General features: G+C 37.9%; 2 protein-coding genes across 3 annotated transcripts in view; both read right to left on the bottom strand.

Annotated features, from left to right (window-relative positions):
- Nucleotides 1-36,431: 36,431 nt before the first annotated feature.
- On the bottom strand, nucleotides 36,432-109,867 carry LOC140146071 (leucine-rich PPR motif-containing protein, mitochondrial-like). Of its 2 annotated transcripts, XM_072167818.1 has the most exons (36): nucleotides 109,718-109,867; nucleotides 93,691-93,913; nucleotides 92,642-92,764; nucleotides 91,521-91,642; nucleotides 89,904-90,049; nucleotides 87,510-87,636; nucleotides 86,539-86,643; nucleotides 85,458-85,494; nucleotides 84,879-85,017; nucleotides 84,618-84,633; nucleotides 84,240-84,348; nucleotides 83,978-84,015; nucleotides 82,581-82,662; nucleotides 81,779-81,900; nucleotides 80,989-81,091; nucleotides 80,526-80,592; nucleotides 77,273-77,403; nucleotides 76,245-76,351; nucleotides 72,727-72,888; nucleotides 71,772-71,894; nucleotides 71,409-71,548; nucleotides 70,285-70,367; nucleotides 68,942-68,999; nucleotides 68,050-68,205; nucleotides 66,763-66,887; nucleotides 64,955-65,061; nucleotides 63,724-63,886; nucleotides 61,940-62,229; nucleotides 60,527-60,687; nucleotides 55,429-55,514; nucleotides 46,971-47,166; nucleotides 45,209-45,333; nucleotides 43,908-44,020; nucleotides 42,580-42,748; nucleotides 41,281-41,423; nucleotides 36,432-40,462 (listed from the first exon to the last, which is right to left on the bottom strand). In XM_072167818.1, the coding sequence occupies exons 2-36, from the start codon at nucleotides 93,815-93,817 to the stop codon at nucleotides 40,388-40,390; spliced, it is 4,176 nt and encodes a 1,391-aa protein (XP_072023919.1). In that variant the 5' UTR covers nucleotides 93,818-93,913; nucleotides 109,718-109,867; the 3' UTR covers nucleotides 36,432-40,387. The 2 variants fall into 2 exon arrangements, with proteins under 2 accessions (XP_072023919.1, XP_072023920.1); XM_072167819.1 differs by lacking the exon at nucleotides 84,618-84,633 and having other exon boundaries at nucleotides 84,863-85,017.
- Nucleotides 109,868-133,399: 23,532 nt separating this feature from the next.
- LOC140146070 (solute carrier family 35 member E1-like) overlaps nucleotides 133,400-138,434 on the bottom strand; it is a 12,890-nt gene continuing 7,855 nt past the window's right edge. Inside the window, exons 5-6 of the mRNA XM_072167817.1 lie at nucleotides 137,318-137,563; nucleotides 133,400-134,386 (exon numbers count right to left, since the gene is read on the bottom strand). Of these exons, the coding sequence (XP_072023918.1) occupies nucleotides 134,273-134,386; nucleotides 137,318-137,563 (360 nt within the window). The 3' untranslated portion in view covers nucleotides 133,400-134,272. The remainder of the gene's footprint in view (nucleotides 134,387-137,317; nucleotides 137,564-138,434) is intronic.

Raw genomic sequence — 138,434 nt, 5'->3', positions numbered from 1 at the left:
GACATATATAGTTTTCCATACTTTAAATGCTTTCTTCAGCCTGATTAACCCTTGCAAAGGCTCAAAAATGGCTAAAAATGCGTTTCCACAGCTCAAGTGTCACATCTAACCCTGAATATTTTCTTTGAATAAATGCGATTTCTTTACATATTATTTTGTTGTTTTTTAATTAGATAACGCACCATCATATTGTTTATCAACATTATTTTTTAGTGATTAAAATGTCTTTGTGTAATTCTAAAATAAATTGCACTTTCCACCAAAACGCTGTGAGCTACGTTACCCCTTTTTAACACAGGTTATTGGAAAGAAGTAAAACAGAGGTATCAATGTAATTTGCGGTTTTGAAAGGAAACACTCATAGGTTTTAAAATCACAGTAAAAATCGTGATGCAGTAGCATTTTGGCATAGAAATGTTGTAAACATTGAAATTTCGACCGACCATGTTAAGATTGGTGAGCTACGTTACCAGGATTCTATAGTATGCACTTGAATTACATGTACTTCCTAATAATATGTGAAAGCTACCAGTGGTCGAACCCCATTTATATTAGAATTAACCGACATAACGTTCTAACGTTCGCAAATCACATTAAAAACATTAAAAACCAGTGAACTACGTTACTGTGAGCTACGTTACACACTCATTTAAGCATCTTCAAAACTTCTATGAAATGGTGAAATTTGTTTTACATTTCACTCAAGTGATCTTTAATTTGCTTTTTATGACCTTGGATTGAGTAAAACCAGCCCATTTTATAGTCGGTAACGTAGCTCACATTACATTGAGTTTTAGTGTTAAAAAACATCATGACTTCCTGAATGAAAAATATGCAAGTGGTGTTGGCAATTTTTTACATCTGAAAGTAGTGATACATTTACTTTTAAAAAACACAAAAAGCAGGTCTTTTTGAACAACTTTTATTTTTTCAATTTTTTTAGTGGATTGGCACCGGATTTTGTAGAATGAGCGATATATAGACCCACACGATGTGCTTTACAGAGGTGGGAAATATCTTTCTTTAGCAAACTATGTTAGTTTGAGACGCTAAAACATGAATTCCGTAAAAAGCTCGCAGGCGAATTCAAGGCCTATAAAAATCAAAATATCACACTAAAAGACACAATTTGATGCTTAATTTTAACACCAGGATTTTAAAAAATGTATATCCAAGCACCAAGTTTTTAACTGACATTACTTGAAGAAAAAAAAATATTGCTTTTATATTTGACCGAGAAAATTAATTTCATAGCAAAAGGTGTATCTCTGAATTGTGCTGATTTTTACATGTATCGATCGACTTTTAGCGCGACTAAGCATTTCTAAAGAATTGGTTGTCCAGGCGGCTGACTGTACAGTTTATATATATAATGTCATGTTATTCATATTGTATTATTATGCAAAGACAACACTTGTGGTGAACATGATACAGGCTGTCCCTAAAAGAACTGTATCGTCGGGAACTGATTTGTTTTTGGTATTTTAAGGCATAAAGCAAACATAACCGATAAATAATCGATGTGGTTGAGGAATATAATTATTATATTAGTGAAAAAGTGTTTGGCTCAATCTTTATTAGCAACTGTATATATTTTTACGGCTTTTCATCTCCATAACGGTCGTCATCTCCGTCACAATTGCACCGAAGTTCAACTGTAGCATGTAGGCCTATAGCAAAAATGTGTTACACATTGAGCATTTGTGGTTTTTTTACCTACCTGTACAATGCTGTAGAGTGACGGAGATGATGTCAATGAATGGAGATGCTGCTGTATCATCTCCGTCACGTGACGAAAATGATTCTCTCATACTAAAATCATCTCCGAACGTCATATCCGTCACAAACGTATTATAAACTCCTCAAAAATAAAGTTTTGTACTTTCAAAAACGGCTGTATATCTGAATTGTTTGAAATATATCTCTTTATTGTTTCATATCAGTGAAAACATTGTTGTCTCCTGTCAAGACACCTTATCCTCATTTGTGACTAAAACGTTGAATACCACGACTGAGTAACTGTCTTTGAAAGTCAGAGAGGTCTCAAAGAAAATGTGCCAAACTGACCATTGTCTGCGCTCATCTCGTTGATTTGAATGGATGAATGAGTACGGTTAATGTATGAATAAAAGAATGAATGAAAAGTTGTTTGCAGTTTATCATTTTGAATGAAAAATGCTAGGATGTGATTAACAGTTCTACAGGTGGATCGAAATGGATCAACACAAGTCAATCTCTCTTGCTGGTCACTTCTTCATAGGGTCATTACTCATTTGCAAGAAAGTTCTATTCAACCATGGTTCGATTATCATATCTGGATAAGGCTAGAGCTATTGTCAGCTTGAGGCTATAGCATACCTCCAGTGAATTAAGTTGCGGCAACAAGTTTCGTCAGACCGGAGATGTCAATGTTAAGGGGAATATCGATGATATAGGTACGACCAGACTGGTAGTCAATGGAAATCTCAATGCAATTTCTGCAAACTCTTGGACCGAACACTGCTCTATATGCTCTACAGGATGATAACGCTCGAACACACAGGGCAAGAGTTAAAAATGACTTCCTGCAAGAAGAAGGAATTCAACGAATGGAGTGGACAGCCAATAGCCCGGACTTAAATCCTATAGAACATCTCTGGGACCTACTTGGTCGGGCTGTGCGCAGAGTGACAGTCAAACCACGTCAAACCACCTTGGTTGGTTAAGACAGATCTTGCTTGAAGGGTGGAATGCCATCCCTCAGGAGCGTGTGGCCAGGTTGATAAGAAGCATGAGAAGGATATGCAATGCTGTTGTGAACGCGTATGGGCTCTCTACTCTTTACTTATTTTAGGTAGTGCATGGCTATTGTTTTAATGAAACTGTGATATTCCTTGCTCATGTATACTGGTGCAATGGCACAGACAATGGCAGATTTGGCACATTTTGTTTGAGACCTCCTTGTCTTTCAAAGACAGTTACTCAACCATGGAATAAGTTATGGTCACAAATTCGGTGTCATTTTTGACAGGAAAGGACAATGTTTGTATTGATATGCATATGAAACAATATGGAAATAGATTTCAAATATTTTTGATAATATATAGCCGTTTTGGAAAGTTTCCAAACCTATTTTGAGGAGTTTAGTTCTGACCTCTGAATGTGGCGGGACTGCAAATAGGCACCTTACCGAAGAATGGCCCAACTAACAAATAGATGAGTCTTGAGATGATTCTTAAATTGCGGTTAAAGTACGGTTTGTCAAAGAATTTGTGAGAGAGCTCCAAAGTGCTGCTGGCTGAAAAGCAGCGGTCTCCAGCAGATTCGCTATTCTTTGGAACATATAACACAGTGCCACAAGTTATAGGAAAGACATCCTAGAATGGAGTAATTCTGTGAGATATTCATGTGTGCTTGAATAATTAGTCAGTCGCAACACATAGTGGCGATGAGTGATTTTTTTGCCAATTTTCCGTTTCACATAGTGACGTAAAGGTTTAAGAGCTAGCTATATCATATAATAGTTATTCACTTTTAAGATACAGTTTAGTAGTTGACCTTAAATTCAAATTTCAGATGGAATCGGGCCACTAACAGATAACAGAGGATTATACTTATTACTTATAACATATCCCTCAAACATTTTTTTGTCCTTTACGTAAGCCACTATGTTATGCGACCGATAACTTGAAGAGACATTTATGTTGTTGTTTTATGTCTTGAACTTAATTTGCTGAGGTATTGGTAGCACAATGATTTATAGTGCGCTACGCACAGGCACAATGCCTACACGTTGATCCACAAGCCTCAACAAATTTTACAGGTTGTCTCTGACCACCATGGCCCCATATCATTCCATAAACCATTTAACAACTCAGGTACCTGGCAGCTTCAAGCGCGCATGCACTAGACATTCCACATTGACCTTCGTAACTAGGATCAGCTCTTCGAGTTTCTTACAGCGGACGAGACAATTAACAGTAAGTTCCTTGTCCAAGGGAATTTCAAGCTAACTCAACTTTGATATTTGGTAATATGAAGATCGTGCAACAACAGTGGTAAGCAGGTGAAGTGAGAGTGTGTTTTGGTTTATTAAGGCGAGAGGCTTTGCTTTGGAGAAGTTAAGGTCGGTGCAAATGTTTTCCAGTGATGCCATTGAACAAGTCCATTGCAATAATCTAATCTTGAGGTGATGAGAGACCTCACTGCACCACGGCATGTTGGAATAAATTCATCAGACCCAGGTCGGGGGAATTCTTCAGTAATGCGATGATCCGCCTGGCGTGTTTTCCCGCGAAATTGCTCATTCTTCGGGTGCACCGCGACATATGTTGTCATATTGTCAATAATACTTTCTAATGTGTCTGAGATTGCGAATATCGAACTTGATAACCGACTTGGAGACGTTTGAAATAAGTTCATGTTGAAATATTTGTCAAACGTGACACCCAAGTTGAGCAGAGATGATGCACAGTGTCATCGCCCCGATATCTTCATGGCAGAATCCACAGCCACGCATGGCCATTTTGTTCCGACCTTTGAGACGCATAATTAGCCGAGGGACCTGACTAAGGCTACTGGCAATAGCCGGGTAATCATGGTAATTGATTTCTCTCTGTGTGAGTAAGCTTGTATACGACATTGAGGTCAATGGTCATCGACTTTTATACTGCCTCCACGGGAGTAGTGAGTGCAGCTATAGCATGCGCCCTGTAGTCCATACAGGACCAACGCAATATAAAATCAGAATTTTGGTCAGATTTTGAGTTCAAGACGCACGCTTCTTTCTCAAGACGCTAGCTAACGAATATCATATCTGTTCAACACGTATATTCAAGTGTAAGGAACCAGATCTGGTTTCTTTAGACAAAATCATTTACGGGAGATATTCATCATTTTCTAACCCGGTATCCAAAGATTTTCGTCTGATATCAAAATCGTGCATAGCACATTTACGTGTATCGGTCCCGGGTATTTATTTTAGTATCTCTGCTGTACCAAGTAATTATTAGCCAGGTGGTGTCGGTGTGTGATGAGGACTGCATAGTGGTGTTATCATCCAGTGTTAACATGGTTAATGTTGTGTCCTTTAGTTTTTGATATGGATGAGGTGATGAGACAATAAGGCATTGTTTCAGTCTTATCTTAATTGAGCTTGCGTTAGTTGTATATAAACTGCTCAAATAAAGAAAGTCCGCAGTCATGTAACCCGTCCTACACCAAAATCTGATCGGGTTATGAACATTTAATTGATAAAGTCGTGTGCAGAATCTTGTTAGCTCCAACTTGATACCAAATTTGCCAACAAAAACTCTAAATTCAGCGAGATTGAGACCAGTATATGAAATTTGGTGCATTTTCAAAAGTTGCAAATTAAAAATGGACCACGTGGAGCTGTAGTGGTGAATGGCACAGCGCGACCATTGACATAGCCCGAAACAACCGCTAGGTCATATCGATCGCATCGTGCCCTAGTATTCATCAGTAAGGGTCGGTTCATAGTGCATATTCGAAGGCGAATATTCGGCTTCGAATACTTTTTGTGACGTCAAAATATATACGGCAACGAATACACGCCGAGTTGAATCGGATTAAATATCGCGCGACTGATAGCGAGATACTATTGATTTATATGAAAGGCTCGAGGTCACCTGAATATCGTTCGATGAACGATGATTTCAAAAATCCCCAATGAAAATCAAGGGATCTGGAATGAGCGTTTTGAGCGTTTCGACAGTATTTTTGTGGGACATGAGAGCACATCAAACATATCGAATTACATTATGAATACGAAGAATGTCTTTCTGATATCAAATAATTTTCATTTTTTGAAATTCACGATATAATACAAACTTTATGACAAATTATTAAAATTTGATATTTTTCACATATTGATATAACAGTCCTCGAAGTAAATATTATAAATTTAATGATATTTTCTTAAAGTGTATGTAGCTGGGAGGAAAAGCCGACGATCAATTGAAAATTTTGCCCTTTCATATTGAAGATATGGATTTTTGTCCCCCAAAAGACCTAATTTTTTGGTGTTTTGGGGAAAAAATCCATATCTTCAATACGAATGGTCAAAATTGTCAATTGATTGTCGGCTTTTCATCCCACCTACATACACTATAAGTATAATGCGGACCTATTTTCTCAATAATTATAAAAATGCGACATTTTTGGTGACTCAAATTTATGTATAGGCTTTCCACTTTTATTTAAGCTATAATTCGCCACTCTTTCTGATTAATAAGTCCAGCCCAGCCCAAAATACCTCAAATAGTTTCTGTATTTTACCGGAACTCATTATAGTCGGGTATCTACCAGGCTTTAATGTGCATCCCCCCCAGGACTCTACCAAACCAACCTTTTAGCTTCCTTTTATGGTCCTATAACACATTCAAGATGTTAACAAAAAATATTTCCCGGCACTCCGGCCATATTCAAGGTTAAAGGTCAACACAATGGTCAAATTTCAAATCTGGTCAAATCTGGTTAACAAGCACACCAAATTATTCCTCTCATTGCAAGGATTCAGAAAAAGTATAGTTTGACCTACCTGCGACTTACCGTTCTTGAGTTATAAGCAAAAAGGTCAAAATTTGAGCGGTGGTCAGTTTTTTGGCCACACAGGGGCCAAAAATTAAAAATGCTCGATTTCAACGCAAATGGTCTCAAATTGCTCGTCATGCAAAAGCAAGTCAAAAAAGGAATTGTTTGCACTGTCTAAAATGCTTCGTTATTGACAAAATTGGCCATAAAGGTCAATCCCCCATTACAGCCTATTGACCACAACCTATGTTGTGACGTTTCCTAGGTAACGAAACATCCTACGTGGTTACAACTATTCCTTATTTGACTTATTTTTACATAACAAGCAATTTGAGACCAATTTCGTTCAAATTGGAGCATTTTTAATTTTTGGCCCCTGTGTGGCCAAAAAAACTGACCACCGCCCAAAATTTGACCCTTTTGCTTATATCTCAAGAACGGTATGTCGCAGGTAGGTCAAACTATACTTTTTCTGAATCCTTGCAATGAGAGGAATAATTTGGTGTGCTTGTTAACCAGATTTGAGCAACTTTGAAATTTGACCCCTGTGTTGACCTTTAACCTTGAATATGGCCGGAGTGCCGGGAAATATTTTTTGTTAACATCTTGAATGTGTTATAGGACCATAAAAGGAAGCTAAAAAGGTTGGTTTGGTAGAGTCCTGGGGGGGATGCACATTAAAGCCTGGTAGATACCCGACTATTAGGGTTACACAAATGGCGCATTCATTTAGTGGTGTGCCCCCTTATTAGTGCGGTACAAGCGTACCCATTTTTATATGATATGAAAGTAAAGGAAAATGTCTGGCAGGCAATAGCATTCCAATGCTGTAGTGATGGTAAGTAATGTTTTATGCAAATAATACGATATTTAGGCTTACAAACATAACCTAAAGAATGTTTCCATATTTTAAATCGACTGATGCAGAAAAAAGTCCAAATTCAGATTTATGCCTCCACCCCGGTTTTACATAAATAATGTTTGGCCCCAGTTCTAGGTCCCCATATCATGGCCATATGCATCTGCCCCTGGCAGACGATGTGTGAGGGTCTGGGGTGGTAAATCATTGGTTATTGATATTAAATGCGTTTGCCATGGAGGTTCAACCATTTTTGTCATCTTTTCCGCACTAGCGGAATTCTTGACGTTTTAGCCCCAATAAACGATGTTATTTTGGGCGGAATAAAGATGTAATGCGTTGTTATCAGTCAAATTCATAATAATTATAATTAATAATTAAGAGGGCAAAATAAGTAATATGTAAGAATGGATATATAGCGCTTTGCAATGAATATCTTCATAAACTATGCAGAACAACCAAAACCACGAGCGTTGGTATCCTATCATTGCGTGTTCTTTTAAAATAAATTCTTGTTTATTTCTCAGGGTGTGAAATCTCCTCTTTTAAGCTGAATTCCTCTTTTTTTGTAATTTCTTTGAGGCAAAATTTTAGCTTTTTCTTTCATTTTCAGCCCATTTTTAGCATATTTCAGTGCTTTTCCTCTTTTTCCCTCTTTTTTGAACAAAGTTCCTCTTTTTTCAATAGAGGTCACTCACACCCCTGATTTCTATAATTTGTGAATCAGGCATTAAAACACACTTAGGCCCTAGCAATGTAGGCCTACACAAGTTCGGAACGAGACTTTTTATCTTTTGACGCGTATTTCGGTCAAATGCCAAAATTGATTGCTCAATGAATCATGAAAAGAGCAGTACTACTTTGATGATACCGATCTCAAGTGGATATCAGCCAATGAAAAAGTATTCACCGGAAATATATTTGTGGGAGTTGAATTTTGTTGAACTCGACAGATATATATTTGGTGGGTCACCGTGGGTGGTCTCATATATAACACTTGTGAGGGCTGTCATATTAGTCGTCGCTTCAATCACATCTTATGATATTTATTTATTTATTTATTTATTTATTTATTTATTTATTTATTTATTTATTTATTTATTTATTTATTTACTTATTTATTGACTTATTTATTTATTTTTTATTTATTTACTTATTTATCTATTGACTCATTCATTTCTTGATTTGCTTTGCAGTTGAAACCTACAAGAAGGTATGGGTCAACCTCCGCGCCTGTTACAGGCAGGTCGTAAATGCCCCAAAAGCAAATCTTTTGACTCCTATTCAGGTCAGGGGCGTAACCAGACCTGACCTTCCGGGGGGGCAAGATTGAAAAATTTCCCAATTTCTGATCAAAAGAGGTGGGGTCCAGGGGTCCAGGCGGGGATCAAGGGGGCTGAGCGCCATGAAGCTCCTGGTTTTTGGCATATTAGAAAATAGCAGTGTTTCAGAGTACAAATTTCACAATGAAAGTAGTAGGCCTACAGATCTTCTCTCTTTCTTTCCCTTTTCTCTTCTCCCTTGAGTCCCTTCCCCTTTTCTCTTCTCCCTTCCCCCTTTTCTTCCCTCTTTTTTCTTTTCTTCTTTCCCCTTTCTCTTCCCTCTTTCTTTCCCTTTTTTCTCTTCTCCCTTCCCCTTTTTTCTCTTCTTTCCCCTTTCTCTTCCCTCTTTTTCTTCCCTCTTTTTCTCCCTTCCCCCCCCTTCCCAATTTTTTACTCTCCTTCCAGGTTTTTTGTGTCCGGGGGCAGCTTGCACCCCGGCCCCCACTGGTTACGCCACTGCTCCTATTTAGACCCATTTATACAGACATTAAATCATGACAATAGTTCAATGGAGAATAAGATTTTATTAACTTCGTTAAAGAAATTCTCTAAATTTTGCTTACCTTGGTCAACGGGCAATACTTGTTAACAGTCGGGCAACGCTGTAAATTGTAGAAATATATCTTTCTCCGGTTCATAGTTTTATATTCGAAGCCGCATATATTTTGACGCCCAAAACGTATTCGAAGCCGAATATTCGGCTTCGAATATTCACTTTGAACCAGCCTTAAAGCACTGTAGCAATCCATGCGTTTTAAATTAACAATTGAATAAAGCGCGCACTTGGGATAGTCGACATGGGTTCATCGTGGGCAAGCAAGCTTGACCACATTGCCACGCTAAGCAATTTTGACCGCGTTATCGTTTTGATTTGCAACTTTTGAAAATGCACCAAATGCCATAAACTGGTATCAGTCTTCGTCACTTTTGAGTGTTTGGTATCAAATTTGGTATCAAATTAGAGCTAACAAGATTCTGCACACAACCGTATCAATCAAATTTTCATAACAAGATCAGGTTTTGGTGTAGGACGGGTTACATGACTGCGGACTTTCTTTATTTGAGCAGTTTAGTAGCATCCAAGACTGTGCGTCATTAATACGCACCGTAAGGTTTGATATGGTAGAGTTAACTTCAGGGTTAACATTGTTACACATGCACATCATATGAAATGACGCATTATGAAAGTTTATTATGTATGTCATACTGCAGTTACTGTCCGTTTTCCTATTCACAATACACAGTGCTCTTTCCCATTGACGCGTGACCTCTACAAATAGCCTACGTTAAAAGTATGGGGATATGCCTAGTTAACGTCGCTGTGTGAAAAATAACCGGCCAATATTAAAAGTACTCTTCTAAAGTTCTAGAAAATATAGTTTTGTAACATGTCCTAAATTTTTAGCTAATTTAGATGTTTGGAAATATGCGTACTTTGGTGTTTTAGTTAATGTTATAGGGAATAGTACATTGCCTAGTTAACGTCGCTGTGTGAAAAATAACCGGCCAATATTAAAAGTACTCTTCTAAAATTCTAGACAATATAGTTTTGTAACATGTCCTAAATTTTTAGCTAATTTAGATGTTTGGAAATATGCGTACTTTGTTGTTTTAGGAAGGATATGTAAACGACAGATAACACCAAAAAATATGAAGAAATTATTTCAAAACCGTGTTAAGTCTGCAAACCACCATGTTTCTCATTTTCAAGAACGCTGGTTAACAATAAGCACGTATATTGTCTCATTTCGTAAACAAAGACCACACAGAATTGTTCTCTAGCGCTCGCTTTATAATCGTTCACCCAACTGAAAGTATAATCCCAGCTCATTGCTCCATTGTACGTGTAAAGCAGACACATATGTTGTGTGTATTTAACCAGAGAAGATATGATTTAATCAGTTGAGCTGTTTTCAATGAGTGTTATCTTGGTTTAATAGCTTTTAATGGGGTTTAAGTCCTGCAAAGGTCGAATTGAATTCTACTGTAGACATGACTGCATCATGTTTTACGTTAACCTTTCACAAGTAGGTTTTACTTTTTTCCAACTGTATCACTAATTCCACCGAAGTATCTATACTGCCGTTATATAGCATCACCTACATGTACACCACAGCACAACTTCAATGCACAACAAAATAGTGTCCTGAAAATTTTCCACTCAACGTCAGCGTCATTAGTACTATTTTCTTCGCGAATCACTTTCTTCTTTGGCACCTTTAAAATTGTACGTCCGTGATATTTTTTGGCTAAATTCTGCAACACTTTGTCCGTTTTCATCGCTACCACTTCCCGCTCCGGGACTCGCGTAATTATGAGACATTGCGGACAATCAATAAGTTGTATATAAATACCACGTCTCAGATCAATAATCCGCTTATCCATTCGGATCATATTCCGTATACATAGAGCACAGAAGATATGAGAACAGTCCAACGTTTTTGGAGTGTATGGGTGTAGGAAAAGATTGAAACATACAGGACAAGATAAAGACACGCTGTCTTCGGTTTCGAAATAGGAAGGCGCAGCCATCACTTTTACACAGAAATTGACGCTCTTAATGAACTCAATCCGTACGTACAGTAGGGTCGTCCGTAGAATGGAAAATGCAATGGGCAAATAAAATTGACAGTGTATCTGGTAGCTACTATGTAGACTAGCCAGCAAGTACTTTAAATTGGAATACCTCAAAGACGTTTCGAGTTTACAGTGCTTCAACCGCATTAAAGCTAGTATCCCGCTTCAGCATCAAAATCATTGTAATTCGTACATTTCATTGCAACTCATATATCAAATAATTTGCCGCCCAAATACACAATTTGTCTGTCCAATCAGCCTGTCAGTTAAATCACAATAGAGAAACAAACCAACAGCATGATAAATATGCGAACCGAAAAACACTGAAAAAGGTCCATGCAATATGTCAAAAATGATTCTCCTTATTCATTTTATTGCATATTATCATCCATCGTCTTGAAATGGTAGCCTTCCTTATTGCTTGTAAAAAAAGGGAAAATATTATGTATTCTATTCAATAAATTGAACACAATCAATGGTAAGCTAATATTTGGTAAGCATAATGTTTTAGGAATGACTCGAAGTCTCGAATGAGGTAATGCTCAGTGCTGCAATGTTTTCCGAGTAACTTTTTGCTTGCTGGTTAATTGCGCAGCACAGAAGTTGATGATAACAGTAATGATATGGCTTTCTGTAGATGTGCTGTTTTCATCATGTATATGTATATCGATCTACTCGAACATTATGGAAAATAATCCAATAATCTATTAATAATTTTCTAATTTTAATGCGTTGTTTTCACCATGTATGTGGATATCGATCTACTTGAACATTATGGAAAATAATCCAATAATTTATTAATAATATCCTAATTATTATTGCTATGATGCACAGCTCTTATTGCACTGGCAATGAACATGATGAGATTAAGATATAAATATCGATTCTTGTTAAAACCTTAATTAGCTGCCTCGTAGACAAATAAGGGATAAGGGTTGAATGCTAAAGTAAAACAAACGCTGTTAACCACTTAGTGCTCCAGGCAGCTAATGCAGATTTCTGCAGGCACATTCAGTGCTTTTCTCAACCGGACGATCGTAAAAATCATCAAAATTCAGATTTTGGTACCTTTGTCATTGTAGATGTGCTTACATATAATGCCAGTAGTTCAGCCGAAAGCCCTGTATTTAAGGCAAAAGAAGACATTTACATGGCATCTGTAATTTATACTGTCAGTATATAAATTACGATTTGAATGGGCCTTCAGCTTCGTCAATACTGCTGTTTTCTTCGATTTTTGCTAAAGTTTTCATTTCAATAATATCAAATGACAATGTGAATGAGGCAATTTATGAGCAATTTTATTTTTTTACACTAATTGCGCTGTGATTAATGAATGGGTCTTAAATAGTGAAGAGTCACAGTTGTACGGTCTTTACTGGTAATATATTAGAGAGACTGCGATGTTCCATACGCGGTAAGCGGTACTTGCGTTTCATACTTGTGTTTTTAACGTACGTACGTCTAAACCAACATGACCAACGATTTTGCATACGGCTTTCGACCCTCTGTGACCCAGAACGTTTGTAACCAAAATCTGATCACAGGAGGGCGCCCAGACACGTTTCCTAGTGGTCCGGTTTTAATTGTTGTCAGTGCTTCCCGAATATTATGATTGCATTTAATAAAACTAATATTTCTGCGGATTATGGACTACTACATGCACATAGTCAATTGTGACTTTATTTTCAAAATGATACTTTTTCGTGAGGAAAATTATTATTTTATTACTGGTCATATTGGTGTTTGGTTACACATTTAATGTAACTTCAGTAATAATATGATAGCATAGTCATAACACTTGCATATCAAGCTAATATCTTAGGGGGATTTCATTTAAATGTTTTACGATTTTTACCATATCCGATGTATAAAATCTTAAGTTGGTTCTGAGGTCACCTACAAAAATCTGAAACAGTTAATCAATATATTGACCCTCCTTTGTAGATGACATTACAATTTATAATCATGCTGAGTTTCATGGCGCTACCATTTACAAAATCAAAGTTATAAGAGCGGAGGTAGAGCTTATTGAATGACACTGGTACATAAGAAATCATCAGAAAATAAATAGAATACCTGAATACAAAACCCACCCAAGTCCATACTTTGGTCAAATTGAGTTGAGAATGGGAAATTGTTACATAGGCCTATCATATGTATAAAAGAACAACTTAAATCTACCCTCTATTGAGCATGTGAAATCCAGAATGTAAAAAAAAAGAACAACCCAAGTCCAGGACTTGAGACTTGTAACACATTCATTAAAATCCAGTATGTATGAAAGAACAACCCAAGAACAGGATTTTCCCTGATCATGGGTTGCCAGTTCAAGTCTGTATTTCACACTTTCCATATTCACAGAACTTTCTTGATTTTAATTACAATAGGATTCCCCCAAGGAGCCTAAGTCAGTCCATTTAGTTCAAGTATATGGACTGTTCCATTTTCATTGTATTGCAGTTTTTCAACTTTGTGTCACCAAGATGCATTTTATTTCACTTGCATTTATGAGATCTTGGAGTGAAAGTGGAATTTGAGTCCATCTCCAAAAGGCAATTCAACTTTTGCGATGCGTCAAATTTGTTTGTAATTCAAATGAGAAAGTAATGAGACTTTTATCTTGTTTTGCTTGTGAAGCAAATTGGCCAAATTTTGATCTACAACACACCATCTGTGAGATGATATCCAGAAGAGCTAGTGTAGCCTGGAGTTTGTGTAATGACGTCATCTGCATTTGCTGCAAGTCAACTGAGACATAATGTGAAGTGAGTAAATTTATCTATATTTATTGAAGTGTTTATGAAAATGCATGCTCTGTTTTAAGTAATTATTCATCCAAATATGATTGCTGGTGATTAAAAGTGAATAGTTAACTTCATCTTGAGATATTTATGCATAGTTGTGCACCTAAATATTATCACATTCTCTATAAGAAATCATTTGAAGTAATGTTTGTTTTAATTTTATCTGAGAAATGAGAAATTTATTATAGAGACAATATTAAAAGTGGTTTGTGCTTATTCACAATATATAATCAGTACAAGAGAACTGTATGTTTGTACTTAATATTATAATATAAATATGAGTATTATTATTTGAACACGTTGAGTGGAGAACTTGTATAAAACGTTTGTCAATCACTAAATTAATATTCAACTTGATCAGAAAAGATGTTTCGGAATTTTAGTAATTTTGAAAATTTAATTTAATTTTGTGAAAGACAGTCACTTTATTCCTTTTTATTTTTATAAATGTATTTTGGACATTGCAAATTACAAAATTGTGGTTATTTTGTGAAATCTTTTTGCAGTTCTCGACCTTTTCGTCTTGGTTTGATTAACACCTCTATTGAGTGTATACAATACTGATGTTTACTTGTTTACAAGTAAACTCAGTCATGTGTATCATGATTGAGGGGAGTTTGACCAGCTGTTTTAAGTAGGTCAGACCTCTTCAATCATGGTATCCATGGCAGGGTTCTCTGGCATGGTTTATGAAAAATTATAATTTTGTATTATTTGTTTTGTGTAATATTATCTCATAATGCCATTGATTTACCTGACAAGTTTTGGTTTATTTTACATCCTTATATAACTGCCTTGTTTGTCATGGTCTCTTATGCTTTCATGCTTCTATTCACTCATGAAATGTTGGTTCGAGTTAATTTATCATTAGTTTATGAATTTCTTGATTTTGTTTACAAGTGAACTCAGTCATGTGTATCATGATTGAGGGGAGTTTGACCAGCTGATTTAAGTAGGTCAGACCTCTTCAATCGTGGTATCCATGGCAGGGTCCTCTGGCATGCTTTATGAAAAATTATGATTTTGTATTATTTGTTTTGTGTTATATTATCTCATAATGCCATTGATTTACCTGAGAAGTTGTGGTTTATTTTACATCCTTATATAACTACCTTGTTTGACATGGTCTCTTATGCTTTCATGCTTCTATTCACTCATGAAATGTTGGTTCGTGTTAATTTATCATTAGTTTATGAATTTCTTGATTTTGTTTACAAGTGAACTCAGTCATGTGTATCATGGTTGAGGGGAGTTTGACCAGCTGTTTTAAGTAGGTCAGACCTCTTCAATCATGGTATCCATGGCAAGGTCCTCTGGCATGGTTTATGAAAAATTATAATTTTGTATTATTTGTTTTGTGTTATATTATCTCATAATGCCATTGATTTACCTGACAAGTTGTGGTTTATTTTACATCTTAATATAACTACCTTGTTTGACATGGTCTCGTATGCTTTCATGTTTCAATTCACTCATGAAATGTTGGTTCGTGTTAATTTATCATTAGTTTTTGAATTTCTTGATTTTGTTTACAAGTGAACTCAGTCATGTGTATCATGATTGAGGGGAGTTTGACCAGCTGTTTTAAGTAGGTCAGACCTCTTCAATCATGGTATCCATTGCAGGGTCCTCTGGCATGGTTTATGAAAAATTATAATTTTGTATTATTTGTTTTGTGTTATATTATCTCATAATGCCATTGATTTACCTGAGAAGTTGTGGTTTATTTTACACCCTTATATAACTACATGTACCTTGTTTGACATGGTCTCTTATGCTTTCATGTTTCAATTCACTCATGAAATGTTGGTTCGTGTTAATTTATCATTAGTTTTTGAATTTCTTGATTTTGTTTACAAGTGAACTCAGTCATGTGTATCATGATTGAGGGGAGTTTGACCAGCTGTTTTAAGTAGGTCAGACCTCTTCAATCATGGTATCCATGGTGGGGTCCTCTGGCATGGTTTATGAAAAATTATATTTTTATATTATTTGTTTTGTGTTATATTATCTCATAATGCCATTGATTTACCTGACAAGTTGTGGTTTATTTTACATCCTTATATAACTACCTTGTTTGACATTGTCTCTTATGCTTTCATGTTTCAATTCACTCATGAAATGTTGGTTCGTGTTAATTTATCATTAGTTTTTGAATTTCTTGATTTTGTTTACAAGTGAACTCAGTCATGTGTATCATGGTTGAGGGGAGTTTGACCAGCTGTTTTAAGTAGGTCAGACCTCTTCAATCATGGTATCCATGGTGGGGTCCTCTGGCATGGTTTATGAAAATTGTATTTTTATATTATTTGTTTTGTGGTATATTATCTCATAATGCCATTGGTTTATCTGACAGTTGTGGTTTATTTAACATCCTGATATAACTACCTTGTTTGACATGGTCTCTTATGCTTTCATGTTTCAATTCACTCATGAAATGTGGGTTCGTGTTAATTTATCACTAGTTTATGAATTTCTTGATTTTGTTTACAAGTGAACTCAGTCATGTGTATCACGATTGAGGGGAGTTTGACCAGCTGTTTTAAGTAGGTCAGACCTCTTCAGTCGTGGTATCCATGGCGGGGTCCTCTGGCATGGTTTATGAAAAATTTTAATTTTATATTATTTGTTTTGTGTTATTATTATCTCATAATGCCATTGGTTTACCTGACAAGTTGTGGTTTATTTTACATCCTTATATAACTACTTTGTTTGACATGGTCTCTTATGCTTTCATGTTTCAATTCACTCATGAAATGTTGGTTTGTGTTAATTTATCATTAGTTTATTAATTGCTTTGATTTTGTTTACAATGAACTCAGTCATGGGTAGCATGATTGACGGGAGTTTGACCAGCTGTTTTAAGTAGGTCAGACCTTTTCAATCATGGTATCCATGGCAGGGTCCTATGGCATGGTTGATGAAAAATTTTATTTTATATTATTTGATTTGTGTCATATTATCTCATACTGCCATAAAAACAGAGAAGGTATGCGCAAGGGTGGTGTAGGTATGTATGTGAGTAATGATATCAAATATAAGATCAGATCTGATTTAAATGAAATTCATTCATCATCATTTGAATCATTTTTCGTTGAAATCGAGGATGAAAAGAGTAAGAACATCATTGTGGGAGTTATCTATAGACCACCAACATCAGGAAATAGTATTGAGCTTTTTAAGGGATGAGTCTATAGGAATAACGACCAAACAAAGAAATTCTTGTTTAAGCCGTAATATTGTAGTCTTTCAACCCTTTCACAACTTCAGCTGTGTAACTTACAAAAATTCCCGCTAAAAAGTGATTCTTTTAATTTTAGAAAATACATTAATAATCGCATTGGACTTTTCGTACTGATCGTACTATAAGTGACCACCAGCCTATAATGTTCTAATCACACTATAGACTGGGATTACATGTGACGTCATTGCCAGGCAATTGGTCTCTATTGTTCCTTGTCCGGAAATATGCCCACGCAGTCAGGGACCGTGCTTTTAAAACTCCCGCCAGATCACAATAAGGCCATTGAACTGCGTAGTAGCCATACGTACTCATTGAAGTATAACGGTAGCACGTTCCTTACCGACTCATTATTAATGTGTGGAAAGGGGTCAGGGACGGCATTCTGATCATTCTAATCCTTTCTTTTGAGGTCAATAGATAAAAGAAAGGCCTTGAACACAGGTGCCGAGTTGTAAATAATATTTAATCATCAAAGCTGATGGCATAAGAAATTTCGAGGAGGCAGCGCTTATTATTTCTTGTAAACACAATCTAATGTGGTACTCACTACATGTAGAAGGCCGGGCGGGTCTGCAAATTAGTGCATGAAGCTATAGTAAAGATATAGCTTTATGTTCAGTTTAATCAATTAAAATACTATGGCTGGATATCAAAAAAATCGCGAGGCATTAAGTATTAATTTTTATATTATTATGACAAAATCCAGTCCCTTCTCAATTGAATAGGCTCCGAGATTAGACTTTCCTTTCCAAAAATAAATTATATGGCCTAGAGGACATGATATAGGCCTAATCTAAACCCATAATTATTCGGTATCCAGAAACCTTCACAGTCTGAGCGGCGCTTGCACTCGCATCGCATTAAACTAGACAAAGTTCGCTAAACTGAGGCCTGCTTCAATTGCCAACCTTTATCGAGGGGCGAGTTTGAGGTTTCATAGTCATCTATTACCTATACCATTTTTCACCCCGATGTGGCAGTGATGTCAACGCGTTGCATTCTGGAAAACGGACATTTCGGCTGGTGCCTTCATCACAAAAAAGGAATCCCCGATCATCACGATAATGGCGCGCGATCACGAACACCCGGCAAACGGCAGAGCGTTTCAACCAATGACAAGTCTTGATTGTGTCCGTTTGTCTGCAATGCGCGTGCGCCACGCCGCTCATTGCAACCGGCATGGTAGTATGAAACCAGCACAGAGGAGTAAGATATCTTACTCCTCTGTGGAAACCAACTTTATACTGACGTGACCCCGGATGTGACGTCACTGTCACATCAGGGTGAAATGTAGTCTCGGTACCAGCCGGTTTGTGCTCCTCCGTCACCGTTAGTGACGGAGGAGCACAAACTCGGCTGGTACCAAGACTAGGTGAAATGGTATTGAACAACGCAAACCAGCCAAATTTGTCATAAGTTTGAATAGCCATTAGAACAACCGTGAATATAGTGTCATAAAGTCTTACACATCTTAGTATAACCTTGTCGTTAACGTGATACTGAATGCAGCGCCATATTTGGAATATATTCGTACACGGTGTGGGCAAATAGTTGCTCAAATGTAGGCTAAGTAGGCCTAAATCATGAAAATCGCTTAATCGGAATAATACTAACCAGTAACGGACACTGAGACAGCACTACGTTTGAAGTTTGAGGTAAGTAAAGCTTTTCCTTGTTATAAAAAACAAGGAAAAGGCAGTCATTTTATCACAACGCGATATTTTAAAAAGTACATTTTGAGAGGGCCTACGCTGGTTCTTTTGATTCTAGTGTAAAATCTGTTCATCACATGTAGTCCGATTTGGTATCTATGGTCTCATCAAAGTCTTGAGAACTCTTTTGGATGTTATGTTGGTTAACAAAAACGATACTGTTAAAAATAGCGGTATTTATGCAAGCGACGTATCTATTGTGTAAAAATGCATTGAAAATTGTCGGCTAAAGAGGGCATAAATTAAAATCGCGAAGAGTAATAGCAACAATAACTATCTACATTCCAAGCGGAAACGCTTTTCAAAAACATACCACCTTTTTCGGGCAATCGCTGAAACCGAAATATGAAATTCCAGGCCATCTGTAAAAAAGTGCGTGAGCAGAAATGACCATGAACTTGGGTCACCGAAACAAGTGTTTATATTGGTGTCAGGCCTATCATAGTGATATAACAATTAGCCCCCAATAATGGCTTTCATTTGAACCGTTATTTGTTAAACTGCGATTTTTACTTTTTGAGAAATCAATGAATGTATCAAAAAACTTTTCGAAAGTCGATTTATATTGACATAACCCGTTAACTCTGATTTTGATTATGTTCTAAACAAACTCAGCTCAGCTGAGAACAAAATCAGCTATCTCTTGGGTGATTACAATATTGATTTGCTTAAAGAAAAGAGCAATAAACATATTAGTGATTACTTGAGTATGATCTATTCTTATGGTTTTACCCAACAATAGATAAACCGACTCGTATTACGAGAACATCTGCAACTATTATTGACAATATTATTACGAATAATTGTTGGGCCAATCACCAATCTGGAATCTTTGTAGTTGATATCAGTGATCATTTCCCCATTTTTACTAATACTAATATAATAATAAATGGAAATAATGCTACGCCTAATAAAACTCAAACTGTATATAAAAGACAAGTTACGGATGATAATATAAATTTGTTATTAAAAAGACTTTCATTAGTTAATTGGAATGTCGTACTAACTGACGAGGTGGATGCAATGTATACTAATTTCATATCTAAATTCAATGACTTGTATGATGAATGCATACCAAATAAAAAAATTAATCGTAAAAAAAATCAAGAACCACATTCTCCATGGATAACAAAAGGACTCTTAAAATCAATTAACCATAAAAATAAATTGTATAAATCGTTTCTGAAACATCGTACGACTGCCAAGCAAGATCGGTATAAAATTTACAGAAATAAATTAAATTCACTCCTCAGGAAAGCCAAAAAAAGTTACTTCACAAATAAACTAAATAAATACAGAAACAATATGAGGAACACCTGGAAAATACTTAAAAATATTCTGAATAAAATAAAAGTTCAAACTTCACCACCAAATTTCGTGATAATAATAAAGTATACACAGATCCAAATGACATTGCAAATGGCTTTAATGATTACTTTGTTAACATAGGTCCAAAATTGGCTTCTTCAATTGAATGTATTCCAGGTATTGATTACTCGCATTATCTGTCAATGAGTAAAATCAGTCATGACAACAGTATGTTTTTTACACCTATCACTGAGCATGAAATCCTAAGAATTATCAATGGATTGGACTCTAACAAAAGTCCAGGGCATGATGGACTTGGTTCATTTATAATAAAAAAAGTTGCTCCAGTGATAGTAAAACCACTTCAGATAATTTTTAACGAGTCTATTCAGTCAGCTACCTGCACAACCGATTCTTTTTGTTCTGCAAGGCTCACTCAGTCATTTAATGAGGCAATACAAACGATCGAAATTGGTGTTGAAATGAGCAAAATTTTGAGTTACACCTTTTCAGTGTAAAAATTTTTTTCTCAGCCAAATGAAAAGCAATAATTTTCATTTTTTCAGTAAATGGCTGGAAAAACTATAATGCTTGATGCTGATTTTTTTTAAAATCCTGGTGTTAAACTTAGGCCTGAAATTCAGTCATTTAGTGTAAGATATTCGATTTTTATAGGCTTCAGCTCGGCCCGCGAGCTTTTTCTTGGATCAACCTTTTAGCTTTTCAAAGTAATATAGTTCGCTAATGAAGGATTTTCCCCAACTTTCTAAAGCACATCACCGTGAGCTATATATCATAGTTTTGTCAGAATTTCCGTTTTGATTTCACCATCTTTCACTGTCGGCTGAAAAAATTCCTAATCAACACGTGAAATCTAAAGGCTAGTACTAGCATTGTGGATCGATATCCCTGGGTTTAATAGGAATACCGGCATGGCTATAGTGTTGCCAGAACTATGTTAGTTTGAGACGCTAAAACATGAATTCCGTAAAAAGCTCGCAGGCGAATTCAAGGCCTATAAAAATCAAAAATATCACACTAAAAGACACAATTTGATGCTTAATTTTAACACCAGGATATAAAAAAAAATGTATATTCAAGCACCAAGTTTTTAACTGACATTACTGAAGAAAAAAAAAAATATTGCTTTATATTTGACCGAGAAAATTAATTTCATAGCAAAAAGGTGTATCTCTGAATTGTGCTGATTTTTACATGTATCGATCGACTTTTAGCGCGACTAAGCATTTCTAAAGAATTGGTTGTCCAGGCGGCAGACTGTATGAGACATAGGCCTACTGCCCTTTGTTTTGTTTTGGTTTTTTTGCCTGATTGATTCTCAATATTATTTATTGATTTATACTTTGATCAGTTCGTAATCGGCGAGAATTGTCAGGCTTTTACCACTACGCCTAAAAGTAGACCCATGCTAAGAATTACATAGTTGAACCATTTTTTATCTCGATGGTTGAACTGTCTATATTGTGCGTGTTAAATATAAACATCTCAAAAAAAGTAACTACCCCCCTTAAATAATGGCCATTATTCAAAAAGGGGCTATTGTATCGCAAATCTGTAAAATGCGTTGGAAGCAGAATTTCTTTCTGCGCATTTTAACACCTCATTTGATACAATTGGCCAGAAAACAATAAAACACCGGTCAATTTAATGTAGTGAGGTCCAGATTTGAAAGTTGCACTTACATGTACATACAATTTTTTACAATACAAAAACATTCAATTTAAATGTACGCTGTGATGTCAATATTTAGTCAATTGCTACAAATGAGGTGTCAAAATGTGCAGAAATAAATTCTACTTCTAACGCATTTTACAGATTTGTTTTTGAATAATGGTCATTATTTAAGGGGGGTCAGTTACTTTTTTTGAGATGTTTAGTAGGCACAGTATAGGACTTGAATTAGGGTTGAGCATACGTCAACTTTTTTATCAATATTAATATAAAACATATTGTTTCTATGGCGAAATTTTGCGTAGAATACAAATCTGGTGAAATTTTTGACCTCCAATGATGTTTGATACCGCTAAAGTTTAAAAATTCAAAATGGCCGCCAAAATTACGCAATTTTGCCAATAAATTGTAAATTTTGCACTTATATTACGCTTACGCTTATATTAAACAATGTTAAAGAATTTCAAATTGAAAATGAAAAAATCGCTATGTGAGGCTAAATTTCCATTGGTGCAAGAAAGCACAAACGCTAAAATATTAAAGCACTTACGACCTTTATGCATTCAAGCTTCGAAAATATACTAATAAAATATTATCATGCATGATAAAAGAATTGGGCGTGTGAATTTTGTTAAGGTCGTTTGTGTTCCAGGAAAAAGGGTAATTTGGAAATGTATTCGGTTGACTTAGTGATGCAATCTCTAGTTGGTAAGCTATCCAATCATAGGATTAAGTGGTTTACTGACAATCAAGCAGTAGCTAAAATAGCTAAACAAGGTAGTATGAAACCTGATTTGCACAATATAGCGTTAGATATATGTGGGACTTGTGTCAGACACAACATTTCCTTGGAAGTAGAGTGGATACCTAGAGCAGAAAACGACAGAGCTGATTTCATAAGTCGTATTGTAGATTCTGACGATTGGGCAATAGCAGATTCGGTGTTCAATCATTTTGATCATATATGGGGTCCTCATTCTATAGACCGTTTTGCTTCCTTCTATAATGCAAAACTACCAAAATTTAATTCAGGTTTTGGAATCCAGGCTGTTATGGAATAGAGGCATTTACTTTTGATTGGTCGTCAGAGCATAATTGGCTAGTTCCACCAATAAGTTTGATCCCCAGGGTAATCCTTCATATGATGAAAACAGGGTGTTCAGGGACCTTGATTTGCCCTCAGTGGTTTTCGGCACCATTTTGGCCTTTATTATTTCCTGATGGGTTTACCCCAATCCCAGGAATCCTGGAAATTAAAGAAATCCGATATTTTTCCGGAATGTTTGAAACGGGCAGAGGTGATAACAGTAAATTTGTAGAACAGATAGCCAGAAGTGTAATTATAGCACTAAGATGTGATTTCAGATCCTAGAAGATATCCGATATCAGGGATTATCACCGATTGGGTGTATACAGGGTGTATCAAAATGATTGGTACCGAAGACTTCTCATTTTTTGCCGATTTTTAAAACTATTTTTTGTGTCATTTTGGGATTCGTTGTTTAAATATTTGTAATTATGGTAGTTTTATCTTCTCTAAGAATTTTAGATAATAAAGATAGCACATTCTTTTTAGAAGTTACATGAGTCTAAAGGAAAGTAGGTGTTTTGACACTTTTCATCGTAACGCTGGATCAATAGCGCACCATTTTCAAAACTCTATTTTACTGCAAATACCTTGTGAGGATGATATGTTGAAAATCATGGAAATGTTTAATATTTTCTTTGCCTATTTCTTCATAATATATATAAATGTTATAATCAATTTATTGCTTAAAAGTAATATTCTTGACTTGAATAATTTAGGTGAGGTGAAAGCAGTGTGTGTATCAACACCATCCAGGGCGGTAATTTAAGTTGTATTATTGAGATTAGTAAATGGTGTGTCAGAATGGCTATAGACTGTAGACAGTGTAGGTTAGTATAGACCTGGTAAAAGTTATTGGAATGGCTCCACAGTATTCCACACTTCAGTGTGCATTCATAGTTAAGAAATACTGGTCGACACGAAGCTATGGAGAAGTGCAGAGAAGATTTAGGAGACAGTTTCTAAGAACAAGGCGTATCCCATGCAAACATGTAATAACTTACAATGCTTCAAAATTTGATATGGGCAGTTACAGAATGGACCCATCCCACAATCTACGAAAAAAGTCCTTGGAACGCTTGGTACACTCTGTCGAAATTCCGTGCAGAATTTCACATGATCATGGAAATGACGTATATTTTGCCTGGGAACAAGCATGACATCTACAACAATGATTTACCCTTCCCTCTCCCCATCAATCAATGTTGGAACACATCGGGAAACCGCTGAAGACTTTGGTATTTCTCAACATTGCACGGGAGAGGGGTGACAGTTTTCCGTTATTTACACGCAAGCGTTCCAAGACATTTTTCGTTGATTGTCTCTACCGAATGCATAATATTTCATCTAAATTTCGTTTTTGTGTCATAACTAAAAAACGGAATGTCGTATGAGCTTCATATTGCACACGATTTGAGAGTGGATTATATGCTTTGAAATCATAACAAAATTGTTAATAAAGAAATTGGTTTATTTAGGGAGTGGTCACTGAAACCATCCCCTATGCTAAACAACACACGTTTCGTAATTATGGCTCTAAACTGCTCTAAAATGTCATTTTTGTCCTATAACTTAAAAACAAAATGTTGTATGAGCTTCATATTGCACACGATTTGGGAGTATATAATATCCCTTTGAATCACAATAAAATTGTTGATCAAGATGTTGGATTATTTAGGGAATGGTCACTGAAAACACCTCCTATGCTAAATTACACACATTTCGTAATGATGACTAAAATCTCGTTTTTGTCTCATAATTCAAAAACACTACAAATATAGTTTTAAAAAAATATTACAATGTTTTGCAGCATGTTTTCCAAAATGTTTTTGAATGTTATTAAAACGTTCTGTACCCTTTATAATATAACCCAACATGTAAATGTTTTCTGTAAAACTTGCGTTTGCTGAGTATAGGCTTATCCGAACGAATCAGAAAGATTGTGATATAACAATTTGAAACAACTCATTTCTGAATATTATTTATAATAAAATACGCTTTTGCGGTGAGAAAAAACAAAAAACAAAAAAAACAATTGAATACACTTAAAGAAAAAAATTGACCACCACGGGGACTCGAACCATTGGCATCAATCAATAGTCAAAAGATTACCAGTCGAAGGACTAAGCCGTTGCGCCACGCTGCCATTTCGCAATCGAAGTAATCAGTTTTGGTCTTTTATAGTAGTCAGGTATCGGGGAAAGTGTAAAGCTGCATAGTGCAAAATGGCAAAGTGGATCAGTTTACCATAATGACAAAATGGTCCAAAATCGACATTTTATGGTTTTAAGCCGCATCTCATGGAGCGTGACGTTCGTTTACCTTGGCTATACCAATTGAGGATGTTTGAATACAAAAGGAATGACAAATTGATCGCATTTATGACATTTGTTAACAGTTTGCCATTTTGAATTGAAATAAATATCTATACGTATATATTACTATCAATGCAGGGCAAACTGCTCAGTATGCACGCTATTCAATGCAACAGTTTACCATTACAGATTACCATTATGGGTTTACACTTTACACCCTTTGACTATTCGTGTTTTGTTTGCGTGAATCATTGCTAATTTATGCATTCATTATTTTCAATGCTTTTTTTTCTTTCTTTGTATTAAAAATAAAGAAAGAAAGAAGAAAGAAAGAAAGAAAGAAAGAAAAGAAAGAAAAAGGAAAGAAAGAAAAAGAAAGAAAGAAAGAAGGAAAGAAAAATGAATGAATGAATGAATGAATGAATGAATGAATGAATGAACGAAAGACATTTGAAATAAATAAAAACATGAACGTGGAAAAAGTTTGAAGTGACCGCTTATAGGTTCAAATTGCAAGCAGCTTAATCACGAAGCTCACGTGGCCGAGTGGTTAAGGCATATGTCTTGTTAACATGAGGTCCTGGGTTCGATTCCCAGGCGGTATTACTTTTTATGTTTCATTTATTATTTGCGACGGTGAACCCGGTGAAAATATTTGTTTATTATAAATACATGAAGTATACATTTTTGATTTATTTTTTCTGTCTTTCTTTCTTCCTATCTCTCTATGTTTGATTAATTAATTTAATTATTTCTTTCTTTCTTTCCCAAAAGCCCCCAAATGAAATACTTTCCGATTTAAATGTGATCTTATAATAGTCCTACAAACTCCCTCCGCCCTACCCCACATACATCCCACGCCCAACACCTCCCTCGCACACACCACCACATTATACACACCCCATACACAAAAATGTGAAGCACAAATCTGCTGAAGATAGTTGTTACATCATGTCAAAAACAAGTTAATGCTATCTACTGAAGATAGTCGTAGTTTATTATTGACTTCATTACAATCTTAACGTACATGCGGTTTTAGTATTTAATTAAAACTCATTTTTCTGTTTTGTAACGCTCGTTCACCTATCTGACAAGTGCTATGAAGGTGAACTTTAAATATTAATTTCAAAATAAATTAAACAACTCGGAATCATGCAGCTTAGAGCCGTGATACGATTTCTCGGTTTTAAGATATAGCATAAAAATGTCATTAAATGCGTGTATGTTAGGGTATGGGGTGTTTCAGTGTCCACTCCCTGAACCAACCAATTTCTTTATCAACAATTGTATTTTGATTCCTAAGTACATGGTCTACTTCCAAATCCTGTGAAATATGAAGATCATACAACATTCTGTTTTTGAGTTATGGGACAAAAACTACATTTTAAACAGTTTAGAGCTATAATTGCGAAATGTGTGTATTTTAGCATAGGGGTGATTGCAGTGACCACTTCCTGAAGAAGCCAATTTCTTTATCAACAATTTTGTTATGATTCCAAAGCATATAATCCACTCTCAAATCGTGTGCAATGAGAAACTCATACGACATTCCGTTTTTGAGTTATGAGACAAAAACGAAATTTAGATGAAATATTTTGCATTCGGCAGAGACAATCTACGAAAAAAGTCCTTGGAACGCTTGGTACACTCTGTCGAAATTCCGTGCAGAATTTCACATGATCATGGAAATGACGTATATTTTGCCTGGGAACAAGCATGACATCTACAACAATGATTTACCCTTCCCTCTCCCCATCAATCAATGTTGGAACACATCGGGAAACCGCTGAAGACTTTGGTATTTCTCAACATTGCACGGGGAGAGGGGTGACAGTTTTCCGTTATTTACACGCAAGCGTTCCAAGACATTTTTCGTTGATTGTCTCTACCGAATGCATAATATTTCATCTAAATTTCGTTTTTGTGTCATAACTAAAAACGGAATGTCGTATGAGCTTCATATTGCACACGATTTGAGAGTGGATTATATGCTTTGAAATCATAACAAAATTGTTAATAAAGAAATTGGTTTATTTAGGGAGTGGTCACTGAAACCATCCCTATGCTAAACAACACACGTTTCGTAATTATGGCTCTAAACTGCTCTAAAATGTCATTTTTGTCCCATAACTTAAAAACAAAATGTTGTATGAGCTTCATATTGCACACGATTTGGGAGTATATAATATCCCTTTGAATCACAATAAAATTGTTGATCAAGATGTTGGATTATTTAGGGAATGGTCACTGAAAACACCTCCTATGCTAAATTACACACATTTCGTAATGATGACTAAAATCTCGTTTTTGTCTCATAATTCAAAAACACTACAAATATAGTTTTAAAAAATATTACAATGTTTTGCAGCATGTTTTCCAAAATGTTTTTGAATGTTATTAAAACGTTCTGTACCCTTTATAATATAACCCAACATGTAAATGTTTTCTGTAAAACTTGCGTTTGCTGAGTATAGGCTTATCCGAACGAATCAGAAAGATTGTGATATAACAATTTGAAACAACTCATCTCTGAATATTATTTATAATAAAATACGCTTTTGCGGTGAGAAAAAAAAAAAAAAACCAAAAACAATTGAATACACTTAAAGAAAAAAATCGACCACCACGGGGACTCGAACCATTGGCATCAATCAATAGTCAAAAGATTACCAGTCGAAGGACTAAGCCGTTGCGCCACGCTGCCATTTCGCAATCGAAGTAATCAGTTTTGGTCTTTTATAGTAGTCAGGTATCGGGGAAAGTGTAAAGCTGCATAGTGCAAAATGGCAAAGTGGATCAGTTTACCATAATGACAAAATGGTCCAAAATCGACATTTTATGGTTTTAAGCCGCATCTCATGGAGCGTGACGTTCGTTTACCTTGGCTATACCAATTGAGGATGTTTGAATACAAAAGGAATGACAAATTGATCGCATTTATGACATTTGTTAACAGTTTGCCATTTTGAATTGAAATAAATATCTATACGTATATATTACTATCAATGCAGGGCAAACTGCTCAGTATGCACGCTATTCAATGCAACAGTTTACCATTACAGATTACCATTATGGGTTTACACTTTACACCCTTTGACTATTCGTGTTTTGTTTGCGTGAATCATTGCTAATTTATGCATTCATTATTTTCAATGCTTCTTTTTTTTCTTTCTTTGTATTAAAAATAAAGAAAGAAAGAAAGAAAGAAAGAAAGAAAGAAAAAGGAAAGAAAGAAAAAGAAAGAAAGAAAGAAGGAAAGAAAAAATGAATGAATGAATGAATGAATGAATGAATGAATGAACGAAAGACATTTGAAATAAATAAAAACATGAACGTGGAAAAAGTTTGAAGTGACCGCTTATAGGTTCAAATTGCAAGCAGCTTAATCACGAAGCTCACGTGGCCGAGTGGTTAAGGCATAGGTCTTGTTAACATGAGGTCCTGGGTTCGATTCCCAGGCGGTATTACTTTTTATGTTTCATTTATTATTTGCGACGGTGAACCCGGTGAAAATATTTGTTTATTATAAATACATGAAGTATACATTTTTGATTTATTTTTTCTCTCTTTCTTTCTTCCTATCTCTCTATGTTTGATTAATTAATTTAATTATTTCTTTCTTTCTTTCCCAAAAGCCCCCAAATGAAATACTTTCCGATTTAAATGTGATCTTATAATAGTCCTACAAACTCCCTCCGCCCTACCCCACATACATCCCACGCCCAACACCTCCCTCGCACGCACACACCACCACATTATACACACACCCCATACACAAAAATGTGAAGCACAAATCTGCTGAAGATAGTTGTTACATCATGTCAAAAACAAGTTAATGCTATCTACTGAAGATAGTCGTAGTTTATTATTGACTTCATTACAATCTTAACGTACATGCGGTTTTAGTATTTAATTAAAACTCATTTTTCTGTTTTGTAACGCTCGTTCACCTATCTGACAAGTGCTATGAAGGTGAACTTTAAATATTAATTTCAAAAATAAATTAAACAACTCGGAATCATGCAGCTTAGAGCCGTGATACGATTTCTCGGTTTTAAGATATAGCATAAAAATGTCATTAAATGCGTGTATGTTAGGGTATGGGGTGTTTCAGTGTCCACTCCCTGAACCAACCAATTTCTTTATCAACAATTGTATTTTGATTCCTAAGTACATGGTCTACTTCCAAATCCTGTGAAATATGAAGATCATACAACATTCTGTTTTTGAGTTATGGGACAAAAACTACATTTTAGAGCAGTTTAGAGCTATAATTGCGAAATGTGTGTATTTTAGCATAGGGGTGATTGCAGTGACCACTTCCTGAAGAAGCCAATTTCTTTATCAACAATTTTGTTATGATTCCAAAGCATATAATCCACTCTCAAATCGTGTGCAATGAGAAACTCATACGACATTCCGTTTTTGAGTTATGAGACAAAAACGAAATTTAGATGAAATATTTTGCATTCGGCAGAGACAATCTACGAAAAAAGTCCTTGGAACGCTTGGTACACTCTGTCGAAATTCCGTGCAGAATTTCACATGATCATGGAAATGACGTATATTTTGCCTGGGAACAAGCATGACATCTACAACAATGATTTACCCTTCCCTCTCCCCATCAATCAATGTTGGAACACATCGGGAAACCGCTGAAGACTTTGGTATTTCTCAACATTGCACGGGGGAGAGGGGGTGACAGTTTTCCGTTATTTACACGCAAGCGTTCCAAGACATTTTTCGTTGATTGCAGGTGTTATGTTCTTTCAAGATAGGGCTTCACCTCACACTGCCAGAGTCGCAAGGCAGGGACTTCAGGAACTATCTTTCTAAAAGCATGTGTAAAGCAATTTTATGAATTGAAGTGTATGTATGCAATAAATGGTTCAAGCAGTAAACATATTCATCTTGTGTTGTGTAAGTCAAATCATGATTATGTCGATCTTCGTTTAAATGACAATGGCTCCCAGATGCATCAACCTATCAACTTCAGATTAATAGATCAACAAGATAACATATGCCCGTTTCTATTTATAGTACAAAAACTGTATTACTTAGCAATTTTATATTTTTTATATATTTTTAAAAATGTCACATAGCCCGGTACCAATCATTTTGATACACCCTGTAGTGTAATTATATCTTAGCATGATCCTGTCATGGTATTTTGGCAATCGGTATTGCTGTCAGACAGCAAAATTTTCCAAACAGTTTGGATAATGGTTTTGTCACTGATGATATTTGACAAAAGTATGCTGTCAGACAGCGGTTCTTATCCAATCACTATTGGTTAAGTCTGTTTTAACATTTTTTTGTCCTCAAAAAGAGGTAAGCCCAAGAGTTGGGAGTCAACCAGGTTTAAAATAACAGGTATGTGTAGTATATATTAGAGTTTATTCAGATGGTATAGATTCTGATTATTGTTTTTGTTTGCTTTCAGGTAATATTTGGGAGCGGAATATGGACAAATAGCCCTGCTGAGAACCAGCATGAAGAACTTATAAAACTGGAAGCAGAGTTACCCTCTGTACTCTTGAACTCTAAAGCTACATCTACCAATGCCCAATACAGTGGCGCTTTTAATAAATGGTGTACATGGGCAGGTAAATTTAGATTAGTTAAAATCCCGGCTGATCCGTTTCATCTGTCGCTTTATCTGATAAGCCTGAGCCACTCAGCCAAATCTCCAGCACCCATCCTTACAGCAGTCAGCAGTATTGCCTGGGCTCATAAATTGGCTGGTTTAGCTGAACCGTGTAGCACTCCGTTAGTTAAAAGTTCAGTCGAAGGCTTAAAGCGCAAGCTATCGTCTCCAAAAGTCAAAAAAGAGCCTATTTCACCGGGAATATTGATTAATATGTATGAGTTATATTGTGCTGATCTTTCCGTTAAAAACCTGTTTAATATCAGAACAGTATGTATGTGCTTAATTGCATACGCTGGTTTTCTACGTTTTGACAAACTGTCAGATATTAAGTATGGTCATCTTGATTTTAAACAATCACATCTTTCAATATTCATTCCGAAGAGTAAATCCGATGTTTATAGAGATGAAACCATGTGGTAATTGCAAGGCTAGGTTCAAAAACATGCCCTGTTGCTATTCTCGAAAAGTATTTAGAGTTAGCCCAATTCAAAGTTGCTGATGCAGATCGCTTTATTTTCAGAAATCTTTCGGTCACTAAATTGGGGTTCAAGTTAAGAGATACTAACCGACCTATGTCATACACTCGTGTTAGAGAAATCATATTAGATGCTCTAAAACCTATTGTTGGGGATGCGTCAGTGTATTGTGTCCATAGCCTACGTTCAGGCGGCGCCTCTGAGGCGGCCAATGCCGGGATTAATGATAGAATGTTTAAAAGGCATGGCAGGTGGAAGTCCGAGTCATGGCTATGTTAAAGATTCACTTGAAAACAGGTTGGCTGTGACAAAATCACTTGGCCTTTGATTCCCTGGCTTTTTTCCCTTCATGGAGCATTACAGTAGTGCTCTGGTCAATAACAGTACCGACAATTAATGCTAATTTCTTGTGTTTTGGTATGTTTATTCGTTTGTGTGAGGGGGGCCCGGCGGGGGATCTCAGGGTCGGGAGGTATGAGTGAAGAATTGGAAATTTATTCGGTTGATACTGCCCTCGTTGAATTAGAATAAATTAAACTTCTTCACGATTACGTCATCAGGAATGAGATTGTGAAGGGTTGTTCCGGGGTTAGATCACTTCACGTCGGTAGCTGGAGCCTACAACACACAATTTTTATATATATATTTTTTTTTTCTGTGGCCAAGCTGGTTAGTAGTCTGGATGGGAAGGTCTTTTGGCACGTTTTCGTAGCTCCCTAGTTGCTGCGTTCGTATTCTGTGTAGGCTGTCCTATTGTAATAGATTCAAATAATTATACTGATCTATGTAGTAGTTTAAGACAATGGATTCATTATGTTTAACATTATGGTAATCATGGAGCATTACAGTAGTGCTCTGGTCAATAACAGTACCGACAATTAATGCATGGAGCATTACAGTAGTGCTCTGGTCAATAACAGTACCGACAATTAATGCTAATTTCTTGTGTTTTGGTATGTTTATTCGTTTGTGTGAGGGGGGCCCGGTGGGGGATCTCAGGGTCGGGAGGTATGAGTGAAGAAACGGTCATTTTTATGGGCTATTCCATTTAAAATTCATACTACCTTTGTGGAAGATTTTAGAAATATCTTACGTAGGGAAAGTATACGTTTCAAATAGAATGAATTTTCAAAATCTCCCACAGGGGGAGTTTGGATTTTAAAGGGAACAGCCCAATAACATAAAAACTGCGATTTGAGCATCTCAGTGAAAAACCTCGTATTGTAATAGTGTGTCTGGTAAAAATGCCCATTGTAAAATTTTCCAACGACTGAGGGTGCACCTTCCCCCTTAGATACCAATGAGGGGGTGCTTCCCCCTGTATCGCGCAAGCGTCACGATATGCCCGCTTCGTGGTCACTTCACACATCATTACGCACTCCACCGGTTAACTTTGGATTGACGTCCTAGCTGGTAATATAAACAAGACATTGAAACTACATTACAAATAGGCACGGTCAGCTAAACTTAAACTTCAACTTGTTGTTATTAAGCCATCCTCCTGGGAAAGGGGGAGGGGTTCAGTAGAGAGACCGGGCTAGTAGTTGTTACAGTGATAATTTCTCCAAGAAGGACGGAAGTCTACTTACTAGCTTTGAACCAACTAGATTGAAGAGCAACCCGCTAGACTAGAAGTCAAACATGTGTTTTTAAACTTAAAATAGTAACAAATTAGGCCTACTTAAAAAAAAATACATTTCACCCAACTCCAGAATGAACCCTTTTGGGTGTGGAATTTCCAAAATATGGACCTTCCATCCCACCCCACTCCAAAACAAAAACAACAAGACCTACTGTGGCTCACGAGCCACAAATACCAGGCGGTGGCTTCTGATTGACCTCAGAGTCATTTGATATTTAACCTCGGGTAAACTGCGGTTGACTAGGCATGCTCTATCAAATCTGAGACTGCTTGCGTCACGTTTAAGCCCAATCGGGTCCGTTTTAAAATTTGACTTCACTTAACCTTTACTTGCCTTTGACCTCAGATGACCTTTAAGGTTTCATACTCCACAAGTGTCAGGAATTAGTTTCCACAAGTTACAGCCCGGTTGAAGTAACTTCAAATTCGACCTAACCTTTGACCTCACATGACCTTTGCGGTTTTATACTCCCCCAAGTGTTTGGGATCATTTCCCCAAGTTACAGCCCAATCAGAGCAACTTTAAATTTGACCTGACCTTTGACCTCAGATGACCTTCGACATTTTATATTCCCCAAGTGCTGGGGATTGATTTCCCCAAGTTACAGCCCAATCAGAGCAACTTTAAATTAGCCCCGACTTTTGACCTTGGATGACATTTGTGCCTGGACACCTCGAATAAGCCGTAAAGTCCCCCTCTGGTCATTTTTACTTTTTACATAATTTGCAAAAAGCATGTTTCAGGGATTAAAATGACACCTCAATGAACTTCATATGGCAATCAGAAGCGAAGTTATGGCTTGTTATAGGTTGTCATGAATGAAAACGCGAAACCGAGAAAAACGCGTTCAAAGTTAGGGAAGCAAAATGACCATTCATCAGATGGGCCTCAGAAAATGTAGATTATTTCATATTTCCACTTATTTCTTTAAAATAAAACTTTATATGTGTTTCGAAGAAAGCTTAAACATTTCAAATCTGCAAAAATCTCAACTTCGCCATAATACGAGATTTGCATATATTTTCACCTGTAGCTCGAAATGAAGTTTGCCGAGTTTACGGCTCATTCGCCGCGTCCAGCCACATTTGTGGTTTCATACGCCCCATTGTTAGGGATCATTTTCTCCGAGTTAGAACAACTTTAAATTTGACCTGACCTTTGACCTTGGACAAGCTATTTACAGTTTCATACTCCCCAAGTGTCAGGAATCATGTCTTGCATAAAAGGTGTATGGATTCAAGTTGGAATAACTCAATAGACCAAATCTGACGAAAACTCACGAACCCTAACTAATCTTATCTCTTGTTATCAAAATAGCAGACTACCTGTCTCCCTGTCCAAGTTATCTGCCGAATTGCTGCCTCTAATGATAGCTGCTTCATCAAATTTTAGGCAAAAATTTTCACAAAATGATACCCATTGAGCCTTACATGAACTTTGACCCCAAACTGTGGCACAGCGTATTTGAAGCTTGGGCCAGACAAGACTAAGAGAGAACTAGAGCTACTGTGGCTCACGAGCCACAGATATCAGCGGTGGCTTATGATTGACCTCATTTGACTTTAACCTCGGGTTAACTCGAGTTGACTACTCATGCTCCCTCAAATCAAGGATAATTTGCATCACATTTAAGCCCAATCAGGCCCGCTTTTTTAACACTTGACCTTATTTGAACTTTTCTGACCTTGGACCTCAGATGGCCTTTACGGTTTTATAATCCCCAAGTGCCAGGAATAATTTTCAGCCAGGTTGAAGCAACTTCAAATTTGACCTCACCTTTGACCTCGATGACCTTTACGGTTTCATACTCCCCATGTGTCAAGAACCATTTTCCCCGAGTTACCTCCTAATCAGAGCAACTTTAAGTTTGACCTGACCTTTGATCTTGGATGACCTTTATGTGTCACGAGTTACAGCCCAATCGGAGCAACTTTAAATTTGACTTGACCTTTGAGCACATGAACTTTGCAATTTCATACTCCCCATGTGTCAGGGATCATTTTTCTTGAGTTACCACCAAATCGGAGCAACTTTAAGTTTGACCTGATCTTGGATGACCTTTACGTGTCCCAAGTGTCAGGAATTACTGGACCCAATTTACAGCAGAGTAACGTTACATTTGACCTGACCTTTGCAGTTACATACTCCAAAGTGTTAGGGATTATTTTCTGCAAGTTACATCCAGATCGAAGCAACTTAAAAATTGTCCTGACCTTTGATCTCGGATGACCTTAGCGGTTTCATGCTCCCCAGGTGTCACGGATCATTTTCCCCCGAGTTACAGCCCAATCAAAGCAACTTTAAATTTGACCTGACCTTTGCAGTTTCATACTCTCCAAGTGTCAGGAATGATGTCCCCCGAGTTACAGCTCAATCAGAGCAACTTTTCATTTGACCTGACCTTTGACCCCAGATTACCTTTACAGTTTCACACTCATATTTCAAAATGTACGCCCCTTAACAAATATTCACTATTATTTATTGCACCATCAGTAGAAACCTATTAGTTATTATTATTATTATTAGCCCCATATATACCATCGATAGAAACTATATATCATTTACCACATAGCCTTAGTGTGTATGTATTGATTTTTATAAATGCATCATGGAAAAGCATGATTTCCTGTGATCGAAATAGTAGCCACAAAATAGGTTATTCCTGTTGAAACCCATACACCCCTCCGGAAGACATGACCTTAATCTCCCACACAGGGAGTGTGAATTTCAAATGGGCCTACATGAATGGGTTGCTCCATTTGACATAATAATACACTCCCTGTGTGGAAGAGTTAGGTCATGTCTTGCATAAAAGGTGTATGGATTTAGGTTGGAATAGCCCAATAGACTTGTTGATGATTTGAAATGACCACAATATGTGACTGTTTAATATTTATTACCAGCAATGTGGGAAAAGAGACACATGAAGAACTGAAAAAGGTACCATTTTGTTGAAGGAGCAAAGTTCAACAAACCATAACCCCACTTCTGGATATCGTTTGAAGTCAAATGATATACCACTTATAAGCTTAAAATATATAATTTCTAAACAAGAAATAAAACAAAATTGACCGGGCCGACTTTACGGCTCATTTGTGGTTTACGGTCTGCCGGTCACATATAAAGATGTTGGAGCTTCACAGTGGCTAAAATATAATTGCTTGCATGCAATGGACTGTTGACATATTTACAATGACAAAGTTCATTTTCTTTACCAGTGACATCGTTTTATTCAAGTCAAATAAAATATAAAATATCTAAATACACGCAAGTGTAACTGCTAGTTTTATCGCTCAGTAGTGGTGACACCAGAATTTTAGCACAATTCTTGTTTACCATGCACTAGGACCCACAACATGTTCATCTATCAGGGCACAGTTCTTTAACCCAATACATTTGTACATTCATTGAATGACCTTAGAAAATTTGAGTACAAAACCTCATACTCTGCAACTTTTTGCACTATGAGGGTTTAATTGACAGGGCCTAGATTTCGACGAGAATCACAGAATCGATTCTCGTAAGATTCGGTTACGAGAATCATCTTGTCTCATTATATCATTCTCACAAACTGAGACGAAATCTAGGCCCTGATTGAGATTATTGAATTATGCCATTGGGATGAGGCCATTGTGGTCCCGATCATTCCTGAACACAACCTTTTTCCAAGGAAGGGAAACATTAAGGAATCCGATAGCAACGTTTGCACAATAGTTTTTTGCGGGACCTGAGAGCACCTCAGACATACCAAATTGATTTCTGAATACGAGTCATGTTCTGATGATATCAAATAATTTAGATTTTTTTTTTAATTTGCGATATATTACAAATTTGATTAAAATTCAATATTTTTGATATTTAACAGTCCTCTATAGCTATGTACTAAATGTGTATGTAGCTGGGATGAAATGCCAACCATCGATTAAGAAATTTGACCTTTCATATTGAAGATGTGCATTTTTTCCCAAAACAGGGGTGTGAGAGGCCACAGACCAAAAAAGAGGAAAATTAGTATAAAAAAAACGCTGAAAAACAGCGTAAAATCAGGGTAAAATCACCAAATATGGGCTGAAAATAAAAGAAAATTTTGGCAACAAAAAAAGTGGAAATCAACTGAAAAGAGGAACTCTTACACCCCTGCCAAAAAGACCTAAATTTTAATGGTGTTTTTTTTTGGGGGGGGGGGGATTTTATACCTTAAATACAAAAGGTCAAAATTTTCATATGATGGATGCCTTTTCATCCCAGCTACATACACTGTAAGATTAGATAAGAATTATACAATTTACTTTGAGGACTGTTTAATTTCAAAATCATCAATTTTTATTTTTTGCGATAAATTGTGTATTATATCATGAATTTCAAAAAATCTAAATTATTTGATATCAGAAGGATATTCCTCGTTTTCAAAATATAATTTGATATGTCTGACATGCTCTCAGGTCCCACAAAAATATGTGCAAACGTCGCTATCTGATCCCTTAAGGGAAGTTTGTTTGTTTTGACCTAAATGCCGTCTCCCTGAGTGCCACCATTACTATCACTCCATCAAGGGAAACAATGCGCTATTCCAGTTGAAATCCATACCCCCCTATGAAAAACATGATCGTCAACTTCAACAGAGGGGGTGTAGATTTCACATGGAGTCACCCATATATAGGTAACCCCATTAGAAATTCACACTGTGTGGAAGATTAATTTTAAAGTCATATTTTCCATACGGGTGTATGGATTTCAACTGGAATACTCCATTGTTTCAGTATATATTTCATCTGTAAACAGCACACTTCTATTCTCATGTCAATGCGTACATGTGTACAGGCCCACAGTTGGGATTATTTTTGTACAGGGTGCAAAATGTCCAAAATATGGGCCTTCTCCCAAAACAAATTTGCTTACATGCAATAAATGTGGATTTACCAACCCCAACCTCTTAAAATATTGTGAATAGTTTAACATAAAAAGGTGTCTCTTAGATAACCTACTTGCGTAAGCTTTCATTTAAAAATGTTTCCCTGAAAAGTGGACCTTCTTGTCGATTGGCAGGGGAAAGGGGGTGTATACACGCTTGTGAAGTGGCACTTTTCAATCTCTATACTTAATTTTGTTACACCCTGTAGAATGACTGATGTTACGCAATTGACTTCTTCTCTGATCTGTTCATTTTCCCCAATAAATGATATATTGGGCTATTCCACTTAAATCCACATTCCCCTGTGGAAGATTTTGGAAATATCTTCCGTAGGCGGAATATGAATTTCAAATGGAATGAATATATTAGCAACTCCATTTGAAACTTGTCCTCCATCAATGGAAGATTCTAGTTGAATCTTTCTCAAGAGGGTGTATGAAATTCAAATGGAGCTGCCTAATGTGTTCGGAAGATATTTCCAAAGTCTTCCACAGGGTGGTATGGATTTCAACTGGAATTTGCAGTAATTTGGAAAGATTTTAAATATATTGCTACATTTCATACATTTTTTTAATACCGGTCTAACATCACTTAATAACAGGTCCATTTGTTTTTGGATATTTTGATTTCTGTCAACTAAGATTTACATCCTTAGGCCATTCTCATATTTTACATAATCAAAATACATCATTGTCTTTTTATGTAATCAGCCCTCAATGGAACTAGAATTACGACGTTCATAATTAAGGTGCCCCCCCCCACAAAGGTTTGTAACTACAAGAATATGCAAGTAAGGTCTGACCTTTCGTATTGAAGATACACATTTTTTCCCCAAAAGACCGGAATTTTTAAGGTCTTTTTGGAAAAAAATGCATCTTTAATACGAAGTCAAAATTGTCAAATGATCGTTGGCTTTTCCTCCCAGCTACATACACTTATTTATAGCAATGAGAGGAAAAAATTGAGGATATTACAACATAACTTTTGGCCCCATTATGACCTTCGACCCTCGTTGGAAGCACAGGGGGCATAGACAAAAATGGAACCATTTGAGATGTAAGGATGCCAAAAACACTGGTTCCATTAATGTAGCAAACTAGATCCTAACTCAAAATCACCCAATAGCACCCTGTACTACCCTTGTTAATGGGCTAGTTGAAATCCACACACCCCTAAGACATGACCTTCATCTCCCACACAGGGGGTGTAGACTTCAAATGGAGTCACCCATTTTGGTAACCCTATTTGAAACTCGCACTCCCTGGTGGGATGATGGATTTCAACTAGAATAGCCCAAGGTTATTGATATTCTTGGACATTTTAACACTGAAAACTGGACTTTTTGTCAAGGGGGGTGCATTGCTAGGGGCTTGGCTAAGTTATGACAGTTCCTCTCAGAAAGGCTAACTCATTAACTATAGGGTCCACAACTTACAAGTTCCCCTCTAAATACTTTTAAAATAAATCGACAAATATTAGATGAAATGTAAATGTGTAAAAAGGTATGAGCAACCTTATACGGACCAAATTATAGCGTCACATGTCATTGTGTTCAGTCACAATGGTAAAAAAAATGTAAACAGTGCTAAGAGTTGCATCCGAGTCCAAAGGAGTCAACTCTCAAACAATACAGGAGGCCAGGTTACAAAACCTGACTGCTATGGACTCAAGTGCAACATTTAAAACAGCTTGTTTCTTACACAATTAACCATTGTGACTGAACGCAATGTTATTGGTCCACATGTGTAAAACAAATAAGGCTATACATGCCTTTTTACATTTTTACATTTTGTAAAATATTTTTCGACTTATTTTAAATAGTATTTGCGAGAACTTATAAGTTGTGGACCCTATATAATGATCTTGCTATTCCAGTTGAAATCCCCACACCCTACGGGAGACAGGGGTGTAGATTTCACCTATTTAAGCTATCCCATTTGAAATTCACACTCCCCTTGTGGGAGATTAAGGTCATGTCTTCCATAGGGGGGGTTTATGGATTTCAACTGGAATAGCCCAAGAAAGGCTTACTCATGCTAATGATCCTACTACTATTCCAGTTGTTATCCCCACACCCCCTATTCTCCCACACGGGGGTGTAGATTTCAAATGGAGTCACCAATTCAACATCACTTGAAACTCACACTTGGCATTACATAGGGGTGGGGGTATGGATTTCAACTGGATCAACCCAATCCTGCTATTTGTTCATTTCTCTTGTTTTACACACTTCCTTTTTCTTCTCTCTTTCACACTTCTAATCTTTCAGCGGCTTTGTCTTTCGCAGCTTTTGCTATTTGCTCAACATAGTATGATAAGGATTCCTGTATAGAAAAAGATGGAAAACAAAATGTGTTATTTTATCTCACGCATGAAAACTGGTCTCAAAAAACAAACAAACACTGAAAACCATGTTTTTTACCATTTTCTGTGAATTTGATTCAGAAATAGCCTGTAAAACACTGAAAACAATAACAAAAAACACTAAAATTGGCTAAAACACTGACAATTTTCATGCCTGTTATCTGAAACAAGGGAGTCCACATGAGGTTTCACCGCCTGAACAGAATTAATCACAACTTGAATTCCCTCCTGGGTCAGTATCTGTCAATGAGGTGACCAGGGGTCCATTTCACTAATCTTGACTTACTGAAGTAACCGTTCAGTAAAGTTACGAATACCCAATACTAGACGTAACTTAACGAAGTGTACTGTAGTAAATCCTTATTACTTACAAAGGGTACCGTTCAGTAAGGTAGTTTAGTGAAATAAAACTTACGACTTGTCGTATTAAGTTACAAACGATTTTGAGACTTATATCAAGGCATGGGTCAGCAGTTTTATTTTAGGATCGGTCAGGTTACAGCAATCAAACAATGCTTTTACGACTAATTAACAGTCTTGCACACCCATCAACCTCGCAACGAATGTATGTTAAGTGATAGATTGAGGTTCAATCAACTATACGTTGGTTCGCTTCAAGAGTCGGTAGTGACATCAATCCTTTTTCGCGGTTGCGCCACAAACCTGCCACCGACCAAATTTGATTCTGCTGTCAGCGAAATATGCACATGAGCTGGACCAAATTTTAGAAACAACCTTTATTATGGGCTACATACCGAATTTTGGACCCTATACTTACAGGTGGCTCTTCAAAAGGAACTTGTTGGTTGTGATTCTTAAATACTACTGCTAATCTCTTGAGCTCTAAGTCCCCTATAGAAAGGTTTGCATTGGTCATTTCTTGATATACACTGTGGGCACCTTCTAAGTCATTGTTGGCATCTGAAACAAAACAATCAATGAATGAATCATCAATCAATCAATAAAACAATTCAACCAACTGTTGGTTGTGATTCTTAAATACTGCTGCTAATCTTTTAAGCTCTAGGTCCCCTATGGAGAGGTTTGCATAATTAGTCATTTCTTGGTACACACTGTGGGCCCCTCCTATACTTTGATCAGCTCATAATCTAGCTGCGGGAATTGTTATGTTTTTAAGACTAGGCTGAAGAGAAGACCCACGTTAAGAGTGATAGATTATTATATATATTATATTATTGACAAATAACACTTTGATGTTTTGCAAAAGTTCATTCTACAAATGAAATCATATACTTTGAAAACTTGCTTGATTTATTGTTGTGAATAAGTTATGTACGTTTTACAAAAGTGTTGTTGTTTCAGCCCTCTTTACATCATAACTCGAGAACCACAGGACCTACAAGAATATATCTGTGATATTTTAATTCTTCTACACAGTCGCTATGAAATGATAAATGCAAATTTTGCCAAAGCTCACTATATCATTCGCAAGATGCTGTGAACTACCACTCGCAACAGTTTAAAATAGTTGCTAACCTTAAATAAAGTAGACAAAGTACCGGTAAAGGATTTTGTTTAATAATATGTGATGCCTCTGGTGAGATGTCACAAGGCAAAATAAAATGTATTGATATTAATCCGCGATGTTATAAGGCCCGCCGGTTACCAGCTGATCAAACTATAAAGTCATTGTTATAGCATCTGAACAATCAATCAAAGACTTGTTGGTAGTGTGTTTGTAAATACTGCTGCCAATCTCTTTCAGTGCTTAGAGACCCTATACTATCGATATGTTTCCATTTGTCATTGATATACCCTGTGGACACCTCAATCAATCAACTAATCACATGCAGCGCTAGAACAAAACACTCCAGAGTCCGCAGTGACCCCCAAACTTGCAGAAAATAAAAAAGTAGGGGGTCCGTAGTAGAGTTTGGTGAGTCTGAGTTACACAAATGCAGCATAAATAGTATGTCTGCGGTAGTGCTGGATTGAAAAACTGGGGGTCTGCAGGAACCCTTGAACTTGGGGGGGGGTCTAAAGTGTGTTTTGACAAGTCTGGGACCCTCAAATGCAGCCTAGCGCTACCCCTGCAACTAATCAATGGTATACTTACGATATGCTCTAATTAGGTACCAGTACAACGTCCCTAAATCCGTCCCTTCTACATTGTTAATGTCTATTATCCATCTAATTATATCTGCCTCGACGGGAGGAGTTCGACGTTGACAGACCTTGATGGCAACCGGAAGTAAACTACCTTTTAAGCTTCCATCTTCAGCTGCCTGGAAAGAGAAAAAAGAAACAAGAAAAATAAAAGCATGACCGCCATCACAAATAATAAGAAAAAAGAAATTGGCACTAAATAGCTGCTGTCTTCACAAATACATTCTTGCAGCATGCGATTCAGAAATCACTCAAAAGTGTTTTCACAATCGCTGAAAGCGTCGAAGCCTCAAATTTGCTTTGTCAGCTGGATTGCGACTTGATGCTCGGGTATGCTAGAGACTTTGGCTAGCAGACAAGACTTTTCAAAAGTGAAATGACTTGACTCAGATTTTTTCCTATAGAGGCCCTGCATAAATTTATTGATTGGCTCCAAACAAAGGATTTGAACCGGTGTCCTTCACCGTAGTTATGGCGGAGTGCAGTCCATTCAATCAAATGTTGTCATCAACCTATTTGATCATAGTGCAGGGTTATGTGTGTGAGACGAACTGTCACGGTAGATTGCAATCATGCTTTTGTTGAATGCATTTGAGTAGTCCGCCATACTTACGGGATGATACGTCACATGCAAGGCCTCTATCGAGAATGTACATTGACTCCAGTCATTTGACTTGACTCGACCATGAAATGCTTAGAAACATGTTAGGAAACGTTCAAACATGCTCGCATAACACTATTAGACAATTTCAGGTTTGAAATTGGGGTTCCCCAAAATCTGGCATGTATAAAAAAAAGGTGACAAAGATTTTTTGGCACGTCAAAGGGGGGGGGGGAAGCAAGATTTTGTAACATGTCGAAAGGGAAAGGCAAAGATTGTTTGGTATGTCTAAAGGAGGGGGCAAGCAAATTTTGGCAGACTATTTTGAGAAATCCCCACCCTAGAGGTACACATAATTATTGCATAGCCCCTAACAGAATGGACTCTTCCATTTAAAATCCACATTCCCTCTGTGGAAGATTTTGGAAATCTCTTCCACAGGGGGAGTATGAATTTCAAATGGAACAAACACATTAGGCAACTAGATTTGAAACTCGCCCTCCCTCTCTCAATCTGAATCTTTCTCAGAGGGTGTATGAAATTCAAATGGAGTTGCCTAACGTGTTCATTCCATTTGAAATTCATACTCCTCTGTGGCAGATATTATCAAAATCTTCCACAGTGGTAGTGTGGATTTTAAATGGAACAGCCCAATGTTCTCCTATGATAAGACTTACCTCTATTAATTGCAATGCTTTCTCACGTTTGCCGGCAAACACATAGGCCTGGCAAAGATTCCTTTTAGGCCTAGTCTCTCCCTCCTTTGCATACTCCTCAACCAACTCTAAAACTAATTATTCACAGATAGAAGGGATGGAAAACATAAGCAAAAAGAAATCTGTTATAACATTTTCCACTTTTACTGATGTGCATGGACAAATGTAAATGTTTATTAGATACATTATGCAACTTTGGCCCATACATGTACATGTTAAGAGGGTGTTTGGTTCAGGCCATTTTAGCATCTCCTCATTCAAATGTATATTCATTGTATTTGTTGTTGCTGTTGTTTTATTTTTGAATGAAATAAAGATTTTGATTTGATTGACATTTATATTTTCCATAGTTTACATTTGTGTGCAGTGTTTAACTATAGTAAATTGAAGCTATAGCATATCTGGCAATATCTTGTACTTTTATTTTATAACTTTGCTCTAACCTTTAAATAATAAAGCGGCCTTTCTAAAACCTTTTTTTATTTAAATTTACTTACAAAAAGTACACTTAAGGTGGTACTACACCCCCTGATAAATTGTGTGACTAATTTTGTATTTTTTCCAAAAAATAACTACACACTGGTAACAAATGTTATGTAGGAATCCAATTACTTCACTGACATTTCAGTGATTCAAGACAAGTGGCTCATTATATATGTTAAGAAATGAGGTACATTCTAGCGGTGCCTCTTTTCTTATCATAAATAATGTACCGCATGTCTTGAGTTACTGAAATTCCAGTGAAGTAAATGGATTCCTTACCCCTAATATACATAACTTTTGTTACCAGTGTGTTATTTGCCATAAAATGTGTATTATATCGCCGATTATTTGATATCATCAGGACATTCCTCATATTCAGAATGCATTTTGCTCTCATGTCCCACAAAAAATACTGTGCAAACGATGCTACCACATCCCTTAATCCATGAAAAATTGACTTAAAATAATAAATCAAGTGGTTCCTCAAGTTCATTAAGTTTTTTTTACATATCACAAAACTTGAGATTTTAGAATCATAAGAATGCTCATATTTTTCTCATAGCCCCAGCGAAATTTAACGCCCAAGATATTAACTTGTATCCCTGCACATATATGGTACAGAAATTCTGATTGATGTCATTTTGTTATTAGTTAAGCTGAATTCATACTCCATCGCTGAGCGTCGAATGATTGGTTTCTAGCCATTGAGGTAGCACGCTTTTTGTTGCGTCTGATACCAATCGTTCGTCACTAAGCGGTGGAGTTTAAATTTGACTTACGTTCATCCATGGGTAATTCTTTACTAATTGCCTTGTTGAATAGATGAAATATGCCCAGATGCATGCTGGGTACACCTGCTGCTTTCTGTTCCTTCAAATATTGGACAGCCCCTGAGATGTCGTTTCTACAAAAACAAGAGGCAAAAAAAGCAATGATTTACTGTAAAAGTGGTAATTTTTGCGGGTGTAATTTTTTGCGCTTTGTGGATTTTGAACTATATTGCTTTTTATTTTGCGATTTTGAGTTTTCTTGCATAGACCTATACATTAAAAGAACATATTCGCTTGTTTTAATTTTTGCGAAAGATGTGTTGCGCAGGTAAAGTGCAAAAATTAATGTACCGCGAAAATGTCCACTTTTACAGTATAGTGCGCTGAAGTTTGTTCGGCTTATAATAGGCAAACATGTTTTTGTTACTGCTTGTGTCAATAAAGTTCCAACTCGCGCTTGTGTAAATTCACGTAATTCACGCAACTAGTGTAAGTGTTGCACCCAATTGCGTACACGCCATTCTATATCAATACACCAAGTTATTAGTCTTATTTCTCTTGCCTATTATAAACCGAACAAACTTTACGCACAGGCACAATGCATAAACGATCCACAAGCCTCAGCACACTTTACAGGTTGTTGCTGACCACTATAGCCCCACATCATTCCATAACTTCAATCATAAAACAACAACTCGGGGACTTTTGCTGCTTAGAAGCTCCCCAAGTTTCATACGGGTTACAACAAGACATTAGCAAAAAGTTCCAAGTTTTCCATGAGAGCTACTAAACCACCGCCAGGGTTCGAGCCTGCAACTTCTTGCACCATTAGCCAAACGTCTTATCGATTGACAGCCCAATATCAAGGTGCTCTATTATACAAGTTTTTGATCTTGCCCCTATGTGCACAAACCTGGAATCGAACCGACAACCTCAGGATCTCTAAACCTACACACGGGGCTTATTCCATTTGAAATCCATACTCAAAGGGAGTGTGAATTTTAAATGGGGTTACCTGTATGGGTGACGTCATCTAGAAATATACACCCCTGTATGGCGGATTAAACATCATGTGTTCCATAGGTGGTGTATGGATTTCTGGTGGAATACCCTACGAATTTCTACCAGAATGGATTCCCATCAAAATTTTAACCCTGTTACTGTTAAAGTGCACATTTTTTTGTGCTTTGCCAATTAGGAACTGTTTCCCTTGTTTTTCACAGGATTCTAAGTTCTTACATTGACGTATAATAGTTGTATACAAAAGGGCTACCGTAAAAACTCGATAGTTAGCATATGTGCTTACTATCGGGCGCTTTTGACAACATGAAATTATACCAAAGTCCGGCGCTTTATCAACTTGAGCTAATGGGGTTGAAACACAAATTTGCAGGTTTACTTGTTCGTATATAACAATGTGTATCAATGATTTGCTCAAAACCCTTTACACATTTGTGGATGGGGCTCTTCATGTTTGTATGTTTTAAAAGCGCTCGATAGTAAGCACATATGCTAACTATGGTGTTTTTCGGGGTATTCGCGCGTTGTTGTTTTCGCAACAGCTAATTACAATAGATATAGCTCAAACATAGATATAGCAAAAAATTTGATTGCTCAGTGCCAGAAGTAGCTGCCCTGTGAACATTTGGCAATTCACAAACTGTACTCATCTACATGTACACAAGGCAACAACACACGGCAGCTATTGCACTTTTAACTTCAGGCACTGAGCAGTCGAATTATCCACTTTTACGGTATAGACTAAACCCACTTTTTAGCGTAAGCGCCAACGATGAGGTAATTGCAAGGGAATTCCACGTCTTTCACTTTCTCCATATATTCTGTTCTCATCTTGACCAGCGAGTCCACGTCGCCGTTATCCTCATAAATGCGTCCTAGTTTGGAAACGAGGTCCTTCTTGGGTTCCTTGCCGTCTGCTAGGATGCTGCTGTAAAAGTTGTGTGCACCTGAAAGGGGTAATCAATTTGAAGAATATAGTTACACCTTTTATCAGAGTTCCTTTGCACTTTTCTAACAATGTAGCAAGAAAACTCAAGTGGTTCGGACACAGAGTGAGATGGAAGAATAGCCTTTCAAATACTATTCTTCAAGAAAGATGGAAGGGGGGTACACAAGCCAAGTTATTGATAGACAACATCAGGGAGTGGAAAGAGACAAAGATAGAGCAGCTGGTGAGAACAGCAGAAGACCGGGAGAAGGGGAAACTGTGTGTCGCCATATTGCCATCACATTGCCCAACGGCCTACCAGCTATGGGACAGAATGACCGATGTAGAGTAGTTACCAATCGGGATTTCGATTGGCATATTGAATTATGTCAGAAAATATTGGCACCTTATACGGTGAACAAAAGCTGCATACCCTTGAGTAAAATTGTTGGCAGCAAATGCAAAGGAAGCATGCTGACACCTGTAGTGGCATAAACAGATCATTCAAACAAGGTCAAAGTTCACAGGTTCTTCTATTGTTTAGATTTTTTTGCAACTGCTAATTAAAAAAAGGTAAAAAACAGGCATTGGCAAAGAGATGCATACAGAGACAGAGAAAGACAACAGAAACACAGACAACACAGGCAGGCATTAAGGTGGGTCGGTGGGGAGCATAGCCTAGCGTTGCTTGCACTCAAATATGTAACCCGTTGCAGCGAAAGGTGCTATGTCGGCTGCTACATGTGTCTCTTTTTCCCCATTTTTGGCAGAAAATATCAAACAATCATGACAATCTGAAGTGGCGGGCATTTCAAATCATCTCCAAGTCAACAAGGTTCAGGAATGTCCCCTCATTGTTAGTGGGTGGCTTATACATACCTATACAAATACAAAATAAAACAAACGAAGACGGGAAACAGTTGTACAGCAAATTTTCGGTACTGGGCGTACCTTCTTCAGGCTTTATTACATATGAAATGACACAAGAAAACAATCTAAAAACAAGCAAGAAAATTAATGCGTAACGCGTAAAAAAAACAAGCATGAAAAGATCGCGACTTAAAAACAACGCAGAGTGAAGGCGCATCTATAAACGCAGCTGTGAAAAAGAGGGGGTCCTATTCAATAAGATTAAGGCCTTCGGGTTGAAGGGAATGAAGTTTGTTGATCCAGAATTTCTCGCGCTGCTGACGTCTAAATTTGGATTGGCGACCAAGTGCTTCAATGACCGTGACTTTCACTAGGAACCCCAAAAGTCCGGAAAGTACCCTTTTTGTCCGGAAGAGGCGAGGTTAGTCCGTAATAGTCCGCAAAAGTCCAGAAAGCCAACACCTAAAAGATAATTCAATTAACTCTGGTTCAAAGTTTGGTCACTTTGTCCCATAAAAGTCAGAAGAGTCCGCAAAAGTCCGGAAAATCCTAGAACTTGTGCTAGAGCTGCAGACATGGAGTCTGAGCTGGTCAACCCAGCATTCACACCTAGCTCCAGACCATTGTTGAACTATTGACTAAGAGGGTAATAAAGTTTCTGGCTGTGAGCACATGAAATGACAGAATTATTGATTGGAAATGGTCATGGTTGGTGAACATGATATGACAACTCACAAATTACATAATTTGAACCAATTCAGAGATGTTTTCATGCATTTTATTTCTTATCATACTTTATTACAATTAACAAGTCAATAATAGTATTACCAGAAGCTAGTAATAAATTATGTCACATGTTTTGATCATAGTTACAGATATACTGGTGTTTTTTGTGTTGACCATGCTCAAGAGTTAATTTGTACGACATCAAAACAGAGTTTGTAAACTTCTTCTGTTATTTCCAATTATCTTATTTTTCACAAAATTGCCAATTTTTTTATTTTCTTGTTTTTCTTACCTTTACAGTCATTTAATTTTGATTTATGTGACCTACTCCCTGATCCAGAAAAATACAGAACTAATTTTTTTGAATAAAAAAAATATTATCCTGTTTTGCCAAATGAAACAGCTGAATCCTAATCCTTTAGTTAGTCCTAACTAGCAATAAAAGTCAAATTTTAATATTTAGCCAATTTTTGGAAGGGCCAAAAACATGTGTTTTTCATATGCTATGACAATCAAGCCCAAAGACTTGTACTAAGACTAATTTCAGTTTATGCATTCTAAATTTTGGAAAAGACATGCATGTTTCATTCTTATAGCCAACCATTTAATTAAAGTAACACAAAAAAAAGTGAAAATTAGAGCAAAATTTTGGTATACATGTATACTCAAGATTTTGAATGCTTAGACTTGTTCCAAGTCTGTGATTTTTGTGACTTGATTGTCAGAAAACATGCCAAAAATGCATGTTTTGGGCTCTTTTTTCAAGAAATTAGTAAAATAGTGAACTTTTTCTTTTAACTCCAGTTAGGACTAAATGAATGATTAGGATTGAGCTATGTTTCATTTGGTAGAACTTGATAATATTTTTTTAATCCCAAACAATTTCTGGAATGGGGAGTAATATATATTTTGTGTACTTTCAAATGACTTGAATTAACACATCAGAAATGTTATCATACTGATTTCTGGCTGGTGTGTTACCTGAGACAAGTATTATAAGGATCTGTAGGCAATAATATGTTATTAATATTATGTTATAAAAGTGGTTATTTATTCAATAAAAGTCTGTACATGTAGACTCCATATTTTCAGCATGATTTGAAGTTACTGGTACTAAATAGTAAGTTCTTTGATACAATGCAGTTTACCATAAATAGTAATTTTCTTATTTTCTTTATGTAGGCCTAAATAAAGTATCTTGTCAAATAAAAAGGTAGTCTGTTTTGTATGTAAAACTTCTCTTGTAAAAATTTGAATGTTTATTTCAAATCAAAGAGTACAAAAGATCTTCTCTGCTTCAGAAACTGAGCAAGTAGACCCAGAAAAAATAAGTCTTCATTTTCTCACTCTGATCATTTCATGAAAATAGCATAGAAGCTGATATTCCTCCTTTGTAAATAACTTATCCATCAATCAATAATTAGATTTAAGATTCAAGAGCAAATTCCTCATGTTAAGTGGAATACAATGGTGAACAATTGATTTTGTGATCTAGTAAGTGTGCACTGCAAAGGATCATTTAATGTAATTGTAATGTAATGTAATTGTACCAAGACTTATTTCTGAATTTTTGTGCAGAGGTGTTGTATGAGAGAGTGGGGTTGCATCAAATTGGTCAGTGAAATGAAATGAAAAAAGCATTGTTCCTTTAGTACAATAATTCTATGCTGCCAGTGAAGGACATGTTCAAATAAAAGAAAAAGTAGAAAGTACTGGTAATAAATTTGAGAATAGTTTCTTATAATGTAAAGGTAATTTTTTAATTCCCACTGTGAAGTTAATGACGCAAGGAGATGCAGTTTGGTACATCATTTACATGTAGTTGGTATTTTGGGTTCATAGTATTTGCCATCATTGTTAAAATCAGGGGGTGGGAGCTTGTAAGTTGTAGATATATTGGCAAAAATGGCCATTGTCTTGGAAAAGGTGTTAATCTATTTATCCCTAACATATTTTCATTAATTGTTTATTTCATTTTAACCTGTAAAATATTCAGTTCACTTGTAAATCCTAGAGTCAAAAGGACAAAATTATTTTAATGGAAATGCTTATTTAAAATGAAAAAATGTGAACACCAAGCACCGTTTTAGATATTATTATTAAGCAAAAAGCATGTTCAGTGATTGAAACCTATTCCTGTCTCATGATTCTTACAAGTTGCATCCTCTACACAGGGAGAAACGAAATATTTTTAAGAAAATGTTTTCTCAACCAATCTTTAAGCGCACATTTAACATTATTACAACATTTTAATATATTTTAAAAAATGTGAAAATGTTTTGTGTTTGCTGGGATATCATGACAGGCCACTTATTTTGCCACTTTTCATAGAAAATAGACAGAAAAAGAATTTCATAAACTAACCAATGTTAGGGTAACCAGAGAAGATGTGAATTAATATGTAACCATGATCAAAACATGTGACATAATTTATTACTAGCTTTTGGTAATACTATGACTAGTACATTGTAATAAAGTATAATAAGAAATAAAATGCATGAAAACATCTCTGAATTGGTGCAAATTCTGTAATTTGTGAGTTTTCATATCATGTTCACCAACCATGACCATTTCCAATCAATAATTCTGTCATTTTATTACACTCACAGCCAGAAACTTTATTACCCTCTTAGTCAATAGTTCAACAATGGTCTGGAGCTAGGTGTGAATGCTGGGTTGACCAGCTCAGACTCCATGTCTGCAGCTCTAGCACAAGTTCTAGGATTTTCCGGACTTTTGCGGACTCTTCTGGACTTTTTATGGACAAAGTGACCAAACTTTGAACCAGAGTTAATTGAATTATCTTTTAGGTGTTGGCTTTCTGGACTTTTGCGGACTATTACGGACTAACCTCGCCTCTTCCGGACAAAAAGGGTACTTTCCGGACTTTTGGGGTTCCTAGTGTTTGACATCATCGATGCTATGATCTGGAAGGGAAAAGTGCACGGCAACTGGCTTGTCTACGTGTTTGGCGTAGTGCTTGATGGTACATCTGTGGTTACGCATTCTTTCTCTTATATTATTACCAGTTTCACCCACATACTGAATGTTGCATTTGGCGCATTCAATGAGATAAACAACATTATTGGTACTGCAAGTGACTTCTTGTCTTACGGTGTAGCATTTGCTCCGATTTTTGTTACTGAAAGTGCTGGTGACTTGCATATAGGCGCAGTTTTTGCATCGTGGTTTCTGACAAGGTTTGCAGCCATTATCATCAGTCTTGGGATCTATATTGGAATTTGTGTGAACTTTGGCCTTAACAAGGTGTTTTCTCAGGTTGGGTGGTCTCTTGTATGCAATGAGGGGAACTTCGGGAAGGGCTTTGTGTAAGCGAGGTTAGTCTCGATCATGTGCCAGTGTTTCCTGATGATCTCTGACAAATGTGGGAGTCTGGGGTGATATGTAACCACGAGGGGGACACGTTTGGATTTTGATTTGATTTTGTATTTAAGGGAATTCTCGCGCGTGGTTGAAGCAGCTTTTGTGATTTGGTTAGAAATGTTGTCTTCCTGGTACAGGCATGAGACTGCACTTTCCCAAAAAAAACTGAAAAAACTGAAAATGCGCGTGAAATTGGGCAAAAAGTACCAAAAACAGGCTGAAATTAAATAAAGTTGCGGAAATTTTGACTATAAAAAAAACTGAATTCAGTTTTTAAACTGATAATTCTCATGCCTGCTGGTAACCACGATTTATAAGCTGTTGTTTAAGGGTTTCAGCTTGGTGTTGGAAAGCACTTTCATCTGAGCAAATGCGACGTAGCCGTAGAGCGAGACTGTAAGGGATATTACGAGTGCAATGCCTAGGGTGACAGCTTGTGGGTAGCAGATAGGTATGCTTGTCTGTGGGTTTGCTGTATAAATCAGTGTGGATCTGTCCCTCTGATAATTTAACAACAACATCCAGGAAGTTAACTTGAGAAGGTGAATAATCACTGGTGAACTTGATTGATGGGTGGATTTGGTTGGCATGATTAATAAATTGTTCAAGTTCGTCTTTGGAATGAGTCCATATGATGAAAATGTCATCGATGTAGCGATACCAAACAAGTGGTTTAAACGCAGACGTGTTGAGAAGAGTTCCTTCATGCCATCCCATGAAAATGTTGGCATAAGAAGGAGAGAACTTGGCCCCCATAGCTGTGCCAGATGTCTGTAGATAATGTTCATCGTTGAATACAAAGTTGTTTGATTTTAGAGTAAGTTCAAGTAGGTTTATAAGATCATCTGTGGACGGTGTCTTGTTGGTACGGTTATCTAGAGCTTCTTTACATGCCGTAATGCCGTCATCATGAGGGATGTTAGTGTATAGGCCTTTAACATCAAGTGAAACCAAAATACTATCATTAGGAATGTCCTTCAAGCTGTCAAGTTTATTGAGGAAGTCGGTGGTGTCCTTGACATAAGAAGGTAATCCTTGGGCAAGAGGTTGTAAGTGAAAATCTAAAAATTCAGAGCACTTTTCAGTTGGATGGTTGTTGGTGGAAACCACCGGTCTTATGGGATTACCCGGCTTATGGATTTTAGGAAGGGTATAAAATCTACCAGCAGTCGGGTGCTCAGGAATTAAGTATTCATAGGTGTCGTCATCAATACAACCATTTTCCGAGAGACTATGAATGGTGTCGGTTACCTTTTCAGTAATTTCTGATGTAGGGTCATGATCAAGTTTGTTGTAGAAATTGGTATCAGAGAGATGTTCCAAGGCTTTATCAATGTAGTCTGATTTGTTCATGACTACCACTGCCGAACCCTTGTCAGCTTCTTTGATGATAATGTCTTCCCTTTTCTGCAATGATTCGAGTGCTAAGCGTTCATGTTTGGAAAGATTGTCACGAACGTCGCGAGTTTCTTTGAATGTTTCAATTTCATTGTCAACAGCCTTGATGAAACATTCTAAAGTGGGATCACGAGACTTAGACTGCCAAGAAGATTTCTTCTTGAATTTGTGAGAAGGAAGAGGGTCTGACTCATTGTCAGAGGTATCACTAGCATTCGAATCATCGAAGAAATGATTGCATAGTCTTAAGCGCCTATAGAAAGAATCCATGTCTTCAAGAAGCTGCATTTTATCAAGATTTTGAGGTTTGGGACAAAAGCCTAGACCTTTCGATAGAAGTTTGGTTTCACTTTCTGTTAATGTATTATCAGATAAGTTAACAACAGTTTGTGCGTGATTTGGAGATTTGTCACGGCGTACAAATCTACGGTTTCTAGGCTTACGATTACTTGAACGAGTCGATGGTGAATTATAATGATTGGGCCTACAAATACAATACAGTACCTTTGTAACCCATCACTTGAACAGGGATTAGCCATTGCAAATAAAGACTGGAGCTGTATAACAAACAGTTCTATAGACAGGTTCAAGCTTATTATCCTCTTCAGCAATAGGATTAATGATTGGTTTAGAATGCATTTGGCACTAGCTAAATGAGACATGCATACGTAGCAGCACAACTTAAGGTACCTTTTGCTGTAACAGGTCACATATTGAGATAAATAAAGCTGACACGCAAAACGGCTTAACATCCCCTCCCAAGGACAAGTAATCTCATGGTCCACTTACTGTTCTAAATGCACTATGGGGAGATTGGAAGTCTGAATGTAATCTACAGATGTTCCCAATAAAATTCAGACCTTTTTTCCCGAGCATCAATACTCCAGAAAGTTGTCACCACCAGGAATTGAACCCAGTACCTCATGCACCAGAGGCAAGTACTCTAACCACTGGATCTCAATGGATCTGTTTTAGATGTCACTCAGAATATGAAACTTCTTGGTATCACCTTAAAAAGTGATCTTAGTTGGACTACTCAAGTCAATTCAATGATATCTCGCGCCTCTAGACGAATGTATATGCTTTATGTTTTGAGACGCTTCAATGCTTCGTGGGATGATTTATCTTCCGTTTATCAAATGTACATTCGGCCTATCATGGAATATGCCAGCCCTTTATGGCATACTAGTATCTCCAGAGCACAGTCTGAGCAGATGGAGCTCGTCCAGAAGCGGGCGTGTCGTATCATCCAGGGCCAGAGCTACACATCTTATCGGGCTGCTTTGGAGAAACTAGGTTTGGTTTCCTTATGTGAGAGGAGAGATCAGCTGTTGGTGCGATTTGGCCAAGGTTTGCAAGCGTCTGCTAAACATTCTCAAATGCTGCCTAAATCCAAAGGTGAACGGCACGGTAGGAATCTTAGGTATGCCCAGCAGATTGATCCTCCTTGCTGTAAGCGAACCAGGTACATGCAATCTACCATCCCTCAAGTTGTTCAGCGTCTTAATAATCTGTGATTTTTGCCTTTGAATGTTATGCTATTGTATGCATTTTGTTGTTGCTTTTTATGTTGTTTTTATACATGTTATTAATTGTTACCCAGGCGTATCAGGTCTGTGACCTGCTTTCTGGATTGTTTTATACCTTAATAAATAAATTTAAAAAAAAATGTGCCACACTCCTTAACCCTTTCCATGCAGGTGTTAACTGCAGACGGCAAATTTCAAATTTTCTTTAAAAATTCAAAAATTTCAGAATTGTACATTTCCATGATCATATTTGGAATTGGCATGAAAAATGTATTAACATGAGCACAAACAAGCCTAGTATTGGTTCATGAGATAGCTCTTGATATGTTGAGAAAACATCTCAAAACTTTTTATGTTGAAGCCTATTCATTTACCTGGTATATCGTTGTGGTTGATGTATGTGTTCATCTCCATCAGCCTAAATCTATCTGCCTGAAACAAGTCTGGAATCTCTTGCAATCTGAAACACAAGGAAATCACAAATGTACAATTACTTGTGAAAAAAACAAAGACAAGTACTCACAACTTGGATGACTTAGCTGACTCACTTTTCATGGTTGTGAAGCATCATCCGAATGGGCTATTGAAATACATACACCCCTTATGGAAGTCTAAACATGACCTTAATTTTCCAAATGGGATTACCTGAATGGGCGACTCCCATTTGAAGCCTACACCCCCTCACATCCGTCTTTTTCGCATTCGACCTGTGCTAGAAATCTTTCAGGTTTATAAATAGCGCCATGTGCGGTATACTTTGGTCACTTCTAGAGGGTTTCAATTCATACTTATAATTCGCTTATGACGACTGGGAGGAGATGAGATTTCAACCTGGGCTAAACCCTTCTGTTACCGTTGGGGAGTGCAATACATGATTTATTAAAAATCAATAACTCACAGCTTGCCGATTGATTGTAGATCACTATAAATCGGAGGAGCCTTTTGTAAGCTATTTGACCCCGATCTTATTGTTAGAATACAATAGCTACCTTCTAATTACGTTTCCATATCAGGCCAAAAGGATGTATGCTTTGTGTCAGATGTATGTACTGTACTTCTTTTTGTCGTGGTGCGAAATTCGAGACCTAAAGTCCCAAGCTTTATTATAAAAAGCACAGATAAAACACATTCTTCTTTTGGATTTTTGAGACAAGAACTATTTTGTGTGCAAAATAACACGGATAGATTTTCTTTTGAGACTTGAAATTCCTTGTAAATCGTCAGTTTTACCGAGGTTTCTTGTAAGTTTTTGTTTCCATGAAAGCGGTCAAGAAAAAGTTCAAAAATCTCACATTTTTGGCCGGCAAATTTAAATTTTATTCAGGCTATCTTGCAGCTTCGACTTTAAAGTAAAGATATATATGGGACATTTCATATTTCCTTGAGGTGTTCTCTGAATGTTTATGTCAGAAAGATCATGGTTCAATACAAAATATTCACCAAAAATAGTAACTTGCCAACTTGATATAATTTATTTTAAAGACGGTCCCTGCATGCATGCATACATGGCAGGTATGGTACAATATAGGGACGCACCATTTGATATCAAGGTGGGGGGGGGGCTGAGTCGTGACAATTTTTAGTAGGCCTACCTCGGTGAAGCAATTTTTAGCGTCTCGATGAAGCAAACAGTTTACATTTTGTAGCACCTAAATTTCGCGTAGAAAAAAAAACGTTCTTCTTATGTTAAAATGAGTTCATATCAGGAGCGTAGTCAGCTTTCGTGATCAGAGGGGAAAAATAAAGGTTTTGGGGGAAAATACAAAAATAATCATCAATTTGAACCGGTATTATTAATGCGATATGTAGGCCTACATACACTGGGTTTTTTTAGCGAGACTGTAGGGCCTACATGTAAACTGTTAAGTTTTCGAGCCTCCAAAAACCGGGCCAAAATGTCTTTATTGAGACAATGCCCGCGCGCGCGCGCAAAAATTTGGTATTTTACATTCATTTTGGTGCATGATCGGGGTAATTTTGGTGGGAAACAGGCTCCTTGCCCCTTTCTTTTCCTATGCCTTCCCGATTTCTTTCATTTTTTTTTTTTCGTTGCACTCTTTTCAGGGAGCACTCTGTCCCCGCTGATTAGTACCGGTACACGCTTCTGGTTCAAATGGTGAGTTTTAGCATGTTTTTTTCATGAATGTTTTCAAAGGAGATCCATGTCTTGTGATTATTTTCTTCAAAATATAGGTTCATGTGAGGATATCTCACCAAAACCATACTCTGATCCATCCACTGACCCCACATATGGCTCCCATCATCACGTGGCATGGACTCTGGGGGAAATCTTTGAAGTGGAGTGAATCAAGTGTATTCACTCACAGAATAACCTTTCACAAACAAATGCTGAACAAAATACTTGCCAGTTTGAAGCTAAAATAAAATTAATATACTTGATGAAAACTGGAGCACCCTTGCCACCAATTTTTTTTTCAGGTCCGAGGTGGTGCAATGTTGTTGTTGTTTTTTTTGGGGGGGGGGCTCTGAGGTGAAGCAAATTTTTTTTATCAGATGGCGTGACAACTTCTTTTCCAAAATACTACCAAGCCCCCCCCACCTTGATATCTAATGGTGCGTCCCTTATATAGGTTTATACATATAGGCCTACAATACAGTGTTGTATTTTGTTTATTCGACATCGAAGTGATTACATAACTTGGGTCACGGCCGGTCGTTGCATCAATCAAAGAAGTTTAGTCAGACTGATTCGGGGGACACTCCCACTTTGGAGGTGACGCGTACTAGTATGTAGGGCTGTTAAGACCCCCCCCCTTTTCAGCGTCGCTGTCACCCACAGACCCTATATTTTTTACGAGCACATGCTCTGTCACCCGAAGACACCCTATTGTTCCATTCGATCTGTCACCAAAAGACCGGGCCAAAGAGTGCCGCACCAAGATGAGGTGCAGGGGAGGGGGTGATGTGATTCAATACTTATCCCAGGGTGTTGAATTATAGGGGAAGCTTTTTGGCGGGACAAGGGGGAGCCAATATTGGCACAGGTATAGGTATTTGCACGTTTCGATATTGCGAATGTGATGTAGAAACATGTCAGGATAGGCCTAAATTCAAATGGTAGGCCTATAAAGGGGAATATTTTTGGCATGTCAAAATATTTTGATGTATAGGCCTAGCCATGATAATCTTTACCTAGTATTAAAACCAAAAAGAAACTGTCTTTGGGTCACTATGTTTGAAAAAAATTGTTTTGATTAACAAAAGTTGTAGCTTCGGAAATACTAAAAAAATGCCATTTTGCCGAATTTAATAAAAGTAAATGAGATATGTCAATTTTTCTCTTGAAAACATTAGTCAAGTTACATAAAGTAGTGCAAAATATGGGTTCGAATTTGATTGCAAAGATGGTTTCTAGAAAAGGGTAAATTAATTTTGTTGCAAAAGCCCTTACATCCACAAAAGGCACGATATAAACGAAATAATAAAATAAATAGGAAGGCTTGAAAATTGTACCAAACCTATTCTTTTAGTTTCTATTTATCAACACTTTATTCAAAACCAAAATGAATCAAATCGAACTAGTAATAATTGAACAATTTTTGAAAAAGCTGTTTTTCTCAAAAAGTCAAAAAGTAGATGTATAAAGGGCTTTTGCAACAAAACTCTTTATATATTAATATTAGAAAGATTGACTATTATTTTTGTTGATATATTATAAGTACTGAATTTACTAGTATTACTATCACCAAGTCAATAGTAGGCCTATATTGTTATAATTCAATGTTAATTAAAATGTCAGCAGTAGCCTAGGCACATCAACAATATTTGGTGGGTATGTTCCCCGGAATGTTTAGGTGGTGGTTCTTTGGGAGATGCGGGCGTACCGGTAAAAGGGGTCTTTTGGAGCTGCGAACAAGTAAAATATGGGGACGTCAAAATCAAGGGTCTTTCTTGGCTAGTTGCTTGAAAATCCCAGAAATATGAGGAATGAACAATTTGGGGGTCTTTTAGAGCTAAATATTTATTTATCAAAATCAAGGGTCTTTCGGAGTTCTATTTTGGTCAAATATAGGGGTCTTCAGACTGCGAAATCCAAAAGGGGGTCTTTCCGGGAGCATACCCGTATGGTCATTTGTGTTAAGTGCCCTTCCCCGTGAGTATAATGCATTTGCCACTTCGAAATTTTTTACTGATAAGCATAGGAACCGCATAGTCAGAGGCAAGGTTCATTATTGATTGGAGATTCAGTAGGCTATAAAGAGACAAGTGCGGTAATAGCATTTCAAGTGTATCTGGCGCTTAATTTAAGTAATCAATAAGAGCTAATGAACAAAATCATTTCTGACAGAACTGCTAGCACAGTTGTGTAAGCGCTCGACTGTGAAACCGGAGGTTGTGGGTTCGAACCCGTCAGAATTTTAATTCAGATAATTTTTTTTTCTTTCGTGAAGAAGAAATAATAATTGAATCAAATCTTATAAAATTTAACATAGTAGGCCTATAGTAGAATCATGTAGGCCTATGTGTTATCAGATAAGATCTTCTGTAGATTACCATATCAAAAGAATTTGAGAAGTTTTGTCAAGCAAGTTTCTAAGTGTGCCCCTAATCGTGGTTTGTATAGAATTGAGGTGATAGCTTTGTTTGATAATAACCAATGACAGAGCCGCTACGATTTTAAATTAAAAACAGGTCACCGCTTGAGGCGCTGCATTTAAGACGCAGCCTAAAAAGTTTATTACGGGACAAAATAGACGTGCCCTGTGTGGAAGATTAAGGCTATGTCTTCAATAGGGGATGTATGGATTTCAACTGGAATAGCCCAATATTGATTGACGATCCTTGCTTGGGCTTAAAAGAAGATTTGCATTGCCCTTTACATGAGATGAGATGCACTATAAGCACTACAGGATTTTATTTACAAGGACATTAAAATCAATGTAACTTCCTCACAACTGCAACTGTGACATGAATTGTTTGTTTACATAACTGCCAAAGAGCATTAGAATGAATTAGGACCTTCCTTCCAAGTCTGGGCTTTGACTGTCTTGACAAATGGGCTATTAGCCTGCTACTCCAGTTGACCCCCCCCCCCTCCCGATGGAAGACATGACCCACACAGGGAGTGTGAATGTCAAATAAGATGCCCTGATTGAGCAACTCTGTTTGAAATTCACACTCCCAGTGTGGGCGATAAAGGTCACATCTTGGATGTATGGATTTCAACTGTAAAAACCCAATCCTCATATGTGACCATCCACCACGAAGTGGTAGTAAAGTCAGCTCTAAATCATTTTCTGTTTATTGCAGATTTTGAAAGAATGTACTTTCAGCTTCAAAATGACACCTCAACCAGCTTCATCGGACATCTGGAAGTGAAGTTATAGTTCATCAAAGGTCAAATTCCTAGTATATTCACCATAGAAATCCAATTACTGTTTTTGGTTGTATCTCAAAATGGAAAATGCTGACTTTACGACCAGTTTGTGGTGGATGGGCACATATACTCACGCTTCTTTAGCAGCTGCAAACGACTCCACGCTTTCTCTGCCGCACATGCCCAGACTACCATACAGCAAACGCAGGAAGACATTTGGTTCTGTTTCGTATACATCCTTGTGTTCCTTCACCAGATATGCGATTCTTTCTACAGCTGAGAGGTCTGCAGGAAACTGAAACAACATGATAAATGTAGAGATGACGATATTATTAGGTCATCTTAATTTAATAAGTCGTCTCAAAGCCCCTGTGCGCATTATTGAAATCATGACTCTTGCGTGTTATTTTAGCTGGATTTAGTAAACTGAATTTATTTTTCGGCTAACTTCGGATATCGTCAGACGTCACAATAGCCTAAATCGTAAATCTCAATAAAATTCTTCATCTTGGCCACAAGTGAAACCTCCTTGTGAGATGTCAAAAAGCTTGTCCCACAGAAAATGAAAGCTAAAAAAAAAATGCATTCCACATTAGGTTTTTAACTTGGGAAGGGCTTTGAGACGAACTACTGAATTAAGATGACCTTATCAAGTAAGCCATAATTATTATAATTAAGGTAGTATCTTCCATTATGGGTTTATATATTTCAACTGGACTAGCCCATTCTTAAAATTAGTATTAATTTTGTCCACCCCAGCACATCATGAGACAATTGTCCCTCATATTAAGAGCCAGGCTCCCAGCATTGCACACAGAAACAAAATTCCAGAGTTTCCCCCTTATATTTGCCATGACAATTTTCAAAAGAAATACGGAATTATTTGTATTAGATGCCCCCTCCAATTTTTCAATGAAAAAAGGACAAAAATCGCTATGCATGCCATATCTTGTAAGTAAGCTTAAAACTAGTTGCATCAGTCATGTCAGTGACAAGTGCTAAATTGCAGATAAAACCTATTGTGACTCAAACTTCCATTTGCCGATCCAGTTCATCGCCTAATTATGGTAGAATTTCCCTAATTTCATCAGATTCTTACTGATGTGATTTCGTTGTATTTATTGTGAAAAACAGTTCTGTGTGCGCCGCCATCTTGAACACGGATGTGAGTGATTCTTTCCAAGTTGAACTTAGTTTGATCCCGATTTTGAAGCTTTTTCACTGAAAATTCACTTTTAACATAGTTGATAAAAATGCAATGCCCCCAGGGAGTGTAATACAAACAATACAGTATTTCTACTTCACCAAGGTTGTATCAGGGAGTCATACATTGGGATATATTCCATTTAAAATCCACGCTGCCCCTGAGGAAGATATTTCAAGAATCTTCCACAGGGGTAGTGTGGATTTTAAATGGAATAACCCATTGTATGCAAGACATGTGTATGCCAAAATGACAAAAATAATTGCTCTCTTGGGCCACACATATTCCCTCAATTTCCTGGAGTGGGAACCTTGTTAAACGTGACCCAAGTATTATGACTTACTTTGACTCTAAGTTGTTTCTCACTGTGTGTTTCAGGAGCCTGCTCCCGTCCGGCTTTCACAGGGCGTGGCTTTCCCTCAAAACCATTTCCGTCCTCCTGCCTGCCTTGCGCAGGGCGTGGCCTTCGCTCAAAACTGATTTCTTCCTCTACTGGTACGGCAAACGGCACGCGAAGGCCACGGGACCGAAGCACTGACGCCAAGTAGCGCAGAGTTCGGGCTCGTAAGGGAACGTCTTCTTCCTCCAGCTGAGTGTAGAGCTGCAGACATTTGTCAACATTGTTTTCTTTCTCTGAAATCAAACAAATTGTAGTCATCTCATTAACGACTTCATCAAACTTCAGACAAATTTGCGTTCATACCAAAAAAAGATGGTAAAATCCACTTTTACAGTAATTCGAAATCACAATATCACTGATATAATCAAGTCTTATCTATCCTGTACACATCAGATGATAACTCAATCAATGAGTACACCTACTCAATACATGACTCACCTGCATAGAGCCTCATCTGGTAATAGCAGTTTCCTTGTCCATCCCGTACACATCAGATGATAACTCAATCAATGAGTACACCTACTCAATACATGACTCACCTGCATAGAGCCTCATCTGGTAATAGCACACAGTTTCCTTGTCCATCCCGTACACATCGGATGATAACTCAATCAATGAGTGCACCTACTCAATACATGACTCACCTGCATAGAGCCTCATCTGGTAATAGCACACAGTTTCCTTGTCCATCCCGTACACATCAGATGATAACTCAATCAATGAGTACACCTACTCAATACATGACTCACCTGCATAGAGCCTCATCTGGTAATAGCACAGTTTCCTTGTCCATCCCGTACACATCAGATGATAACTCAATCAATGAGTACACCTACTCAATACATGACTCACCTGCATAGAGCCTCATCTGGTAATAGCACACAGTTTCCTTGTCCATCCCATACACATCAGATGATCACTCAATCAATGAGTACACCTACTCAATATAACATGACTCATGACTCACCTGCATAGAGCCTCATCTGGTAATAGCACACAGTTTCCTTGTCCATCCCATACACATCAGATGATCACTCAATCAATGAGTACACCTACTCAATATAACATGACTCATGACTCACCTGCATAGAGCCTCATCTGGTAATAGCACACAGTTTCCTTGTCCATCCCATACACATCGGATGATAACTCAATCAATGAGTACACCTACTCAATATAACATGACTCACCTGCATAGAGCCTCATCTGGTAATAGCACACAGTTTCCTTGTCCATCCCGTACACATCGGATGATAACTCAATCAATGAGTGCACCTACTCAATACATGACTCATGACTCACCTGCATAGAGCCTCATCTGGTAATAGCACACAGTTTCCTTGTCCATCCCGTATACATCATATGATAACTCAATCAATGAGTACACCTACTCAATACATGACTCACCTGCATAGAGCCTCATCTGGTAATAGCACACAGTTTCCTTGTCCATCCATTGTACACATCATATGATAACTCAATCAATGAGTACACCTACTCAATACATGACTCACCTGCATAGAGCCTCATCTGGTAATAGCACACAGTTTCCTTGTCCATCCCGTATACATCATATGATAACTCAATCAATGAGTACACCTACTCAATACATGACTCACCTGCATAGAGCCTCATCTGGTAATAGCACACAGTTTCCTTGTCCATCCCGTATACATCATATGATAACTCAATCAATGAGTACACCTACTCAATATAACATGACTCACCTGCATAGAGCCTCATCTGGTAATAGCACACAGTTTCCTTGTCCATCCCGTACACATCGGATGATAACTCAATCAATTTGCGCACCTGTTCCACATTGTCTTGAGCCAGACACCTGTCCACAAACCATGTGATTCTATCCATCTTGGCTGCAATCCCAGGAGCCTATGGTGTGAATGGAAACGGTAAGGTAGGTTGGTGTGTGTATTCGCATGTTGTGCAATATTTGTTACCCCCTGTCTGTTCATGCAATACAAAAAATATAATTTGAGATTGTATCACATGAGGCCGCAGGCCGAGTGTGGACAGTGATACGACCTCAAACCAGTGATATTTTTCTTATTGCATGAACAGATAAAGGGTAACAAATTTATCATTCAGTACACATGAATTTAATATAAACAAATAAATAAATAACACCATAATCATAAAATAAGTTATACTCCAAACTCTTACATGCATGCTTTTATAGTTTTCTCTTCATGCGACTACTGCCAGGCCATGTAATACGGTGCGCCTTTTGCCAACGCACGACGCACAATTAGCATGCAAGGCGAGGTCGTCTCTACCGCATATGCTATTAGCACAGCTACAATGCGACTATGCAGACCCGCTGATTGCCGGTGCTAAATAAGAACTGATTAATACTATATATTGTACGGTAATTTATAAAAACTGAATGATACAGAATTATATCATTTGGCTATTAACCAACAAAATGTCGTTTTTCATGTCTACTGAATGATTGTTGAAATCCATACACAAAAAACGCAGCATTAATTTCCAACAGTAGGTGTATACATTTCAAATAGAGTCACCTATTCAGGTAACCCCATTTCAAATCAGTTTTAGTAACATCAAAGTTAACTTGATGGATATCACCTCCTGAGTTTTCTTAGGTTACAGGTTGATAGTCTGAAAGGTCATTAGTCCATAAACCCAATAACTTGGTTATAAACCCTAATCCTTACCCTAACCCGAACGTCACCTAAACCTTAACCTATACAGTATAAATCCCAAATCTAACGATACATTTCCTGTACAAATGAATGCCGACCTAAATTTCAAAAAATTTCGGAAATTCATTTTTATGCATTTCAAAATGTAGTAAAATATTTACAGATTGGATTTTTAAGATCATTTGTCGATTGACTGACCCTACTTTAAAGGTCCATCCGAATGTAGAACAGGATTTTATTCTGTAGTCTAATAGACTTATGACAAGAATCCTACCTTGAAAAGTTTTTCAGCTTCGTCATATTTCTTGCATTCCAAGAAAGCAAAAGCCAAACTGTGTATCATGTTCACTCCACCATGAATCTCAGTTACAGAATGTAAACCTGCAAGAAAATTAATAAAGTATTGAAGTATACATGGGAAAGAAAAACTAAGCATCGAGCTGTACAATTTAACATAAAATTACAATGGAAATAAAACATTCATAAGCAAATAAACCAGAGAATATACTCCGGACACACCTGCCTGTGCGGGGACTTGAACCCCAGACCTATCGCTTATCGGGCAAATGCTCTAACCACTGAGCAACCGACTGTCCCTGACACACAGGGCTCTAGTCTGTACTTCAGATAATGAGCAGTCAAGGTTAACAGTACAAACAACACACAGCACATATACGAGATCAATTAATAATGCTTACCCTCCAGCTTAATATATAATCATACAAACAAGGGAAGAGGCGTACACTGGAACATAACAAACATATTGAGGAGCCAACTTACATTCTTGGAGCAGACTCTTATCGCCAGATTCAACCAGCATGCACAGAAGATGGTGAGTATCTGGGCTGATTTTGAATTGCTTGTGGATTTTGGCAGCCATTTTGAAAACAGAAAGCCCCTTCACTGTTTAACCAACCACTGACATGTTTGATTCATTCAATAGCCCTTTTATACAGTATTATTGTAAACCTTGCCAATTAGGCTATTGAATCAATTCGTCTGCAAAAATGTAAGTGATTGATTAAACAACGAGCACGCTCTTTTTTTTTTTCAAAATGGCTGCCAAAAGCTACAAGCAATACCTGAGAGGGAGGGTTTAAAAATCTGCCCAGGACCTATATATTAACTTGAATAAAGCGGCATATCATGCAGCTAGCCAACTTACTTTCTTGGAGCAGAGTCTTATCGCCAGATTCAATCAGCATGCACAGTATCTGGGCTGATTTTGAACTGTTTGTAGATTTTGGCAGCCATTTTGAAAAAAAGAGCTTTCTTTTTAATAATAATAATAATGTGAATTTCTAATGCGCACTCCACCAAATCAATGGTGCTCAAGGCGTGATACAAAGATTAACTTAAACTACATAATGAAAATTAATTTACATTACAACTTAATCTACACATGAACAACAATCAATAGGTGAACAAAAATATGGTGATGCACATCAGTAAAATGCTTCTTTCATTAAGGGTAGACGAGGTATTGTTGGTCGAAGCAACCTAAAAATCAATTTTCATTATCTAGATCAATATATTATTGGAAATTAACACCTTGATGTTTTGCAAAAGTTCATTCTACAAATTGTATACTCTGCAAACTTGCTTAATTTATTGTTGTTAATTAGTTATGTACGTTTTACAAAAGTGTTGTTGTTTCAGCCCTCTTCACAACGTAACTCAAGAACCGCAGCACCTATAAAAGTATATATGTGATATTTTAATTCTTCTACACGCTTGCTATGAATTGAACAATGCAGTTTTTGACAAAGCTCACTACCATTCGCAAGATGCTGTGAACTACCAAATCACAACAGTTTAAAATAATTAATAACCTTAAATGAGTTTTTAAAGAACTTTTAAACTTTGTTAAAGATGTACTTAGTTTAATGTTGGTTGGCAGAGTATTCCAGAGACATGGTGAAGCAATTGAAAAAGCCCTGTCCCCCCATGAATGTTTTGAACGGGGTTCGCAGAAAAGCGATTTGTCACTGGAACGGAGCATACGAGGAGGGTTATATGGTTGGAGGAGACATTTGATATATTCTGTTGCAAAAACATTTAATAGGCAGCTAGCCAACTTACATTCTTGGAGCAGACTCTTATCTCCTGATTCAACCAGCATGCACAGCAGACGATGAGTATCTGGGCTGATTTTGAACTGTTTGTGTACTTCAGCCATCGAATTAATGGCTCCACGCAGATCATTACTGAAATTAATAAAACACATATAATTAAAAAAAACATCAGGGGGAAAGTCCTGATATTCCCTCATGCATTGTGGCCACATCCTTCTCCAGATTCTTGCTAGACCCTCCCTCGGGTCCATGGAGAACTACTGGTAATGTAGATTACATAACATTAAATAAACCCGATACATGGACCCTTCCAATCTGTAGACAATTTCCCTTCCACTTCCCAGCATTTTGTGGGAATTCAATTTTACCGATCCTGGGTCAGATGAGTTTTCTATATATCACGTCTGTGGTCTCACTGTCTTGCCGTTTGTGTAAGCAGCTACTTAGATCTCAGCAAGCAAGACGATATTTGAAGTGGTTCTCATTGATAGTCTACTGATCATAACCAAAGCGTACGCAAAATGACAATAGCACTGGGTCATTCATTTTATGTGCCTACCATATTTGAATTGACAATGGGGCGGAGCTATCATAATTGACGCCACAGTCATGTTACATAGCTATAACTATTTGGAAGGTTCTTTTCTATTCAAAATGTAACAGTCTTGGATTAGGAGAGCTATTAAATTATAAAAAAAATAAACAAGTTGGTCTGTAGATTAATTTAGTTTTTGTCAACACACAGTGCTCCAGGAGCACTATAAACTTTGTGGCTAGCAGTTAGGGCTTATAGTGGTGAGTTGGTATTAATCTGTGGAGTGAAGGGGAAGGTGGTTTTAGCTCTAAGTAATTACCCAGAGATCTAATCTGCTCTCGTGTGATGCTTTTGCACGATATACGTAATCATTATTTGGGGCTTGACATGGCAGCAGAATAGATGAAAAATTTGTATTGCAATTTTGCACCCCAATTTAAAAGTGGGGTTCAATGGACTATTCGGTTTAAAATCAACACTACCTCCAAGAAATATCTTCCACAGGGGGAGTATGAATTTCAAATGGAATTAGCACATTAACCAACTCTATTTAAAACTCACCCTCCCTCTGTAGAAGATTCAGGTTGAATCTTTCTCGGGGGTGTATGAAATTCAAATGGAGCTGTCAAATGTGTTCATTCCATTTAAAATTCATATATTAGATATTTCCAAAATCTTCCACAGGGGTAGTGTGGATTTTAAATGGAATAATAGGCATTATTTTGAGGTGCAAAATGTGAAGCTCAGTGCTTTACTAACCTGTTGATGTAGGCATTCTGCAACAATTCCGCTACTCTGAAAGGACTGTCTTGTGGTCTGAAGATTTGCAGATCCACACATTTCTGGTACACATCTTGGACCTCCTGCGCTAGGCCCTGTTCTGATAACTCTTCCATTGCACGAGTCAATGACATCCTGCCAAATAAAATTTTAATCATATTATGCAAATCAGATGCTTATTAACATATTTTGTGATTAAAATCCATATCAACTGCTATTCTTCCCTTTGCCAAGCTTTAGCACAATACAGCTCTTAACCCTAACACTCCCAGGTACTACAAAATACTACGTACATGATATATGCACTGTGTGTCCATGCATGCCATGTGATGTGATTACGCTAAGGGATATATATGCATGCTTTTGTTGGCTGGGCCAGTGAAAGAACCGTGGCTACCAGTCGCCGACCTAGTGCTTGGTACGCGAGGGGTCTCAGGTTCTTATCCGCACCAAAGCAAACATCCTCTTTGTTCGTGTTCTCTCTTTATTCCTTCCTTCTTTCCCTTTCAGTCGCCAAAAGGCCCTTGGGGTGGTAGGGTCATGCATGCATGTTTTAAACTGTTTATCAGATAGGCCATTATATTACTCTTACATAAATTCTAAACGGTTCTTTGATTGATTAACATCTTTATCATCAACAAATGACGCTTATACAATGAGACACGTTACAGGGCAGGTCCAAGTAAAAGACTATCACCCCTTTTAAAAAAATTGTTTGCTCAATCTTTTATGCTGAAATACTTTCTTAGAATATGTCATCATCCAATCCCGGAAATGCCAAACATTTTTTTATACATTTCCGGATTCTTTTTTCTTTTATGGCCCCATTTCCGGAAGACTTAAAATCAAAAAAGACCAATGTCCTACATACCTTATATCTTGTCCCCTGCCTCTTGTTACGTCAAATCCACGCAGCAATTCAAAAGCTTCTGCAATTGTTACAAATAATTACACACACTTCACTTATTAGGTATCGTTTACATAACTGTTACAAGTGGTTGAATATCCAGCAATTTCTTTTTGACTGTGCAGACACTTCAGGCCAGGGGTCCGCAAATAGCAGCGCGCGCCACATACATCAAATCAAACCCTTTGATAAAACTTCATCCATCAGGAATATCTCCAATATAATTTATTCTACAATTCAACATTAAACAATGCGATTCCAATGTTATCTTTGTAAAGACAGGCTAAAATAGTACAAAATATTGCACCAAATGGCATCATTTGCACCTCAAATTTAAAAAAATCGATAGCTTCAGAGGGGGACACCCCCTATGTCTCCCTGGCGGCGCAAAAGCATGAGTGGCGCTTTGCTGTTTTCTTTTATTTCATGTGGCGCTTCAACAAATCTATTTGAGGAAGCCTGCTTTAGGCCATGGGAATGAAAGTTTTAGATAGGCATCCACCACCATGCTTCGAAACCTACCACATGAAATTTTCATTATTTAAAAAAGCATTTAATTATTTCCGCAAAACAAGGCTCTGAAACAAAGATTTCCAGTTCTGGATCGACAAGCTGCTTGAGAACACTTAATTACGCAATAATTGGCACCTTCCTCCCTAGTACTAGATCGTATCCGTATACCGCTATAATAGCTTCGATCCGTTCACTCATAAATGATACCTCTGTTCAATGCATTCACTTTAAAAAGTAATGATGAATAATGAAAAACGGCCGCATGCGAGTTGAAAAAGTGACGGACGCAAATCTAAAACTTTCATTCCTTATAACTTTAGTTTGGTCACATAGTCAAATAATGCCTGTAGACAATTTCAGAATTTAGAATTGTTATTAAAGTAATTAAATGCCAGTCAGTGTACATGCTGTAATCTGAGATTGAATTAAAAAGATTACATAAAAAAGTTTGCATCTATCTGATGTCACTGTCAATCAAACTCCCTACGACCCCTTGATTGGTTAGTCGCACATAAAAGGAAGGTTGACACAAACTACATGCGGAAAATATTAAACAAGTACCCCAACAACGGTACATGTATAAGGCCAAAAAAAGTAAAATTGTTTGGTTGCCCTTCCAAGACAAAGATTTGGAGGGTCGGTAGGTTGATCCTTTTTTTTATGGGCTCTTCTTCAATTTTTCCTCCATTTTTAAAGGCTAATATTGACAAATGCTTGGTCATTTTACCCTAAAAATTGAATTTTTATGGGCAAGCATGTAGATGTATGTTACTGGATTGCTGCCACAACCTTACCTTCCATCTGTCCATTTTTAACCAACTGCGAAACCAAGGAACAGATAACGTATGGGTCTGTTATAGGTGTCCCTGAAGTCTCACTGGAGTATTGAAACACAAACAAACAAACATTTATCAAAAGGTGCAGCAAGTCTATAAATTTTTTTTTTTACCTTTGGGTGCATTTTTGCACCCCATTTTTAAAGTTGTGGTGCAATTTCATCTGACAGAGCAAACTGAAGTGCAGTCTCAGACAATCAACACATAAAGTCAGTACAACGTGGTATCGCTATTTTGCACCACACTAAAGTTGTATCACAATAGGCAAATTTTGGGGTGCAAATTGCACTGCAATATGGCTTATTTTGAATGCTGGGTGCAGCCAATTGGGCAGTCAAGTTAGCACGGTTGATAGGGCATTCGATTTCAATGCGAGAGGTCACAAGTTCGAGCCCCGGTGTGGTTAGCAAATGTTCTCATGAAAATAATTGGGGGTTGGCAACGCGCACTATATAAACCCAAAAAATTGATTTTATTTTTCATATCATCCTCCTATACTTTGATCAGCTCGTAATCGGCGGGCCTTATAACATCGCGGATTAATATCAAAATGTTTTATTTTGAAAATTGTCTTGTGACATCTCGCCAGAAGCATTACAAATTATTAATCCAAGTCTTATGCTTTGTCTACTTTCTTTGACACACAAAATATAGACCAGACAGGTCAACTAATAGCACTCTTATAGCACACTATAGTTAGAAATATTGTTGTGAGAATTTGAATCCTTTCTCCTATTCTCACCAAATTTGAAGCCCTGTACTGCTTACCAGGGGCATGATTTGGACGTGAATCACTAAATAGATTTGCACTGTGATTCGCGCTGGACAATAAATGCATGAATCAGAATTGATTTGTGTTAAAAAAAATAATCTAACTCAAAATAAGGCTCAGATCGTACCAGAGAGCATCTAAAACCCCACATCTTCCAGGGCCCTTAGGCAGGTCCTTGACCCCGACCTCATGGACTTCGCGCTACGCTTTCTCCGCGTTTGGTAGAATCAATTGATTTGCGAGAATTGAGTAAGGAAAATCAAATTTGATTCTCTCAAGCTTCAATGAGTCTGAGGCCCTGCTTACTCACCATTCTTGTTTGATCTGCAAGGCCTCCTCCAGGTTGCCAAGTCGACAGTGCACCATGATCAACTGTTTCTTCAGCTCTGTAGTCTCCCCCAATCCTAACTCTTTCCATTCTTCAAGTAACTCGTTCACTCTGTCGGCATTCTGAACAAATGAGAAAATTGTGATGAGATTATGATCAGTGTGAGTTTGAATCTTGACTGGCTCTACTTTTGGAGGCTTGCGGGTTTGAACCCAGGTGGTGGTTTAGTATGCTCTTGTGGAAAAATTGTGTTGGCTAAAAATTCCCCTAAGGCCATTGTCTCATTGTAACCTGTACGGAACTTGGGGAGCTGATCAATTGTTGAATACGCTATTATTTACATACCTTTTGGAGTGCATGTATTTCTATAAGCTTAGAGAATAGTTTGATTTTCAAGTCATCGTCGCCTCCCTGCTCCTTCAGCTCCTTTAACTTCTCTTCAATCCCAGAAACATCCACTTTGCTAAGCTGAAATGAGATGCACAAGTAAATGTGAGTTAGAGAAGGGTGATCATATGTGACACCATCGGGGGAGGGCAAGGCCATGGCGGACACATTGGGTGTGCTCTCTTTAATCCCTGAAACATCCTCTTTGCTAAGCTGAAATGAGATGCAAGCAGGTAAACATGAGTTGGAGAATGGTTATCAAATGTGACATGATCAGTGGTGGGAGGGTGGCAGGGCAGCAGGGTCATGGTGGAGATGTTGGGTGTGCTCTCTTCAATCCCAGAAACATCCACTTTAAAAGTGAAATGAGATGCACAGGTAAATGTGAGTTTGAGAAGAGTGATCAAATGTTTAGTTTTCTTTTTTCTTTTTTTTTTTTATATAATTTGGGGGTGGGGAAGCTTGGCCATGGCGGACACGTTGGGTGTGCTCTCTTTAAACCCTGAAACATACATTTTGCTAAGCTGAAATGAGATGCACATGTAACCATGAGTTATGCTGTTTTCATACTTTCTGCCGCTGCGAGGTGTGACGCTTCATCATGCCGCTTGTTCTGATACGTCAGAGCGGCACCGCTCCGAGTTGACTTGAATTCAATGGAGGAGTGATCGATATATTAGCTTGCCACTGGTCACCGCTAGCGTTCCTGGTGCAACTGCGCAGTGAAGTAAACTCATCTTCAAAGCGGCAAGCTGCAGGAAAGTATGAAACCAGCATTAGAGAGGGGTCATAAATTGCAAAAGTGTCTCCTTTTGACATGACACGTCACATAAGGTCCAGGACCATCAGGACCATATGATCCTGGACCATATTATTGGGCCAAAATTGCACAAAAGATAACAGGAGCACTTACCACATCCCCATGCAGGAGATCTGTGAAACCAGATGGGTCTGCCAACAGTTCCTCTTGGTCCACCAGATCCAATAGAAATTCCTCCACTCCCTTACCTCTCACTTGTCGTGCTTTCAGGACGTTCCTGATGCCTCGTACCGAGTTACACTGTAGGTGCATGTTCTGCGAGCAGAAATTGTCATAAATTCAAATTAAAAATTGAGCAGAGTGTATGATATAACTTTCAGGTCAAGGGTTGAGAAGGTCACTGATTAGAGGTTAATTTGGATGGCATTGTGAAAAATCTTACCATTTTGCCTTTGGAACCAAGGAATATCCTGAGTGGCGCATCCCCGAGGTCCAAAGCACAATGTTTAGATTTTTCACAATGCCCGACATATTACAGATGCAAGGTTATTAACCTCATTCATAACCATCACGTTGATCTCTTCACTGTACAAAATAGCACAAAATTTTGCTCAAAAGTTGTTAAAACAGATGATTTTTACATCTTCCCTTTCCAAAAATCGATCAGGCTAAAACAGGACGACCAATAACAAAAGTGCGTATCACAATCTGTGCAAATATGGTAGCGCGCAATCCAAATACGACAGCCAGCGCGCGCAGTTTGTTTGACGCACAATACAGCGCTCGCGGAGGTTATTAATATTTACTTTCGAACAATTACGCATGTTGCGGCCAATTGTGAGATATTAATAACCTCGATTTGCGTGCGTGTTTTCACAAATAACTTAATGTGATTGGATCGCACGCATCACGTTTATTAATGAGGTTATGAATTCCTAACAGGGACATTCCTGATGCATCGTACCGAGTTACACTGTAAATGCATGTTCTGCAGACAGATATTGTCATAAATTCAAATTAAAAATAGAGCCGAGTGTATTAGGCTGAATTGGTCTACCTAGTCAACATCGTAGTGCCCTCATTAATGTGCCGTATTTGCAAAATTATGAATATTGCGTTCTTTTTTGGTCAAGATCATACATTTAAACTACAAATTAAATGAAAGGGTTATGGTGTAAACTCAGTCCTCTGAATTAAAGGACTTCTCTAGGGTAATATTAAACCCACTCATGTTTACCGACCTAGAGTACTGAGCAATTTCAAATCGGGTTATTATTGGTTGCTTTTAAAAGTACAATGGTGTATTCCAGTTGAAACCCATACACCCCCTATGAAAGACATGACTTTAATCTAGAGTCCGAAGTAGGCTTGTTATCGTTTCTTTTTTCTTTGGCGACATGCCGCCAAAACTCGGAATCCGACGTCAAATATTTGTCGACAAAGAAGTGAAAAATATGGTCTTTAATAAAGCTTCCGAATTTAGCACTCGAAGCATCATTCGTGCGTCCATGACGGCCAACGAGGACGAATTATATGACCCTAAAATAGCAGTATTACCTGTACGAGCGGTGCCGAACTTCACCCTATACCATATTTCCCTTGAATGAATTGGACGTCTTCCAACTATTATTCTTGTTGAATGGCTTCATTTATTTGCTTTTTCCTTTATTTTGAGGATTTAATACGATGATTTACAAATTAGTAAATTACAAGATCAAATTAATTCAACAGTGAAAGCACGCAGCGCGGTGATGATTAGTCTTTGTCAAAGACTGACTCGAGATAGTGTCGGACTCGCGATCAAGGGGGGGTGAGCGGCAAAGCCGCGATGAGCCGCGAAGCGGGGAGTACGAGCCGCCAGCCATTCCGAGAGTGTGTGGTTCCCAGTAGTTTCCCTCCCTATGGATAAACCGGTTCAAACTGGTTTCAAAGTGCAGTTGCAATAATATTATTTCACTTCCTTTGTGATCTCGCTAAAGTCGCTAATCCACGCTGGTCTAGAGATTTAACACAAAGTGCGATTGAGCTCCTCAAAATGCTCTATAACCCATGCGAAATCCGCATAATACGAGCACTTGCTGTCAGTCAAAGCTTTTGTTTTCTATTGTTTTTATGATGGATAAAACGAGCTAATTTCCCAAGGTAAATTTAGAAGTTGACAAAATCTCGCTCGAGACATCACTTTAGCGGGAAATGAGGATTCCCTTTCCTATTTTTAGATGTGATAAAATCAAGTCATGACGAAATTTGCCATATAAGGCCAATTATTGCTGACGACATATCAAACTAGCCAATCGCAAACGCGGAAGTCCGCCCTTGGATCGAAAGTAGGAAACCCTTCAAGGCATGTTTACTAGCTGCTGGAAGTAGGGGAAATCCCGATATCGCCGTGAGGTAATTGTTTTATTTGTTTACGATAATCAGCTTGAGAAAATCATCTGAATTTCATCAGAAAGCTGTGAGAAAAATGTCTCTTACCGAAAATCAAAAACAATTATAGCCTATCATACCGATTGAGGGAATTTCGAACTGTGACATTGCTGGATTCTGAAGCCAGTTGGTTGGTATTTTACTACTAATTACTAGTCGTGCATAATTTATTATTGATTACTATTTTGTCGACAGTGATAGTATCTTGTCGGCTGTCGGAAAAATCTCAAAAAAACTCATTGTCGACAATTTTGGCGACAGTAGGTCTGTCGATAACAACACTAGTCCGAAGTTTACCATTTTCTAAAATCCATTTTCCGTGATGTAATCTGTGTTGTAAAATTTGCAAATCTTGTGTTTTATGAATAAAGCTTAAAATGTATAAACAATGATTATGCATGATATTAATGTCACAATAAAGTGTTCAATATCGCGATCAATATGCTCTGATTGGAATATTCTCACAATAATAGGTCGACTGTTACGATGTTTGGATGGATAGGGAGTTCATGCCTTGGTAATATACCTTTATTTCGGTATTATTAAACAGTATTTTTATCATAAAAATTGACACATACAACTCAAGATTATTTTTAACATTTATTTCTCTTATCTTTTAACAATGTTTGTCACGTCATACAAAAATGTCATTTTCCATGTTGATGTTGTACCCCTAATTCTGTAAATGGAAAACTTCGGACTCTACCTTAATCTTCCACACAGGGAGTGTGAATTTCAAAAGCGGTTACCAGGAAGGGTGAATGCATTTGAAATCTACATCCCTTGTGAGGGAGATTGAGGTCATGTTTTCCATAGGGGTGTATCAACCGTGTATGGATTTTAAATGGAATCCATGAGGATTACTCATACAGCACTCTACTGCCTATAACATATGTGGCAATTGAGCACTTTAACATCTTATATCAATAAAAAAAAATAACAAACTCTCTCACTCTATGTCAGGTGGCGCTGTGCAGCGCTGCTGTGGTCTTCACAAGAATACGCCATCTCACTCGATATAATGCCAATTGCACCTTGCATTCCTTGGTTAGAAACCAGCTTCACGTCATTAGTCCAAGATGTTGGTTGACGTCCTCTTCCTCGTCGGCCTTCCATAGCCCCTTGCAAAATTTGTTTTTCTACACCTCCCATGTTTCCTGACAATATGGCCAAAATACTTCAGCTTTCTCTCCATTATGACAAACAAAAAACATGTCAATCCAAGTCTAGGTGTGGCTTACCTGTGCTTTGAGTTCTTTGAAGAGTGCCTTCACATGCATCCATTTCTCACCAAATCGTTGTGGGTGAATTAGGTTGATGCTATGGTATATGTAACTTCCCAGTGGGTCTACAGAGAAATAAATAATCAATTGCCTTACTAAAAATCAATTACACAAATGTGATGTGATCAAGCAGAATCAGTCACATTGATTTTTTGATATAGCCAAACAAAGGAAGTACTTCCTTTTGTTTCCTATTGTTTTTGAAACTCTTTAACTGCTCATACCTTTTGAACTGGTTGTCTAAATTCAATGTTTTTTTGTTTTTTTTGCAAAATGTAGCTGTTTATAATCCTATAAAGAAACTGAAAATTGAATATGTCCGACTTCAGCCTGATTTTGCTTGCCGTATAAGTTCCATTAAACTCACAAGCACCATGCAGCCAGTGACTCTTACTACACATGATCCATCAATATGTGCAGGATCAAACTACACACGAGGAGGAGAATACTTGCTTGTTGATCAGACGGTGTAATTCTATCAAGCATAAACTCACTGTCATATTCCTTTGATTTACTACAGAATATATTGTATCGTCAACTTATAATTGTAGAAATGTTAGACCGGCTTCAGATTGAGCTTAGTGCCACCTGGAAAGGACATTAATGACACAATGTTTTCTTGAGTCCTTATCATGTGTATAAACAGAAAAGTTCAGGTAAACGCGCATCTTAGGGTGGGTTAGGGGAATATAGGGGTCATCGAACTTTCAATGTATTCCTCTAGTCACAAGGATTCAGAAAATGTATAGTTTGACCTATCTAGGATGTACCATTCTTGAGTTATCACCAAAAGGTCAAAAGTCACGTTTTTGGCTCTATGGGGGTCAAAAACATCAAGTGCTCCGATTTTGCCAAAAGAGGTGTCAATACTTTGTGCCTACTTCTGGTGAGTGGATTTAAGTAAACGAGCTGGGATACAAATCCTTGAAATGTGACTTAATGTCACTTGCCCTTCCCACAATTCATTGAACTTCCCTGTGCCATACCTTTCTTCACAAAGTCATCCAACTCAAAATCATCATCCCCAGTGACAGATAAAGCATTTGTTTCAGCTGGCGTATGCTCCGATATCTTTTTCAGCAGTTGAGCAAACTGTGGGATATGTGGTGCTTGAGATCTGAAAAGTAAAATTAAATATGATTTGTGAGTATTTTTATTGGGGGGGGGGGGCATTTGTAAAAGTAATTGCTCATGCAGCTGTCACTACCATGACAACTATCCCCATCAAATTTTTGTCAACATTTTCACAGAAATTTGATGCAAACTTCAAATAAGGCCAAAGTAATATACAGACTTCATTTAAAATGCAAGACTAAATTACTAATATTTTTATAAAAATGTGTAAGTGGTGATTAAAAAAACCTGACCCTGCTATAAATTCAACTCAAAACTGTTTTCTTCATACATTGTATATCCTCTATGTAAAATGTAATGCCCTCGGGGCGTATCACTATGTTCTTTTACACTGATCAGGACTTTGGTGAGTGACAATTTTATTATCATAGATTCTGTTTTGCCATAAATGTTAAGCTTGTGTAACACTTTATGAATAAATCCAGATGTGTTGTTAACTACACTGCAAGATTCTCATCTGTGTGACGCCGATGTCACCAGAATGTCACTCCATCGGAAACTACACCTCGGTTTTCCATATCGCCGGTCCGAAATAGCCGGGTAGCCAGCCTCCTAGGTTTCTACATAGTGACTTTCAAGGGCGCCTGGGTGACTTCCATGCAGGAGAGTCACACCGGTGTGACTACGCGACTGGGCCTGGGTGCTCAAGCGTTTTGGGTTGCCGGTTTTGCTTTTATTGCCATATTTTTATATTCTCTTGATTTATTCAAATAATATTCTTTATTTCTTGCTTTTTTTAGGGGATTAGGGAGGGGAAATTGCAAACTGGACTTTAAAAATAAAGGAAATATTAGATGAATAAAATAAATTTGTTAGTAAAAGAAATAAACATGATGAGTAAACAAAGTATAATTCAATAAACTAACATGATGAATAAGATACATTTTTGTTAATTGGTGGTTATTTGAAAAACTAAATAAATAAAAAATTAAGAAATAAATAAACATGAAGAAACCAATAAACATGCAAAGAATGGAAGAAACAAAGAAACACTTCAAAAGAAAACAACTTGAGAAAACTGGCAAATAAAGAAGTTAAAAGTAGAAATATAAGAAGTATGTAGGCCTATTGATGAATTAAAATATTAAATGTGTAAAACAATAATTTATAACAAGCATTAATATTTGCGTGATAAAAAATAAAACACAATTTCAAACAAACACTGCAATAGGCCTATATTGATGTGAGTAAATAAAAACAAAATTATGTGAAATATATTTAAGTGAATATCAAACTCAAGCAACAAAAACAAGTTAGCTATTTTTAAAAAGTGCACGCATCAAGATTACAAAAATACACACCAAACAAAAGTTTACCTACGAGTCGCCAGTCGACGACAATAGAACAAAATACAAATAAAAAAATTCCCCGATTTATAGGCATAATTTTATAACGTAAAAAAATCATCATGAAAAAGGAATCAAACTAATAGGCCTATAAAAACACCAATTTGAAAAACGGAAAAAGAAAATAGCACAAGCCAAAGTTTTGCATAAACTTACGGCAGTAAAGGTATAAATTTGCAGTAGGCCTATATTCAGGAAAGTGACAAGAAGTAAAACAAAATGCATGCTAGGCCTATAAATCAATTTTAAATATAAACAGAAAATTCTTGCTTCAAAATAAGTGAAGTTTTGGCAAATCAAAATGTATAAATTGAAAATGCTAGGCCTAAGGCATAGCCTAGGCCTACTTTGCGAACTTCGGCTGAAAATAAAATTAGTATCACAAAAACACAATTTATTTTAAATAAAAAAAAGTGTCAATAAGCCTATATAACGTTATCATGCAAAATATGAAAAATAGGCCTAATTTGATTGCAAAACATGCCATCTAACCACTGAAGTAAACAAAGCATATAAGTTTTGTGGGAAAACAAGCAAACAAATAAGCAAAATATAAACGTTTGAAATGAAACAAACAAATATAAACCAAGAACAAGAACTGCAAATAAAACACACACAGTTGATGAGATTATTAAATAGGCAGCACAAAAAGAATTAAAATATATAAAAGAGAACAATAAATAAATGAAACAAAATGAATCGGAAGTCTGACAGTTGAAATATAAATGATAAAGAATGCAAAAGCACGATAAAAAAACACAAAGACGGCAGTACAGCTAGCCACGGACCCAGTGTACAGCATGCATCAATCAATTAATTATAAAAAACCAACTCGTTCCATTCATGAGCGTATACAAGCAGTAAACAAGCATGATACGTGTATTTGTCATCATCAGCGCGTATTTTGTAGATATACGCGCGCGTACCCAGAGTGTTCGACCTCATAACAAGGTTCGGTCAACGACCTTTTGGCAACGTGGTCACCTTGAAGTTCGCCGACTAGGCACCGATCAGGCGACGCATGGGGCACTGGCTACGGAAGTCACTTTGATGTGACTACAAGATGTGGACCACTGTCGGAATCTAGTCAGTGGTGTACATCATGAGTCGCCGATGCGATATCGAGCAGGTAACACATCGGAGGATAGCAGTTATAGTCACTGCGTGATGACACTGCTGCATAGTACCCCACTGCCTTGTTTCCGATGTAGTCACTCTCCTGTAGTGACTCCGCCGGCCACCATAGGGTAAGTTATTATGGCGTGACGGCGGTGGTGACTGCAGAGATCCAGTGCGATGTAGTCACTCTGCCGCCAGGAATTTTGCAGTGTACTTAGCAATTTAAACATCTTACTTATTCGGCTTAAGAAGTGTGGTCCAATTTTTCATGTTCTATTTTCTATCTTAGATTGAGGCCTACCATTACAACAATATGTTTATAAATTTTGATTTAAATTGCTTCAGTGGTTTTGATATAAGCAAAAACGTGCATAACAATTGCCCCATAGGATAGTTCATACACTTCCGGTATGGTTACCAAAAATCCCTACATTTTTGCTCACACCATTTTTAAATGCTTAAAAACGAAAAATATCTCAGGCGTTAAATTTGAATGGATAATGAGAAAAATATGAGCTTTTAAAATCTCAGTTTTGATGAAGAAAAATGGGGGATGAGTCTGTTGATTGGGTCAAGGACTTTTAAATGGAGAATATTTTTTAAATGGAGAATATTTATTGAAAAATATGTTTGAGCTTACCTATTCAGGTATGAACTAACAAATGTTCTAAATCTCCTTGATTCTGTGATTGCAGGTTGAAGTTCATCTGAAAACAAAACCAAACATAAAAGTCAAACCTTGGGAGCTGATCATGGCTGTGATAGCTAATGGGCCACTCCATTCAATGCACACTCCCCCTTGTGGGTTCATGCTGTGCCACTTATTTTGGGTATGACATTAACTCTCACCACAAGGGTATCACAACTGCAGACGACAAGTTTCATTTTTTTTTTTAATTCAAAAGTTTTGGAATTGTTCATTTTCATGAACATATTTGGAATCAGCTTGAAAAATGCATTACAATGAGTACAAACAAGCCTAGTATTGATTCAGTGGTTCATGAGATAGCTCTTGATATTTGGAGAAAATATCTCAAAACTTGAGACTTTTTATATTGAAGTCTAAGCACGCAGAGAATTAAACAATAGAATTCAACACTTACACAACTTTTCAATTGTTTCTAATGTCTGAGACGGCAACTTCCTGGCCAATACATGCTGACAGTATCCTGTATATAGATTCTGGTCATCCTTGAGAGGTGTGTCCTGCAAAAGGCAAATATTTGTTATTTAAATTAAGTATGCACCTCGGGTATAATACATGTATCAACATCTTGGAAATCAGTTTCTTTTATTTGGTATAGTTAAGACTGGAAAGATACACTAAGGATCCCTTGACAGTTTCTCCAACACTCTGCAGGCATTTGGAATGCCCTACCAGCACACATAGCTTCAAACCAAGATTTGCAGCGCTTCAAGTGAGGCATGTCTCGCTTGACACAAAAATATAGCTTCTGACTTGTCAATTCCAAGGCTAACTTTCTATTAACCCTAATTGAACACAAGGTTTTTTTGCTATCGGAAGGGAATGAAGAAACGAAAAAGGAGAGAAGATGAACAAATAAGTCACTTGGTACCCCAGGATTCGAACCCCGGACCCCTCGCATGCCACGCAGAAGATCACAGACCTGTAGCCACATGGGTGACGTTGGCCTGGCCAACGAATTCCTGGGTATATATGACTTATTGACTGCATTATTGTGTCATCGCATCACGTGCAATGCATGCACGAGAAGTGGTTTTGATAGTGAGATTTAGTGAGACCTGGTTCAGTTAGGGTTAAACATGCAAAAATATGGCAAGGGCAGGGGAAAGTGTGGTTTGACAGCTGTGGCATAGCCATGACTTTTTCGGAGGGGCGAGAAGCAAGGCAATTTTCAAAAAGTTACTTACATTAATTAGTTCCATTATTTCATCAAAATTGTCAGGGAGTTCCCCCATCACATATTCACTGTACGTTTCTGGCTCTGTCTTGATGCCCATACCAAGCATTGTTGATATCACTGATAGTACACCTGTCACAGGTAATTTAAAAAGGTCAAAGGTTAAAGGGTAATTTTAAGCTCCTTAAGGTAAAAAAATTTTGCCAGAATTCTGGATTCCATGCGCTTGAGGGTCAGGCTTCACAATCCTATTATGATTAACACGTCCTACTTGTAACTCACAATATTACATGAAAACACACTCCCAGTTGCAATAATGGGCTATTCCACTTGAAATCCATACAGCTCCTATGGAAGACATGACCTTAATCTCCCACACAGGGAGTGTGAACTTCAAATAGGGTTACCTGAATGGGTGACTCCATTTGAAATCTACCCCCCCCCCACCATGTGGGCGATTAATAGTGCCTTCCATATAGGGAGTGTATGGATTTCAACTGGAATAGCCCATTGCATGATATTAGACGGATATGCGGGTAAGGGAAACATACAACAATTACTTCATGAAAACAGTTTTAAAATTCACCCAAAGACTTGCATTGTGAATAATTTTATATCGTTCTCATACCATGGTGTCATTTTGGATGTACAGGGAAGGAAAATCCCCAACTGTGGATGTGTTATGGAAGTGTTACGATTGTACATTTGAATCTTTGTAAATCTCAAACTTAATGATGCAAATTACAGTTCCATTTCAGGGCTTTGCAGATAAAAATGCAGATAAACCAGATTGTAACAAAACCCCAACTGACCTTCTTCTCTCTCATTCTTTTTTGATAAGTGCCTCTTCTTTGCTAAAAGTGGGTAAAAATAATGTGTCCTAACAGGTATATTCTGTAGGAAAAATGATAGAAAGAACAAAAGTGTCAACTTAATGATATCAATGTGATTATTGCATACAGACGAATCTGAGATAAGTATAAACTGGCCCTTTGTTACCATGAAAGTTCATCTGTGTTGGTAGACTTCAGAATTAAGTATTTAAAATTAAGACATACCTCAAATTCAGTGAATAGATAATTGATACCTCAAATTTTCGATCACAACTTTGACCTTCATCTGGAGACTGGCAACCAAAGTCCATGATCAGTGACCTTTTGGACACTTGACACCAAAAGGGGTGTGAAGGAGTCAATTTACATCAGAGTCAATCAGCCATGTCACAACCGCAACGGGTGCTGATACAAGTTACCAAGAGTGTACGATCGAGATTTGGGGTCAAGTGTCCAAAAGGTCGCTGACCCCGAACTTTTGTTGCCAGTCTCCAGATGAAGGTCAAAGTTGCGACCGAAAATTTGAGGTACGTTTTAAAATTCTGTTGAGGTTGGTGATGTTAGGCGACCAAAAAAACAAAACCCTGTTCTACGGGTGAACAGACCTGCCAAGTAGGATTGGTCAGTCGGGATTAAGCCTAAAATATCACAGAAAGCTTGAAAAATCTGCAAATCCATCAATCTTCTTCAGAACAAAAAGTGATGTTTTTAATTTCATGTAGCTAAAAAAGAAAAAAAAATCTAAAACAGGAAGAAAAAACTCAAAATGCAAAATCTGGGTCGGTTGGGCCCGTAGAACAGATTTTTTTAGAACATCTCGCAGTTTTCACTTTGTTAGCCTCCAAATCAACTCTAATGAAATTGTTTATTGGGACTTGAGCATAGTGCCTATCTATAATTCATAACCTCATTAATATACACGAAGCCTGTGATCCAATCAAATTGCTCGGTTATTAATAACTCACAATGACTTCAGACGTGCTACAATGACTTCTGCGCACATGTGCGTGTATAAGTTAAGCGTTATGGCAACACACACGCCTTCGCAATGCCGTCACGCTTCTGTGATTTGGTAGCACTTGTTGTCAGCGCGAATGTTAAATCGGCTGGTAAATGTTTTGTAGGGTAGGTAATAACAATAATTAAAACTGGTTATATTTAACAATGTTTTATGACATAAAATAACATAAAATGCCATTTTGATTTTTGTCATGTTTTGTTTTGGGCCTCAGAGTATTTGGACCTCCCTCTGAAAAATACCTCGGCCCAAAACAAAACCCTCCGAATTCACACAATGACCTCAAAATAGATGGTGCTCAGTTATTATTGTCTAAATCAATCATCTTTGAGGAAAAAATATAGTTTGCACCACTCACCTTGTCTTGCATTTTCTTCATGATGGCTAGAGATAGTTCTGTAAAAAAAGTGTAAGCAAAATATAATCATTTGCCAACTCTCTTTAAAATTCCTTTTATTTTTGTGAGAGGCGTAGTGGTGAAACGTCACTAAAATGTGAGTAAAACATCTCTATTTATTATAGGAATTGTTTAAAATGAACAAAATCCACAGTTGAAATTAACATTCCTAATGAACTTGTTCAAAGCCAGTTATTATTGTCAAAGTAGGCTAGCCCCCTACCTGTGTTATCCTGTGTTCTTAGACTCTGCTGCAACGCATGTGTGTAGGGCTCCTCATGTAGATGTAACTCATGGATTTGATCCAAGTAATCAATCAACTTCTCAGTACCCTGGGGGAAAAAAAATTAGATGGTTTATTATAAGAACCCATCCCTGTTAAACCTGTTCATATATATTCAATGATTGCTTCCCCTTGCCCATCAAGTGGGGCACAGTGGCGCAGCGGGACAGGCTCTGCCTCACAATCAGAGGACTGTGAGTTTGAGCCCCGGCGGTGCCATCTTGTTGTGAATTACAGCCAAATGGACAAAACATCGTAGCTTTCTGGACTTTTAAGGTTCATAGTGCATGGGAGACTAGATGGGTCAATCAAACTTACAGGTCCTGATGATGATCTAATTATATGGTTTCAATAACCTGAATGGACAATCCGTTAATAAAGCTTAATGATGTGACAGCACCGTCAACGCATTTAGGCAAGTATTTCACACGCAAATCTATGAGGCATCTTTAAGCGCGTGTGCCAGCACTTTGAACAATTTGAAACTGTGCCTAATGAAATACCCACTGACGCCACTGCCACATCAGAGTGATAAATGATACAGGCGGGCTAATAAATCTTACAGGTCCTGATGATGACGTAACCATGGTCTCAATAAACTCCTGCACGCTTCTTTGTCTGGCCCACTTGTTGTCCAGATGCTTCAAAGACTGAAGGATGGTAAAGGACTCCTCATAACCACCTTGGCCCCACAGATCCACAGCAAGCCTTATTGCATCTGAAATGATCAAAACAACATAGTATGGTTGACTTAATATCAAGAGCTATCTCATAAACCAAGACTAAGACTTGTTTGTACTTATTTTAATGCATTTTTCATGCTGATTCCAAATATGGTCAAGAAAGTGCACATTCCTGAAATTTTTGAATTATTAATTTTTGGAACTTGGAACTTGTGGAGAGTTAATTTTTCCAAGACCTATGACCTCATAGCCACCTTAACCTCATAGATCTACGGCAAGTCTTCCTGCATCTGAAATTATCAAAACAACATTATAATCGGAGACTGATTATACCAGTTTATGTCTGACGCCGGCAAAGGATTTGGGTTTATGATTTGTCATGAGGATTGAGATTTCTGAACGCAGTGTTTAAATAGCATGCCCTATGGTTTTAAACTGGAACAGCCTAGTCCTGTATGATCCAAATTTGACATACCTGGTGTAGAATACCTCAGATCCACTTTGTCAACAAACTGAAAAGAAATAAACATGAAAAATTGCTTATTTTTCATATCATCTTATAAAACTTGCCCAGAAATATACTGTATCTTACTTCTCTGAGCTATACTAGACATAGAGTATTTGGACACCAGGCATGAGAGCTAACAAGATGCAACTACTGTGAGATCACTGAACTATACTCTGTTTGTGACTTGTCTTTTCCAGACGATTAGTGCAGGGTATACAATGATGATGTTTGATGGAACTTTCAGGTAACTTGAAAGGATTAAAGAAGTTTAATCTAGGGTGTATTCTCACCTTTGTAGGATTTGGGACCATTTATGTAATATTTTGGTCTATTTCTGAGCACCCACAGCAGCTGGAGGGAGTATCCCATCATGCATTGCAGTCCATGCTTTTTCCATAGCAAATACATACAAGTACAATGTAAGAACCACTTAAATATTGAGAGCTATGGATAGTTTCACAACACTTTAGAGATCGTATTTTTTCAAACAAAAGTCTACGCTCCTCTGATATAAGCGAGTAGGCCTAATTGAATGTTGAAGTGAGGGATTTTGTGTACACTTTCTATGGCATGTGTAGTTCTACTATGGTACCACAGAGGATGATGGGATATACCTATCAGCTGCTGTGCTGAGCACCCATTTCAATCTTCAGTGAATGCTCTCACCTCTTTTACATGTCCACTCGATGTAAAACCATGTATGATCTTGGGAGTATTTATGTAATATTTGGGTGTATTTCTGAGCACCCATTTCAACCTTTAGTGAATTCTCACCTCAAGTTCTTTATGCCCACCCAATGTAAGTCATGTAAGATCTTGGGAGTATTGATGTGATATGTGGGTGCATTTCTGAGCACCTTTTTCAATCTTTTAGTAAATTCTCTCAATGCATGATCTTGGGAGTATTTATGTCATATTTGGGTGTATTCCTGAGCACCCATTTCAATAAATCAGTAAATATTCTCCCAATGCAAGATCTTGGGCATGTTTCTGCAATATTTGGGTGTATTTCTGAGCACCCATTTCAATATTAGGTGTATTGTCTCACCTCTTTTACATGTTCCTTGTGCCCACTCGATGTAAGACCATGTATGATCTTGAAGTAGAAGTTTGGTGTCAGGGTAAACCCGCTGGCCTCGGCTTCACTCATAACCTGAAACGATAACATAAGAATTCAGGTGCAATTAAACAATGGCCTATTCCAGCTGAAATCCATACACCCCCTGTAGAAGACATGACCTTAATCTCCACTGACACAGGGGTGTGAGTTTCAAATGGGGTTACTTAGATGGGTGACTCCATTGGAAATCTACACTCCCTGTGTGGAAGATTAAGGTCATATATTCCATAGGGGGTGTATGTACAAACAAGCCTAGTATTAGTTAAGTGGTTCTTGAGATAGTGCTTTATATTGCAGAATTGTTAAGTTTCATGACCATATTTGGAATCAGCATGATAAATGCATAAAATTGAGTACAATTAAGCCTAGTATTGGTTCAGTGATTCTTGAGATAGCTCTTGATATTTTGACAAAATATCTCAAAACTTAAGATTTTTTATCTTGAAGCCTATGGCTAGTATGCAGAGCATTAAGGCCTAAAAAAATTGTTTAATTGGCGTAACCCGACCGACCCAAAAAAAGAAACAAAAAAGTTAGCTGAAGCAATTTACCGCTTAAAATGTGTATAAAATAAATCCCGACCGACCTACCCTAATTTTATGTTACACCAATAAAACAATTTTTTAGGCCTAATCGCCAGTAATCGGTCATCACAACTTCAGAATGTCACTGCTAGGCAGTGCTTCATGTGCAAACCACTTCAACACTTGATTATAAACTAACTTCAAATACTTGTACTCTATTTTGGTCTCTATTGTGACAATCCAAGATGGGAATTTATCAAAGCATATACCTATTTATCAGTCCACAGCCTTCCCCAGTTAATGCTACAGCTGCGTACTGGTATTTAGGTGTAAGGTATATTAAATAAAGTCTAATCGCCTTCTCTGAAGACTTACCTCTTTGATCTTATCCTTGTCACCCTGCTCTACATATACACTCGCCAATGCTGTGTACGTATCCAGACTGGGCTCTATACCCAAGTCTCTCATGGAATCAATAATCTTTCTTGCACTTTCGATATCCCTGAAGAAAGAACATGGTTACACATTTTTAAAATATCAGACAACAAAAATTGTTATTTTAGTATAACTGGCTGACAAAATTCAGGTAGGCCAGGATCTATTGATTTGAGGTTACATATAACTCTAACTGAACTTGTGTGGTTTTTTTTGCTATCGGAAAGGAAAGAAGAAACAAAGAAGGAGAGAAGGTGAACAAAAAGTCACTTGTACCCCCGGGATTTGAACCTCGGACCCCTCGCATGCCATGCAGAAGATCACCGACCTGTAGCCACGGAGGTTACGCTACCCCGGGCACCGATTCCCTGGGTATATATGACTTTGGCTGATTGCATCATCAAGTCACGTGGAATGCATGCACGCACAGTGGTTTTAATAGTGAGCTTTAGTGAGACTTAGTTCGGTAAGGGTTAATGACTGAACACCGTATTTTGTCAAATAAACGCCCCGGGGGCGTTACATTTTCCCAAGGGGGCGGCGTTTATTCAAGGTCAATTTTAGAACAATAATTCCTGTTAAAATCATTAGGTAAACTTAAAACTCACGCTAAAATGACAAACTATGAACTAGAAATACTGACTTCTGGTTCACTTCCGGGTTTCCAATCCACATTTTCGCCAATTATTGACGCTCTTTACGACCATGTGGACAACTTGGTAAGCTTACTACACAAGATAGCATGGAAATATCGGCATTTTTGAAACAACATGGTTGAAGAAAGTGGTGGGGGCGTTTATTTGAGGGGGCGACTATTTGACGAAATACGGTACAAGTTTGTTGTTGTGCAACTGACAAAAATCAATGCTCGCACCCTTTAATTTTGTTCACCAGAACAATGCATGCACGACCCTGGGGAGTGCATTGTGAATGGGGAAATAAAGGGCAAGCTTAAGTGCAGGGGAATAACACACTGCTACAAAGGGTTTTTTTTTTTAATTTTAACAATGTATGTCTCAATTTCACTGAATTGTTGACCCAAATCACCCAATTGTTTTTTGCCAGGACGTTTTAGAATAATACATACCATTTATTATTACTGACTTATGCCTCCACTAGCTACGACCACAATCACATGGTTCATTCTCACATTCTCATAATATATTAAGGGTATTTTATCGTCGTCTATTGTGTTTCTATATACAGGGTGTCCCAGAATGATCTGTACCGGGAAAGATGGAATTTTTTAGGTATGAAGGGCATGTTGAAGGGTCATATTGTTTTGCATTTTATGTTCTACATATATTTAGCTTTTTCAGATTTTTTAGATTTTAAAAATTGGACGTTTCTAGTAGAAGTTATAGAAGATTGCGTAAAAATGGTGAATTCTAAGTTTTGACAACGCAACCTATTTTGAAAATCTGTAACATAACTAACTGCTCAGCACAAAGTTATTTGGAAAAAGTTATGCAGGTATTTTAGTTGTGCCCTGTTCATATTTCCACTAAATAGCCGATATCTATCTATTATTTATGACGTTACGAAGCAATCATTATATGGAATTAAGGATTTGTGGCCTAATCCCATTCTCTCTTTGGCGGTAGTTTTAAATATAGTTATTGTGGTGTGAGGTCCATTTCACTTGAAATGCTTGCAGAGATCGAACTGGTTGTGGTACAGAAAAGACGGCTCCTCAATTTACTGTACAGCAGCGTGGATTTCTTTCAAAAACTTACTGGCAAACCGGCAGCTATGTTGAGACGTAAAGAAGATTCATTAGACGATAGTGTATAACGTAAAGAAGTTTGACGAGCACGGAACAGTCACGAATCGGCAGAGTGAAGCTTCAAGTGCTCGTAAGACTGTAAGAACTAGAGCGAACATTGCAGCTGTCCGGCAAGCTTTAAGGCGCAACCCCAACAGTAGTTGTCGTCGAAATGCTGTGCCAAACATCCCACGTTCTTCATTTAATTGTATCGTGCCATTTTTCAAGGGTATGCGAGTCGTTTTTCATTGATTTTACATTATTGCATGCCACGCCAAAACAAATAAAGGTAGCGTGCTGAAATTAACAGAATAAGTAGGAGACATTTCCAACATTATAATGCTGGTATCAAAAATAGCCCGTCTGCCCGTCTTCTATTTTTAGTTATTTTTGCAAACACGGTACAAATCATTCTGGGACACCCTGTATCAAATCATCGAAAAATATGAACATGTACGTTTTTCAAGATTTTGTATACATGTGTTGCACTTTGCACTTTGCCTTTGAAAGGGTACCGAAATTGTGTGAACGTATTTTGCATGTTAAAATAAACCCTATGCATTGCTTACCCGGCCTTTGCATTGCCCTCTATGAGCGAATTGAAGACACTCTCCGTCACTGTTAACCCCTTTGATTTAAGAACATTCAATATTAACGTAGCACCTTGGACGTCTCCCTGACGACAGTAGGCTTTGATTAGTCGCTGGTAGGTTATCTAATGAGAACAGAAAAACAAACAGAAAAACTTTGTTAACAAACAGACTGCAAATAACTATTTTTGAGTTTCTGACTCTGCAAATTTGGTAGTCCACTTTAAAGGGCAGGTCTATTGCAAAAACAAGTTTATCTCTATTCGAAGAGAATAATTATTACATTACAAGTTGACACTATTTTTGTGCGTATTTCTCCTGAAAAAGGAGAAATTGTGTGAGTAAAGTTCAGCCTCGACGTGTTCTTCCCCGCTTGAAGCGCATATGTTCTCCCCCGCTTGGCTTATGACGAGGTAAATGAAGCGGGCACTTTATCATGCTCTCATCATACAATCACAATCACATTGACAAGTTTGACATTAGCAACAATGAGTTGTACTATCACTTACCATAACAATGCTGCATAACAATATGCACACTATTGTTCTCATTTCGGGAACAAAACTCACACAGTATTGTAACTATGCGTTTGCTTTGTAATATTTCATCCAACTGAAACTATAGCATTGCAATATACAGGGAAATCAGATACACGAGTTTGTGGACTTAACACGGTTTATATGCTAGTCTCAGATGAAATTCTAAGCTCAAATATGTATTTATTTTTAGGCCTAATATTTCTCATGATATTGATATACATAATTATGAATTGTAATATCACAATTGTCTAATATATAAAAAAAGAAGCGGCTGATTTTATCCATATGTTTAAAAACCATTACATTTGTAATACTTAATTTGGATTTTTTTCTGCGAACAACAACAGTATATGTTCTGTCCATTGAGAGCGTTTATAGTCCCTTTTCTCACAGCGGGCATATCTCATTTCATGACGTCACCATTTTTCTAGGCCAAATCTGTCTCGTCGAAGGAACTCACCGTGTAAGTTGGTTTTTGCGGAATATCAATTTTAAACATCTTATAACTCTGAAAAAAGGAGTCATTTTCATTGTCCTCATAATATTAGCTTGCCAATGATATGATGTTGTCCGAGCAATAGACCTGCCCTTTAAATTATAGTGAATCATGTACTGATCCACCCTAGATCTGAATCTACAGAACACAATCATTTTGCTTGCTAAATCCGCCTATCCAATCCAGGTCTGTACTTTACCAAAAAGAATGTGCCCTACACTCCTTCGTATTAGATAAGATTGTCCTCTAGTGCTATATTAGTGATTATCAACTGTGACTGGTGGCAAATAGTTAAAACAAGTAAAAACTATAATCTGTTTAAAATTCCGCCAAGGCCACATCATTTTACATTTCAGGTGGCATGGACCCGACGGGGACCAAGCAATGGCTGCCATTGGAAGTGTAGGAATGTGTGATATTGGATTTGTCTATACTATAGATAATAACATCACTGATCTTCCCTATCCAACTCATTAGCTCTGTTAATAGAGTATCGGTCCAGTGATCCGGGTCCCAGGTTCAAATCCTGTGTGAGTCTGTGAATTCTCACAAAACACTCACCCTGTTGGGTTCAACGCCTTTGCTCTCCATCTGAGCTAGTAGTTCCATTGGTGAAAACTTATAGCCATTCTCAAGGTACGCCATCAGTAATGCATTGTAGTGAGTTACATCATAATGTATACCTGCATTGGTGTCAATATTTAGACAAAACATTAACATCAGGACTATTATTGAAAATAAACACAAAATTCATAGTTCTGGTCCAATAAAACAGCACTTTAGCTGATCAGTGCTGTTTTCTAGAACTATGAATTTTGTATTTAATTAATTAACAACTGTTAGAGTTAGCCAGGATGATCAGTGCATCATAATTCTTTCTTTTATCCCTATTTTTCAATTTACAAAATGTACATGTAAAGGTCCCATCATGGCTCAAAGCTTATAGTTAAGGCCCGGCAAAAAACGCGATCTCGCTTTTCACGCCGTGATTCTCGCTATTAACCAATTATCTCGCTTTTTAAAAAAGTTTCCAAGCAGTGCACTTACTATAAAAATGTTGCTTTATGCCATAAAAGTTCGCCAAATTCCATTAAAATGCAGTTCCAACTTCGCCAAAGTGCAAAATTCAACAGCATTGCAAGCACAAGGTCGAGTGAAAAAGCCATAAAAACTGACATTTCATTTCAAATGAGTTCAAGTTTAGGCCAAATATCATTATATTTATTGAATTACTGGAATATTTTGACTATAAAACATAATTCAAGGTCAACTTTTTGTCACTTTTTTTTTTTTTTTTGGCCGGCCGGCGGCAGGTTTGTTATTTACATCTAAACATTGTTCTGACAATAGAGGGCAGCAAATTTTGGATTTTTTTTTTTTTTTTTTTTTCGATTTTCGCGTTTTGAAAGCTTCTTGTGCCGTTTTTCGGGGAAAATCTCGCTTTTCTCGCTTTTCAAAATTTTGGATCTCGTTTTTTACTTCAAAAAATTGTGTTTTTTGCAGGGGCCTACTTATAGTTCAACATTTTTCCATTCTATTTTGTTGTATTTTAAATAGGCTTATTTCGCCAAGACAAATGTGCACCACAAAACGAATGCATATGTATGGCAGCTTTGAAACATACTTTTGGAGGGGTGGGGGGGGGGGGGCCTCAGCCTTGACGTTGTGTTTTTAGGCCTTACCTAATTCTGCCAGTTTGTCCCACACTTGAACCAACAAGTCATTCCTCTCTTCTGATGGCAGTGATTTTAATAAACTACCACAACTTCGTATCAGTAATATAGCTTGGTTTGGTGTCACAGACCCTGTCATAAAGAGAACAATGTAAAATAATAATACTATTAAGGGATAATTACTAATTTAGTATCCCCTTTTTAGTGTATGGTTCCGATAGATATCCTAAAAAAGTTTATTCCCAAAATTTCAGTTAATTTGTGAATTGCACATAATTACCATACATGTGTAAAAAAAGCACCCCCATAGGCTACTGTGTTGTAATTACAGGCTGTCAACAGCTTGAAAATACAGATTGGATGATATCTTTGTCAAACGACCGAATCGGCAAGAAAGCTAAACGCACACAATCATGACGTAGTCTCAGGTTTATGATGGTACAAAATCTCAACTTTTTTCAAGTAAGCTGGGGAATGAGGCTATGGATCATGAAGTATCCCTTTAAATCATTCATCATCCACCTTTACTTTTACTAGATCAGCTCGCTCTCAAAAATAGATGGTTGCTAAGGGTGATTTTTCTCTGAAAATGAATGCCAAAATAGCCCTCAAAATTTAAATTACCTGGGCGATATAGAACAGAAAGTAACCCCTGAAAGAAAACTATTTCAATGAGGCTTATCGCTCAAAGTACTTGGGGATTTAGCCTGATATCCTGAAAGTAGCCCCTGAAAGTTCTTTCAAAAGTAGGGCCTACATATATGTAGCTCGCCCTCAAAAATTAAAAAAGTATTTTGAGGCCTGCCATAGATAATAACTTCTTCGGCTTACTTGAGGAACGGTAGAAAATTGACCAGTAAATCCCATCATTTTGCAGTTATACCGAGATGTCGTCATTTGACATCACATTGATGTGCACATCCTTCAGCTTAACATTGTTACTGAGCATTTGGAAGTTGTGAAGTGCGAGTGACGATGTGAACATCAGCGGACGACATCTCCGATCTAACCGCAAAGAATTACGGAAAAGATTACAAGTAACCCTGCTTGATACTGACCTGCATTGCACAAGGCATTATAAACGGACATAAATTTCTGCTTGGAAACTTCGCCACGACTGTGAACCATATCTTCAAATTCTCGCATTGCACGCGTGTGACTTGGTCCTGCGGTTGACTCTGCCATAGCTGTCGTCGTGATCGGTGCACATCGGCCGCTGATGGTCCTCTTGTGTCAGGTTCGAGTTGTTGTGCTGAAGAACTACGGTTTACTGAAAATGTCCTGCAGTAAAACAAACACAAATATTTTCGTAATGAGTGTCATGTACTTGTATCCAATCTTTGCAATCAAAAACACAAAATTACAACTATAATTTAAAATACCGGTACTATTACTTTTTGGCAAAAGACAATGAAAAACATTTGCCATTTGAACAATATATAGAATAGAACAGTCAACGTCAACTTGTCAAAATATTGGAGAAATATGCTCATCAAACATTGGGAAAGTGGGCAATCCAATCCCGCAATACACATTCAAACGTGCATGGGTGCATGATAATCATGATAATCCTGCATTCTGGCTTACTCGAGAGCTCTAGCTTAGAATTTGCACACACGATAGTTACGCATTCGATGATAGAGTGTGTTACTATAGTTTTTCGGTCGGACAGCAAAAAAATACATGTTTCTCGTCCATGCCCTCCTCCTTTTTTGAAGATTTTTCAAATTTCTTTTTATTTTCTAAACTTTCAGAAATAACTTGTTGAAAAAGATATTTCAGAAGTTCAAACTTATTTTACGACTTTGTAAATGCATACATGTAATACATCATTTAAGAAGAGTTTTGTGATCACTAGAGGGGGCCTACCTCTCAAAACAATAAAATAAAAAATTGGGCCTCCTCCTTTGTCTCAGATATTAATTTGTAGTATGTATGTCGAATACTCAAAATATGGTGCCAAATACATGTATTTAGCATTGTTTCCCAATAAAAAATAGAAAATAAAAAGCCCCTCAGGCTCATCCTCCTAATTTTTAAAAACCCGGACAAGAAACATATTTTTATTTTTACTTGGCAGGTTATTTATTCTGTTAATGTTGAAATTTGGATGAAAGTTATTTCGATGAGTCAACTGTCATGACTGTATATTTTGAGCAAGATTTGCCTATTTTGGACAGTCTAAAATCTTGCCGAAGTGTAATTTTAGCAACATTTTTGATGCGATCGCCTGTGATACTTATTAAGGTGGTATTGGATGCATTTTCTAGAAATTAGGAAACGCTTTGAGCATGTTGTTAACAGATTATTTGAGTAGGGTAAAGCACACTGATCAATATGCCTTTTGTTTGGAGCAAATCGGACATACGGTTTTCATAATACATCAATGTATATTTTCTTTATATCCTATTGTTTTTGTCAATAATCAATACAGTTAATGAGCTAAAAGGACTGTAAAGGCTCATTAATATGTAATTTTTACCAATATTTTGCTAAAAATCAATGCATAAATGCTCAGGGTACTTTTATTTTGCATACTTTTGCCCTGAAACTTGGTCAAAGTGTTTCTAATATGTTCTAATGTATCATAAAGTGAAGCCGCCTCTAATTTGCATATTTGCATAATTAATTAGCTAATTTGATAAATGCTAATTAGTTATGCAAATATGCAAATTAGGGGGCGGCTTCACTATATAATACATTAGAACATATTAGAAACACTTTGACCAAGTTTGAGGGCAAAAGTATGCAAAATAAAAGTACCCTGAACATTTATGCATGGATTTTAGCAAAATATTGGCAAAAATTATATGTTAATGAGCTTCTCCAGTCATTTTAGCTCATTAACTGTATTGATTATTGATAAAAACAATAAGATACAAAGAAAATATAAATTGATATATTTTGAAAACCGTATGTCCGATTTCCTTCAAACAAAAGGCATATTGATCAGTGTGCTTTGCTCTACTCAATTAATCTGTTGAAAACATGTTTAGAGCACTTTCATAATGACTCCATTACCACCTTAACTTCCATTGCTAATTTACACGGTGAAGTGACATGCTTCACCAAATCCAACTAGATTTTGAATGCAATGGTCTCTGCCTAGAATGTGAAGCTATCGATGAGCAATGTGAGCAAATTCTTGGCTAGACTTCTCAAGCAAATCCTGGCTAGTTTTAACAATTTTCTGGTTCTGGTTCTGGTTTCTTACAGTTCAACACCCCAAGTGGGGAAAAGTGAACCGTTATGTGTGTGTGCTTTTTGTTGAGTTACTTGAACAGCTGCTGTAGTTGAGCTTTGAATGCGATTGGGTCAGATATGGTTATTGTGTCTTCTGGTAGCGAGTTCCACTCCGTAACGGATCGTGGTATGAAGGAATTTGTAGCAGTCCTTAGATGGTTGTGGTTGAATAAATGACTTGCTGTGTGACTTGCGAGTGAAGCGCGTTACCGGGTGCAGTAGGGTTCGAACTGGGACGGCTAGGTGACCTTCGTGTGCTTTCTGGAATAGACTTAGACGAGATATCTTCCATCTGGTAGCAAGTAGCGGCCAGTCCAGGTCTTGTAGCATGTCGGTGACACTGCTGCGATTGTCATAGTTGTTTTTGACAAAGCGGGCAGCTCTGCGCTGCACAGCTTCAAGATGGTAGATTTGGTCCACGGTGTAAGGGTCCCATATTGCAGCACAGTATTCCAGCGAAGGTCTAACGAGTGATTTGTAGGCAATGTTCTTGATTTCCTCAGTACATCCCCGTAAGTTACGTTTGATAAAACCCAGTGATCTGTTAGCTTTTGCAGCTGTGCGATTGATGTGACAATTCCATTTCAAATTGCTACTGAATGCTAGCAATATCGACACCAAGGTATGTATGTGAGTTTGTTTCTTCAAGGAATGTACCGTTTAATGAGTATTTGTGTTGTTTGGAGTTTGTGATCTTTAAAACAAAACACTTGTCAGTGTTAAACGCCATACACCATGTCTGCTCCCAGCTACAAAGTCGGTCAAGGTCACGTTGAAGTAGGTCTGCATCTGCGTCGCTGCTGACGGATCTGTAAATTACACAGTCGTCAGCAAAAAGTCGGACGTGGAGGTGATCTGGTCTGGTAGGTCATTGATATATAATAAGAAGAGCAACGGACCGAGCACTGTGCCCTGCGGAACGCCTGATTGGACACGTACCCAGTCCGAAGCATCACCTCCAAGAACAACCTTTTGCTTTCTATGCATCAGGAAGTTGGTAATCCATGTGTGAGTTGGTCCCTGTATACATGTACCATAATGGGCAAGTTTCAGCAAAAGCCTTTGATGTGCTACCACATCAAATGCCTTGCTGAAATCCATTATGATAGCGTCTGTCTGTCGCCCCTTGTCAAGGGATTTGGCGAAGTCATTAATAGTCAAAATCAGTTAAGAGTCGCATGGTCGATTTCGGCGACAGCCAGGTTGGTGGTCATTCAATATATATCATATTTGTCTAGATGGTTCATGACACTCGAATGGATGACATGTTCCATCACCTTGCAACATATAGAGGTAAGCGATACCGGCCTATAGTTGGAGGGTTTGGTGCGATCTCCTTTTTTTGAAGATTGGAGTAACATTGGCACTCCTCCAATCTTCAGGCAAATTTCCTGTTTGGAGTGATTTCCGAAAAATTTTGCCGGTAATTAATTAAGGCCCTTCGCACTTGAAGTTTTTCAAAAAGGGATGAGGTAGGGAGTCCAGTAGTTTCCCGATTTCCGAATTTGTATCTGGAAGCACGTAAAACACGCAAGAATTGTCGTATGTTTTAAACATGATTTTTATGTTCAAATGGAAAAATAAATTATGATTTGAAGAGACTAAAGATTAATCTTTCTAACTGTATGATGTATAACAAAAAAAAGTTGACGCCGGGTGGTAGTTGTAGCGCATTATCGGGTCTTGAGGGCAAGGATAAAAATGAAGAAGGCACACTTAATACAAGTGATATTATTTTTGTTACTACTTTTAATCATTTCTATGATACTTAAAAGAATCTGTGTAATATTTTTAAATTTTTTTTCACTTCCTTTGTATTTTTTTTTTCAATTCTGAAGTTGAGTAGTGCAGTGTCAGATGAGCTTCATAAACTAAAGACAAGAACATTTTGCATGAGGGCTTCAGAGAAATATGAGAAAAAAACCACTTCAATGAATTGACAGTATTTATGTTACTACTTTTAATCAACTCCAGTATTTTAAGAATCTCTGTTCTAAACGTGTTATAAAAATGTTTGCTTTTTTTTCCGCATAGGCCCGAAGTTTGGGGTGACTTGAGAAAAAAATAAAATATGTACTGCACTTCATACTACATGTATGTAATCATATGTTGTTACTTTTTTATTCAATAATTGTCAATATGATATTACAATACTAGTTGCCTTTTTTAACTCCCTTTCCAAATTTTATTAATTTCAAATAAATTTTGAGACAGTAATCGACATAATAGGGACTTCATTGCACACATTCCAGTTGGTCGCGGCGACAGACACAAAACCTGTACGCACACAACTTTAATTGAGCATAAGGGCTATTTCATTATAAATGACACATTCACAAAAATGGCTTTTATCATATCTGGTTGATATAATTAGGGTGATAATGCAGTGTTATTAACTTAATTCTAAGTATGCCACAAACTACAAGCTACATGAGCATTTTTACAGAATTCTGTCTATTTTTTGTATAAAAAAATTGCCAAAAGGTACATTTTTAACCCAATTTTGGAGTCCCATTTCATTTTGCCCATGTATTCTGAATTAATTCTTTGAAAAATTAGGTACATTCTATGGCAATGTGCTTGTTGCAATGAAAATGAGTAAAACAAGAGTGTTTTTTCATACTAATAATAGAAGTCTACCCACCTGAATATGTTGATACAAATACAAATTGCATTAATCTACCGATTATGCGAAACACAAAAACCCTCTCACACAGAGATTTTTCTGACCTGTCCCTAAGACCGACCTATCGGCGCCCTTTGAGTTGAGCGCATGCGTGCAACGATCCCTGTTCACTCCCCACCGCCCAGAGAAATGTCACCGCCCAAGAAAGACGTGTTGCATATTCAGGTGGGTAGACTTCTATTATTAGTATGAAAAAACACTCTTGTTTTACTCATACTTATACATAGAACTACCCACCTTCAATGTTGATACAAATACAAATTGCATTAACATTGACTAGCACCGCTAATAGGTGGTAGAGGTGCGGTCTGTTATTTAGACGCGAGGTCAGGAAAATCCCATTTTGCTTAAAAAGCAAGATACCAAGAAGATTGCTTAAAAAGCAAAAACCCTGAAAATTGCTTGAAAAGCAAAAACAAGAATTGCTTAAAAAAGCAAAACATAGACTAAAAAGACAATAGGATTTCAAGAATGTCTACAAGTAAAGTTATTCAATACACTTATGACCTGGTCATTCCTGAAAACAAATAAGGTTAGACAATCAATGATTAAGACATTAATGCTAATTGTTATCTTACCCTTATTGTCTGTTAGTCGAAGTCCTCGTCAAGACTGCTTTAGCGAACTTGACCCTGGAGTCTTCCTCTCCGACATTACGCAGATATGTATCAGTAAACGAGAGGCGGTGCTCCAAGATATAGTTTCGCAAATCTCGTTCAGAGTGACCCCTTTCTGAAATGCCCACGAGCCTGAAACTGCTCTAGTAGAATGTGCCGCAGGGGCACATGTTCCTTCGAACGCTGTAGCATCTACTATGAGCGAAACCAACCATCGTGCTAGTGTCTGTTTCAAGCTGCCTTGTTAGGTTTAGCATGGGTTATAAAAAGTTGGTCAGTCGATCCCCTAATATTACTGGTCCTATAAATATAGTGTTCGATAGCTCGCACAGGGCACCATAGTCTATCTTCTCGCACGGATGACTTAGTGCCAATCCTCGGAAGCAAGATGGACCCGTGTTGAAACGCTCTGGCGTTCATTTTAGCTATGAAACCTACTTTAAAGGTCATAGAGACGCCATTGCGTGAAAAACAAGAGTTTTGAACGATAAAGCTTGCAATTCGACCTCACGACGGCCGGTTGCTAGCGCTACCAAAAAGACCGCTTTGAGAGCGATCTCCCGTAACGTGGCAGATTTCATCGGTTCATATGGTGCCCCTTTGAGAAGCTCCAAAACTCTGCTTAGATTCCATGCAGGAACGATTCTACGCTTAGGGGACGAGAATTGTACATGCCATTGAGGAGAAGACGGATGTAGTCATTCTTATATAGAGTTGATCCGTCCTCAAATCCCCTATGGATCGCTGCGATAGCCGATTTATAGTTGCTAACTGTGGCTACCTGTAAGCCAGAGTCGAACACTTCCGTGAGGAAGTCGGCTATCTGAGACTGAGTTGCTCTGGCAGGAGAGCAATTTGTCTTTTCGCACCACTTGTAGTATCGACCCAGACGTCCAGAATAGATTCCAGTGTTGAGTCTTTTCTACGTGGGCGATGAGGTTAGCAGCTTTTGTGAAAAGCCGCTCTCCTCGCAGCGTTGCCTGATAACGGCCATGCAGTTAACCTCAGATGACCCAGCTGAATGGTCGGCACCACTGTCTCCAGATCCTGCTGTCTCAGGAGGTCTGGTAACTGTGGAAGAAACCGAGGTGTACCTATGAGAAGGTTCACCATGGGCGAAACCATAGATGCCTTGGCCAAAAGGGTGCTATGAGTATTATGTTGCCATCTTCGCTGGCTATTTTCTGTATTACTCTCTGTAGTAGCGTATTTAGAGGATATTCGTAGGCCGTCATTCCTCTCCAGTTCAAGTGTAGTGCGTCTACCGCCAGTGCTCTTGGATCTCGATCCTGGAGCAATATACTGGTAGTTGGTGGTTGCTTGCTGATGCAAACAGATCCACTGTCGGATAAAACATTACTCGGAAGATGGTTTGGACCACCTGAGGAGACAGTGCCCATTCTGTCGGGCCCGCACCGCTAGAATGTTTGTGACCCCGGCTATGTGGATAGCCTTGAGTGACATTCCTCGATGGTGACACTTCTTCAACAAGCGAAGAGTGTGCATGCACAACAGGGGAGATTTTGTACCTCCTTGTTTGTTGATGTATGCTACCACCGTCGAATTGTCCGACTGCACTATGAACTTGCAACCCATCAACTGATCTTCTAACGCCTGGATCGTTCTTTCTACCGCCCAGAGTTCTAACAAGTTGATGTGAGACTTGGCTTCCGCTGGGGACCACAGGCCCGAAGCCGCCTGATCCTGAATATGACCCCAGCCCATCTTCGACGCCGTCCGTCGTGATGGTAAGCTGAGGAGGGGGCAGGAAATCTGACCCCTATGTTCAGGTTGGCCGTCGTGGACCACCACTTGAGTTTGTCGCGGATCAGTTCCGACATTGGAACCATCCTGTAAACTGAGTGGCAACTGGGTCTGTAAACGCCAGTAGGTGCAGCTGAATTGGTCTCATATGCATACGACAATTCGGCACCAGGTCTACTAGACTGGCCATCAGTCCTAACACTCTTAGCCAAGCAGTGGCTGGAGCGTGACTTTCTGCACTGAGAATCTTGACGCATTGTATTATGTTCATAATTCTCTCCGGAGAGGGCCTGGCCAGGCCCTCCGATAAGTGCAGACGGGCCCCCAGAAACTGGGGATCTGTGTCGGGACGAAGTTTGATTTCTTCACATTTATCACAAAACCCAAACTCGTCACGGTCTCTTGAACCATTTTATATGGTGCAGAGCCTCTACCCGCGACCGACTGTATATCAGCCAGTCGTCGAGGTAAACGCACAGATTGACGCCCTTTCGTCTGAGATAAGCCGCCACTGTCTTTACTATACGAGTAAAGACCCGTGGGGCTGTGGAAAGACCGAATGGAAGACATCGAAACATGTATGTCTGGTCTTTCACCCTGAACTTGAGCCATTTCTGGTCGCTCGGGTGGATGGGTACATGAAGGCACGCATCTTTCAAATCTATTGACGTTGCCCAACAATCTTTGATTGGACATGTCAGAACAGTTGCCAGAGTCTCCATCCTGAATCTTCGTGGTTTGATATATTTGTTCAATGGTTTGAGATTCAGGATGGGACGCCAGTCTCCAGTCTTTTTGGGAGCCAGAAAGAAGCTCGACCAAAACCCCCCTTGAAAGGGGGGGAAGACTGGGACTATGGCATTTTTCTGAAGTAGATTTGAAACTTCGGAGAGCAGTACCTGCCTCTGAACTAGAGAAGCTGGTAATCTTGTCTCCCTCTGCAGGTTCTGCGACGGAGGGGTTGTGGTAAACTCTAACTGATAACCCCTGCTCACTACCCCAAGCACCCATGAGCCCGGGCTGATGGTTTCCCATGCCCGGCGTGATGTCTGTAAGCGGCCGCCCACCTGTGGGGAAACCCCTGGTGGAGGGTTCACCAGTAAAGGTGAACACGCGGCCGCCGTGCCCTCAGGTACGAGACGACTTTCCCCATGAGCGTGCATTTTGCTCTTGAGGATTGCCGCCCGCTCCTGTGCCTGCTCTCTTCTTACCCCGAGGGCGGAAGAGGCGGCGCTGGCAGGTGCTTGAGCTTGTGGCGTCACATTGGAAGAGGCTTGTCTGGTCACCTTGACTTTGGCATGACCTCTTGACCTCCTCTTCCTAGACTTGCCTTTCTGGGTTAAAGATTTAAGTCTTTTCCTGCAGAGCTCTCTCTTGGGTGAGTTTAGTTGCAGTGTATCAACCACTGAACAAAACCCATCACCAAAGAGTGAGGCTTGTGCCACCGGAGTCTCTTTCAACTTTTCTGACAAGTCTTTGTTGAAAACGAGATTCAACGAGGCACAAGCTGTTCTCCCGCTTAAGTAGGACTGCTCTGCGAGTCAGTAGCATAGATTCCTCCATGATAGTAGAGGAAAGCTTTGCCGCTAGCTCACAATCCCGATAAAGATCGGAATCCTCCCCACACAGCTCCTTCACTTGATGACCTACACTCGAGGTCAACAAAGAAGAAAAGGCTGAAAGTCTGGTAGATACTCTGAGAGAATTATCCACCGACTTTAATTGTTCCTCCCAATATGGGGAGAACGATTGTGGGTGGTTCTTATTCACTTGGTGAGGTAAGAACTTAGCAACGGCCCCTTCTATACCTGGGCACCGGCACATTCCGTTATAGTCCTTCTCAGACACACGGAACGTTTTCCCGTAGGGTCGCCCTCTATAAGACAAGGATCCACGATGATCTCCTTTCTTATCAAGAGCCTGCCAATAGCCAAGTATTTCGCAGGAAGAGTGACACCAGATAATGTGTGTAGTCCACTACCTACCCCCAAGCCGACTAGAAGGACGCTTGGCGTCTCCTCGGTTACCCCAGGACCATACGTCAAGTCTAAGTTACGAGCTAGACGACGTAACGTGTCCGGGGTCTCCTTCGAAAACCGGGTGGTATAGAATCTACCCCACTAGACGTTGACTCACTTGCGCCCTCAGTATGGGCCGGAGGAAATGACGTCATCTCATGTGACATTCCCTCCTCGCCAGAGTCTTCCTCACCCTCACTGGTATCTGAATCCGACCCAACACCGATCTGTGATTCATACTCCTGTGTTTCAGAAGTGTTTGTCATGGTCGATCCCTCAGTGTAACCTGATAGGAGACCCGACATAACGCCAACTGAAGGGGAGGACACGCCTGCACCTTGCGATGCATTAGGTGTCACTGGGAACGTGGGCTCGCTAGTTACCGTTATCGTGTCGACCGCCTACTCGGCTGCTGTCGCACTGGTACCGACCTAGGTGCTCTACGTTCCCTACCCGCAGTTCCCCGGGTATTCTGAACTTGAGTCTGTCCAAGTCCGAACCTCTGCGGGTTAAACCAAGGAGGAACACGTCCCCACATGGCGGCCGGATTCATCCACGGCCCAGCATTGGGGAAATTCCCTTGATTAACGGGTATACCAACTCCTGGCACCCCCATGCTTGTTGCCACTGTCCGGTCTGTGGTACAGTAGTATACAAGTTGGGATTGGGCGCGAAGTTAGCCGCGGTTGGCAACTCTCGACCTTGCGGGAAAGTTGAATGACCGCTGGGTCCCTGCTGACTAGTTGATTGATAAACACTAGTATAACCTCGAGGATTATCGACCGTATTGGGAGAATCCGAGGTCAGCGCTGCTTGATTGAACACTTGATGTAGTGTACTTGGGGAGTTATTCATCATTGAATAATTCGACCCATCAAGCATGACCCTAGGTGATCGACTATCAAAAGGATGAACATCCTCTTGAGACCGCTCATGAGTAACTTGAGCAGTCGGATCAATACCTGATGATAATAACTTATCAGGGGGGCTCGCCCATGTCCACGCTTACCCTGGATATCCCGGGTTGCATGTAACGGGGTGCCAATGATAGGCTCGAGGTAGCACCTTCCGCATCTACCGATCCTTTCATTACTGATCTAGTCTCGTTCACGGGGGACCCCGTTACTAGAAATTGGGTCTACCACTGGCTCCGTTTCTTTCGAGAGGTTTCCCCCTGTACTTCGAACTAAGCCTAGTGGGTCCCTTGTCACTTTCGGGATCGCTCCCTTACTCGTGGCAACACTAGATCCTGGCCCCCGTGTTCAACAGAACATACTGTTTACTAGCGAGAGAACCAGTATCAGATCCTCCTATTTTCCGGGGGTTATTCACCCCTGTACTAATGGGTAGATCTTTGGAACCAACTACTTTCGGGGTGACCCTGTACTCATGAGTAAGTTCGATGAACCCTGCACTTTCCTGGGGTTTCCCCCTGTACTAATAACTGGGTTCATTGTATCGAGACCAGCTGTGTTCTCCGGCACTTGCGCACCTGTACTAACTGCTGGTCCCAACTCTGACATTTTCTGTGGCACTACAGTCGCACCCCTACTCGTGTCTGAGCCTTTAGACCCCAATTCAGGATTCCCGGGGGAACCTGAACCAGAGAAAAGGGCAGGAGCCCTAGCATCGGTAGCCCCCTTGCCGCCTAACTTAAGCGGTAGCGGGCCTCCTTTGCTATCCCGCGCGTTTCTCAACTAACTTTCCCGACTTACCACCTTTTGAAGGTCTCTGCTTGGATGGTCTAATTCCCAACTGCTGTCCGCGCGCCAAAGCGTCAAACTGCTCCTCTGAAATCCCTATACATATGGTACATCTGGCGGAACGCGAACACTCACGATGAACATAACAAAGTAAATGAGGGTCCCAGCCAGGAACCGTGATGGGCACTTAGCACATCGACGGGAAGACATAATATGGTGTCCTCCCCGGGAAATCAAACACTATATATAAACAAGACCAGTTATATAATATATAGAGGATACAGGTCACTTCAAAGTACTAGTAAGATGGTATAATCTTTATTATGGTAATTAGATTTCGATTAAATTTTATTCAATCTACACAGAGAAACGGCACAAAATAGAGATTATATAGAATATATCTCTATAAAATATGACTATAAAACCCGTCACTCGACTTCGATATAGCTTCACTGATAGTAGCAATCCACCATCACACAACTTTCACCTACTGTACGTCTCTGGTATGTTGTCACTAGTCTAATTCTAACAACTGCCAAGAACAACAGGGAAAACGCTATATGAGTATAACAAGTTACGGATATCATATATAGAATAAATTGTGTGATTAAACTATACAGCGGACGCTCTAGCAATGCCTTCCGAAAAGCTAGGCAATCACACGGTAACAAAGGGCGTATTCTTAGATTAGCGACCGCCATGTTTTGGGCGATCGCGGGGAATCGAAAAAAATTCGACTAAAGGACACATCCCGATAGTTTAATGAGTTTAAAAGTTCCCCATGATACTTAACACTCTCCGCTATAACTGCTATCCTTCCGATTGCAATACACGGCTGTTTTTAGTACACAAAATCGTTCACCAACAAGCACGACCGTCGGAGCTCATAAGCAACACGTCTTTCTTGGGCGGTGACAAAAATTTTGAACAGGGATCGCGTTGACGCATGCGCTCAACTCAAAGGCGCCGATAGGTCGGTCTTAGGGACAGGTCAGAAAAATCTCTGTGTGAGAGGGTTTTTGTGTTTCGCATAATCGGTAGATTAATGCAATTTGTATTTGTATCAACATTGAAGGTGGGTAGTTCTATGTATAAGTATATGATATGTGTGGAACATCATGCAAGTTGAATGGTGAAAATTGGTGCAAAAATGTTAAAATTCCGTAGATTCTTGCAAAATTGGCATTTTGCGTTAAATAAAAAAATGAGTGTCCTCTCCAATTCATGCCTCCATTTTTGTTAACATTAAAGAGGAAATATAAACCCTTACCCTACCTGTATAATCTGTGTTATATTACCAATTGATGGGACAGGGCACTGATTGAGGAATTCATTTATTTTACATACAGTAGACCACTTGTTCTTGATACCACAGTTCGCTGCGTTAAAAATTTGTCCTCTCCAGAACTGAAGTTAATTACTAATTGTTGAAATAAGAAGGGTTATATCATAGAATGTGAAATTTGTAGAGGAAGAGTGGTCTTCCTTCTACCAAGGTGGCACATGATTTGGTATTTGTTGCATTTTTGCAAGCCTGTATCCACGATTCTGTTTGCAATTTAACAAATGTCCTCTCCAGCACAATTATGTCATTTCCATGAATTGGTAAACAAACTAAAAACTAAAAATTTCAAAGAGCCAAACCTACAAGAAATTTTTGCATTTTATTGCAAATTGTGCTTACAAACCACTTTAGTGTTCAAATTATTGTCCAGTTGTTGAGAACACATATGATATTATTCTGCATTGAACTTCGGTTAGTTAAAAATTGCAATATTCCTAATTTAACCAGAATATTAACCCTGTTTGTAGTGGATTTTAAATGCTGGGGATCTTTTATGCAATAATATTGATGCAGCTATTTCTAAAGTAAAAGTCCCGGTTAAAGTATGCTTTATTATGTGTTAAAAATGTGTCCTATCCAGAACAAATGACACAGGAGGGTCTTTTATTTTAGGTTTTCCATGACTAGTACAACAGATTGACGCAGAATACTCACTTATGCATCAGTGTAGCTACTGGGCAGGACAAAATGACTATTTCATGAATTTTTCATGTGAAGATAAAGTTTATCCTTAAAAATATGTAGTAATTTTGCACCATTTATCTGGATTAGTATCAATTTACTAATTGTTTTATATTGAAACTGGCATATTTAAGACACTGAAGTGTAAAGGAACATGGTCGTGCGCCATGAATTGGGGGCCAAATGCGTTACACACTAAAAAATTGAACAATTTACATGTTTTTGTACTTAAACTGATCTAATTCATAAACTGTTCATCAAAACCATATAAAATTATATATCACTGTAAAGCTTGGAGTACCAGGAAGACACACCTGCAAACAATTGGTCAATATACAGGGTGCCATAAATGTATATAGGGTGTAAAAGTTGAATTTTGGTTCAAAAAGTATACTATTTTGTTTCTCTCTTATTTACTAACATAAACACCTGTTCTGTTAAAACCTTTTTAGATGTGCTAATAACATTGTAGGCTTTCTAAAAAAGCAAACTTGTAATGATGAGTTATGTTACCTACCTGAGATACAGGGTGTTCAAAAGTCGTACATAATTTTCATGATTTTTATTACATTTTCAATCAAAACTTTTTTCCTCCATGCCCCACACAAAAACCAGTGGCATATATTTGAATTCCTCATCAAATTTCCATCCAAAAAATGTTAACTTTTACAGCAGTGGGGTAATTCCTTCATGAAATATGACCTTCAGAACATTTCGGAGCATAAATGAATACTTAACACAGTAACGTATAGGAAAAGCCTAGAACCCATGACACAGAATGCAGCACACTTGCAACAAATTAACTTAGCTTGTAGTAAAACTGGTCACATTTCAAACTAGACATAAATACCAAAACAATGGTACATAATCCATTTCAATACCTTGCTGGGTTATGAAGTTACAGTAAAAAATATATTTGTGAGGCGCTAAAAATCAACATTCCCTATACTTGAACACATGCCTCAACCGTAGGATCCTCAACCGTAGGATCCTCCACCCCTGACTTCACATCGTTTGAATTGCTATATCTCAAGAAGTAAATAAAGTGTGAAGTTCTTTCTTTCCACAAATTGAGCTAGATAAATAAGCAACCAAATGAGACCAAAACTAGTTCAGTACCTCTCTCCATTCTTGAGATCTGGGACAAAATGTCCCAAATAAAATAAAAAATGTAACGCCTCCACCTTTTCCTATACCCCAATTCATGACGCACGACCACATACAACAATTATTACAGACTAAATATGAATAAGTATGAACCCAATGTTGGTTACATATACTCTTTCAAAGTTGTGTATTAAATTGTTTAAAAAATGTCCCTCCAGACGGCAGCTATGTTTTACACAGCAAAAATTCAATTTAATTTTTTAATGGTTCCTGAGGGTTTGACGCTCTAATATTTTGAGAATTATTGACACACCATCTGAACTTTGAAATGATAATGAATTTGCATGAAATAAATGAGTTTGAATTTTGACCCCTTTTGGGACTCAATGTTGTCATTTATAATGAAATAGCCCATAACTTCACTATACTTCAAGCTACTGAGCTGATTTAAAGACTGTTGGTTTTCTCTTTAAATTCTCTTTCCAGTGATACCAAACTTGATAAGGTTCGCTTAAAAAAGGCAAAAAGTGCCGGACTCCCTAAATGAGGTGACTTTTAATTATTAATTATTAATTATCTTTTATTTTCTTTATTTAGTTTGAACTATTACAAGCAAAATTGACTCGTTTTGACTAGAGCGGGCATTTAATTATTTCACAACAATATTTGATTTTAGAAATAAGTGAAGGTGGAGTTGTACTCTTTGTTCATTCATCATTATTGTTGATAATATTATTAAAGTCAGAAAATGGCAAGTAGAAGTAGTTGAAAGTTATTTTAAAGGAGAAAATTAGAAATAAAAATAAAATAATTATTTCATGATTTTGAGATTTTCAATTCCGGACGCGGGCGGTAAACAGGAAACTAATAATCAAGTGTGAAGGGCTAATGCAAAATCAATCATTGTGAAATTGGGGCATTGCAGTCATAACTAGCATGACTAGAAAGGTTAAAAGTCAAATTAAGGGCGATCCTGACTTTTTGACCACCCGAGCTATATAAGGTACAAATTGCAAATTTATCATATTAAACTTTCGCAACAAGGTTAAACATGTTTTCATTCAACGGTACAAACATACCTTTTATTCCATCAAACAAGCTTTATTTTGTTCCAAAATTCACGTTTTTATAGCTATTTTTGACGTAAAAGAGCTGGTTACAAAACCGGTGATGCCAGCTCTGAAGTTATCGCGTAGCACAAGCGCTTGATGTACGCTCATTTTGACCGTAATTTACGCTAGCGTATCATGCATTTTCAAGCGTGTTTGATATCGTTTTACTGCATGACGCAATTCTGCATTTATTCAAGATGGCTAATTTCTCGAAAAATGTGATGTATGTACATGTATTTTACCCCGTAATTTCCCTCATTACTCAAAGCCCTGCCCTCTTTCACAATATTTTACCTTCTTGGATATCATAGGTAGGTCACTGTATTTTTAAAGATTGTTTAGGTGGTTTTTACAATGAAAAAATTGATGTTAAAGCTTCTTTTCAATAATTGGTTTTACATTGTGTAGCTTGTTAAAAAACGGGTAAAAAAAATTGTTTTTAGCTTGTTGGATATTGTTGCTTAATAGTTTAAAGCTTGACTCCTGAGATGAAACTTTTAGTTTACTTAAGTTTAAGCTTGTTAGAATATTAAACCTTGTCCTTGATGAAATAGTAATATTTGAGCCCTAGCGAGGGTGGTCTAAAAGTCAGGATCGCCAAATTAAGAAAATAATTGTAGGTATGACTTGTTGTATTAGTAGAACTGCAACTTGCTACATAACGTTATTTATGAACGTAAGCTAATTAATGATGACATGATGTATGCATGTAGCAGGTAAAACGTAAGGTGCCGAATTCGGCAGACTCATCACATGTGTAACATGTGTAAAGTTGTAATAACAAATTTAATCGTAATTAAGTGGATTACCTTGATAATCCAGTGAATTGCGATGCTAGATTATGTCTTCCATAACTTGTCTGTAAATGTTGGAGCCCCGATCTTGAATTGATTTGCGTGATTTTGGGTAATAACCTAAAGATTTTCTGCGACCGCAGTATCGAAGCCATGGTTTTTAATAGGTGTAATCTACTTCACATAACTCCCTACGCATAGACTACGAAACAGGTAAATTGAACTAGAAATTGAAAGGAGTTTTACACTTAGGCTAACGTATAAAAGGAGACACTGGCAGGGAGGGGAAGAGGAGTATTATTTTTTTTATTAATTGTTATTAGGCTACTGGTGTTATTATCATTGTTATTATTATTAGTGTTAGGCCTGTTATTGTCTATATGTTTTTACTTTTTTTTAATCATTATTCATCATGAATTAGATTTTTGTTTTAGGGGCGGCTGTGCAAAATCTGCGGGGGGGGGGGGCGGGGGGTTTTGATTATTATGCTTTTAATAATAGGGGGATCAAATTTCAGCGGTATTAAAGTGAATAGCCCTTTGAATGAACTGATCCTGCATGCAATAATTTCTGAAGGAAATAGAACGAAGGGGAGAAGGGGGAAATAATTTAAGTGAAAGTAATAGTGAATGTAACAACTTGTTAAATCAACTCAAGAATATCAGTATTGTTTTATTGTATTGTTCTAACATTGTAAATTCATTTCAGATAATTCTAGAATTAAACTTTACATTTTTAGGCCTACATGTCAAAATTTTCACATAAAAATGTTACAAATGTATGCAAGGCGGCTTCTCCTCATGGTATAAAAAAGCCCAAACCAATGAGCTTCTGGGAGCTTTGCCCCCTGGACCCCCACCAGGGGCCCTTTCAGATAATTCTAAAATCAAAACTTTACATTTTTACATGGCAAACTTTCATAAAAACGTTACAAATGTATGCATTGAGGCTTCCCCTCATGGTGTAAAAATGCCCCAAACCCATGAGCTGGACCCCACGCTGGGCCCCACGCCAGTGCATAGGGCCTGCACTTTGGCTCGTTTTTTGCAGGTTTACATGGTCCAATAATCACAAGATGACTGACATGTGGTAACAAAGGAAGCAGTCACTGCAATTTGATTATGTCCCATATGATTGGCCATTCAAGACACCCCTGTGAATATACTATAGCGGCCTTTTCAAAATATAATACCTGTTTGCTTGACTGTATTGACAATACCCGGGAACAATACACACAGTATATGCATTGGACAAACTTTTTACAATAAGCATGATAAGTGATGATGTGACCTCCAGATTTATACATCGTTCGTCTCGCACACTGACAACATTTGATTGAATGGACTGTAGGCTACTGCGCCGTGATTACGGTGAAGGACACCGGTTCAAATCCTTTGTTTGGAGCCAATCGATAAAAGCATGCAGGGCCTCTATACCTATGTACAGTTTATCCCTACATAACCTATGTCTTGAATACGCTGGCAAAGTTATGTACTAATCGGATTAATACTATATAGCAGTAGGTAAAAACAAGTTTTGAATAATCCGCGCTATAAAGTCCCATTCAGTGATCCCAGCGAAAGTGAAAAAAACAAACAAATGATTACGTTTATAAATTTTTTTAATGAAAAACAAATGGCAAAAAAACAAAACAGGAAAACGACAGTATTGACGAAGTTGAAGCCCCATTCAAATACATGTAGCTAATTTATATACTGTCAGTACCGGTATATAAATTACAGACTCACGTAAATGCATTATTTTTTGTCTTAGACACACGGCGCGGCTTTCGGCTGAACCACTGCACTAGCAAGCTATGTAAGCACATCTATGACAATGACGAAAGGTACAAAATCAGCCATAGGCCTTTAGATAGCAGAAGACACAAAAGTGGTGTTTTATGACCTTTGACATTCTTTTGTGGCGAGTGAGATGGTCTTTCAATTCACGCCGAGTGTCCTTGACAGGTTTGACTATGCTTCAGTGGTCATGAAAGAATTCAAAAGATAACCTCTGCCCCAGTAATCCCAAGCAATTGTCTGAAACTGCTCCTCGGATCATAAGAACTCAGTCCTCAAATGATAGTCATAATAATGTCCAAAATATAAAAATTACTGACTATCATTGAAGACTGAGTTCCGCAGTCTAGTATCCAAAATCTGAATTTTGATGATTTTTACGATCGTCGGGATGAGAAAAAATCAAAAAATCACTGAATGGGCCTTTAGTTCCCTCCCCTCCTTACCCTGGCAATATAAATCAAAGAAAAATAAAGAAAAAAATAAAATTAACAAGAGAAAAGAAAATTAACCAAATTAAGGGATCTGTTTTGAGCGTTTCGATAGTATTTTTTGTGGGACATGAGAGCACATCAGACATATCGAATTGCATTCTCAATACGAAGAATGTCTTTCTGATATCAAATAAATTTCATTGTTTGAAATTCACGATATAATACAAATGTTATGACAAATTATTAAAATTTGATATTTTTCACATTTTGATAAATAACAGGCCTCGAAGTAAATATCATAAATCTAATGTTATATTCTTAAACAGTCCATGGCATACAGATACCATACATGTATAGGCCTATGTATAGTAAATTTGTCTGCTTTATCTGTTTTGTGCTGTTTAAGCAAATAGTTAAACATAATTTTCATAAAATGTAAGCTTTTACTGTCAGATATGTCCCCTTTTAATTTTGAGCAGAACAAGTGAGGTAAAGCAAAGAAAATTGAAATTTACTACTACTAGCGCCAATGAATGTTATACGATTGTAAAACGGTACGATCCTCTGGGTGTGTGGGGTGTGTGTGTGTGTGTGTCCTGCACGCGTATTTTTTTCTGCAACTATAACGGGACGCAATACGATACCGGTATGTTATAAGAATCAAACTTACAAGAAAGATGGCTCTTGTCAAATCCTACAATTCTGTCAGAGAAAATATGCATATTTGCATTAAATTTTTAATTAATCGACATAATTGATTAATTAATAAATATTTTATTTAATGATTTACCATAATTCCAAATATGTCAAACAATATGTCAAATTAAAGCTAATATAAATTGGTCAGAGCGCATTTTGCAGAATGCATTTAGTACTTTAGTTACATGATTCCAAACATTCTATTCCAATTTTTTGCTATACACGCATAGGAGCTGTACTTTTAAAATCCGCGCCTAATCAATAATAATAGTCTTTCACTCCATTGTCAAAGTACTGTGCTCCCTGTAGCATTATGGAGTGACCAGGTCCTAGAGCACACCACTCCACGCCATACATAAATTCTCCCAGTCACATTTCCCCAATATGAAAGTTAAATTTTAATTTTACTAAGTTTGGCAGAGGCGGGGTTCGAACTCACGGCGCACCACGCCGCTTTGGAGATGCTCTATGAGCCTAGCGCCTTAGACCACTCGGCCACTTGTCTTGATGGAATCTTTTATGAAACGTATTTGAAGATATAATCGCAACTTCAATATAGGCCTACCACGTGACAAGCAAAAGCAGAAAACGTACCATATTTTGGAATTTTATTTGCCTAAAAACATTAATGTGTATTAATAGCGCTCAATTGTTGTTAATCCGACAATAAACATGATAAAGCGCGTCTATATGGACAATACATTATATCGATTTTGACATGTGCTCGCACGGTGTCAGTACATTTCCATGGTCAGTAAAATACTATAGAGGAACCTACCATTTTTCTTGTATACACGTTCGATGTTTTTATCAATTACATAAAAAATCCATTTTAGACCCCAAATGTTTCTTCAGGAAATAAAAGATTAGATTACCATAAAAACGAAACAGTCATCTTTTGCCGGGTCTAATGTTATTTATACATAGAATTTTCAACGTTTTTTCTATCCTTATTCTTGCTCAATTAAAAAAATATTTTGGCGTATATAAAATTGAAATTAAATTCTCTGCCTCATAAACGACCTCAAATGTGCCACAATTGGGTATCACGAATCGTTATATATGATGTGCAGTTAATATTCATATTTTTCTTTTATACAGAGGATGCTTCAGTTTTGACAGGAAAAATATTATCTTGAAAACCCTCTCACTCGGTTATTTCAAAACGGTAACCACGCTTCCCTAGAATGTGCAATAATTTAGCATTAAAATTTTTCTTATTCTAACAGCAAGCGTTTCTAGAATGCAGTATGGCGAAATGTGGTGTAGTCCTAGAGTGTGATGGTTTTGTAGCAGATGACAGTGCTCATTCAAGCCTGTCAAGGTCAGTTAGTAGCCACTTGCTGAATGGATGGCCATGATCAGCTATCAAAGAGATGCCTTGTGCAGCTGCCAATCACAGTAGAGGTTTGATAACATTTTGTTAAAAACCCAAATGTGATATAAGGACAAAGCTGTGCATGTTGGTACTTAATTGTTTGGATTCTTACGTTGAAATTCCCTTGTATTAGTATTTTTATGTGTAGTGTATAGTGGTCATAAATTACATAGCTTTTAAATTTTGGGCATTTTTGTTCTGTTGCACTCTACCATTATGGAATTTGAGCAAATCAATTATCGACACAAGCAGGTATACAGTGTATTATTTTATTTTTATTTCGTATCTCAGGAGCACAGCTCACTTGGTAAGGCATCAGAATTTGGTACACTAGCGCTTCGAACTTTAAATCGGAAGGTGGTGAGTTCGAGCCTCATCACGGTCACATTAATTTTATAAACCAAATATTGTTCGAACTTTTCATATTTGTTTTTCTTTTATTGTTTCTTTTCTTTGTCTTTTTTTTTTCTTGTTTTCTTTATTTTTTTATTTTTTTCTTTCTTTGATCCATATTGCCAGTGTAAGGAGAGGAGGGAACTAACGGCCCATTCAGTGATTTTTTTTCATCCGAACGATCGTAAAAATCATCAAAATTCAGATTTTGTACAAGACTGCGGAACTCAGTCTTCAATGATATAGTCGGTAATAATCTTTTGGTCATTATATGACTATCATCGTTTGACGACTGAGTTCTTATGATACATCATCCGAAGAGCAGTTTCAGACAATTGCTTGGGATTGTTGGTGCAGAGGTTATCTTTTGAATTCTTTCATGACCACCGAAGCAGAGTTAAACCTGTCAAGGACACTCGGCGTGAATTGAACTGACCATGTCACTCGCCACAAAAGAATGTCAAAGGTCATAAAACATCAACTTGGTGTCTTCTGCTAGTGGTTCAGCCCTAAGCCGTGTAGGCCTATTTAAAGGGGCATTTCGTGATCCACAGCCTCATCCCCACTTTTCTCAAAAAAGTTGAGATTTTTATATCACTGGAAACCTCTGGCTACATAATGTTTATGTACAAAATATTTCTTGCAGATTAATTCGTTTAGCAAAGATATCGTGAAATTTGAATTTCGTTCTGGTGCACCAGAACGAAATTACAACGTATTGTCTATGGAGCAGTGCAATACACATAATCATGCATAATTCGCAAACGCAATATCGGAATCAAATGAAATTTTGGGAATATGCTTTTTTCGTGGATACCTACTGAAAAATGCCATAAAAAGAGGATGCTAGGATCACGAAATACTCCTTTAAGACAAAAATAATGCATTTACGTGAATCTGTAATTTATATACTGACAGTATATATAAATTAGCTACATGTATTTGAATGGGGCTTCAACTTCGTCAATACTGCCGTTTTCTTGGGTTTTGTGCCAATTTTGTTCATTAAAATTTTTTATAAAAGTAACAATTTTTTTTTTTCACTTTCGCTGGGATCACTGAATGGGGCTTTGCAACGCGATATATTCAAAACTTGTATTCTATTCTACTGTTATAGCATTAATCCGATTATTACACAACCTCGCCAGCGTATTCAAGACATCCAATGCAAATAATCACCTAGATTATGACGTATCATACCGTAAATATGGCGGAGTACTCAAATTCATTCAACAAAAGCATGATTACAAGCTATTGCAATCTACCGCGACAGCTCGTCTCACACACATAACAAATGCACAAACACGATCAAATAGGTTGACGACAACGTTTGATTGAATGCACTGCATTGTGCCATGATTACGGTGAAAGACACCGGTTCAATTCCTTTGTATGGAGCCAATCAATAATTTCACGCACATCCTCTATTATTGCCCAATTATTGCCCGGGATGATTGCACACTGTAAAAGAGCTATTGTTATAATGTTTGATGAAATCGTGTTTAACTACCGTATTTGCTTAAGAACGGCACAATACAGATAAAGCAGACAGATTGACTACATGTGGTACATGTATATACATATAGGGAATGTGTGTGAGTCGAGTATTACCTAATTATAATAGGGGCGTATCCAAAAATGAATTCACACCCCTTTCAAATGTCGAGCCAAAGTGCAGGCCCTATGGCTCGCTCCACTCGCTATGCTCGCTTCGCTCTATTTATTTATTAGCTTGGGGGAAATTTAAGGAGCCTTGCCCACCCTGGCAAAGGGGGCTGGCTAAGCCCCTGGGGATTTGTTAAAGATTTAATGCAGTTATAAACTCCTTATTCGATTCATGTATTTTTTGCCCTATATCTTCCCCAGGCGGACGTTTAATACCCCAAACTGGAGGGCGGACCTGTCCCATCAGCGTATATTATGCAAAATATTGATAATTATACCATTAAACAAGGTAAAACTACTGAAAAGCATGTTTTTTAAAGCTATGTGATATCGATCAGTAAGTTACTCATACCACCATTTATGTCCTAATCTATAATCCCCCGAAGTTGTAAACATGATACGTTTAAGCTCACTTTGGACCCCTACATTTTACCCTGACCCGACCCCTGCAACAAATTTATAATAGTGATTCCCCAGAAGAGAATGAATGCATACTCTAAATGTCTGCATTGAATATGATAGTTACGCAATGTTTAAATATTTATTTGTGATTAGGGTGAACTTATCCCACCATATGGGCGAACCTGCCCCAATATGGGGGAAGTTCGCCACTTTGCAAAACTTTTTTGTTTGCTCTATCCTGTTGCTATTGTAAGGCCTATAGTTCTGGGATTGTGGTCGTATATAGCTAAGACATAGGGCTTTCACATGGGCTAATCAGGTCATCCCTAACCTTAAAATTGACATCGCTGGGCTGGTCAGAAAAAAAATAGGGCAAACACTCCCCGCTCTCCCCTACTGCTGATGAGGGTGTGAATGACATACTTCACTTCGTATGCTATTTATTATACTGATGAGGGTGTGGATGACATACCTGGTATGATATCTAGGGCCTACTACCGGTACTGATGAAGGTGTGGATGACATACGGTACCTGCTATGATTATCTACTACTGATGAGGGTGTGGATGACATACCTACCATGATATCTAAAGTAGTGGATGACATAGGCCATACCTGTTATGTTATCTACTGCTGATGAGGGTGTGGATGACATACATGGTATGCTATATCTACTGCTGATGAAGGTGTGGATGACATACTTGATGGTATGTGATATCTACTACTGATGAAGGTGTGGATTACATATACTTGTTTTGCTATCTACTACTGATGAAGGTTTGGATGACATACCTGGTATGCTATCTACTACCGATGAGGGTGTGTATGACATGATTGGTATGCTATGCTGATGAGGGTGTGGATGACATACCTGGTATGATATCTACTACAGATGAAGGTGTAGATGACATGGTATGTTATCTACTACCGATGAGGGTGTGTATGACACAATTGGTATGCTATCTACTGCTGATGAGGGTGTGGATGACATACCTGGTATTATATCTAGGGTAGGCCTACCTGCAGGTAATATGGGACCATTAAGGACGTTTAGCTTATTTGCATAAAAACTAAAGAAGATATGCCCACAAGAGATTGTTATGATGAACAACCTGTCCTTTAAGATTAATAAAACAGGCAATGTTACCTTGTTTTTATGTTTGTTTGGACGCTATGACGTCAAAATGACGTCATCGTCAAGTGTCCCATATTACCTGCATGTGCAGGTAATATGGGACACTGTGTTATCTCTATGGTGAAAATCAAAAAGTTCAGAAAATCACTCTTTTGTTCTAAAAACATTTTTGTTACATGATTTTGAATGTTAAATGCAAATTTCTACAAGAAAATTCAATTTTCTAAATAGTTTTGCTTTTCGCATTGACAATGCACACAATTTCCTATGTGTCCCATATTACCTGCACCCATTCAGTTGAAAATCAGAGAAAATAATCATTTATAAAAGGAAAGTGCCACTTGTCAGTGGAATTTTACTTGCTGATAAGCTTAACCCATCACCTAAAGATCATAAAAAATGACAAATGCCCCCTCAGTACCAGAGTTTTTGGATACACAATCATAAAATGTGTACATCCATATCAAAACGATGCACTTGTCGGCTGCTACATGTGTCTCATTTCAAATAATAGCTAGGAATAAATACCAGACTCAACTCAAGTGGAGGTCACTTCAAACCATCCCCAAGTCACATGGTTAAGGAATGTTCTCTGCATTCGTAAAACATGTGACTTGGGATGATTTTTAAATGACTTCTACTTGAGATGAGTCTGGTATTTATTCCTAGCTATTATTTGAAATGAGACACATGTAGCAGCCGACAAGTGCATCATTTTGATATGGATGTACACAAATGTGACGTCATTGATTTTATATCAGGCCAAAAAACGACATAATTTTTGGGCAATTTCACTCTTTTGGCATTGATTTCCAAGAGTTTGATACACAGACTCCAAAACTGCATTTCTAGAAGCACAATTGATGTCTCTAAACACTTAACAAATCAACTTAACTGAGTGTTTACCTTCTCTAAGCTACTTTTTGTTAAAATGAAAACAGGTGTCCCATATTACCTGCTGTCCCATATTACCTGCAGCTACCCTACTACCGATGAAGGTGTAGATGACATGGTATGTTATCTACTGCTGATGAGGGTGTGGATGACATACTTGGTATGCTATCTACTACTGATGAGGGTGTGGATGACATACCTTGCATGCTATCTACTGCCGATGAGGGTGTAGATGACATAATTTGGTACGTCATCTACTGCTGATGAGGGTGTGGACCGGGGGTGTGGATGACATACTTTGTATGCTATCTACTACTGTTGAGGTTGTGGATGACATACCTGGTATGCTATCTACTACTGATGAGGGTGTAGATGACATATTTGGTATATGATATCTGCTGCTGATGAGGGTGTGGATAACATACTTGGTATGCTATCTACTATTGATGAAGATGTGGATGACATACTTTGTATGATATGTGACATGATCTGGTGCATGGGGGGCCAAAGGCGGCAAATTTGAAATTGAGAAATATGGAGTAAATAAAAACTCCCTTTAAAAGGGAAAGCCAGCCTCAATGTAGAAGAGGTCTTGTAATTAGTTTTGGTCAATATGAAAGGCATTTTTAGGATCACGGCTTACATCCATGTTACATGACAGTCCACCAAACCATCAATGATGAGAACATGTACACTGAAACAGCAGAAAACATTAACTCCTAATCTCCTGTCAACTCTTTAATTCATTATTGTTCATTATTGTTGATTCATTATTGTTCTGTTCTGGTTTGGGTTTTTTTTTTTTTTTTTTTTTTGTCTTTTCAGCTTTTTACCCACGATATCTCAATTTCCAATTTTTCAATACCATAACTTACGAACTCAATATCTTCGCTTAGGAATGCCCGATTTTTATTGGGGAAAACTGCGTTGTGGAGCAAAATAGCTCTTTATGTAAAGCCTCAAAATTTATAAGCTGCCCAAAAGATGTCTGTTTTTGACATGATACACCACATTTCTTAAAGACCCTTTCAGTGATTCCAGAGCAAGAGTAAAAAATTAAAAGTGTTTATAAATTGCTTAAAAGAGAAGGATAAGTCATTCAAATTGTCATTTGGTATTTTTGAAATGCCAACTTTGGCAAAAAACGAAGAAAACATCAGTACTGGTGAAGTTGAAGCCCCACCATTCAAATACATGTAGCTAATTTAGACACTGTCAGTATCTAAAAAATATACAGATTTGTGTAAAATGTCTTATTTTGTCTTAAATAGGCCTACACGGCTTTCGGCTGAACCATTCGCAGGCTATGTTATCTATGTAATAACAAAGGTACCAAAATTTTGATGATTTTTACGATCGTCCGGATGAGCAAATCACTGAATGGGCCTTTAATATTATAAGCTGCCTTTAAAAATATTATTGACAATGTTGAGAGTAGGAATTACCTTGAAAAATGTCTCAAAAATACAAGATGCCATGCAGTTAATATTCCGGTCTGAAACGATCAGACAATATTTTAAACAATAACATAACATCATAAACCCAAATCGTGAAAAATCACCCCGGGCAGATTTTTGGCTATTTCTCCATTTACGATTCTGCCCAAAAGTGTCTGCTTTCGATATACCACGTCACAAATACACTGCACTGACTGCAGGTTTCAGTTAATTCGCCATATCACGATATTATAAACTCACCTTACATGTACATTTTATTTTAAAATAATTTGATATTAATTCGCAATGTATAGTTTACTATGATAGATGGTGGCAAGCACATTTATAAAGGACTGATTACTCACTGCAATCTTCACTCTTGTGTGTTTTCTCTTCAATAATTTTGTTGAATGTAGGTTTATGAATCAAATAAAAAAGATAGAAAGTAGCTTCACTTACGTTATGTGTTATTTATAATAAAGAAGTTATTAAATTAATAAAATAAGACAATTTATTTATCTATCAGTGCATGTCAAATGGGGTACATTGTTCAATACTATAGGCCTACATGCATAAGTCATTTATTTATAATAAAGAAGTTATTAAGGGGCTGTGCAATAATTATCAGCCCCCCGGGGAGGTAAAATTTCCGAACGGCGCGCCAAAATCGCTTGCCCCCCTCTCGGCCTGCCAAAAATCGCTTGCCCCCCCCCTCTCGGCCCGCCAAAATTCTTTGCCCCCCCCCCTTGAACATGCCAAATTTTTGGGATCACAAATTCCAAACTTTAAATGGTCTAGATGTATGTTGCGAGCGCAGCGAGCAAGAAAATTTGCATATTTAAGCGTTTCCGTACCGTTTTCCTAAGCCTTTTTAGAGCGTTTTATTAAAAAGGCGCCCTGTGAATGAGTGCCAAAAATCGCTTGCCCCCCCCTCTCGGCTTACCAAAATTGCTTGCCCCCCCCTTTCGGCTCGCCAAAAATTTCTTGGCCCCCCACCCCAATTTTACCCTCCCCCGGGGCTCATAATTATTGCACAGCCCCTAAATTAAAAAAGTAAGACACTTTATTTATCTATAAGTGCATGTCAAATGGGTACATTGTTCAATACTATAGGCATACATGCATAAATTATGCCCATATTATAGGTAGGCCCTAAAATCTTTATTTTGCATCGGATTTTTCCCGTTGAAAAGACAAAACTGATGTTTATGATAATAACTATTTCATCAATAACATTTTGAGTCATTTTTATCCATAAAACGACACAGGATAGGATAGATAATTACTTTGACATCAATATCGTCCATATGATGAAGATTTTGATTCTTTGATTTGTTATCAACATGATATCACACTGTTCAGTGGTCAAGGACCCCGGATCAAGGACACTATCAAATGACATAATCCATGAATTGGTGATGTAATTTTCTTCTGCTGACCATATGATGCTGTATACCTATACCTAGAAGTCATAATTAATTCAAACATAACTTTGGTAATACTCACTCGTTTTCATTCGTTGAAACGGCAAAACATACTTACTTTTCCTTACAAATCGAATTACGATAATTTAAAAAAATTCCACCACAAGAAATAAACAAAAAGTCATTCCAATACCAATAAAAGTTAATCTCTTGAGCAAACTGACCCCATCCCAGAAATATATACCAGCCCCGAATGGGCTGGCGAAAACAATAAAATACCGTACACATTACAAAACCTCATAACTTAAGAAGCAAATACGCTAGACATTTGGTGTTTTCAGTATATGATAGCCTAATGTTACTATAAGATAATATTTATAGTAACTCAATTTTCAAAAATGCCTCCTTTGACCCCGTGGAGCAGATCGTGTCACATATCTACTTCTGATGAGGGTGTGGATGACATATCCTGTATGCTATCTACTACCGATGAGGGTATGGATGACATAATTTGGTATGTCTACTGCTGATGAGGCTGCTCGGATGTATGCTATCTATCTTCAGAAGACAGTACAAGCAGGCATGTACCACCATAAGCTATCGTCAGTAGATCTCTCTCTCTCTCCCTCCCCCTCTCTAGCTCTCTCTCTCTCTCTCTCTCTCTCTAGGTGCCATATCCTAGGACGTTGGCGATCATGTATGTTATAAGCCATCTCCAGAAACTCTGTCGCTTTATGTTCAGCTCCCATTTCTTTCAGCCAGTCTTTCAGATTTGATAACCACGTCACTCTCTTCCTGCCTCTGCTCCCTGTGCCTTCTTTTCTTCCTGTCAAACCATCTTTTCTGAGGATATGACCAAGGAATTTGAGCTGATGCTTAACTCTGATTGCACGTAAGGGACCGTTCACAAACTAAGGGTGGGGCCTGATGTAAAAAAATTTAATCGCAAAAAAATGTCGGGGCCCCCACCCCTTTACAGACCTCAAAAATGTCAGCCCCCCTTTTTTTGACATGAAAATTATAGATTAACCCCATAGAAAAGCATGGGAGGGAAACCGCAGGGCACGATGGGTCAAGGTATCAGTATGGATTCGCAAGAGAGGAGACAACACCATGAACAGAGACGAGGGACATTCTTTCTGAGCCACATCTTTGATCCTCTGCTCAAGACCAACGTTGGAGACAGGAGTACTTCCGGTAAAACAATAACATCCGGCCGGGATTCCCGCTCCAAGCAGATGGATCAATAACAACATCAATCGCTTTGAGAAAGCCAGAACGTTTCTGGCGAAACTGTCAGCAGAAAAACGTAAGTTTTTCCTTTGGTCTTGGCAAAGAACTTTAATTAGCTGTTTAATCAACAGACCTGATGAACCTCTTCAGTCAAGCCTGAATTCCTGCCTGAGATCTCATTTATCCTCTGGTACACATTCCGATTCTCTCCAAATTGATTCGAAATTTTGGTACATTCACTATTCAGCCAGGTCTCTCTGGCCTCCTTGCAACGTTTCTTTATTTACCTGTCCAACTCTCTATATTCTTTCGAATCCCTGTCCATGATCTTTTGCCGGTCTCTCATCATTGATAGAATTTCTTCTGTCATCCACTTGCTTTTACTTTCTCTCTTCCTTCTGCTTTGGCAAGCATTCCTCTGCTGTTTCAACCAAGATATCCCTCATTCCCATGTCATCTCTTCTCCTTCGTCTGTAAGTTGCTCAAACCTGTTCTCCACTTTGATGGAATACTCCATTCGGATCTCTGGTTTCTCTCTGTTCAAAATCTGCCTTCTTCGTGATCTTCGCTCTCTTCAACTTTCTCAGATTACAAGGAAGTGTGCATACTACTGGAATATGATCACTCCCAGTAGATAGCACATACATAATGTGTACCACTTTGAGCAAGTTATCTTCAGTAGACAGCACAGGAAGATGTGTACCACAGTAATTAAGCTATCTTCAGTAGGCAGCATGCACACAATGTGTACCAATTTGAATTAGCTACCTTCAGTAGATAGCACAAGCAGATGTGTACCACCTTAAGCTAGCTTCTGTAGATAACACACACATAATGTGTACCACTTTGAGCAAGCTATCTTCAGAAGACAGCACAAAAAGATATCATCAATAGTTAGCAACACATGTGTACCACTTTGAGCAAGCTATCCTCACAAGAAGACTTGTACCATTGTAAGCTATCTTCAGTAGATAGCAACGCATAATGTACATAGTTTGAGCAAGCTATCTTCAATAGACAGCACAAGCACGCAAAATTGTGTACAACTTTGAGCAAGCTATCTTCAGAAGACAGCACAAGCAGATGTGTATCACCGTAAGCCATCTTCTGTAGATAGCACACGCATGTGTACCACTTTCAATAAGCTATATTCAGAAGATAGCACAAGCAGATGTGTACCACCGCAAGATATCTTCAATAGACAGCACAGGCAGACGTGTACCACTGTAAGCTATCAGTAGATAGCACACACATAATGTGTACCACTTTGATCAAGCTATCTTCAGAAGACAGCACAAGCAGACGTGACGTGTATCACCGTAAGCTATCTTCAGCAGATAGCACACATGTGTACCACTGTGACCAAGCTATCTTCAATAGACGGCAAAAGCAGACGTGTACCACTGCAAGCTATCTTCAATAGATAGCACACACAAGTGTACCACTTTGATCATGCTATTTTCTGAAGACAGCGCAAGCAGACGTGTATCACCGTAAGCCATCTTCAGTAGATAGCACACATAATGTGTACCACTTTGAGCAAGCTATCTTCAATCGAAGGCACAAGCAGACGTGTACCACTGGCAGCTATCTTCAGTAGATAACACACACAAATTCTGTACCACTTTGAGCAAGTTATCTTTAGACGACAGTACAAGCAGACATGTATCACTGTAAGCCATCTTCAGTAAATAGCACTATGTGTAGTGTGTACCACTTTGAGCAAGCTATCTTCAAAAGATATCACAAGCAGACGTAAGCTATCGTGAGTATAGTAGATAGCACACATAATGTGTACCTCTGTGATCAAGCTATCTTCAATAGACAGCAAAAGCAGACGTGTACAACTGTAAGCTATCTTCAGTTAGCACATGTGTGTACCACTTTGAGCAAGCTATCTTCAGAAGACAGCACAAGCAAACATTTATCACCGTAAGTTATCGTCAGTAGATAGCACATATAATGTGTACCACTGTGATCAAGCTAACTTCAATAGACAGCAAAAGCATACATGTACCACCGCAGGCTATCTTCAGTAGATAGCACACGCATGTGTACCACTTTGAGCAAGCTATCTTCAGAAGACAGCGCAAGCAGATGTGTATCACCGTAAGTTATCTTCTTCAGTAGATAGCACATGCATGTGTACCATTTGAGCAAGCTATCTTCAATAGACAGCACAAGCAGATGTGGATCACCGTAAGCCATCGTCAGTAGATAGCACACATAATGTGTACCACTGTGATCAAGCTATCTTCAATAGACAGCACAAGCATGCGAGTACCACCGTGAACTAGCTAACTTCAGCAGACTATACACACCCACCTCACCCTCATCTCCCCCCACACTCACAACACACCCTCATGTAAATGCGGCCAAGTGTGGAGGTGCGTTTGTAATTGCAATCAAACTGTGGAGGTGTGTATGTTTTGCCACATACCAACTGTGGATAATAGTTAATTTTTTTACACTGGTTTTTATTTAGAGCAAAAAATAGTCCAGTCACACACAAAAACTAAAATACAGTTGGTTCATTCATCTTGGTTGCTATTTTGAGAAAAGAGACAAAAACATGACACTTAAAGGAGTATTTCGTGATCCTAGCATCCTCTTTTATGACATTTTTCAGTACATATCCACGAAAAAGCATATTCCCAAAATTTAAGTTGATTCCGATTTTGCGTTTGCGAGTTATGCATGATTATGTGTATTACACTGCTCCATAGACAATACGTTGTAATTTTGTTCTGGTGCACCAGAACGAAATTCAAATTTCGCGATATCTTTGCTAAACGAATTAATCTGCAAGAAATATTTTGTACATAAACATTATGTAGCCAGAGTATTCCAGTGATATAAAAATCTCAACTTTTTTTGAGAAAAGTGGGGGATGAGGCTGTGGATCACTTAAATGCCCTTTTAATTGTGCTCAATTGCTGTCAGCCTACATTGTATTACTGGGACGTCATTGCACTGGACAGTTTTGGCGCCCAGGAATTTTGAGTAACGTGTGTTTAGAGATGGCTGTATCAATTCATTTTTATGGTCAATATGAGTTTGTTTAAAATAAAACCATGTGATTCGTGCTTGATAATTAATTTTCTAACATATAAAGCATAATGTTGTGATTGCCAGAGTCATCCTTTAAACTAAATTAATGCTTAATGCCAAGGCCCTTACAGTTGGAGAACATCATAATGCATGCGGGCGGCAAAAACGAAGGAATTAATAAAGATAAAAGGGCGGAAAAAAATTTGCTCTTCACTTTTTTTCAAACCACCGAAAAAAAATTGGGTCAACCTTTTCGGGCTATTGAGGAAGGCGGCAAAATTAAATTTTCTTCAGCCCCCCCGGGGTAGGAGCGGCCACGGTACGCCACTGGCATCCATGTACAAACAAATAATTCTGTCTGTCAAGTAATTGGGGGAAAAAACGGGATCGTGTGATAGCATTTCGCAGAAATATGAAGTTGCAGAAAATAAATTGAAATGAGTTGTAAAATGCAATAAATTCCAAAGTTGTCACAAAAAATGCTGTATTTGTCATTTCTTTTTTTATTTCCTGCACCTATTAGTGCATTCAAAGGCTCTTTTCATACACAGAAAAGCTTAAAACTACCCTCACCGACAAAAAGGTACACTTGCAGAAAAATGTGATAAGATTTACTCCTTGGAGAAAGCCAAAATTGACCTCTTTGGTAAATCCCATAAGCCTTTGGGGGTTCAGTTGACCTGCGATGTCGCCACACTTACTCACACATTGTAACTGCACACTTCACAGCTATGAAATTCGCAGTAATGATGTTCGCTAAACGATATGCTCATCGGCATGATGTCAAATGATGACATCTCTGGTCTACCCGTAAAGGCTTATGGGATTTACCGAAAAGATCAATTATTTCTATGACCTGTCTGTAAATTATTCACAGACACCATAGAGGCAGAGGAGTTATGCAGTACAAGATTCCTATTGTGGCCGCCTGTACAGGTACACTGTCGCCAAGGTACCTGACTGGTACGTACCCACAGAGTACCTACACAGTACCAATGCTGCTACTGCTCAGTACCATGGTGACAGTGTACCTGTGCAGGCAGCCCCAACAGGAATCTTGTACTAGTGAACCTAAAGAAATCAGTTTAAATAATAAATACCCTTTTAAAAATAGTTTAATTATACAGATTAAAAATATTATATAGTATATACAGATTGCAAAAGAAATAAAACTTACAATATTCTCTCACAAAGTTTAGATAAAAACACACTCACTTATTTTCCTGTTTGCTACAGTAAAATAAGGACTCCAAATTCTTCTAATGGGCATTGGATTTTCCAAAAAATAAAAGTTGGGGGAATTATTAGGTCTTTTTTACAACGATAATTCCCATTAAAAACACCGCTAGTACTGTCCGGCAGCTCTGCAGGAAAACATGATTTCTACAAATACTCTGTCGATAACAAATAATGTTATTGTGGAGGGGGTCTGCCCCCTTCCATCTCTCTCATCATTTAGCGGTATACATACTTGTAGATGGAATTCTACTATATTGCAATGAATTGGACATAACTTTAATGAAACTGAAACCACAGGTTTTTTTGTCGCATAACTTTGGAACACCCAGCAAGTATAAAAGTTTTTGTTACATTTTCAGAAGGGCAGAGGAGTTTCCAGAAAATGTCAAGATATAAAGGTTACAAAATGTTGTAACATTTTGAAAACAGTTTTAATTAAAACATGCCACATAACATTGCAACATGTATATGAATTGCCTGTCAATAGTTTTAAAGGCTATACAAAATAATTGTTTTATCTCAAAGCCCATGGCAGTTTCAAAAACAAATGCGGAATGAGGTTTTGTTTTTAAGATTTGTAGGGGTTTTTTTAAGCTGTTTTTAAAACTAAATTTTGAATTACGATGTCACTTTTGAGTGTTCTAAAGCATAATATTGTGGTTGATTTACACATTTGAAGTACAAACATCAACTGTTTGATGCCTAAACACTGCGAGTATTGAATCAAGTAACTTTTCTTCCAAAGTTGTCACAAAATTTCATGATTTTACGGCAAAAACTAAAAAAATTATATAAAATAAAAAATGAATTTGCAATTTCTGCTGACATGGACATGCTTAGAAAAACAAATGCGCACGACGGCTTTGAGATGCAACAATTCTTTTATTTTAGCCTAAGTGTTGACACAAGATTTGTTTATATTGTTTGTAAAAATATAACATTTTGACATTTTAAAACTTTTTTTGAAAGAGATTTTTTTGATGCAATTTTTTTAAGCTTTTAGAAAAAATGTTAAAATGTTTTAAAAGACATTTTGTGTGTGCTGGTTACCAAATACGATATTCACCCTGGTGTAGAGCAAGCAAGTTTCAGTTTCATCTTTAGATGGGGGATTTGTCAAAGATCATCCGTGAACATGGACTTTCAAAATGCACCATAGCATCATGCCTTATCAGCAGCTGAGATGAATTTAGGTATATTCGTCTCAGATCAGCAGTGGTGTAGCTAGGCAGTGGCGTAAAATGGAAGGATGAGGCTGTCAATCAGGTCACAACTCTATAAAAAGACAGCTGGTTCTCAATTTCTACAGTTGTGTATTAATACATTGCATTGATTGAATCCATTAGTGTATAAAGAAATTAATTAATTACACTTCAAAGTCATAATACTGTATTTTACACATCCCAGCAAACACAAAATATCTTTTAAAACGTTTTAATATTAGCATCAAAATGTTCTCTGCATTCCTAAACCATGTGACTTGGGGATGATTTGAAGAGACCTCCACTTGAGATAAGTCTTAGTAATATTCCTACAATCCCGGACATAAATAGTTCGAACACTTGTGTCAAAATAGGACTGTTTTTAACCATATTTCTGTTATACATGACATATTAAAATTTTGCTTTCTTTGGTGTGAAGTCTGAACCCTTTCCTACTAACTACAACCCTCCCCTGCTCCACCAATCAATGTTGGATGTTTCTAGGGGTGCATGACCAAAAAAACAACTACCAACATTGATTGGGGGAATGGGGGGGCATATTTGAAGTACCCATGTTAAAGTGTTCGAACAATTATGACCGGGATTGTAGCTATTATGCAAAAAGAGACACATGTATGTAGCAGCCAACAAATTTGATATGGATGTACACATATTTTTAAAAAGATTAGGAAAATGTTAAAAAACATTTTAATTAAAACAAAACATTCAATACTAAAGTTTTTTAAATGTTGTAAAATGTCAATTTTATTTTGATGGGCAAACATTGCTGTAGACTGGCCCCCAGTCTCGGTTCGGTTCCATCTCTGGATAATGTAACAATAAATAATAAATAATTACATAATGCCCTATGAAAAAGATGCCAAAGTCCTGTACCCCCCCCTTATTTTCCTCAATTATGCCAAAACCCATTCCTCTTCATCCACAAATCGACGCCACTGATTACACACACAGTCAACCATGCAGCAATATAGAAATATACTTGTATTATAAGTGAACGCGAAAAGTCCATTTGAGCGCTGATTCCTCGACTGGTCCAATCTGTTTGAGATCTCCCTTCCAAATAATCGTTCAACGAAGCACGGTGATTCCGATGTCAATTACGAAAGCCCCGCCCCAGTTTCAATTCAAATATGGTAGCACAAAGCTATGCCGCGGGATGTGATGCAAGATCGGATGGGACATTTGTCAACAACTGAGAGGTATTGAGCTTAACTGGCACGCGTCTGATAGACCCATGGTACGCGCAATAATAAAAGGCAACCACTCGACTCGGACTTAGTGTTTGCACATTATTTAGCTTGGGAAGCCTCTTCAAATATCCCCGCGCTGCCAAGCTGCGTTGATTGGTCGGATAAAATATCGTTGTTTTAGTCGCTTACACAAACGTTAATGTAGTGAGAACACGGACGTGGTATGTAGAAAGTGCGCCTGATCCAGGATCGGTAAAAGTGAACTCCCACAAAATGCTGGGAATTGGAAGGCAAATTGCTTACAGACTGGGAGGGTCCATGTATTGGGTTGATTTTTAATGCTACATGTATGTAATCTACATTACCAGTCGTTCTCCATGGACCCGAGGGAGGGTCTAACATTGCTGTTGTCAACACTTAAAAATAACATTGTTACAATGTTGGTACATGCATCTCTTTTTACATAATAGCTAGGAATAAATACCAGACTCATCTCAAGTGGAGGCCACTTCAATTCATCACCAAGTCACATGGTTTAGGAATACAGAAAAAATTCCTAAACCATGTGACTTGGAGATGATTTGAAGTGACTGCCACTTGAGATGAGTCTTGTATCTGAAATGTTTTCAAAATGTTTGATAGCCTTTATAACCAACATCAGAAACTTTTTCTACATTTTTGAAAGGGTTACATAAATGTTTTGTGTTTGCTGGGATGCTCTATTTACATTAAGATTAAGATTTTTTTTACTGCATTTTAGCGTTGAAAGGTCAAATTCCTCACAATCCTATCTGCAATGCATTGCAACTGCTTCAACATTTAGGAGCCAAAAATATCATCAAAAAATTATGAGCACAGAGCCATTATACGGAGATCCACCATTATGAATTAAAACAAAACAGCGCAGTGATTTTTAGTGTGCTATTCACACACTTAAACCTACAAGCCTCTGCACACATTACCAGAATTCGCTGACCACTGTGGCTAAAGACACACCACATAATCCATTCAGCAACAATTAGGGACTTGCAGCTAAGAAGCGCACACCCTATACATGCCACAATAAACCATCACAGCCAGGGTCAGCTCCCAGAGTTCTTGTACAGATAACCAAAGACAATAAGCAGTTACTTCCTTAGGATATTGTAACAAGAATTTCACCCCCTGCACTTTCAGTTTTTTCAAAATATCAGATTCATCTCAAGAGCTAAGTTAGCTTTTAAAGCGGCAAGGCGTTAGACTTTGTCTGGTGCATTGGTGTGTTGTGATGCAAGTTTGAGCCATGCTGAGGTCCTTGTATGTTCTTGCAGAGTAAGTTTATGTGCTAACTTGGACTTTCCCAAGGCAAGGATTTGCTTGCGCCACAGTGATCAGCAAATTGCTGTATAGTGTGCAGAGGCTTGTGGGTTATGCCTGTGTGCAGCACACTATAAATCACTTAACTTTTTTCAAACACATAATCATGGAGCTCAATAAATATGTGCTGCGTTTATCATTTTTTGATGATCTTTTTGGCTCCTGTCTGTGCATAGCACACTAGTAGTAATAAATATATTACTTGCTTTTTTTTATGTATGACTCAACTCACCCAGCTGCAGGAAATAGGAATAATCCATATCATTTTGATCACTGCAACTTGGCGAATACATACATGTATCCTGGATTTCTCTACCGGAAGACAGCTTGACCGAAATTATACTGTCACTGCGTATATCACAGAACAACTCATAATGTACTTAACATGGGAACATGAACTGTGTACATTCTGCTGAATGTGCAGGTAGGGTGCTATCGAATGTGATGTTTAGAACACGCATATTGTATTGTGGGAAGTAATTTCTGTCAAACTATAACTTCCCATAGAGAAACCCAGGATCTACATACCGCATCAACTACAGACTGCAAACAATTAAGGTACTCCTGCCTATCCTAAACAGAGACAAATATATTAAACTAAAACCAGCAGCCAATACCTGTACCCTTTAGCTCTGATTTAAGACTTCATTAGTTGAAATCGGTTGAGAATTTAAAGGAAATCTGTACCATAAACTAATCAATGGCTAATATAGTTATATACCCCTATATTAAACATACCAGACTGTCTATATGAATTTCGGAATATTCCTAACAAAGAAAAAGCACTTTTAATCCTTCATTTCTGTGATTCATGGAAGCCGCCATGATAGCTGCTTGCGAATCCTTTCTGCCACAAGCGGTAGTGTAACCTTTCACACAGACCCTCGGCTACCTTCGGCGAGCGTGTGTTGCTGTATGGCATTCGCGACCCTCACAGCGAATTTTGGTTTTAGTGCTGTTTTTACACTTTTCGTTCTCAAAAGACATTGTTGATCATAAATATTACTTAAAATACATTTTATTATGTTCTTCTGTAGTTTTATGGGTAAATATTGTCGCGTTTTCTTTTGAACGAATGTTGAATCTGAACTTTGGTAGTATGCGCTTCGTGTCACCAAAGTTCACGAGGGACGAGGCTTGTGGCACGGATTTCGCTGGTTTCAAAATCGGGGTGCCGGTACAGCGTAATAAAAATACATCGGGTATCAATATGGCAGCCACCATGAATTGCAAACTTACCGCTGATCGTCGTAAGGAATTAAGAATTTCTCCTTTATTTGGACGTATATAAGGTTGGGACTTTTACTGTTTGTTGTTTTTATTATTATTGCAACTATATAGCCATTGATTAGTTTATGGTACAGATTTCCTTTAAGAAACAATGATTCTAAACCCAAGGAAGGAACTAAATCAAAAGTTGCACTTTATGGAAAGTATGGCGCTAGTTATCTTGTCAAAGAATGCTTTATGTACAACTACAAATCAAATGAGCATGCAATGGAGCAATCTGCAACTTATGAATTTGCATCTTCCTTTTCGATTTGGGATCATTGTGTCTTCATTTCATGACCGATTTCAATAAATGAGGTCTTAAATCCAAGCTAAAAGATGTAGTTATTGGCTGTTAGTTCTAATTATGACATATGTGACCATCCACCATGAAGTGGTAGTAAAGTCGGCTCTAGATCATTTTCTGTTAATTGCAGATTTTGAAAGAATTCATTTTCAGCTTTAAAATGACACCTCAACCAGCTTCATCTGACATCTGGAAGTGAAGTTATGGTTAATCAAAGGTCAAATTCCTACTATATTTTACATATAAATCCATATACTGTTTTTGATTGTATCTCAAAATGGAAAATGCTGACTTTACGACCAGTTTGTGGTGGATGGGCACATATATGTTTTTGTTTAGGATACAGGGGTGAAACTAATTGGCACCTTAATTTTTTGTGGTCTGTATAACGCACTTTCCCTGTCAGCATTGTATCTATCTACAAAGGGTGACACTAAAGATTTGTTTGCATCATTTCACATGTTATAAGCCGTTCCAGCTACAGTGACACCTCGTGATATCACCCTGGACGAATTCCAGTCACTGTCAGATGAAGTTTGTGGGTGTGAATGCTATGGAACAAATAAATCTTCAATCAATACAGCATTCATTTGCTAAGAATTGAACAGGGCACCTGTCTCGTCAAATCAAACCATTCTAATTTCTCTCTTAATGTGCCAGAGGTGTCATCACAGTTGGAACAGATAATAGATGGGGACCATTTATAGTCACCTGCTATTCATTATTATGCAAAAAACATACCGATATCTTACCCTTCCCAGAATCCTTTGCAACATGATACATCACTCCATTTCATCAAATGATGCCCCTGTTACTTACAAGTACAAGTTCCCTTTGCTTTCATTTTGAGAGTGAGTAGACTGGCTAAACAAGGGTGGATAGTCAAGAAATAAACAAATTTTGCAAGCTCTGGATGTGAGGTATTTTTGTCATTATCGACCTATGTTGTACTATATAGCAAATCAGTCAATTGAAATGGGAGAAATGCATTATGGGAAGTGTAAGATACCTTCCCTGATCAATGTATTACCGCTATTACCACAGATTATGGGTTCGCATCTCTGCACAGCCACACTCCAAGTTCAGTTCTCCTAGCTGCAAAAGTGTAGTAACAGCATCCATATTATGAGTGCTGCAAAGACCCTGCACACCGAGACCGAGACATCGCATCTCTACATGCTGTATGTCCGTGTTCTTGCACACGTTTTACCTTGTTTGACTTGAGGGGTTCAGTTCTCTCGGCAGCAGTACTAACTGTACCAGCATCCATATTATAAGTACCGGAAGACCCTGCGCTACCGGAACTGGACATTCACGATCATCAGGTTGTGGGCTCGCATCTCTACATTCTGTATGTCCTTGTTCTTGCATACCTTTAATTGTTTGACTTGAGGGGTTCAGTTCTCTCTGCAGCAAATGTGCAGCACCAACTGTACCAGCATCCATAATATAAGTACTGGAAGACCCTGCACTACCAGGACCGGGCATTCATGATCATCAAGTTTAGGGTTCGCATCTATGCATATGTATGCTGTACATCCTTGTTCTCACTTTACATTGTTCGACTCAAGGGGTTCAGTTCTTTCAGCAGCAAATGTTACTATGTGTAGCACCATCATCTGTATTTTACCGAGCTGGAAGACCCTGCACTACCGAGACTGGATATTCACAATCAGGTTGTGGGTTCGCATCTCTACATCTCACTACATGTTCTTATTCTCACATAAGTTTTACCTTATGTATCTTGAAGGGTTCATTATCCTCAGCATGTGTGGTAACATCATCCGTATTATAAGTGTTGGAAGACCTGACAGTACGGATATCCACATTCATGAGGTTGTAGGTTCGAGCCTCTCCTGTTGTGGGTTCGAGTCTCTGCTGATATCCTTGTAATGCTTCAGCAGTAAATGTGTTGTTACAACTCCCACAGTGTGAGTTTACGCCAACCCTTAGTGGCCAGCCATCACCAAGTTCCAGGTTTGACCCAGTTTTGTAGACGGCTGTAGCCCAAGTCCAAACTCTTACACTATAGCACACACATCGTTATACCTGGTACATACTGCCATTCCGTTTGTCTTGTGCATGTATGTCAAACATTTCTGAAGTAACATTGGGCAGGAACGGTCTCTTTTTCTGCATATTTGCATGGTATTTTGCCTGAAAGAAGAGTAAAGCAAAATCATAACTTTAGATACAGCTGTGATATGAAACTAGGGTAGGAAATGAAGGTTTGTAAACCAATTAATGGCTGACTAAAAAGTCTCCACAGAAAAAAAACACAAAGAGATTAGACCCCAAGGACCGTATGCACAAAACAAGTTAGACCAGGTCTAACGTTGGACATGGTCTAACAATGGAGATTAGTTCTACAGAGAAGGAACTTTTTGGTCTTTACATACCTTATTCTATAAGATCCTGTTAAGGATGAATTCAAAACTGTCCGGTTTCTGTTGTTCTAAACAATGGAAACCGGGAGGCAGGCTGCGACAAATTTTATTTTTAGCTTGCCCGATCGGGCAAGCAATAGTCAAAAATTGGTTGCCCAAATTGCCCGAAAATTACCCATATTCCCTGCAACAATTGTCAGCAAAGTCACATCATGCAGTGCATGTAACTCACTTTGTAAGTACGTCGAATTTGGCAGTTTCATTCTTGCGGAAAGGCGATACTTTCTCAGTTAAGTTGATACATAAATGAGTATTCATGAAACCACTTAGACTTCTCCGTAGTACACTTGCCATTTAAGCTTAAAACTCTGATTCAATTATTTGTGCACAATTGATAGATTTTCACATCTGATCTTTTCAGTCACCCTACTCCCACTGTTTGTTAGCTTCCCAAGTGGACTACTGACTTTGGATTGCGGTTTACATGCTTAACACGGCTGTCTATGAGCTTCTATGGATGAGATTGTCAGATTTCTGGCCTACTAAAATTGGCCATGATGTAATGCATCTTTAAATGAATCTGTCTTGTGATTGACCTTGTTATTGTTTAAATCCTCCAGACACGTACCATTACCATTAACTACATGGTACATGTCTATCTATGGAATGCGGCGCTTTTGTGCTGGCGCGAAAGTTGGTGGATGAACGTACGCATTTAGCACGTATTGTACCACCATGCTTAGTCTTGTGGTTAGATTTGTTTGATAAACAAGTATGATTGACAGTGTGTTTTAGAGAACGAAGTCCCGGGTAAAGTTCTGCTTAAAAGTGAAAGTCCATAGTCGATTTTTAACTCGTAATAAACTGTCAGATTCTAAAATTAGAATTGTTCAGTATTGAAGTGCCATTACAGTTATGCCATTATGATATGTTGCATTCAATAATATAAGCCTACGTATACTTTACTTTTACTGTCACAAATATAATTATATAAACTTTTTCACAACCATTTTATACTAGTATTTTGATGTAATAAATATCAGTATAATTTCGAGTTCAACTGAATGCGTTCATCATGATTAATAACATATTTTTATTTATCAATAATCGACTATGTCATAGTCTAGAAACCACTATAAAATTAACATTTCATATATATGCATTCAATACTGTTTGTTTCTTGTGGAAAACATGTGCCTTTTATGTGAAATTTTGTCAGTAAAGTCACAGCGATTTACGTATTTTGCCAACCACTAACACGTCTCAATCTTGATGTACCTGCAAATACATGGCCAGCTGGCGTCATTGACATCATAAAACTCATTATGCACGAAACAGTTTCTATAATTTGCTAAACTATAGTTTACTACCAATACGTCACGTTTACTTGCGTAACATCATTTCATTAGCATATATGTCTGGTATGGATTATGAGTGCTACATGTAGCATCGGAAAAATTTGAGGGCCGTTTCAAAAAGTTTTCTACTTCGTTTTGACTGTTTTTTACTTCTGTGAACACACCAGGTTTGACAGAAATACTCTGTTTTGCATCATCAAGCTTTAATTGGTTTTAATTTAGTCTTGCCCGATCGGGCGCAGCTCTTCACACTTTTAGTTGCCCGACAAAAAATTTGATTGCCCCGGGCTATCAGACAGGCGATTTGTCTGGGCCTGCCGGGAGGAACTAGGCGGTCAACCGCCGGTCGAGTTTTGATTTCATCCCTGCAGTTTAATTTTTGGACTTTACTTGGAGTAAAGTCCAAAAGGAGGAAAAGAAAAGATTAAGGTCGTACCATACGCGAAGATGGCGTTCAAGTTCATGTCAAGGAGGAAAAGAAAAGATTAAGGTCGTACCATACGCAAAGCTGGCGTTCAAGTTTATGTCAAGCCTACCAACACCATTAGAAGTATGCTGGTGGCTCCCATGGATAAGCCCAAGAAGTGCGACCGGTCGTGTGTTATATATGGGATTACTTGTAACAACTGTGAGTCCCAGTATGTGGGCGAAACTGAAAGACCGCTTCGCAAGCGCCTCACTGAACATAAAAGACCTTCTTCCCCTGTAGGGGCTCACCTCACTTCTGAAGGACATGAATTTAATACGGACAATGTTAAAGTTCTCGACTCCGACTCAAGATGGCTTCAGAGGGGCATCAAGGAAGCGTACTACATAGCTGCCTTGGACCCCGACCTCAATCAAGACAAAGGGAGACATGTGCTATCTGGCATCTACACACCGATCATCAAGTCATGTGACGCGGGTTACCCGTGGGTCACATGACTAGGTGTTTACCGCTCCACCTCACTTTCTGATGAAATCCCACGGATGTGGGATGAAATATCAAGTAAGTCAAACATTTTGTTGAGAGAACTTGTTTAAAATCTGTTTATTAAAAGATTAAGGTCATGTCTTCCACAGGGGGCGCATGGATTTCAACTGGAATAGCCAAATATAGCCAGACCAAGCAAATATTCAATCTCAAATATCATCCTGTGGTAGACAAAAATTGCTGAACAAGAATCGTCTTTGAAAAGGACCTCATCCCAACCAACATTCTGCACTGTTACACACGAACACAATTGCTATGTGTGCTTTCATATTACGGAGCAGGTAGTTTTGGCGAAAACTATTAAAATATCAAGTTTAAGAAATTGTGTTCTTATTGAGGTTCAAGATATAAACAATAACAAACAACTTACAAGGTTATAACAAAAAACTCCAAATATGGCTGTCATCATACCAGCGATGTTCACCATGGTAACAGGATTCCTCAGCATCGCCAAGGAGAGCAGGATGATAATAATACGCTTGGTAGCGTTAGCGATGGAGTAGCTGAGGGGCGTGATCAAGTTGAGAACGCTGAAGGCAAAAATGTTTTGTAGGAAATTCAGGAAGCCAGTTAGGAAGAGCAGTGACACAACCCAGAGCCAGCTGATTCGTGCATGCTGTAATGAAAGAGAAATAAATACAAATAAATAAATGTTGGCATTTATATAGCACCTTTCACATGTATCAAAGCGCCTTACATTTATTCCGCTGTCATTAGAATATGTCAGCTGCCAAATAATGCCCAAGGCATGCTCCATACCGAATGGGCAATATTCATAACAGCTCCCCTTTTCACCCCTGGGTAGAGAGAGGCAAGTGAGATAAAGTTGGTAAGTAATTGTTTTAAGTTAAAATGATTCTGTTGGAGGGAAGAGGAAGGTAGCTGAGCACTCATATAGTATCCATGTGCATGAGAACATTCCAAAATGATTTTCTTATTTTATTTGCAGTGCGTGCTAGCCTTCAACATAAAAAGTCCCAGTTCTGAGATGTTTTCTCAAGATATCAAGTGCTATGTCAAGAACCACTGAACTCCACTGCTGGGCGGACGAGGGCAACCACAATTATGGCTAGAAACCAATCGCTTAGCAATGGAGTATAAATTTGTGATGAGTAGACTTTGATAATATAGGCTGCAGAGATTTGATGGCCAATAGTATAAGAGACCGTTTTGAACAAGACTACCAACATGAAGGTATTCCAGAATTGTGCCATAATTAATACAGGATTAACTGATAATTTAGTATAGCACATGATTTTACCACCAAGGCTTTTGATAATTTATGTTTTTGTAAAATTTTGCATTTTCACTAGTTCAGTATTGCACACAATGTTTTGGGAATTTGAGTGGGGTGAGAGGGCAACACTATACATCGCTCTTTTGTGGTGGATGGAAGTCTAGTATCCTAGATGCCGGTCGACTATGCATATCCGTCTTTACACGCTTTTCAATACGGAATAAATGCTAGCCTCTCGTGACATCATCCA

This window comes from Amphiura filiformis, chromosome 2 (genome assembly GCF_039555335.1).
Source record: "Amphiura filiformis chromosome 2, Afil_fr2py, whole genome shotgun sequence".
Taxonomy (NCBI): domain Eukaryota; kingdom Metazoa; phylum Echinodermata; class Ophiuroidea; order Amphilepidida; family Amphiuridae; genus Amphiura; species Amphiura filiformis.
Note: the sequence above shows the minus strand (reverse complement) of the source record. Positions and strands in the feature narration are given on the sequence as shown.

What these genes read in the sequence shown, in the direction of transcription:
- LOC140146071 (XM_072167819.1), bottom strand. Translation starts at nt 93,817, where the DNA reads ATGGCAGAGTCAACCGCAGGACCAAGTCACACGCGTGCAATGCGAGAA. An exon ending in TAAAAATGGACAGATGGAAG is followed by an intron (nt 69,000 to 70,284) that starts GTAAGGTTGTGG and finishes TAACAATTGCAG; the next exon opens with AAGCTTTTGAATTGCTGCGT. An exon ending in TAAGAGTCTGCTCCAAGAAT is followed by an intron (nt 65,062 to 66,762) that starts GTAAGTTGGCTA and finishes ATTTTCTTGCAG; the next exon opens with GTTTACATTCTGTAACTGAG.